Here is a 144,179-nt window from a genome sequence, read left to right on the forward strand (position 1 = left end):
AAGCTCTTACTATGCAACCAAGGCTGGCTTTGAACTCACAATCCTTCTGCTTCAGCTTCCTGAGTACTATGATTGAGGTGTGTACTACCATGCCTTCTTCCCAAACATATCTGTATACCTCTGTTTACACTTAATTTTCCACTGGAGCTGTGGGGAGACTAATTTTGGAGGCCAAACTAAAACAAACATGCTTCTTAGATGTTCTTTGAATTATGTTCTGAGAAAAGGTATGTTGAAATCCTGTGCATGGGCATGTGTGAATGTGATTTTCTTTTTCAGAAGCAGTGTCTGCAGATGTAATCAAGGAATAGGAATTCAGACTGGCATGGGGCTACATCCAGTGACTTGTGTTTCTACGAAACTTTGAAAGCCAGATGCTGCGGCATATTCCTATAGATCCAGCTGCTTTGGAATCTGAAGCAAAAGGATTATCTAAGCCCAGGAATTAGAAGCCATCCTGGGCAATGTATTAATACCCCATTTGCTTTAAAAAAAATATTTATTTACTCATGAGAGAGAGAGAGAAGGAGAGAGAGAATGGTCCTTTCAGGACCTTCTGCCACTGCGAACAAATTCCAGAAGCATGTGCCACTTTGTGCATCTGGCTTTTCATGGTTACTGGGAAATCAAACCTGGGAAGTCAGGCTTTGCAAGCAAACACCTTTAACCACTGAGATATCTCTGTAGCCCTAAACTCTACTTCATTATAGCTAAAGAGATAACTCAATGAGTAAATTGCTTGTCATGTAAGCATGAGAAACTGAATTTATATCTCGAATATCGATGTAAAATGTAGGATATGGTGTCATGCATCTGCAATCCCAGTGAGGAGGCAGAGACAGGAGGATCCATAGGGCTCACTGGCTACCTAGTCTAGCTGAATTAGTGAATTTTAGGTTTAGTGAGATACCCTGTGTCAACGAATACTATAGACACATTTTTCCTGAGGGTCTTGAGTTTGGATTTTGCATATCAGAACTGTGAAAGATAAATTTCTATTGTTAAAGCCATCCTGTCAAGGGGTCAGGATGGCCTGTGACTGTCATCCCAGGACTCAAGAAGCTGAAGCAAAAGGATGGTGAGTTTGAACTCAGCTTGGATTATATAGCAAGATCCTGTGTTGAAACAAAACAAAACAAAATGTACAGCATCCCATTGTATAATGTTTTCCTTTGAGTTTCTGGGAAACTCTCCACTTTCTGCCTCCCAGCTCACTGTAGGCATGCTAGGATTACAGAAGCATGCAATAGTGTCTGGCTTTTAGGTTGGATTTGTGAATCCAAACTCAGGTCCTCACACTTGTTTGTCAAGCTCTTTATTTACTGAGATATTTAAGTCACCTCCTTGTCCTATCCTGCCATGCCTTTGCCAACACCACTATTTCTGTGCTAATTGTTTCCTGGGCTGACCCCAAAGTCCTCCCTGGTCAGTGGCTCAGCAGTATTTTCATTCTTCCTCCTAGTACCTGAAACATTGTGAAGGGGAATATTTGTGCAATCTTACAACTGATCACTGTGTTTATTATTTCAGAAATTCTTACAACATTCTATAACCAGAAAGTTGCTGACCCCCGCCCCCCAACACACACACACAAACTACATCTCTTTCATGCATATATAGGTCAAGCTTGGCCAAAACCTAGAGGTCAAAATTACTGTTTTCCTAACTCATTAATTTATTAATTGTTTCCAAGTTATGGCAACTTTAGCTTCCCTCTCCTGTCCACACTACCCTTCTTGTGATCTTTCAAATTTGAAAATTACAGAATTGAACTATTGCAAGCATAAGGACTAAGCTGGATCTCGACACCCATGTAAAAAGCATCTGCTATGATGGCTTGTACTTTTTTGACATTGTAAAAAGAAAACTGTGTTGGTCATATTCCCATTAGGTTATACTCTTATGTTTCCTCTCCCCCAGCCCCATTCCACCCTCCTCATTGGGGTTATGAGTATTCCCTGTGGGGTCATGAGTGCACCATTCAGTCTTTGCTGGGGGTAATGCCCCAGGATACTCCTTTCCATTCTATGGATCTAATAATTTTTCTGCCTCCTTTTCTGTAATGTTCTCTGAACCTTGGAGGATATGTTGTAAGCCTCTTTTAGTGTCTTTTTTTAAGTTGATCTCTTAGCAGATTCTAATTTACTGTTTGATGAGTTTTTAGTCTCCTCAGTGTCTACTGCCATTGTACTTAGAGGTGGTTGTCAGGCTAGTGATGAGGGCAGTACATACTCTTATTTAATCTGCCACTTCCTCTGTAATGTTTCTTGGCATCTGCAGGTGTGATAGAGATGATTCATCTGGTGCTAGGTAGTTGGCTTTCTTTTCTTGTTCTACTTATGGGTCTAGGGTCACCCTGGTGTTCATTGCCATCTGTAAAAATCACATTTGGTAACCAAGAATGAGAGCAGTGTGCATCAAAAGGGAAAAGCATAGACATTTAGAAGAGTTTTTGATGGGCATAACCTCTCCTTTTAGCCCAGTAAAAGGATCTATGACTTTCCAAGCCATAGGCTTCTGACTTGGTTCTCAATACTAGGTATAAATTCTCTTCCACTGAACAGGGCTCATTTCCAATAATAGAGCAGTTGGTTACCCTATGGCCTGTGTTCCACTATTGAACACATACGTTCATCTTGTCTAGTTAGTTGATTTTGCAGTTTGTAGGATCCCTTGCTTGTTCATTCTGTAAGTGATCATCATATTGCAGAAGCACTATGAGGACTAGTCAGCAGGCTTCCATCTCAATTCCAATATGATTTTTTTTTATGTCCTGTGACAATGGTTTGTGGTGTCTTCAGCAATAAGCTCTTACCAATGTAAGAGTGCTTTGTCAATGGCCTGCATTTTGGTCTCATGGGCCTCACTGAAAACTAGGTCACTGTGAGCAATAACCCAATTCTGGCACTGGGATTTACCAGCAAGAGCCTATGGTTTTAGGATAAAGCTTTTTTTCTCCCAACTATCCCCTGCCTCTTAATTAAGAGTTGTATCTCTTTTCTTATTCTTTCCCAATCATTTATTTAGAAAATCAACACTACTGAAGAAAAATTATAACAGTGGGACAATGAACACCCAGTCACCTTCTGCATATTTACAGTGGTGCCACCTCCCTCATGCTACTTGAAAGTAAGTTTCAGAATCTTAGTGCTTCAGACCTAAATACTTCACATGAATCTCCTATATAAGAACATTTTTCTTTTTTAAATTTAAATACTAGATAGATAGATAGATAGATAGATAGATAGATAGATAGATAGATAATACTCTGATTTTTATCACCTTGCCCTAGTTCCTATTACCTTGGAGACTGTCCTCAGTGAAGTTTTATTTATTTTGTTGAGGATATTTTTGGCTACCCAAGACTATCTGATCTTCCATATGAATTTTGAGACTATTTTTTTTTTCTATCTCTATGAAGAATGTTGTTGGATTTTTCACTGGAATTGCATTGAATCTGTATAATGCTTTTTGAATGTGGCCATTTTCACAATATTGATTCTTTTACTCCATGAGCATGGGAAGTCTTTCTATCTTCTCATATCCTCCTCAATTTCTTTCTTTAGTGTTTTTTATGTTTTCTTCATATAGGTATTTCACTTCCTTGGTTTGCAGCTATTGAAAATGTGATAGTGCCACTTATCTTTTTCTCTATATGTTTATCTTTGGTGTATAGGAAGGCTACTGATTTTTGTGTATTGTTTTTGTGTATTCTTTACTGAAAGAAGTTAGCACCTGTAGGAATTTTTGTGGTGTCTTTTGAGTTATATCTTTTAATTAGCTAACCTAGAGGAAGCCTTCTATGGTATTCATTCATGCTATCATTAGTTCTATGTATTTCCTTCCTCCCACCCTCCCTAAACCTGATCCCTTCCAAGGCCCTTCCCATCCCTATATTCTGTCCCTCCACTTGCTAATGAAGTGTCACCTCTTCTCATCCCTACCTATTTTCCTCTGTTTCATAGCCTCATTCTGGTTTTCTTGACATCAATACTGATGTTTACTACAAGTTATAAACAAATCAAACTGTCCCATGTTAGTAACCACATATAAGAGAGAATATGTGGCATTTGTCTTTCTGATCCTGTGTAACATAAATTAGTATGACTTTTTCCAAGTCTGTCCACTTTCCTGCAAATTTAATTATTTACTTTTTCCTTATTGCTGCATAGAATTCCATTGTGTATATGCACCACATCTTCATTATCTATTCATCAGTTGATGGGCATCTAGACTGATTCCAATTCCTGACTATTGTGAATACAGTAACTGTATTAAAGAAAGTCTTTAAGGTATATGCCTAGGAGTGGTATAGATGGATCTATTTTCATATTTTTGAGTAATCTCCACACTGATTTCTACAGTGGTTGTACAAGTTTGCAGTCTACCAATAGTGAATGAGGTATCTTCTTTCTCTATACACCTGCCAGGATTTGTTGCCATTTGATTTTATCGATCCTGAGTTGTGCTTTTATTCCAAGTACTTGGGAAATGGCGGCAGGTAGATCCCTGGGACTCACTGGTCAGCCAGTCTAGTCAATTGCTGAGCTCCAGGCCAATGAGAGATTCTGTCTCAAAAGGTTTATGGGATGGGAATATGGCTCAGTGAATAAAGTGTCTGCCATGCAAGCATGGGGACTTGAGTTAGAATGCCCAGCACCCATGAAGAAAAACAAAGGTGGGCATGGTAACATGTGCTTGTAAACCCAGAGTTGGATAGGTGGAGACAAAGGGCTTTCTGGCTAGCCATTCTAGCCCAGCTAATGAGCTCCAGGTTCAATGAGAGACCCTGTTTCAAAAAAGTAAGGTGAAAAGTGGTTGATTAAAATCTTTGATGCTGACCTCTAGCCTCCACATATATGCACCTGGACACATTCATGCACCCACACACGTGAGTATGCATATGCACAGTCACACACATACACATGCCAAAAAGTGAGTGGCATCTGATGGAATGACACACAAGGTTGTTCTTTGACTTCCACACACGTGTACACATGCACACATGAACACATGCACATACCTAAACACATTCCAAATAAACGGCATAATGAATGTTTGGTACAATTGGGAAAAGCTTGGTACCTGCCTGTCATGATTTGGATCTGTACTATCCTTTCAGAGGCTCATGTGCCGAAGGGTGGTCTCCAGATAGTAGTGCTATTGGGAGTTGATTGGATCATGAGGGTGATGACTTCATCAGTGGACTGAATCATTGATGACATAACTGAATGGATGATTAGAGGGAAGGACATAGTTGGAAGAGGTAGATTACTGTAGGCATGCCTTTGAAAAGTGTACATTGTCCCTGGCTCCTTTTTCTCACTCTGATTCCTGGACATCATAGGATAAACAGCTTTGTTTCACCATACTCTTCTGCCATGATGTTTCTATGTGGTCACAGACCCAGAAATAATGGAACAAGACAACCATAGACTAATACCTTTGAGATCATCAGCCAAAAACCCTTCATTTCTTTTTTTCATGAGAGAGAGAAAGAGAGAGAGAGAGAACTGGCATGCCAGGGCCTCCAGCCACTGGAATTGAACTCCAGATGTGTGTGTGTCCCTTTGTGTGCATGTGTGATCCTGCACTTGCATCATCTTGTGCATCTGGCTTATGTGGGATCTGGAGAGTCTAACCTGGGTCCTTAGGCTTCACAGGCAAGTGACTTAACCACTAAGCCATCTCTCTAGTCCCGCTTCCCTCCTTTTAAATGGTTTCTTTTAGAAGCTGAGGAACACACTGTCCTAGCTCATTTTCTGCTATAGCATAATACCAACTAGATGTATTAGTTACTTTTCTCATTGCTGTGACAAAATACCTAACAAGAGCAACTTAAGAAAGGGTTTACCTGGGATCATAGTTTGAGAATACAGTCCATTGTGGTAGGGAAAGCATGGTGGCAGGAGTTTGCGATGACTGATTGCAATAGTCAGGCAGTTGGAAAGCAGAAAGGGGTGCATTCTAGTCCTCAATTCCCTGACATCCATGTAAAGGAAGATGCCCAAAGTTGTACATGTGTCTGAAGTTTATTTGAAGTAGCAGGAAGTCCTGGTACACCCATACTCATTCTGTTTATGTCTCTGTCAAATAAATAAAAAGTATTTTAAAAATTCAGCCTAGGATTCCAGCCCATCAGATGGTGCCACTGACATTCAGGGCGTGTGTCTCCCCTCCCCCCATTTAAACCTCTCTGGAAACTCTCAAAAGCACACCCAGAGACATGTCTCCTGAATGATTATAAATCTAGTCAAGCTGAAATAAACATAAGCCATCCAAGTGGGCTATTTATGAACTTGGAAATGCATTTGTCTCATAGCTGCAGAATCCTTGGTGCGTCTTGAGTATGGAAGCAGCGTAAGCATGTGGTTCAGTCACACAGAGAAAAATCCATCCAAATTATCTCTTGTAAAATCACTAACCCACCTTTTCAATAATTCATTCATGAAGGCAGAGTCCTTCTGGCCTACCTCCTAAAATTGCAGAATAACAATTCAATTTTTACATTAAGTCCAATGAGGTACCACACACATGTCATCTCAGCTACTCAGGAGGCTGAGGAAAGATTATTGAGTGAGTGCAGGAATTCATGACAAGCCTGGGCAACAGAAGATTGCAGCTGAAAAAGAAAGGAAAGGTAAATAAAGAGAGGGGAAGGAAATGAAAGCAAAAAGAAAGGAAAAGAAAAGAACTTCAACACAAATTTTGGAGGAAATATTCAAACCATAGCATATTCCTCTCAACACTTACCTTACCTCAACACTAGTCCCTAAAGGAATCATGTCCCAGAGGAACATTAAAATCATAAAGTAAAAAAAAAATCTACATGAATGTCTACCTCATGTAGTGATTTGAAAGTAGGAAAGATGCTTCTCAGAAAATAAGTCACATAAAAGACACCAAAAAAGAGCTAAATAACTCAAATGTCATAAAATGTAAATAGATCAATAGAAAATACTATAAACAAAGTAAGAATATAGTAAATTTGGGGAAACACAGGACTTGTAATGTATTATAGAGTAAAAATCAATCTTCCAGGCAAGATGTTTTCACTGGTGCAACTGTGGCATGACAATTATGAGGATAACTAAATGCTCTCTGTACTGGATTTGGAACCTGTTCCACATGAATGAATTCACATCTTGGTTCTGTAAACCTGGCTAAAAACCTGGGGAGGCCCTAAGCCCTAATGGGGAAGCTAGTTCTGTTGTTTTGGAACAAAAAAAGAAGTCATTTCCTTAATATTGATAAAAACTTGTGCTGAGGATGTATCTCAAGTACAGCAACTGACTAAAAGAATTTATCACCTTTAGGAATAAAAAAGAAACTTCAAGCATCTGTTATTTGGATTCAATTGTCCCCCATAAATTTAAGTGTTCTGAATGCTAGGTTTCCAGCTGATGGAGATTTGGGAATTAAGGCCTCTTGGAGGCAGTGTATTCTTAGGGGCTGGCTTATGGGGATTATAGCCAGTGTCTACTTGCCAAAGTTTGGCATAATCTCCTGTTCCTGTTGTCCATCTGATATTGGCCAGGAGGTGATATACACCCTCTGCTTGTGTCATTGTTTTCCCCTGTCATCAAGGAGCTTTTGCTCAAGTCTGTAAGCCAAAGTAAACCTATTTTTCCCTCAAAGCTGCTCATGGTTGGGTGATTTCTGCCAGTAGTGTGAACCTGACTGAAACAGTAAGTTTGGTACCATGAGTGGGATTGCTGGTAGACACCTGACTGTATTTCTTTGGCCTTTAGGAGCTGATTTTTCAAGAGGAATGTGGATGAATTTGAAACTTTGGCCTACGAGACAGCTTGCAGTGCTGTAAGTATAGCTAGATGGACTATTCTGGTCAGATTTGAAAGATCTGAATGCAGTAAGAACTTTGGACTACGAGGTTTGGCTTGTGAGGGTGAGAAAGAGCTTTGCTTGGACTGGGATAGAAGCAGTTTGTGTGAAATGCTTGCTATCATGCCCATGTCCTGATAATTTGTGTGGGGTTGCAGTGCATAGAAACAGACTGATGTGTGCAGAGGGATATGGCACAGAAATTAAGTCTTTGGGCAGAAACTTCTACCCATTCAGTTGCAATTATATGAGCAATTGCAACCATTGAGATTGTGCCAGCTGACCTGCATTGGGGCAACAGAAAGAATGTAGACTCTTTTGAAGGGGTCTGAGAGCTCAAGGAGTGTCCTGTTCTTCAAAGTCTGCTTTATTCCACCCTGGATTAACAAATTGGCATTCTGTCTGGTATTATAGAGTATAAGGAATACAGGAAAGAATTGCAACATGGTCTTGTGTTTTGGAAATGGCCATGGGCAGTGTGTAGCAGGTTTGCTGGATGCCTATGTGGAAACCCAATGCAGCCACAAATATGAACTGTGGCTTGCAGTGGAGACCCCATGAAGATGTCAGGACCATGAGATGGCTGCCAAGGAGAGCTGCTGGCCTTGATGAAGTTTTCCAGGACTGTGAGAAGCATAGAAGGAGGGGCAAAATTGAAACTTCAGAGACTTGTTGCTGGTTAGAATTATTGGACTTGGAGACTTGTTACTGACTAGAGTTGTTGGACTTGGAGTTTCTATTCTACATGGTGTCTGCCTAACCATGCCACACCTCCCAGGGAAGAAAAGGCAAAATGTTTAGGGTTAATTGGGTCCTCTATGGGTGAGCAAACTCTAATAGAACTCAAGTGGGAGGGTGCAGAGGAGCAAAGTAGGGAGCCTACTGATTCCCATGCTCTTGCATAGCCCATCAGTCCCCCACTCTCCTCAAGCAGCCGCCCTAGCTTCAGTCCTACACACAGATTCCTCCTGCAAGAGGACCCAGACTAGCAGGCTAGCATAGCTCCCTGCTCACCTCCAAGCTTGCAAACACCATCCCACTCGCTGCCCCCCACCACTGTGCACGGACCCAGGCCTGCAGGCTAGCATTCCTCCAGTGGACCTCCACACACAAATGCTTTCCTGCTCATGCCGCCCCTCATTCCCATGAGTAGAACCAGGCAAGCAGGCTAGGGTTCCCCCAGGGGACCTCCACATACAAATGCCATCCCAATGCCTCCACACCCATCCCATTCACAGATCCACACCAGCAGGCTAGTGTCACTCTCCCCCTCCCCCTCCCCTCCCCCCCTCCAAGCAGGCATTCCTGCCACTGCAGAGCTCCACAGGAGAACTCTACCATCCCCCACCCCAGTGCACTGGCCCAGGCCAGCAGGCTGGCATTCCCCCAGAGGACCTCCACAGGCAAACACTGACCCACTCACTGCCACCACCCACCTCCATATGTGGACCCAGGTCATCAGGCTAGCACTCCCCCTGCCTCCACCAGGGACCTCCACATGCCACAGCCCCTCCATGTGTGGACCCAGGCCAGCAGGCTAAGGTTCCACCACCCTAGGCTCTCCCACCACAAGGGACCTTCACACCCCTGCCTGTCACATGACCTACAGCAATCCCATATCTCCACCCTGCCCTGTCACAGGACCCTACAGTCCCATCCATCCCCTGCTACAGGGTCCCAAGGGACCCTCTGTCCCATCCCTTCACTCTTCTGCATCACAGAACCACCACAAATTCCTATCCTCCCTACCCTGCACAGGCCAGCCACAACACCAGTCTTTCTCCAATTCCCCTCAGCCCCCTGTCCCCTTGTGCCATGTGATCATGCAGTCCCATACCCCAAATCACAGAAAAACAAGCCCCTTCATCAGGTCCCCAGGACCTCACCAAACCCTCAGGAGCTCCTTCCCTCTGAGCTGACAGGCCCATTGCCATCAGAAGTCTAGTACAAGCAAACATAAAAGGGAATAACCACTGAAGACACTTCAAGGGTAGACTACAGCTTCCTCCTAAATTAAATAAGACTCCTACACTGTGATGGGCAGACTGGGTAAAAAGAATAACATGAAAAATCAAATACAAGTAAATACAACTAGATTGCCCAGTCCCACAATGGATGTCTCTAATCAAAACATAGAAGAGACCCAAAATAAGATACAAGCTATGCAACCCTGACCAAGCAAATAGCAGAACTTGTAGAAAAGCAACAAAGGGCTGATAATTGTATGAATGCTGTCCTCAGTGGATTAGACCTAATAGAAAAGAGCCATTAAGAGTTTCAAAGACAGTTAAATTAACTGAAGGAGAGAGAGAGAAAAAAAAACAAAAAAGGAGAGAGAACCTCAAACCAGCTGCCTAAGCTCAATGAAGACATAAATAAATGCAAGGATGAATTGCAAGAAGCATTAAGAAAATCAAAAAATGATGTGAAAAGGGAACTCAATGGAAGGATGGCAACTATACATAAAAAAGCAGTAGAAAATACAAACCAAATTGAAAAAGCCCCAAACTCTCTAGAAGCTCTCAAGAATAGAGACAGCCATATGGAGTATAGAAACTCAGAACTGGAAGACAAAACAAAAGAAACAGTTCAGGAGTCCAAAAGTTTCAGTAAGTTCAAAAATTTCTGTGAACAGAACATGAGGGAACTGTGGGCTACCCTTAAACTTCCCAACATTCAGATTATGGGAATACCAGAAGGGAAAAAACTCAGACCAAAGGCATGGAGAGCTTATTCACAAAATTATTGACAAAAACTTCCCCAGACTCTGAAAAGAAAGTCCCATTAAGTTACAAAACACTAACAGAACTCCAAACAGACTGAACCAAAGTAGAAATTCTCCAAGACATATTATCATTAAGAGCCTAAACATCAATACCAAAGAGAAAGTCCTACAAGCAACTAAGGATAAACAGCATATTACATATAAAGGTAACTCCATCAGAATTATTTCAGACTTCTCAGTGGAAACTCTGAAAGCAAGAAGGGCCTGGAATGGAACACTGCAAAGTCTAATAACCTATGGCTTCCAACCCAAACTACTCTACCCAGCAAAAGTATCCCTCTTAATAGATGATGAAAGAAAAACTTTCCATGATAAAACTCAGCTTTACAACTATATGAATACAAAGCCAAAGATCCTGAATAAAATGCTCACAAACTGAATTCAACATTACATCAAAAGCATCATCTACCTTGATCAAGTAGGCTTCATCCCAGGAATGCAGGGGTCATTCAACATATGGGAATCTGTCAATGTAATACACCACATAAATAAGCTGAAACACAAAAACCACTTAATCATTTCAATGAATACAGAAAAGGCCTTTGACAAAATACCACATCACTTCATAGTCAAAACATTGGAGAGAATGGGCATGGACAGCTTCTTATGTTATAAAGGCTATATATAAAGCTCCTAATGCCCAAATAATACTTACTGGGGAGAGCCTGAAGGAATTCCCATTGAGATCAGGAACAAGATAGGAATGTCCACTCTCACCTCTGCTCTTAAGCACAGTACTGATAGTCATAGTTCAAGCAATAAGACAGGAGAAAGAAATAAGAGGGATACAAATTGAAAAGGAAGAAGTTAAGTTATCCCTATTCACAGATGACATGATTCTATACGTAAGAGACCCAAGAACCTCCATCTTAAAACTCTTAAAGGTGACTAACTACTTCAGCAAAGTAGCAGGATATAAAATCAATGCACAAAATGTCAGTTGCCTTTCTATAGGCAAAAGACAAGGATACAAAGAAAGAAATAAGTGACTTTGCTCCATTTTCCACAGCAATAAAAATATTTAAAGAAATTTCCTTGGAATAACATTATCCAAGGATGTGAAAGACATATATAATGAAAACATAAAAACACTCAAGAAAGAAATTGAGGAGGACTTGAGAAAATAAAAAGACCTCCCATGCTCCTGGATAGGCAGAATTAACATTGTGAAAATGCAATATTGCCAAAGGTAATAACAGATTTAAAGCAATACCAATAAAAATCCCCACATTTTCCTTCACAGAGTTAGGAAAAATGATCTCAAAATTCATGTGGAATGGCAGAAGGCCTTGGATATCCAAGCATATCCTCAGCAAAATAAACACCTCTGGAGGCATCACCATACCTGATCTAAAGCTAGATTACAAAGCCATAGCAATAAAAACAATATGGTACTGGCATAAAAACATTATAGAGCAATGGAACAGAATCGAGTACCCAGACTTTGGGTCAAGTAAGTACAGCTACTTGATATTTAACAAAGACCCTAACATTGTAGGATGGATAGAAGATAGAATCTTCAACAAATTGTGCTAGACAAGCTAGGTAACCATATGCATGAATATGAAACTCGGTCCACACATCTTGCCATGCACAAACATCAAGTCCAAATGGATCAAAGACTTCAATGTAAGTCCAGAAACTCAGCTACTACCAGACTAAAATATAGGAGGAACTTTCCATGATATAGGAATGGGAAAAGACTTCCTAAACAATACCCAAGTAGCTGAGGAACTTAAACAATCACTTAACCATTGGGATCTCATGAAGCTGAAAAGTTTCTTCACAAACATACAATAATCAGAGCTAATAGAATACCCACAGAATGGGAGAAAAAATTTGCTAGCTATACAACTGACAGAGGCCTAATTTCTAGAATCTACAAAGAACTAAAAAGCCTAAACAATAAAAAGTCAAACAACCCAGTAACAAGATGGTGTAAAGAACTGGACAGGCAGTTCTCAGAGGGAGAAATGCAAATGGAATAAACACACTTAAGAAAATATTCATCATCCCTAACCATCAGGGAAATGCATACTAAAACAACCAAGAGATTCCACCTTACCCCAGACGGGGCCCCCTCTGTTTCTCTCTCTCTCTCTCTCTCTCTCTCTCTCTCTCTCTCTCTCTCTCTTTCTCTCTCCCTCTTCTCTCTCTTATTTCTCTTTTATATTATCTAACGTTTTCTTCCTTCTTTTCCTTGGTGCTGGCTTGTAGCTTCCAGGACCAGCATGTGGTTAATATCCACAATGAGTTTTTGATCAGAGAGACCTACAAGGTTCCCCAAAAGAAGACAGATTTCTGTCAGAGTACTTGATGACCCACTATAGGTTAGTGGCAAGACCCTATTGCTGAAGACACCATATGCTGTTGGTACAGAACATGGAGTGACCTGGCTGGAATCTGGAAGAGAGTCAGTCCCCAGACAGTTAGCTCATCTAGTGCCAGAAGGTGCTACATGAGAAACTCACAGTAAATGTCCAAGCAACTCATGGTCTAAGCTACTCAGCAGGAAACAACCTGATGTGATTCTCACACAAGTGCAATAGAGGCACACAGCCATGATGGGTAACCAACTACTCTTGATTTCGCTAACTGATCTGGTCAGTGGAACAGAACCTATAGCTGGAGCTTGGAAACAAGTCAGAACCATATCCAAAAAATGAGCCTGCTTTCCATTATCAAGCTCCCACCAATCATGGGCTACAAGAAGGCCTACACCTATTAAATTCCCTCTAAAATAATAGTGGTTGACCCATTTACCTGGTGCTGACTTCACTCTCCATTGGAGAATTTGCCTTTTCTCCAGATGGATGTAGATCTTGAGAGTGCTGCTTTCTTGGTGAGCCTAGTAGCAGCACAAGGAGGAAGGAGGTATATACAAGGAACACTCAACTTGTTGGAAGCAGGATCAAGAAATTATATCTAGTTTCCCCTTGCCATTGTTTGGGATACTGTCCTGTTCCTGGTGTTCACCTTATGTTGGCCAGGGGGTGATGTCCACCCTCTGCTCATACCTTTGTTTTCCCCTGCCATCATGGAGCTTTCTCTGAAGTTTATAAGCCAAAATAAACCTTTTTCCCCAAAATCTAATCTAGGTTAGGTGACTTCTTTCAGCAATGTGAATCTGACTGCAACAACTCATAATCAAGGAACACAGTGACAACTAAGAAAGAAAAAAAAAAGGAAAAGAAAACTTACAGAAAAGACTATAGCCCCAACTTTTAAGCACAAAGGTCATACTTACTGTTAGTTGGTGTAGCAAAAACCTTCAGGTTTGCTGAGATGAACTTCCAGACCAGGCACAGTTATGGAGGAAGGGATTAATTGAAGCTTACATATCCAGGGAAAGTTCCATAATGGCAGAAGAAGCTGGCCTGCTTATACAGGACCAAACACACACAGAAAAGCACAAGCCTAAAAGCTAAAAGCCACACAGCACAGCACACTTCAGGAACCCCAGATAGGCACACTTTGCATATCTTTAGATTGAAATCTCCAACCCACCACACCTTATGATATGCCCAGTGACAGTGCCTCCCCTCCCCCACCACCTGAGCCCAGCTCCAGTGAACAGAGCAGCAGTCCTGGGACCCAGCCACACCAACTTGAGCCGACAGCGGGACCCAAGCAGGAGCAGGGTCTGGCAGCAACATCAGTGGCTCCAGCACCAGTAACAGCAGCCCCAGCAGCAGCAGATCCAGTAGTGGCAGCAGTGGCAGATCCACCAGCAGCAGCTTCAATACCAGCAGTGGCAGTGGACCCGGCAGCAGCAGCTGCAGCAGCAGCAGTGGATCCAGCAGTGGCAGCTACAGCAAGAGCAGCAGAGGCAACAACAGCGGTGGACCCAGCAGCAGCAGCTTTAGCAGCAGTGGCAACAGACCCAGCAGCAGCAGCTTTAGCAGCAGCAGTTCCAGCAGCAGGGGTGCTGATCTGCAGGGCCACAGTTGCCAGGGTCAGTTTGCCCAGCAGGAAAAGCCAGTGCCCAGCTCCAGAAATCAGAACAGCAGCCCGACGACCCAGGCAGCAACTAGACTGAGACCAAAATCATACAAGGTAACTGGGATTGTACCAGGGAAGGGTCTCACTTGTTCACAAGCTGACTTGGATCCCTCAACAGACCAGAAATCTTAACCTCTTTGTTGATAAAGGATCTGGTTGTTATAATAACTGCTCTTGCATACATACTTGGGACTGTTTTTGATTGAATGTGTACAGTGTTTAGTTAACTTTTAGAATCTACCTGTATTTTATTCCACTCAGCATACTTGAATACTCCCATAGAAGGGAAACTCAACCCCTAGGAACACCTTTGTAGATACTCTGAGAGTCTTAAGAGACACACCTAACACCTTAAGCTCATACCCTGAAAATATGTAACATCAAATCAATTGATACAACTAAGAATACCCAGCTAGCTAGATCATCCAAGCATTAACTTAATCCAAGATGCAAAAATATATACATTATAACACTATAAACACTAAAAAGCAAGACAAAATAAATCCACCTAAAAGTATTAATGACCTCCAGTGAGAACAAGTTAGAGGAAAAGAGAAAGATTTCAAAAGAATGAGTGTAAATATGTTCAGAGAAATCAAAGAACAAATCAAAGGAATCAAAGAAGAAATCAAAGAGGAAATCAAAGGAATCAAAGAGGAAATCAAAGAAGATGCAGGACACCAACTTAGTGAAATAAAGAAGGCAATACAAGACATAAATAAGGAAATAGAAATAATAAAGAAAAACCAGTCAGGATTACTAGCAACGAAGAACACAGTTAATGAAATAAAAAACTCTGCAGAAAATTTCACCAGTAGAATGGATGAAGGAGAGGACAGAATATCTATGCTAGAAGACCAGGTGGCAGATCTAATACAGTCCAACAAAGAGAAAGACAAACTTATATAAAAGTATGAGTGGGAATTTCAAGATATTTGGGACACTATGAAAAGATCCAATATAAGAATTCAGGGCATAGTAGAAGGAGAAGAATTCCACTCCAAAGGCATAGTAGGCATCTTCAACAAAATCATAGAAGAAAATTTCCCCCAAATTGGGAAAGAGGTGCCAATACAGATACAGGAAGCCTTTAGAACCCCAGCCAGACAAAACCTGGAAAGAACCTCTCCTCATCATATTATAATCAAACTTCCAAACACACACACCAAAGAAAAAATATTGAAAGCAGTTAGAGAGAAAAATCAAGTTACCTACAAAGGCATGCCCATCAAGATTACAGCAGATTATTCAACAAAAACTTTAAAAGCCATAAGGGCTTGGAGTGATATATTCCAAGTTCTGAAAGATAACAACTGTGAACCAAGGTTACTTTATCCTGCAAAGCTATTCATTCAAATAGATGGAGAAATAAGGGCATTCCATGACAAAAGCAGGTTAAAGGAGTATTTGAAGACAAAACCAGCTCTACAGAAAAAACGATAGAATCCTCCATGCTGAAGAAAAGGAAAAGCACACATATAAGGAACCTAGAAAAAACAAGCAATACTCAAATACTAGTTAGCACAAGAGAGCAAAGGTAGAACTGGAACCACACACACAAAAAAAATGGCAAACCTAAATACACACCTTTCAATAATATCTCTTAATATCAATGGCCTCAATGCCCCAACAAAAAGACATAGGTTTACAGACTGGGTTAAAAAGCAGGATCCTACAATTTGTTGTCTCCAAGAAACTCACCTTTCTACAAAGGATAGACATTATCTTAGGGTGAAAGGTTGGAAGACAGTGTTTCAAGCAAATGGGCCTAGAAAACAAGCAGGGGTTGCTATCCTAATATCTGACAAGGTAGACTTTAGTCCAATGTTAGTCAAGAAAGATAAGGAAGGTCACTTTATATTGATTAAGGGCACACTCCAACAATAGGACATTACAATCCTAAACATATATGCACCTAACATGGGGGCTCCCAAATTCATCAAACAAGCACTATTAGAACTAAGGTCACAAATAACACCAAACGCAGTGATGGTGGGTGACTTTAACACCCCACTCTCATCAATTGACAAGTCATCCCGGGAAAAAATAAACAGAGATGCATCTGGACTAAATGATGTCATAGAAGGGATGGACCTAACAGATATATACAGGACATTTCATCTAAATGCTGCAGAATATACATTCTTTTCAGCAGCACATGGAACATTCTCTAAAATAGACCATATATTAGGACACAAAGCAAATCTTAACAAATTCAGGAAAATTGAAATAATTCCTTGCATTCTATCTGACCACAATGGAATTAAACTACAAATCAGTAGCAAGAAAGGCTATAGAGCACACACAAAATCATGGAAACTAAACAATCACTACTAAATGATGAATGGATCAATGATGAAATAAAGAAGCAAATCAAAAAATTTATAGAGTCAAACGATAATGAGAACACAACATACCAAAATCTCTGGGACACAATGAAGGCAGTTCTAAGATGTAAATTTATATCATTAAGGGCCTATATTAAGAAATTAGAAAGTTCACAAGTAAAAGACCTAATGCTTCACCTTAAAGCCTTGGAAAAAGAAGAACAAGGCAAACCAAAAATCAGTAGACGGGAAGAAATAATAAAAATTAGGGCAGAAATTAATAAAATAGAAACAAAAAAAATCCAAAGAATTAATGAAACAAGGAGTTGGTTCTTTGAAAGGATAAACAAAGTTGATAAACCCTTAGCCAATATGACCAAAAGAAAGAGAGAAGAGACACAAATTAGTAAAATCAGAGATGAATAAGGTAACATCACATCAGATTCCAGAGAAATTTAATAAATCATAGGGACATACTATAAAAGCATATACTCCACAAAGTATGAAAATCTGAAAGAAATGGGTAATTTCCTTGATTTATATGACCTACCTAAATTAAATCAAGATGAGATTAATCACTTAAATAAACCTATAACAAATATGGAGATCCGAACAGTTATCAATAATCTCCCAACTAAAAGAAGCCCAGGCCCAGATGTATTCACAGCTGAATTTTATCAGACCTTCAAGGAAGAGCTAACACCATTGCTTCTTAAGCTTTTCCAGGAAATAGAAAAAGAAAGAATTCTACCAAAGTCTTCCTATGAAGCCAGCATCACCCTGATACCAAAACCAGGCAAACATAGAACAAAAACAGAAAATTACAGACCAATCTCCCTCATGAACATAGATGCAAAAATTCTCAACAAAATATTGGCAAACAGAATACAAGAATATATCAGAAAGATCATTCACCCTGACCAAGTAGGCTTTATCCCAGAGATGCAGGGATGGTTCAATATACACAAATCTATAAATGTAATACATTATATAAATGGGTTGAAGGAAAAAATCACATGAACATTTCATTAGACACAGTGAAAGCGTTTGACAAAATCCAACATCCCTTCATGATAAAAGTCTTACAGAGACTAGGAATAGAAGGAACATATCTCAATATAATAAAGGCTATTTATGACAAGCCTACAGCCAACATATTACTAAATGGGGAAAAACTGGAAGCTTTTCCACTAAAATCAGGAACAAGACAAGGGTGTCCACTGTCCCCACTTTTATTTAATATGGTTTTGGAAGTCTTAGCGATAGCAATAAGGCAAGAGATACTCATAAAAGGGATACAAATTGGAAAGGAAGAAATCAAGTTAGCATTATTTACAGATGACATGATTCTATACATAAAGGACCCTGAAGACTCTACTAGTAAACTGTTAGAGCTGATCAAAACATACAGCCATGTGGGCTGGAGAGATGGCTTAGCGGTTAAGCACTTGCCTGTGAAGCCTAAGGACCCCGGTTCAAGGCTCGGTTCCCCAGGTCCCACGTTAGCCAGATGCACAAGGGGGTGCATGCTTCTGGAGTTTGTTTGCAGAGGCTGGAAGCCCTGGTGTGCCCATTCTCTCTCCCTCGCTCTATCTGTCTTTCTCTCTGTGTCTGTCGCTCTCAAATAAATAAATAATTAATTAAAAAAAAAACATACAGCCATGTAGCAGGATACAAAATAAATACACAGAAATCAGTAGCCTTCATATATGCTAACAACAAACACACAGAGGATGAAATCAGAGATTCACTCCCATTCACAATAGCATCAAAAAAAAAATAAAGTACCTTGGAATAAACCTAACCAAGGAAGTAAAGAATCTCTACAATGAGAACTTTAAAACACTCATGCGAGAAATTGCAGAAGACACTAGAAAGTGGAGAAACATCCCTTGTTCCTGGATTGGAAGAATCAGTATTGTGAATATGGCAATCTTACCTAAAGCAATCTACACATTTAATGCAATCCCTACCAAAATTCCAAAGGCATTCTTCATGGAAATAGAAAAAAACAATCCAAAAATTCATTTGGAATCACAAAAAGCCTCGAATATCTAAAATAATACTGAGCAACAAAAATGAGGCTGGTGGTATCACCATACCTGATTTTAACCTATACTACAGAGCCATAGTAACAAAAACAGCATGGTCCTGGCACAAAAACAGACATGTGGATCAGTGGAAGAGAATATAGGACCCAGATGTAAGCCCAAGTAGCTATAGCCACCTGATATTTAATAAAAATGCCAAAAATACTCATTGGAGAAAAGACAGCCTCTTCAGCAAATGGTGGTGGGAAAACTGGATATATATCTGTAGAAGAATGAAAATTGATTCTTCTCTCTCTCCATGCACAAGAATTAAGTCCAAATGGATTAAAGACCTTAACATCAGACCGGAAACTCTGAAACTGCTAGAGAAAAAAGTAGGGGAAACCCTTCAACATATTGGTTTTGGCAAAGACTTTCTGAATACAACCCCAATTGCTCAGGCAATAAAACCACAGATTAATCACTGGGACTTCATGAAATTACAAAGATTTTGCACTGCAAAGGACACAGTGCAAAAAGCAAAGAGGCAACCTACAGAATGGGAAAAAGTCTTTGCCAGCTATATATCTGATTGAGGATTAATATCTAGGATATACGAAGAACTCAAAAAGTTAAATAATAAGGAATCAAACAAGCCAATCAAAAGATGGGCTATGGAGCTAAATAGAGCATTCTCAAAGGAAGAAATATGAATGGCATATAAGCATCTAAAAAAAATATTCTACGTCACTAGTCATCAGGGAAATGCAGATTAAAATTACATTGAGATTCCTTCTCACTCCTGTCAGATTGGCTACCATCATGAAAACAAATGTTCATACATGTTGGCAGGGATGTGGAAAAAGAGGAACCCTTCTACACTGCTGGTGGGAATGCTATCTGGTCCAGCCATTGTGGAAATCAGTGTGGAGGTTCCTCAAACAGCTAAAGATTGATCTACCATATGACCCAGGTATAGCACTCCTAGGCATATATCCTAAGGACTCATCTCATTTCCTTAGAAGTACGTGCTCAACCATGTTTATTGCTGCCCAATTTATAATAACTGGGAAATGGAACCAGCCTAGATGTCCCTCAACTGATGAGTGGATAATGAAGATGTGGCACATTTATACAATGGAGTTCTACTCAGCCGTAAAGAAAAATGAAGTTATGAAATTTGCATAAAAATGGATGGATCTGGAAAGGATTATACCAAGTGAGGTAACCCAGGCCCAGAAAGCCAAGTGCCACATGTTCTCTCTCATATGTGGATCCTAGCTACAGATGATTGGGCTTCTGTGGGAGAAGGAAAATACTTAGTAGCAGAGGCCAGTAAGTTAAAAAGGAGATACAAAGGGAAGAGAAAGGAAGGGAGGAGGGTACTTAATAGGTTGGTATTGTATATATGTAAGTACAATGATTGAGATGGGGAGGTAATATGATGGAGAATGGAATTTCAAAAGGGAAAGTGGGGGGGGATGAGGTTATTACCATGGGATATTTTTTATAATCATGGAAAATGTTAATTAAAATTGTAAAACGAAAAGAAATACAAAAGCAAGATGGAGACTTTTAACCCCTCTTATCTATGAGAAATAATAGATAGAAACATGCTGGAGAATGAGGAAAACGGGTTCTTCTCTGGTACGATTGCAAAAGTTAATCTGTTTTATGTAATTTAATATTTTGTCTGAGAATCTGAATATTTCAATAATAATGGTTTATGTTTAAAAAATGAGCTTAAAATGAATGTGTGTGTGTGAGTATGTATGAGTAAGGCTGCAGAATGATTTCTGTTCTGAGCAGTGCCATTTCATTGTGGGTGGGGGATGTTCTCCACCAAGCCCACTGTACTCGATGGCATAGCTTATTTTTACTGATGAGTGTCTCCCAGAAGGAACTCTAAAAGTAATTAAGATCATAGAAAAAGAAAAAGTAATAAGCAAGATTCTCCTATTCTTAAAGAGTTGTAAAATGATGGGATCGAAAAGCAGCCTATAGCCCTGAGGGAATTCCAAAATTTTACCTGGAATTTAGCGGGGGGGCTGGGGGGAGTCTTGTAGCCCTGAAGGAAGTCCAAAACTCTCCCTGGAATTTAGACAGAAAAAAAAAAAAGACTCTTTCTTAGCTTCCCTGCCTTGCAGAGCCAGGGAACTGCAAGCACAGGGAATCTCAGGATCTTATCCCAGTATGATGATGGGTGAATGCCAAGCACCTATAAACAGATGGGGTCTTCTTATGAAAAATTGTAACTGTTTTTAAATTTACTTTATCTTTCTATGCTTCTATGAAAATACTAACAAACAGCAGCCTCAAAATTTATGCTTAAATTTTGAAGTACCCAATACTGAGTTTGAAAAACATTTCTAATATTGTTCAAATCTGCTTTCATATTTTTTTTAAAGTGTGTTTCAGGAAAATTATAAGAAACAAAGTTCCAAAATCAATACGTGATAAAAAAAAAAAAAACTCTATGTGTTTATTCTGGGTAAATAGTATAAGTCAAATCTGATCTACTCTTTCTTCAAAAAAAAAAAAATTCAAAAGGCCTTTTGAGGGAAAAAAAAAAAATGGTCATTTTAAAAGTGTATGGGGCTGGAGAGATGGCTTAGCTGTTAAGCACTTGCCTGTGAAGCATAAGGACCCAAGTTCGAGGCTCGATTCCCCAGGACCCACATTAGCCAGATGCACAAGGGGGTGCAGGCATCTGGAGTTCGTTTGCAATGGCTGGAAGCCCTGGCACGCCCATTCTCTCTCTCTCTTTCTCTCTCTCTCTCTCTCTCTCTCTCTCTCTCTCTCTCTCTCTCTTTCTCTCTCTGTCGCTCTCAAAAAAATAAAGAACAGAAAAAAAAAATTTTTTTTAAGTGTTATGGTCAATACAACAAAAGTTTTTGTTGATAGTTATGAGATGAACAGACAAAAGAAAAACTGGAGAGGAAACTTTAAATGTTGGATGTTAAATATTTGAAGAAAAAGATTGTTACAGAGTGGTCACATAGATTGTAAAGTAACAGTACGTAGATGAAGCTATGAGTAAACTTAAGCAAAAGGTTAAAGACAAAGTATTTATTCAGATTACAGACTTCTTGAGATATAAAATGACTGTTAGCCTAGGTCTTATATCAGACTAACAAAGTATGGCCCTGGCTGGTAGCAAGCAGCTATTCAAGCTGTAAACTTAACTTTAACTCATTGATGTTAATCTGGTCATAATAATGGTTAAGACTGAGTTAACCAAGTTAACTAGGTTTCTCTATTTGTCAACCTTTTACTAAATCTTAAGGTTAAAATTGTCTCAATATTCTCTCCTAAAACCTTGTCTCAAAAAAAAAAATCTCACAGAACGATTATTTACTCTTTTTCCCCCTCTTATATAAGGTAAATAAACATTGTGTCATAAAATTTTGAGTATATTTGGAATTCAATATATTTCTATAAAATTGATTTAGAAGAAATTAAAAATACTTCTTTTTGACTCAGAAGTTAAAGGTGCTTATTTGCAAAGCCAGATACACATAGTGAAACATACGTTTTAAAATTGTTTTAGAAATTTTTTGTAGTGGCAAGTGGCCCTGGCATGCTCATGCCCTCTCTCTTCCATGCGACTTGTCTCCTTTTTTCATAGATCATGGCAGCTTAATCCAGTCCCTCTATTCTTTGATATGATATGTTAACTATAGCTAAATTTCAAAAATTGACTTATAGATTGGATGGACATCTAATTCAGCTTTTAAAAGTGCTAAATCTTCTCAAAAATGTATGTATATAAAGGTGTCCCAATTCTAATAAGCTTTAAAAATTATAAAAATTTTCATGTCTTCATAATTAAGCCAAAAATGTTGCTACATAATAGAATTCTTGTATATTATAAATTCTGTCAGCAGATCTTTTATTCATAGTTACTCTCTGTAGCCTCATGTGCCTTAAATATGTGAACTCTAATTTTTGTTAATATCAGACTTTTCCAGATATCAGAATATTATAATTTGGTTTATAAAAAGTTCATGATGTTCAGCTATCAATAAGCATGCATCACCATGCCTGGCTAAAACTCTGTAATTTTAAGATGGTTCTTGTCTTGTTCATGCTGGCTTTGCTAGATAACTATAGCTGATGTCATAATCTAAGTCTTATAAAAAGTGACTTATTGTGATTTTGTTCTTAGGAAAACTGAAAAAGCTCCCCACGTCTTAGAAAAATTCACTGTATGCAAACAATGTTAATATAGTTTGACTAAATTTCATGTAACAGTCATAAATATTTCTTTAGTTAAGCCTTATTCGAATCTGAGTTATGGCACCAGATGTAAGGTTTGGGAGTGACCAAGACCACGAAAAAACCACTCTGAGGCAAAGATGAGAGCTTTTATTCAGGAAAAGCACGTACTGCCAGGACTGACTGTCAAGAGCAGAGCACAGTCAACTTTGAGAGTATAGACAGTGTGCTAGGTAGAGCTCTTCAGTTGGGGGAAGGTGAGGAAGACAAAAGAACTCCTTTGTTCTTTACATTAGACATTTCACATAGCTAGGGTGTGGGACCAGAAGTGACCAGGTGGGAGATAAGGAGGCAAGAAACCTAGACCTGGGGCATTGTTAGGCAAGCAAGGGATAATGGCTGGGGTGGTTCCTTGAGGAATGTGGATGACCTACTTCCTTAAATCTCTGTCACCCTCCTTCTGTCCTCAGTTACTCCATTTTGTCCTGACCTAACATCACCCAGCATGCACAAGGCTCTGGGTTTCATCTCCAACACTGAAAAAATTCACATGGGCTGTGTGTGTGTGTGTGTGTGTGTGTGTGTGTGTTCTAACACAGAGACACAGAGAGAGAGAAAGTGAGAGAGATTGAGAGAGAGAGAGAGAGATCTTTATGTATTGTTATCAAAGAGCGAATATCCTAGGACTATAAAAGGAAAAACTGGGGCTACAGGGATGGCTTAGTGGTTAAGTGCTTGCCTATGAAGCCTAAGGACTCCAGTTCGAGGCTCCATTCTCCAGGACTCACATAAATCAGATGCACAAGGTGGCACATGCATCTGAAGTTTGTTTGCAGTGGCTGGAGGCCCTGGCACGCCTCTCTCTCTCTCCCTCTCTCTCTCTCTCTCTCTGCCTCTTTCTCTGTTTGTCTCAAATAAATAAATAAAAATAATTTTAAAAAAAGGAAAAACTAAGAACGTAAGGCCTTAGTGTTTTCAAAAGTTAAACCCATGGGCTGGAGAGATGGCTTAGTGGTTAAAGCACATACATGTGAAGCCTAAGGACCCCGGTTCAATTCTCCAGATCCCATGTAAGCCAGATGTACAGATGCCTTCCCATTCTCACTCTCTTTCCCTCCCTCTCTTTTTTTTTTTTCACACTGTCACGATTTATTAAAGTTTTATAAAAACTCAGGCCACATGGAAGAATAAATAAGGTACACCCATGAATACAGACAACTGTGTTCAGTGCTTTTTTCCTCCTGTTCTGTGGCACTGACAGTGAAGCAGCTCCTCACTCTACTTGTCAGGCAGCATGGATGCCTTTTTCCTGAGGAGTTTCAGGCAGGGCAAGTTATTTGCCACCCAGTACCTCTGTGCAAGGAAAAGCTCAATTTTATTAAAGCCTTCAAGACATTACTACATTCCCTTGGTCAGGTATGAAGGTTATCTGACCTGGCCAGAGCTAATCACAGTCCTTTATTCAGTGTGGAAAGGCTGTGAGCATATGAGGCTTTCTCATGTCCATATCTACTGCCTTTCATCCATGACATTTCCAGCCAGCAAATGAGTGTTGGGTGGGAAAGGAGAGTAGAGCAGAGACAGGGAGCAGTCCTTTGCCTCAAGTCTGATGCACCTCATGGAACATCAATTCACGGGGGATGGCTGTTTCTGGACCAAACTTGGTGGCTGCCCGTTGCTCAAAGGCAGCAACATTCTTTTTGACAACCTCATCAAAAAACATGGATGCCAGCTGGGAGTGCAGCAGAGAACGAAATTCAAAGGATATTGAAAAGTCCACAGTGCAGGTTCGAGGGTAGGCAGGAATGCCAGGGCTGAATCGCCAAATAGTTTCTAAGTGGTTGAAGAGCTTGGCATCGGTGCAAACAGCCTTGACCATATGAGGTTTGACCATGGAGACTGCAGAGGTATAACGTTCCAAGACAGGTGGAAAGCCAACCTCCAACTGAGCTTTGAGGTGACCCTTACGGCTGGATACCACCAGTGACTTCTTACACCATGGCACAAACTCACGATACTCCTGGACATTGGACACCACCTCAAACATCTCTTGCATTGAGTACCCCATGATCCTACGTTCCGAGTAAGCCTTTCGCTTGTTAGTGAAGGGGGCAAAGCCCATGAAAGAACGACTGGGAGGTAGGCCAGCCTCCGCCGCCAAGACTGGAGCAGTCCGTGGCAAGAGGAGATTGCAGGAAATCAGAAACCTCATTGGTCGCGGCGGCCGGAGCCGAGGGCTCGAAGGCGGGGCCCGGCGCGCGCTCGCGCGGAGCGAGAAGCTGCAGCAGCCCCGGGCGGCCGGGAGCCGCCGAGCGCCCGCGGAGGCCATGCGCGCGGCCCTCCCCGGCGCCCTGGGCCTTGGTGCGGCCGGCTGCGGGCTCCGCGCGGCCCACGAGGGAGAAGAGACGAGGACGGCGGCCCGGACGGAGGGAGGGCGCGGCGCCCGGGAGCGCAGGGGCGGCGCGCGGGGCCGCGGCTCCTCTCGCCCTTGCACCCCGCCTGCCCTCTCCCTCTCTTTGTCTCTAACAAGTTAATAAAAATATTTTTTTAAAAATTTAAACACATAATTAGCATTGCTGTGCTGTGTTTGGGATCCTGAATATTACTCAAAAGCTCATGGATTGAAGGTTCATTCCCCAATGTTGCAATCTTCAGAAGTAGGGCCTTGAGAAAGTGGTTGGTGTTATGCCCAGGTTGCAGAGTCCCCAAAGACCACTGAGAGTCAGACACGTATGCAACAGCAAAGAGCTTTATTTTGGGCTTAAGCTCAGACTCTTGACTTCACCAAGGCCGTGGATCCATACAAGAGCCCTGAGCAGCGGGGGGGGGGGGGGGGGGGGGGGGGCAGGTTTTTTATAGGGATTTGAACAAATAAGTAGGGAAAAGTAGGGGAATGGTTACATGATTGGCTGATTTAAGCAGTAATGCACTTGTATTTTTCTGATAAGCTTAGGATACTGGTGGGCAAAGCTGGTGGGCAGGGGGATTCCAAGCAGATTAGGTAATCTTTATTGTAATTCGCTATGTGTATTTAAGGAATTTTAAACAAACTTATTTTAAGCAAAATTTATCTATGACCACAGGAATGCATGGTGCAGTCTATTTCCCCTTATCAGGAAAGTGACCTTGCTGGGAAGCAGAAACTTAGGCCTATTGATGATTCTGAGGCTTATTATGGCTTCCTGAGTCCTTCAGTTGGATTATGAGATTATAGATTATGAGAGCTCTTACCTCATTAATGGACTAATCTATTGTTGGGTTTAGTGGGCTATTAGATGAGAAGTTTAAGAGGTGGTGTCTTGTTATTCAATGAGAATGTGTCCTGAAAGGGATTGTTTTATTTCAGCCTTCCTCCTCTCTCATTCCTCCTTATATTTCTTCCCTCTCCTCTCCCTTTACCACTTTGATGAAACAGAAAACCCAAACAAAGCTTAAAAACAATGAGTCAAGATAAACCTTTTCTTTTTTAAGTTGATTTTTCTCAACTTAAAGACATCTCATAGAAGGTTAGTGGAGTTATCAGATTTGCTGAGACAGGTGGGTTCTAGAGTCTGGGGAGGAAGATGTGGAGTTAGTGATACAGTGTGGGATGAAAACAGTTCTAGAAGTCAATAGTGAAGTTGATTGTCTGCAGTGCTTGAGATAGAACAGAGCCTTGTGCAGACAAGGCAGATGTTCTACTGCTGAGCCATACCTCAGCCTTTTACTGTGGATTCTAAGGAGGATCTCTATTGCTGAGTCATGGCTTGGCCTCTCTTTTTTTTTTTTCTTTTTCAAATTTGAGCTTCATTGGTGTTTTCAAGCAAAGTTTTGCTCTGCAGCCCAGTCTGGCCTATAATTTGTCCACCTGCATCAATCTTCTTAGTGCTGAGATTACAGGTTTATTCTACCACTCTACTTCGTCTCTTGATTCTGTTGAAAGATACTTCCATGGTCCCCAACAGCCAGTCTAGTAGCTAAGATGACGTCTTGGACAGGCCTATATTGGCCCTTATCCCAGTTGTGTGACCTCAGGCAAGTCTCACCTCTCAGTGGCCAACTGTCCCAATTTTCTCTGGACTGTCCTCACATTAGCCTTAGAATTCCCTTACCCCTTGAAACTCCTCAGTCTCCCTCTCTTGGCCTAAGTTTTATTATTTGCTGAACAGTGATACTAATAGGCAGAGCTGGAGTCAAAAAACCTATGCTCACACCCTTGGCTATATGCCTTTGGGCAGTTTGCTGCACCACACGGAGCTTATATGTAGAGTGAGGATTTTTAGGAGCCTTGATGCTTCAGGTCCCAATATTGCCTTAACTCTTCCTCACCTGAGCTGTGACCTTATCTCCTCTGCCTCTGGGAATCTGAGGCAGGTGTGGGGTGTGGGTTGGTAGGGGGTATCATCATTATGAACCAATTGCCAAGCCTTGTGCTGCTAGGTGTTAGCTGCCTCTTGGGGAGCTGGAAAGGAGCCAGGCAGGAAGAGGAGGGAAGCCGAGCATCCAGTCTCTGCTCTGGGTGATGACTCTGAGTCAAGGCACTGGTGGAAGCTGGGGACAGAGAAGAGGCAAGAGGTAGGAAATGAGAGCCAGCACACTAGATCTGGGGTCAGAGTAGGAGAGGCAGGATCCCATATTGCCTTAGAGAGGCCAAGTGTGTCCATGCTAAAAGATTCTTACATGGACAGACACACAGATACAATACATGCATGCATGCACACACGTGTGCACATACACAGAGAAACACAAATACACTCATTGAAGCATACAGAGACACACAAAGATATATACATACACAGACATACAGACACACAGAAGCACAGGCATACACACTCATACAGACATAATAGGGATATACACATTCAGAAACATACACAGAGTCACACAAATACAGGCACACACATACAAATGTACACACACAATCACATAGCAAAAGACAGAGACATACAACACACATACACAAAGAGATACACACCCAGTCACATAAACAGACATCCTCAGAGGCAGATATACCCTACAGACACACCCAGATATTCATACAATGGAACACAAGGATGACATGCAGACACACATATGCACACATGTGCAGATGGATGTTCACATACCTCGTGAAGATCCCCACCCCTGTCTGAGCCCTCCTCTGAGAACCACTTTCCCCCTTGCCTGCCTTCTCTTCTCCCTTAGCCTTCTGGGAAAGGTGCCTGCTGTGTGCATCAGGCTCTGTTCCAGGCTGTTCTATACACTATAATGGGGAAGGAGGAGGACTGCATTGTCTAGGGAGACCAAGGGGTAGTAAGATGTGAACTGGGAGCGAGGATGACTTCAGGAAAGAGCTGGAAGAGTGGAACAGGCAAAGTGGGTAAGTGTTAGACTAAAAGAGGTGAAGGAGGTAAAGGAGAAGATTATATGGATAGGCAGGAAGAACATTCCAGGCAGAGGGAACAAGGGAACAGCCACTCCATAGCCATCATCCCTGCTTCCTCCCCACATTCAGGTTACATAGTCAGGATTATGTGGGGACAGTGGTTCCTGCCCTCTAGGTCTCTTATCCCCCTTCCTCTGAGGCTTCTGTAGCTATTTTCTGTTTCACTGATAAGGATGCTGTGCTCAGAGAGCCCATGCCAACAATAAAAGTTATACAGCACAAATGTGGACCCAATTCCATCTTAATTGAAGGCTACTTTGGGGTTCTTTTGGTGGAGAGCAGTAATATTGTTGGCAAAGGGCATACCAGGGAGAATGGTCACTGAAATAGTAGCCCCCAGGTTTGCACACAGACATCCTGAACTTTGGCAATTCTTCCCACTCCAACCACATGCACAACAGAGGGGCACAGGGGCAGAGGCCCAAGGAGTAGGTAATAGGGGCACCACCGCACCAAAGGTTGTGGACCTGACCTGGAAAGGACCTCAAGGTGTTGACTTGGGAAACAGACCTGATGGGAGATATCTAATCCTACAAGCAGAACTCTGGACTGGGAGGCTCCTGATGGATAAGAATTTTCTGTTATTATAACAAAGTGTATGCCTATAATCTCAGCTACTCAGGAGGGGAGGCAGTAATATCACAAATTAGAGATAAAATGTGAAGAGATTACCTCCTCCCCATAACTGATGGCTAACCCCACAATGCACAACCCACATTTCCCAATGAAGAGGGTCCCTTTAAAGGGGGGAAGGATGAAGCTAATGATGGTGCCAACATGGCTGTATACACACTGTGTACATAACTAACAAAAAAAGCCATGAAAAACCTAAAATTATTCAACTTATAAAAATCACTCTAGCTCAGGCTGACATGAAACTCACAATGTAGTCTCAGGGTGGCCTTGAACTCATAGTCATCCTCCTACCTCTGCCTCACCAGTGCTGGGATTAAAGCCATGTGCCACCACACCTGGCTTAAAAATCTTTTAAACTAAAAAAAAAAAAAAAAAAAAAAAGTGAAGGGGTGAGGGGTGGGTGGAGAGATGGTTCAGAGGTTAAAGGTGCTTGCTATGCAATCCTGCCAACAGTAAAACTGGAGGCAATGTGGATCAAATCTCAAATGCACCTATGGCAATGGGAAGTGGAGTCAGAAGAATCATAAAGCTCCTGGGCCAGCTAGTCTGGTATTCCCAACAGCAAACAAGAGAGACTTTGTCTGAAACTAGGTAGAGGGAGAGGACTGATACCATGAGATTGTCCTCTGACCTTCATATGGGTGTCATGGCATGTGTGTGCACATACATACATACACATGTAGTGTTATACACTTGTTGCTGTGAGTAGTATCATATTCTCATAGTATCAAGCTAGACCTGTGCATGGCAGGACTCATCCACATCCACAGTTCAGTCTCTCATTTGCCTCCATTTCAATAGATCCCATTGTTGCTTCCTTGGTAACCGTTTTAATATTCAGAAGTCCCTCTTTAGCTTTCTGTTCTTCCAGATGAAGACTTCTTTATCCTGATGCAAGAATACAGATAGGAACTCTAAAATCTTACAACAGAAAAGCCTCCAGCACAACTCTGTCCCATTTTTAGCTCTAAGAAATTACAGATAAGATCGCTGTCACCACAACCAACTTGAACCTATGAGGTATCATCCTTCCCTTCTCTCCCTCTGTCTGTTTTTTAAGTATTTTATTATTTTTTAAGTATTTTATTTTAAGTATTTTATTTGAGAGAGAGAGAATGGGTGTGCCAGGGACCCTAGCCATTGCAAACTCCAGACACATGTTCCACTTTGTGCATCTGGATGCATGGTACTGGGGAATCAAACCTTAGGCTTCACAGGCAAGCATTTTAACCACTAAGCCATCTCTCCAGCCCTCCTTTGTCTTTCTATTCCTTTTTTTTTTTTTTTTTTTTTTGTAGGGTCTCACTCTGGTCCAGGCTGACCTGGAATTAACTATGTAGTCTCAGAGTGGCCTCAAACACAAGGCAATCCTCCTACCTCTGCCTCCCTAGTGCTGGGATTAAAGGCGTGCACCACCACGCCTGGCTTCTACTCATTTTTTATGTAAACAAAGACGCTGGATTGTTAGTCTCAGGGCTCCCTCCCCTCCTAATTGGACAAAACTGAGATCTTTCTTCAAAGGGCTCATTTACTCTATGGGGGATCTAGCCAATCTGTCTCCTTTCCTGAGTGCTGGCCCACAACCTTAGCAGCCCTTTCCCATACTGGTCATTTCCCATTCTTCCTCTTTTTCTTCTGAGCTCTGTAACATTCAAGGTGCATGTATTTATGGCTCTCTCTCTCTCTCTCTCTCTCTCTCTCTCTCTCTCTCTCTCTCTCTGATTCCACCTTTACTTCCTATTCCTTTTTGAGCTTTCTGTCAGCTGGAGTACGCAGAGGAGGTTTTCAGCTCAGCTCCAGTGAGATTTCTCAGTGACCTTGCAGCCCAAACTTGTGGAATCTTTGGCAATAGGGTGTTACCATCTATTCCAGGTGGGAAACCAAGAGTCTTGACAAAGGCCTGTAACATCAGGGACCTCCCTGGCCAACAACTCAATGAAAGGTATCTCATCCCTGGCACTGAAAAATTTCTAGTAACAGTCTATGGCTTCTGGATGCACCATTGTCCAAGAAAGTTGGTTTCCATATGACTTATCCATACCTTACTAGATTTTGATTAACTCTCCCCCCATACTTTCTTTACTCAATCTCTTCCCCTGACCTCACTTATGTAATCTGTTCTTCTGCTTACACTTGTAGCCACTTTCTAGCTTACTGGCTTGTGCTACTGGGTTTTATTCCAACTCACATACAAGTCCAAACATTTGAGGCAAGGATCCACGAATGAGAGAGAACATTCAGCACTTCACTTTCTGGACTTTGGCAACCTCACTAAGTATAATCCTTTCTATTTCCATCCATTTCCTTGAAATTTTCATAATTTCAATTTTATTTACCACTAAATAGAATTCCATTATATAAATGTGCACATCCTCACTATCCACTCATCAGTTGAGGGAGACATAGGCTGGTTCCATTTCCTAGCCATTGTGAATAGAGTGGCAATAAACATGGATGTGCAAGTATCTCTAAGTTAGTGTGACAAGTCCTTAGTATATATGCTTAGGAGTGGTATAGCTGGGTCATATGGTAAATCTGTTTTTAACTGCTCAGGAATCTCCATACTGATTTCCACAATGGCTGTATGAGATAACATTCCCACCAACAGTGTAGGTGGGTTCCTCTTTTTTCACATCCTCACCAGCATTTATTGTCATTTGATTTCTTGGTAGTAGCTATTTTGACATGAGTGAGATTAAATCTCAAAGTACTTTTAATTTGAATTTCCTTGATGACTAAAGATGTAGAACATATTTTTAGATATTTATAGGCCATCTCTATGTCTTCTTTTGAGAACTCTCTATTTAGTTCCAAAGCCCTCCCCCCATACTTTTTTTGTTTGTTTGTTTGTTTGTTTGTTTGTTTTTCGAGGTAGGGTCTCACTGTAGCTCAGGCTGACCTGGAATTCACTATGTAGTCTCAGGATGAACGCAAACTCATGGCAATCCTCCTACCTCTGCCTCCCGAGTGCTGGGATTAAAGGCATGTGGCACCATACCCTGCTCAACCAAAGCCCATTTTTAATTGAGTTGTTTGATTTATTATTACTTAGTTTTTGAGCTCTTTGTATATCCTGGATATTAATCCTCTGTCAGACGAACAGCTGGCAAAGATCTTCTTCCATTCTGTAGGTTCCCTCTTTACTCTATTTAGAGTGTCCTTTGCTCTACAACAGCTTTGTAATTTCATGAGGTCCTAGTGGTTTATTAGTGGTTTTATTTCCTTAGCAATTGGGGTTATATTCAGATACTCATTGTCTATGCCAATATGTTGAAGGGTTTCCCCTACTTTTTCCTATAGCAATTTCAGAGTTTCAGGTCTGATATTAAGGTCTTTGATCCATTTTTACTTAATTCATGTGCATGAGAGAGATGAGGATCTCTTTTCATCTGTCTACATATAGATTTCAAGTTTTCCCAGTATCATTTGTTGAAGAGGCTGTCCTTTCTTCAATGAGTACTTTTGGCATTTTTGTCAAAAATCAGGTGGCTGTAGCTACTTGATATCCTCTATTCTGTTCCACTGATGCATGTATCTGTTTTTGTGCCAGTACCATGCTGTTTTTGTTACTATGGCTCTAATATAGGTTAAAATCAGGTATGGTGATACCACCAGCCTGATTTTGTTTCCCAAAATGGTTTTGGTATTTGTGGTCTCTTTGCATCCAAATAATTTTTCGGATTGCTTTTCTATTTTAGTGAACACTGCCATTGAATGTTGATGGGGGTTGATGTGTAGATTGCTTTTGGTAAGACTGACATTTTTGCAATACTGATTCTTCCAATCCAAGAACATGGGATGTCTTGCCATTTCCTAGTTTCTTCTGCAATTTCTGTCTTGAGTGTTTCCATTGTAGATACCCTTCACTTTCTTCATTAGGCTTATTCCAAGGTACTTTATTTTTATTATTGGATGCACTTGTGAATGTGAATGATTCCCTGATTTCATCCTCCACATCTTTGTTGCTAGTATATAGGAAGGTCACTAACTTCTATGTGTTTGTTTTGTAACCTGCTTCATTGCTAAAATGGTTTGCCAGCTCTAACAGTTTGCTAGTAGTCCTTAGGGTCCTTTATGTATAGAATCATTTTATCTACAAATAATGGTAATTTGATGTCTTCCTTTTCAATTTGAATACCATTTATGTGTCTCTCGCCTTAGTGCTGTAGCTAAGACTTCCACTACTATATTAAATAAAAGTGGAGACAGTGGACACCCTTGTCTTGTTCCTGACTTTAGTGGAAAAGTTTCCAATTTTTCCCCATTTATCATTATGTTGGCTATAGAGTTGTCATAAATAGCTTTATTGTGTTAAGACATGTTTCTTCTATTCCCAGTTTCTGTAGAACTTTTATCATGAAGGGGTGTTGGATTTTGTCAAATGTCTTTTCTGCATTATTGAGATGATCATGAGATTTTTGTCCCTCAGTCCATTGCAATAGGGTATTACATTTACCAATTTGCATATGTTGAATCATCCCTGCATCTCTGGAATAAAGCCTACTTGGTTGGGGTGAATGATCTTTTTGATATATTCTTGTTTACTCTTTGCCCATATCTTATTGAGAATTTTTGCATCTATGTTCATAAGGAAAATTGGTATGTAATTTTCTTTTTCTTTTGTTCTGTCTTTGCTTGGTTTTGGTATCAGTGTCATGTTGGCTTCACAAAATGAGGTTAATAGAATTCGTTCCTTTTTGTGGAAAAGTTTGAGAAGCATTGGTTTTAGTTCTGTGAAAGTCTGGTAAAATTCACCAGTGAATCCATCTGGTCCTGGAATTTTTCATTTGGAAGAGTTTTCATAACTGTTTGGATCTCCATGCTTGTTAAAGGTTGATTTAAGTGGTTCATCTCATCTTTATTTAATTTTGATAGGTCATATATATCAAATAAATCATCCATTTCTTTCATATTTTCAAACAGTGGAGTATATGTTCTTAAAGTATGTCCTTATGATTTTCTGAATATTTTGGTATTTGTTGTAATGGTACCTTCTTCATCTCTATTTTTTTTTTAAATGTGTGTCTCTTCTCTATTTCTTTTGGTCATATTTGCTAAGGATTTATCAATCTTGCTTATCCTTTCAAAGAACCAACTCTTCATTTCAATGATCCTTTGTATTGGTTTTTTGGTTTCTATTTCATTAATTTCTGCTCTAATAAATAATCTTTATTATTTCTTCCGATCTACTGATTTTTGGTCTGCCTTGTTCTTCTCTTTCCAAGACCTTAAGGTAAAGCATTAAGTTGTTTACTGATTTAATATACACACATAAAGCGATAAATTTCCCTATTAGGACTGCCTTGGTTGTGTCCCAAAGGTTTTGGTAGGTTGTGTTCTCATTATAATTTGATTCTATGAATTTTTTTTGTTTCCTTCTTGTTTTCTTCATGAACCCATTCATCATTCAGTAGTGTACTGTTTAGTCTCCCTGATTGTGTGTATGTTATATAGCTTTTCTTGCTGTTGATTTGTACTTGAATCCCACTGTGATCAGATAGTGCACAAGGAATTATTTTAATTTTCTTGTATTTGTTAAAATTTGCTTTGTGTTCTAATATAAGGTCTAGTTTAGAGAATGTTCCATGTGCTGCTGTAAAGAATGTGTATTCGGGCGTGGTGGTGCACTCCTTTAATCCCAGCACTTGGGAGGCAGAGGTAGGAGGATCTCCGAGAGTTCGAGGCCACCCTGAGACTACATAGTGAATTCCAGGTCTGAGCCAGAGTGAGACCCTACCTCGAAAAACCAAAAAAAAAAAAAAAAAAAAAAGAAGAATGTGTATTCTGTCAATTGATAAGAGTGCAGTATTGAAGTCACCTACTACAACTGTGTTTGGTGATATCGGTGACCTTAATTCTAATAGTGTTTGTTTGAGAAAATTGGGAGCCCCCATGTTAGGGGCAGGTATGCTTAGCATTGGAATGTCCTGTTGGCATGTTCCTTAATCAATATAAAATGGCATTCTTTATCTTTCCTAACTAATGTTGGTTTGACCCCTATACTATCAGATATTAGGATAGCAACACCTGCTTGTTTTCTAGGCTCATTTGTTTGAAATACCATTTTCCAACCTTTCATCTTGGGTAATGTCTGTCTTTTATGGAAAGTTGGGTTTCTTGGAGGCAACAAATAGAAGGATTCTGCTTTTTAACCCAGTCTACAAACCTGTGTCTTTTGGTTGGGGCATTGAGGTCATTTATATTAAGAATTATTATTGAAAGGTGTGTATTTATTCTTGCCATTCTTCTTGTTTTGTAGCTCATTTGGTTTTTCCTTTACTCTCTTGTATTAAGTATAATTTGAGTACTGCTTATTTCTCCCTGGTTCCTTTTGTGTGTGCTTTTCTTTCTCTTCTATATGGAGGATCTTTCAAGTATTTTCTGTAGAGCTGGTTTAGTATTCATATATTCCTTTAGCCTGTTTTGGTTGTTGAATGTCCTTATTTTCGATGGATAGCTTTGTTGGATAAAGTAATCTTGGATGACAGTTGTTATCTTTTAGAACTTGGAATACATCATTCCTAGCCCTTCTGGATTTTAAAGTTTGTGTTGAGTAATCTGCTGTGACCCTGGTGGGGTTGTCTTTGTATGTCACTTGATGTTTTTCTCTAACTTCTTTCAATATATTTTATTTGGTTTGTGGATTTTTTTTTTTTTTTTTTTTTTTTTTTGGTTTTTTGAGGTAGGGTCTCACTCTAGCCCAGGCTGACCTGGAATTCACTATGGAGTCTCAGGGTGGCCTCGAACTCATTGCAATCCTGGGATTGCTGGGATTAAAGGCGTGTGCCACCACACCCAGCTTGGCTTGTGTTTTATACTTTAATTATAACATGACAGTGAAAAGTTTGGTCCGAATTTTGTCTGCTTGTCATTCTAAAAGTGTCCTGTATCTGTCTTGTCATCACTTTCCATATCTGGGGGAGGTTTTCTTCTATGATTTTGTTGAAAATACCTGCTATGCCTTGGGAGTGTAATTCTTCTCCATCTGTTATGCCTTGAAGTTTTGTTTGATCTCTTCACAGTGTCTTGAATGTCTTGAAATTGCCATCCATGCCTTCCTTATTAGTGTGTCTTTCACTTTGTTGGACTGTATTAAATCTGCCACCTGGTCTTCTAGTGCAGATATTCTGTCCTCTCCTTAATCCATCCTATTGGTGATACTATCTAAAGAGTTTTCTATTTGTCTTATTATGTTTTCCATTTATAATATTTCAGATTGGTACTTTTTTCATTATTTCTATTTCCTTATTCATGTCTTGTATAGACCTCCTAATTTCATTAAGTTGTTTTCCTGTGTTCTCCTTCAGGGGTTTGTTTTCGTCTTTGATTCCTTTTTTTTTTTTTCCTTTGATTTCTTCTTTGGTTTGTTTGAACATAGATATAATCACTTTTTTGGAGATATTTGTCAGTGCTTTTATCTAAAACAGTCTTACTGTGGGTCATTTCTGATGGATCTGTAATTTTTGGTTGGACTGTATTGTCTTGATTTTCTTTGTGTATGTCTCTTGTATTATAATGTAGAGGTTTTTGCATCTTGAGTTAATTTGTTGCTTAGGTTTTCTAATTATCTGCAGTGTTCTTAGTTGTGTAAATCCAGCTTTATATATCTTCAGTGTAGGAGTTTAAGTTGCCAAGTGTAGCTTTTATACTCCAAGAAAACATCACATGTTGCCATAGGTGTTGAGTTTGCCTGCTATGTAAGTTTTCTAGTAAACTGAGTGGATCAATTTACTGGCAAGTTCTAACATTCAACTGAGCAATATACACATTTAATCCAAACCAGCACAAATATAGTGGGAATATTTTTAAAAAGATATTAAATCCGAAGTTCGTAAAGGTGTGTGTTGTCCCACACCCTTAATATTATCAATTGAGAGGTTGTGATTTATTGTCTGAAATGGGCTCCAGATCAGCCTGGGGCTGAGTGAGACCCTGCCCTCAGTAATGATAGAAGAAAAAGCAAGGGCCCTATGAATCACAAAATGTCAAATCAACAATCATTAGCACCAAAATACAGCTTATTTGAGAATGGTAAAGCCAACCAAGAATATGTTAACACATAACCTGTCTGACATGGAAAGATAAATTAGCACTTCCAGTGCAGGCCTGCATTTGTGTAAGTAGGCCTTGTTACTTTTGGGATGGCTTCCAATCTCACCAATGCTGTGTGTCCACCTCAATCCCTCTCTGTTGCACTGTTGATCCAGTGTTCTGATAAACTGTGCTGGATATTGTGCTGCTGGGAGTGAATGAGTTCTCCAGAGGTTCACAGCACTCAGTTGGGGGATGGGAGGCTATGCAAGATGCCTGGAGTTGTATAGAAGCTGCTTAGCTGGTCCCATTTTTGTTCTCTTTCAGCAGATGCTTGATGTCTTCTCCTTAAGTTTCCTAGACTTTGTGAGGAGGCCAATGTGAGTGGAAAATCCTTCCACCTGGTTGCTGCTCCTACAGCTCTGCCCTGGCTGGGTGGTTGGGTGTATGAACTGGGGCTGCTGGCAAATCTGTCTGATTTCCTCCTTTCTAGAAGATATTAGTGTCTCCTGATTCTCTGCTGTGGTTGATAATAATTTATACTCCTTCACTTTTTGATAGGAGAGTGTATTTTGATGTTTTTTCTGCTTATTTCTCTCCTCAGTCTGCTTTGGAGTGGCTACTATGCCACCATCTTACCCAGAAGTTTATGCAATTACTTTTTCATTGCTAGAATGAATATTTGGCCCAAAACAGCTTATGGAAGGAAAGGGTTTATTTCGGGCTTACAGATTCTAGGGGAAACCCCATCATTGGTGGAGGAAGCTGGTTTACTTTAGCATCCACAGTAGAGAGAAATAACTGCCAGCAACAGAAAGCACTGACAGCCAGAGCTCAAACTGGTGGAGCATTTGGGAGGTGGAGCCCTGCTGAAGAATTATCTGTTGCAGTCAGCTCCTCATTGCTGGGATAAACATCCAACAAGAAGCAGCTTGTCACTAAGGTGGACCTTGAGTTAATGAGTCTAGCTTTCTGTGTTAAGGCCAGCTTTCTGTTGCTCGCCCTTTCTTTCTTTCTTTCTTTCTTTCTTTCTTTCTTTCTTTCTTTCTTTCTTTCTTTTTTTCTTCTTTCTTTCTTTCTTTCTTTCTTTCTCTTTCTCTCTTTTTCTACTTTCTTTTTTCTCTTTCTTTCATTTTCTCTCTCTCTCTCTCTCTCTCTCTCTCTCTCTCCCCCCACCTTCTCTCCTCTTTGAATAAATGAAGTGAGACAGCTTCCTCAGCCATGATGAAGTGCTTCTGGAAACCTTTCCTCTCATAAGCTAGTCGGGTGTTTTGACATAGCAGCAAGAAGCTAACTGCTTCAGGGTATTACCTGTTCTAGCTTCTAGAGACCCTGGGTCCCTTGGCTTGTAGACCCTTCCTCTATATTTAGAGCCAATAGCATACATCTCTCAGTATTTTTCCACCTTTGCTCCTCTATGTTGACCCTGAGGTAACATTAGGCTCTAGTTGATCCAACCTCAAGGTCATTAACCATCTTCAATTTATTTTGCCATATGAGGTAACATATTCTCAGATTTTAAAGATTAGAGTGTACAATCATGATGCTGGGAGGTATCTCAGTCAACATTTTGTCTTGCAAGCATAAGGACCTAAATTCAATACCTAACACCTACATTTAAAGAATGGTCCTGGTGTGGTGGCTCACACCTGTAATACTAGTGCTAGGGAGGCAGTGGGGCCCTGGGGCTCACTGGTTAGCCAATCTAGCCTACTTGGTGAGCTCTAGGTTAATGAGAGACTATGTTATTAAAAGGGGAAGATGGTTCAGTGGGTAAAGTGCTTGCTATACAAACATGAGGACCTGAAATCATATTCCCAGCATACATGCAAAATATCAGGCATGGTAGCACATGTTTGTAATCTTAGCCCTGGGGGAGGGCAGAAACAGGGGATCACTTGGGCTCAATGGCTAACTCATCTAGCAGAATCTTTGGTTCTGTGAGAGATTCTGTCTCAAAGAATGCCGTGGAGAGTGAAACCCTGAATTTGACCTCTGCCCTGCACATGTACTCACACACATGGGCTCCAAATATATTTGAAAATGCATACACATATGCACCTGCATGCATACTACACACATGTATATACAAGCCAAAGGAAAAAATATTATGAAGTTCCTGTGTGACAGTGAATCTCTGGTTTCAATTTGACAGGATTTGCAATCACCACGGAAACAAATCTTTTGGCATGTTTGTTAGGGATTTTCTAGGTTAGGTTTATTGAAGTGGAAGACCCACATCAAATGTGCTTGTGTCCTAGACTGTGTAAAAAATAGAAAGCTGGGTTGGAGAAATAGCTCAGCAGTTTTGGTTAAGGCACTTGCCTACAAAACCTAATAATCCAGGTTCAACTTGCTGGTACCCATGTAAAGCTAGATGTACAAGGTGATGTATGCCTCTGGAGTTCATTTGCACTGGCTAGAGGCCCTGGCATGCTCATTCTCTCTCTCTCTCTCAAATAAAATAAAATAAATAAATAAATAAAAATTTTTATAGGAGAAAGCTGGTCAAGTTCCAGCATTCATCTTATTGTGAGTAGCTGCCTCAGACTTCTCCCATAGTGCCTTCCCTTCATGATGGACTTAACCCAAAATGCATCTTTCCTCCCTTAAATTGGTTTGTGTCAGGTATTTTGTCCCAGCAATGGTGACTAACACACTGAAGATGACACTTAAGGGTTGTACCCTGGCCTCCACCCCCCCACACACACACATGAGCACACAAGAATGCATGGTAGTTGAGTGATTATTATTCTGTCTAACTGAGCATGCATGGATTCTGGTGTGGGCAGATGCAACCCTTCTAAATGTGAACCTGTAGGAGTGGAAGTAGAAGAAATGATTAGACAAAGGACAGGTAAAGAGTTATCAACTTGTTGAACTTGAGCATTTTGGATTTTGAGTTACATCTTTTCAATTCTTCCTTTGTTGCTGGAGTAAGAGAAGTCAGATCAGAATAGATTAGTAAATGTTCCATCTGGAATACCTTACATTGGACATAAACAATTGATGTCCCCCAATAATTCTTAAATAATATTTTAATTAATTTATTTGGGAGATTGTATAGAGAGTATGGGAGTGCTTGGGCCTCCTCTGTTGTAAATGAACCCTGATGCATGTACTACTTTATGCATTTGGCTTTATGTGGGTACTGGGGACTTGAACATTAACTGTCAGGCTTTACAAGCAACTGATTTTTACCACTGAGACATCTCTCCAACCCAGAAGTTAGAATTTTTAATTATGTCATTTCAATTACAGTAAAAGAGAGAGGAGTGATTTGACATAAATCTAACAAAATATGTGCAGAATTTTACATTGATGAAAGAAATCAAAGAAAATCTAGTATACTCAAAAAACGCACTTTCAGGTCTGGAGAAATAGCTCAGCAGTTAAGGCACTTGCCTGTGAAGTCTAAGGACCCAGGTTTGATTCCCCAGTACCCACATAAAGCCAGATGCACAAAATAGCACATATATCTGGAGTTCGTTTGCAGTGGCTAGAGGCCCTGGCATGCCCATTCTCTTTCTTTCTCCCTTTCTCTCTCTCTCAAATTAACAAACAAAACTTAAAACATACACTTTATTTCTTTTGATAGCATCACAGTGAAAGAAATATTGGTCATTGGGTAGGTAGAGGAGGTTTGTAATGGAAACATATATTGTTAAGGATCATTAGAGAGACAGAGGTCACACTTTCCCACTAGAAAATTTTGACTGGCTCGTCCTCTGCCTCCCCTTTTGAAAAGATGTCATGAGCCGAGCGTGGTGGTGCACATCTTTAATGCCAGCACTTGGGAGGCAGAGGTAGAAGGATCACTGTGAGTTTGAGGCCACCCTGAGACTACATAGTGAATTCCTACCTCGAAAAAAACAAAAAAGCCATGTTTTAATTCTCTCCCTATTTTTGCATATATATATATATATATATATGTTATAGTTTTTATCCCTTCATCCCTGTCCCCCATTTCCCTGAGGGTCCTTCCCAGTAGGGTCTTTGGTGTTTAATGAGCAGTAATTAGGGCCTCTGTCAGTCTCTGGAGGGGGTGCGGCTGTACCTCAGGATAGTTCTACCCACCTTATGGTTCTTACAGTCTTATGCCCCCTCTTCCACAACAGTCCCTGAGCCTTGGTGGCAGTATTAGCAATTAGTTTTTAGTATTCTCTATGACCTCTGTATTTCTCTTGTGATGTGTTTCAGTTGCCCATCATGTTTGTTGCTATTTCCCTGGATGTGACTGTCAGGCCAGTTTTGAGAGCAATACATATCATTGCTTCCTCTGAGGTTTCTTCTGGACCTGGGTGGATGTGGTATAAGTGGCATGTTTCATGGCAAGCAGTCATCTGTCTTTTCTTGTCAAATTGGTGAATTGTTGCAGTGATGTTCTCATTGCTGGTAGAAATCACCCAAACAAGAGCAGCTTGAGGGGAAAAAAAAAAGAGGTTTATTTTGGCTTACAGGCTCAAGGGGGAAGCTCCATGATGGCAGGGGGAAACAATGGCACGAGCAGAGGGTGGACATCACCCCCCTGGCCAACACAAGGTAGACAATAGCAACAGAAGAGTGTGCCAAGCACTGGCAAGAGGAAACTGGCTATAACACCTATAAGCCCACCCCCAACAATATACTCCCTCCAGGAGGCATTAATTCCCAAATCTCCATCAGCTGGGAACCTAGCATTCAGAACACCTAAATTTATGGGGGCCACCTAAATCAAACCACCACATTCTGCCCCTAGCCCCATTGACTGATATCCATACATGATGTAAAATACAATGCATTTAATCCAACTTTAAAAGTCCCCATAGTTTTATTCAATACCAATGATGTTCAAACATACTTATAGTACAAGGTCTTTTAACTGAGCCATAAATACCAAAAAGTACTCCCACCAAACCCCATAATGGTACAGAATAAACATTCATCCTGCAAAACATGGCATTGGGTATAGCAAAGAAATATTCAACCAATACAAGATTTAAAACAACCAGGGCAAATATCAAGCTCTGCAGCTTCAAGTCCAACACCTCTAGCCAGTGAAAAATCCCCAAGTTTGATCATTTTAACCAGCAACAAATCTCTGGCATTCCAATTCCACCCCTCCAGCTAGGCTAGTCACAGTCCTGGAAAACTTTCATCTGGGGCCAGTAGTTTTCTTTGGCAGCCATCTCGTGGTCCCAGCATCTCCACTGGATCTCCACTGCAATCCACGGTTCATCCTCATGGCCCCATTGGGTCTCCGTGCAGGCATCCAGCAAACCTGCTTCACATTGCCCATAGCCATTTCCAAAACACAAGACCATGTTGCAAATTCAATGACCCTTTCTGTCTTGCATTTGTTTTACTCCACAATACCAGGTAGGATGCCAACTTAATCCAGGGGAGAATAAAGCAGACTTTGCAGAACAGAACACTCCTTGAGCACTCAGGCCCCTTCAAAAGAGTCTACATTCTTCTTGTTGCCCCAATGCAGGTCAGCTGGCCCAATCTCAATGGTTGTAATCTCTCAATTGCAGCTAAATGGGCAGCAATTCAGTCAAAGATGTTTTTTCTTCTGTGCCATATCCCTCTGGTCACATCAGTTCATTTCTACGCAAAGCAACCCTGCACAACTTCTCAGAACACAGGCATGTTAGCAAGCTTCCTAAATCTGTATATTGCTTTTGTAGAATGGTCATTTTTACAATATCAATTTTACCTATCCATAGCATGGGTGGTCATTCCATCTCTTTGTGTCCTCCTCAGTTTCTTTCTTCAGTGTTTTTATGTTTTCCTTGTATAGGTCTTTCACTTCTGTGGTTAGTGTTATACAAAGATATTTAATTTTTTTGTGGATCTTGTAAACAGGACAGCCTTGCTGATCTCTTGCTCCATTTATTTGTCTTTGGCATATAGGATGGCTACTGATTTTCATTTGTTGCTTTTCTATTTTGCCACTTTGCTGAAAGAATTTATCACCTTTAGAAGTTTCTGGTAGAGTCGGCAAATAGGGTTAGTTAGACTTCTTCCTTTCCAATTTTTATCCCTTTTATATCTTTGTCCTGTCTTATTGCTTGGGCTAGGACTTCTAGTACTATTTTGAAGAACAGTGGTGAGAGTAGGCACCCCTGTCTTGTTCCTGAGCTTCATGGGAAAAACCTTGATGTTTCCCCATTTAGTATGATTTGGGCCTTAAATAATGTATATATGGTGTGGTAGTTTGAATAAATGCCCCCCAATAGATTAAGCAGTTTGTTAAAACTTCTTGGATTTCCACCACCTGGGTGGAGGAGGTATCACTGGGAAGTCCAGCCCTAAGGTGTGGTAATGGATTTAACATTCCAAGCTATGCAAAGTGCCTGAGTTTCTCCTGGAGTTCCTGAAGTGTGCTGTGTGGTTTTGCTTTGGGCTTTTTCTCTCTCTGCCTGGTCCTTTAAGAGGGGCCAACTTCTACCACTATGAGAATTTTTCCATATAAGTTCATCAGGGATATTGGTTTATCATTTTCTTTTCTGTTTCTGTCTGGTTTTGGTATTGGGTAATGCTGGCTTCACGTAAGTTGGGGAGCATTCCCTTTTTCCTACTGTGTGAAATAACTTGAAGAAAAGTGGTTTCAGTTCTTTGATGAAGGTTTGAAAGACTTCCACTGAGAATCCATCAGGTCCTGGATTTTATTGTCGTTGTTCTTTTGAAGTTTTACATTACATTTTCAATCTTATTGGATGTAGTATGTTCATTTAGGAAATTTATCTGGTCTGGGTTTAGTTTTGGTAGGTGATAGGTATGTATGAATTCATGTACTTCTTCTGGGTTATTCTATATTTTGAGTAGAGGCTTTAAAATATGTCTTGGTGATTTTTCCAATTTCATTGGTGTCTGTTGTGACCTCTCTGTTTTCATTTCTAATCTTGTTAGTTTGAGACTTTTCTGCTTTCTTTTTGATAAAAGTGGCCAGGGGTTTATTAATCTTGTTTTTTTATTTACTTAATTAATTTATTTTTTAAGAATCAGCTCTTCATTTCATAAATTTTTAATTTGTTTTGTTAGTTTCCATTTCATTAATTTCTGATCTGATCTCATTCTTTTTTCTAGCTGGGACTCATAGAGTTGGATTGTTCTTGTTTTTCCAATGCCCTGCAGTGGGTAGTTACTAATTTGAGATCTCTCTGTCTTTGTTATGAAGGTGTTTAGTGCTATAAGTTTCCCCTTAGGACTGTCTTCATTGCCTCTAATCAGTTCTGTATGTTGCGTTTTCATTATGATTCAGTTCTAGAAATTTTACAATTTCCTTTTTTATTTCTTTCATGACCCAATCCTTCTTTAATAGAATGTTTGTTGCTCATTTTCCAGGAGCTGGTGTATTTTCTGTTGTATCTCTTATTGTTAATTTCTTGCTTTAATGCATTGTGGTAAAATAAAATGGTCAATTTTCCTGAATTTGTGGAGGTATGTTTTATTCCTTAATGTATGGTCTAGTTTAGTGATGGTTCCAGGAGCTGCTGAGGATGTATATTCTATAGAATTAGGGTGGTCTGTTAGGTCTAATTGATCTATGATACTGGTAAACTCCATTGTTTCCCTCTTGGTTCTCCATTTGTTTGCCCCTGTGCCTGCCCAGTATTGGGGATTCTGCTAGGTCTCCTCTAGTACTGGAATCCCCAAATCTTGCATTCTATTCCCCCTGAAGTTCTAGCATTGTTAAGAATCTGTCATATTCACTAAAAGTTTGCCCCAATAAATTTTGAAAATAATTCAGTGTGTTTATTTATCTGTACCTTTGGAATCTGATGGTTTTCTTATCAACTATATACCCTAGGTATTGGAAGGATGCAGTTTGTTGAATTGTTTCATGTGTTATCTGTAAGCCCTAAGCTGATAACTTTTGTTTAAGGAATGGGCCATGCCACCATGCCCAGATGAGATTCTTTTTTTAAATTTATTTGAGATAGCTAGATAGAGAAAAAGAAAGGCAGATATATAGAGAGAATGGGCACACCAGGGCTTTCAGTCACTGCAAACAAACTCCAGATGCATGTGCCACCTCGTGCATCTGGCTTACATGGGTCCTGGAGAATCAAATCTGGGGTCCTTTTGGCTTTGCAGGCAAGTGTTAACTGCTCAGCTATCTCTCCAGCCCTATGTTGGTAATTTTGATTAAACTAGAGTAAATAACTTTTGAAGTTCATCCTCAGTAGGAGAGACTAATAAAATATCACTATATATCAAAAGCAATATACAGATTCAATACAAAAAAATAATCATACAATGTACCATATAACTTTGGGGAAGTTGCTGACGAGGATGAGCTAATGCTTAGTCCATGTATGCCTGACACATAGTTCAGCAGTGTATCATACCTTAAGGGAGATATGTCCATTGATAACATCTCATGGGGACTTTATGATTTTATTCATGTACTGAAAAAGTGAATTTTTCCTTATCCTTTTTGTATAAAGGGATGGAGAAGAAACAATTTTTCAAGTCAATAACAATTAAAGACTTATTTAGAAATTGTCATGGGGCTTGGAAGCCCAAGTTATAGAGGCCCCATGGGTTGCATAACTTTATTCACTTCTGTTAAATCTTGTAAAATTTTCCATTTTCCTGTTTGCTCAGGGATAGTGAAAACAGGAGTGTTTCAGGGACTTGAGGTTTCCTTGATATGTCTTGCTTTTAACTGTTTCTGTACTAATTCATATACATGTTATAACTTCTTGCTAGGTAAGGGTCATTGTTTTACTAAAACAGGTCTGTTGGTTAACCACCTAGTAGGAAGAGCATGCTTGAATGGGGCTGTTGTAATCCATTGGGATAAATTTGGCTGATATCTCAACCCATATCAGTCTATTCCCTATTACTAGGAAGACACTCCCTTGATGTCTTTTTCCCAGACCCTTCTCTGAGTCATACCCCATCCCACTCATCATTTTTCTAGCTAGGGTTCTTTCAGGCCAATCTGTAGTAGTAAGGCAAATGCCCAGTGTAGGCAGTATATTTCATTCCCACATATTAATAGGCATTGTACTACCAGTATGACGTTCTGAACCCTCCCATTATAAATATATAGAACTTTATCCCACACAGCCAGAGACTCCAAGCCCAGTTAAAGAGGATCTGGGCTCTTTAATTGGCCAATATTCAGGTCAATTATGTTTGGCTAGCACATCTGCACCAGTGTCAACAAGACCTGTAAAATATTTTGGCTTAGTATGTAATTCTATCAAAGGTTTTTCCTTAGTAATTTTTTTTTTCCAGAATGCATGTCTATCATTGGTACTCCCCAAACCTTTAATTTTCTCTTGTCTATAATTAATTGGGTTATGATAAGGTAATAATATTTGAGCAATTGATTGGCTTGTGGTATAAGCCATGACACTATTAAATGCCATAATAAATTTTAATACCATGGTATAATCAGCATCTATCTTTCCTGGGTAGATCCATTCTGAAACAGTTTTGACTAGTGCCCACAGAGAAAATGTATTTACCAATATTTCTTTTCCTTGTCTTTGTTCCTTCTTTGACACTTGCCAAATTCTTTCTCATGTCTTTACATCCAAAATACCTTCTTTAGGGTATCATGGACAATAATTTAAAATAATCTCAATTAGGTCCTAAAAGTGATCATGATTTTACATGCACCTCAGCTTGATGCAACAGATATTTCAAGAATGTTATATTTTGCCCTATTGTTGCTCTGCAGAAAGAAAGAGAGAGAGGGAAAGAGAAAGAGAATGGGGGGGGGGGTGCACCAGGGCCTCTTGCAACTGCAAACAAACTCCAGACACATGAGCCACTTTGTGCAGCTGGGCTTTACATGTGTACTGGGGAATCAAACCTGGGTCATTAGGCATTGTAGGTGTGGTGGTTTGATTCAGGTCTCCCATAAACTTACGTGTCCTGAATGCTAGGTTCCCAGCTGATGGAGATTTGAGAACTAATGCCTCCTGAAGGCAGTGTTCTGTTGGGGGTGAGCTTATGGGTAGTATAGTCAGTTTCCTTTTGCCAGTGTTTGGCACACTCTCCTGTTGCTGATGTCCACCTGATGTTGGCCAGGAGGCGATGTCCACCCTCTGCTCATGCTACCATTTTCCCCTGCCATCAGGGAGCTTCCCCTTGAGTCTATAAGCCAAAATACACTCTTTTCCCCTACAAGTTGCTGTTGGTTGGGTGTTTTCTACCAGCAGTATGAACCTAACTACAACAGTAAAGTTGGTATCAGAGGAGTGGCATTGTTGCTGCTTGAAACTTTGTGTTTGGCTGTGGCCTTTTGGAGCTGATTTTCAGGAGGACTGAGGAAGGATTTGAAAGCTTGGCCAAAGAGATGCCTTGCAGTGCTGTAAATACAGATTGATGGACTATTCTGGTCAGAGTTGCAAGACCTGAATGCAGTAAGAACTAAGGACTGTGAGGTTTGGCTTGTGAGGGTGAGAAAGTTTTTCCTAGACTGGGCTGATTGTGTGAGAGGCTTGCTGTCATGCCCATGTCCTGAGAACTTATGCAGGGTTGCTTTGTGTAGAAATGGACTTGTGTGAGCAGAGGAATATGGTCCAGAAATGCAATCTTTGGGCTGAAATTTCTGCCCATTCAGCTGCAATTATATGACAGATTACAACCTTTGAGATTGGAGTAACAAGAAGAATGTAGACTCTTGAAGGGGCCTGAATGCTCAAGGAGTGTTCTGTTCTTCAAAGTCTGCTTTATTTCCCCATGGATTAACAAATTGGCACACTACCTGCTATTCTGGAGTATAAGAAATGCAGAAAAGGACTTCCAGTTAAGATGGCGCCGTAGGTACCACGCCAAAGCAGCCTGGGGGGAAAAAAGACCAAAAAACCTCAGCAAAATACACACTTTTACTAAAAAGTGAGGTGTATAGGAAACTGAAGTGGCAGCACAGAAGTAGGAGAGATCCAGAGCATCCACAGCCCTCACAAGCTGGCAAAAGTGGCCCCGGCAGCTCCGCCAACCACTGCGGCAGCAGGGCGCACTAGAAAGCCACCATACTCAGCTCCATCCTCAGGAAAAGCCAGGTGCGGGATTTTCCCCTCACACCGCGCTTTCCACAACTCAGCACACGTGAAGGGAGAGCAGCAGTGAGCAAGGGAGGAGCAGACCGCAAGGTAGAAGAACACGTGGACCAGTGAGAACCAGAGCAGCTGAGGCTCCCTCCCCTCCCCCAACACCTGAGCCCAAATCCAGCGACCAGAGCAGCGTCCTGGGACCCGGCCACACCAACTTGAGCCGACAGCAGGACCCAAGCAGGAGCAGAGTTCGGTAGCAACATCGGCAGCTCCGGAACCGGTACCACCAGCCCCAGCAGCAGCAGACCCAGAAGCGACATCAGCGGGGGACCCAGGAGCAGGAACAACAGCAGACCCAGAAGGAGCAGCAGTTCCAGCAGCGGGGGTGCTGATCTGCAGGGCCACAGTTGCCAGGCTTGCTTTGCCCCACAGGAAAAACCAGTGCCCAGATCCAGAAATCATAACAGCAGCCCAACGACCTAGGCAGCAACTTGACAGACCAAAATCATCCAAGGTAACTGGGTTTGCACCACGGAAGGGTCTCACTTGGTCACAAGCTGACTTGGATCCCTCAACAGACCAGAAATCTTAACCTCTGTATTGATAGAGGATCTGGTTGTTATAATAACTACTCTGCCATACATACTTGGGGCTGTTTTTGACTGAATGGGTACAGTGTTTAGTTAACTTTAAGAATCTACTGGTATTTTATTCCACTCAGCCTACTTGAATACTCCCATAGCAGGGAAACTAAACCCCTAGGAACACCTTTGTAGATACTCTCAGAGTCTTAAGAGCCACATTTAACACCTTAAGCTCCTACCCTGAAAATATATAACATCAAATCAATTGATACCGCTAAGAATACCCAGCTAGCTAGAAAATCCAAGCATTAACTTAATCCAAGATGCAAAAATATATACATTATAACACAAGAAACACTAAAAAGCAAGACGATATAAATCCACCTAAAAATATTAATGCATCAGAAATGACCTCCAGTGAGAACGAGTTAGAGGAAATGCCTGAGAAAGATTTCAAAAGAATGATTGTAAATAAGTTCAAAGAAGTCAGAGAACAAATCAAAGGAGTCAAAGAGGAACTCAAAGAGGAAATCAAAGGAATCAAAGAAGATGCAGGACACCAATTTCATGAAATAAAGAAGGCAATACAAGACATAAATAAGGAAATAGAAATAATAAAGAAAAACCAGTCAGAATTACTAGCAACGAAGAACACAGTTAATGAAATAAAAAACTCTGTAGAAAATCTCACCAGTAGAATGGATGAAGGAGAGGACAGAATATCTAAGCTAGAAGACCAGGTGGCAGATCTACTACAGGCCAACAAAGAGAAAGACAAACTTAAAGAAAAGTATGAGCGGGAATTTCAATATATTCGGGACACTATGAAAAGATCAAATATTAGAATTCAGGGCATATTAGAAGGAGAAGAATTCCAATCCAAAGGCATAGTAGGTGTCTTCAACAAAATCATAGAAGAAAATTTCCCCCAAATTGGGAAAGAGGTGCCAATACAGATACAGGAAGCCTTTACAACCCCAGCCAGAAAAAACCTGGAAAGAACTCCTCCTCGCCATATTATAATCAAATTTCCAAACACACACACCAAAGAAAAAATATCGCAAGCAGTTAGAGAGAAAAATCAAGTTACCTACAAAAGTAAGCCTATCAGGATTACAGCAGATTATTCAACACAAACTTTTAAAGCCAGAAGGGCTAGGGGTGATATATTCCAAGTTCTGAGAGATAACAACTGTCAACCAAGGTTACTTTATCCTGCAAAGTTATCCATTCAAATAGATGGAGAAATAAAGACATTCCATGACAATGGGATGGAGAGATGGCTTAGTGGTTAAGCGCTTGCCTGTGAAGCCTAAGGACCCCGGTTCGAGGCTCAGTTCCCCAGGTCCCACGTTAGCCAGATGCACAAGGGGGCACACGCGTCTGGAGTTCGTTTGCAGAGGCTGGAAGCCCTGGCGTGCCCATTCTCTCTCTCTCCCTCTATCTAATCTTTCTCTCTGTGTCTGTCACTCTCAAACAAATAAATAAAAAATATTAAAAAAAAAAAAAGACATTCCATGACAAAAGCAGGTTAAAGGAGTATTTGAAGACAAAACCAGCTCTACAGAAAATACTTGATAGAATCCTCCATGCTGAAGAAAAGGAAAAGCACTCATATAAGGAACTAGAAAAAACAAGCAATACTCAAATACTAGTTAACAGAAGAGAGCACAGGTAGAACCAGAACCAAAAAAAAAAAAAAAAAAAGGCAAACATAAATACACACCTTTCAATAATATCTCTATATATCAACGGCCTCAATGCCCCAACGAAAAAACATAGATTCGCAGACTGGGTTAAAAAGCAGGATCCTACAATTTGTTGTCTCCAAGAAACTCACCTTTCCACAAAGGATAGACATTACCTTAGGGTGAAAGGTTGGAAGATGGTGTTTCAAGCAAATGGGCCTAGAAAACAAGCAGGGGTTGCTATCCTAATATCGGACAGGGTAGAATTTACTCCAACAGGAGGACATTAAATCCTAAACATATATGCACCTAACATGGGGGCTCCCAAATTCATCAAACAAACACTATTAGAACTAAGGTCACAGATAACACCAAACACTGTGGTGGTGGGTGACATTAACACCCCACTCTCATCAATTGACAGGTCATCCCGGGAAAAAATAAACAGAGAGGCATCTGGACTAAAATAGGTCATAGAAGGAATGGACTTAACAGATATATACAGAACATTTCATCCAAAGGCTGCAGAATATACATTCTTTTCAGCAGCACATGGATCATTCTCTAAAATAGACCATATATTAGGACACAAAGCAAATCTTAACAAATTCAGGAAAATTGAAATAATTCCTTGCATTCTATCTGACCACAATGGAATTAAACTACAAATCAGTAGCAAGAAAGGCTATAGAGCATACACAAAATCATGGAAACTAAACAATACACTACTAAATGATGAATGGGTCAATGAAGAATTCAAAAAGGAAATAAAAAAATTTATAGAGTCAAATGATAATGAGAACACAACATACCAAAATCTCTGGGACACAATGAAGGCAGTTCTAAGAGGTAAATTTATAGCCTTAAGTGCCTATATTAAGAAATTAGAAAGGTCGCAAGTAAACGACCTAATGCTTCGCCTTAAAGCCTTGAAAACAGAAAAACAAGGCAAACCAAAAATCAGTAGACGGGAAGAAATAATAAAGATTAGGGCAGAAATTAATGAAATAGAAACAAAAAGAACAATCCAAAGAATTAATGAAACAAAGAGCTGGTTCTTTGAAAGGATAAACAAGATTGATAAACCCTTAGCAAATCTGACCACAAAGAAAGAGAGAAGAGACACAAATTAACAAAATCAGAGATGAACAAGGTAACATCACAACAGATTCCAGAGAAATTCCAAAAATCATAGGGACATACTATAAAAGCATATACTCCACAAAGTATGAAAATCTGAAAGAAATGGATGATTTCCTTGATCTATATGACCTACCTAAATTAAATCAAAATGAGATTAATCACTTAAATAGACCTATAACAAACATGGAGATCCAAACAGTTATCAATAATCTCCCAACTAAAAAAAGCCCAGGCCCGGACAGATTCACTGCTGAATTTTATTAGACTTTTAAGGAACAGCTAACACCATTGCTTCTTAAGCTTTTCCAGGAAATAGAAAAAGAAGGAATTCTACCAAACTCCTTCTATGAGGCCAGCCTCACCCTGATATCAAAACCAGGCAAGGATAGAACAAAAAAAGAAAATTACAGACCAATCTCCCTCATGAACATAGATGCAAAAATTCTCAACAAAATATTGGCAAACAGAATACAAGAGTATATCAAAAAGATCATTCACCCTGACCGAGTAGGCTTTATCCCAGAGATGCAGGGATGGTTCAACATACGCAAATCTATAAATGTAATACATTACATAAACGTGTTGAAGGACAAAAATCACATGATCATCTCATTGGATGCAGAGAAAGCATTTGACAAAATCCAACATCCCTTCATGATAAAAGTCCTACAGAGACTGGGAATAGAAGGAACATATCTCAATATAATAAAAGCTATTTATGACAAGCCTACAGCCAACATATTACTAAATGGGGAAAAACTGGAAGCTTTCTCACTAAAATCAGGAACAAGACAAGGGTGTCCACTGTCCCCACTTTTATTTAATATAGTTTTGGAAGTCTTAGCCATAGCAGTAAGGCAAGAGACACACATAAAAGGGATACAAATTGGAAAGGAAGAAATCAAGTTATCATTATTTGCAGATGACATGATTCTATACATAAAGGACCCTAAAAACTCTACTAGCAAGCTGTTAGAGCTGATCAAAACCTACAGCAATGTAGCGGGATACAAAATAAATACACAGAAATCAGTAGCCTTCATATATGCTAACAACAAACACACAGAGGATGAAATCAGAAAATCACTCCCATTCACAATTGCATCAAAAAAAATAAAGTACCTTGGAATAAACCTAACCAAGGAAGTAAAGAATCTCTACAATGAGAACTTTAAAACACTCAAGAGAGAAATTGCAGAAGACACTAGAAAGTGGAGAAACATCCCCTGTTCCTGGATTGGAAGAATCAATATTGTGAAAATGGCAATCTTACCTAAAGCAATCTACACATTTAATGCAATCCCTATCAAAATTCCAAAGGCTTTCTTCATGGAAATAGAAAAAGCAATCCAAAAACTCATTTGGAATCACAAAAAGCCTCGAATATCTAAAATAATACTGAGCAACAAAAAAGAGGCTGGTGGTATCACCATACCTGATTTTAACCTATACTACAGAGCCATAGTAACAAAAACAGCATGGTGCTGGCACAAAAACAGACATGTAGATCAGTGAAACAGAATAGAAGACCCAGATGCAAGCCCAAGTAGCTATAGCCACCTGATATTTGATAAAAATGCCAAAAATAGGGCTGGAGAGATGGCGTAGCGGTTAAGCACTTGCCTGTGAAGCCTAAGGACCCCGGTTCAAGGCTCGGTTCCCCAGGTCCCACTTAGCCAGATGCACAAGGGGGCTCACGCGTCTGGAGTTCGGTTGCAGAGGCTGGAGGCCCTGGCGCACCCATTCTCTCTCTCTCTCTCCCTCTATCTGTCTTTCTCTCTGTGTCTGTCGCTCTCAAATAAATAAATAAAAATTAAAAAAAAATGCCAAAAATACTCAGTGGAGAAGAGACAGCCTCTTCAGCAAATGGTGTTGGGAAAACTGGATATATATCTGCAGAAGGATGAAAATAGGTTCTTCTCTCTCACCATGCACAAGAATTAAGTCTAAATGGATTAAAGACCTTAACATCAGACCTGAAACTCTGAAACTGCTAGAGGAAAAAGTAGGGGAAACCCTTCAACATATTGGTCTTGGCAAAGACTTTCTGAATACAACCCCAATTGCTCAGGTAATAAAACCACAGATTAATCACTAGGACCTCATGATATTACAAAGATTTTGCACTGCAAAGGACACAGTGAAAAAAGCAAAGAGGCAACCTACAGAATGGGAAAAAATCTTCGCCAGCTATATATCTGACAGAGGATTAATATCTAGGATATACACAGAACTCAAAAAGTTAAATAATAAGGAATCAAACAAGCCAATCAAAAAATGGGCTATGGAGCTAAATAGAGAGTTGTCAAAGGAAGAAATACGAATGTCATATAAGCATCTAAAAAAATGTTCTACGTCACTAGTCATCAGGGAAATGCAGATGAAAACTACATTGAGATTCCATCTCACTCCTGTCAGATTGGCCACCATCATGAAAACAAATGATCATAAATGTTTGCGGGGATGTGGAAAAAGGAACCCTTCTGTACTGCTGGTGGGAATGCAATCTGGTCCAGCCATTGTGGAAAACAGTGTGGAGTTTCCTAAAACAGCTAGAGATTGATCTACCATATGACCCAGCTATAGCACTCCTTGGCATATATGAAAAGGAGTCATCTCATTTCCTTAGAAGTACATGCTCAACCATGTTTATTGCTGCTCAATTTATAATAGCTGGGAAATGGAACCTGCCTAGATGTCCCTCAACAGATGAGTGGATAATGAAGATGTTGCACATTTATACTATGGAGTTCTACTCAGCGGTAAAGAACAATGAAGTTATGAAATTTGCAGAAAAATGGATGGACCTGGAAAGTATTATACTAAGTCAGGTAACCCAGGCCCAGAAAGCCAAGCACCACATGTTCTCTCTCATATGTGGATCCTAGCTACAGATGACTGGGCTTCTGCATGAGAATGAAAATACTTGGTAGCAGAGGCCAGTAAGTTAAAAAGGAGACATAAAGGGTAGAGAAAGGAAGGGAGGAGGATACTTAATAGGTTGATATTGTATATATGTAATTACAATGATTGTAATGGGGAGGTAATATGATGGAGAATGGAATTTCAAATGGGAAAGTGTGGGGGTGGGGAGGGAGGGAATTACCATGGGATATATTTTATAATCATGGAAAATGTTAATAAAAATTAAAAAAAAATGGATGGACCTGGAAAGTATTATACTAAGTGAGGTAACCCAGGCCCAGAAAGCCAAGCGCCACATGTTCTCTCTCATATGTGGATCCTAGCTACAGATGATTGGGCTTCTGCGTGAGAATGAAAATACTTAGTAGCAGGGGCCAGTAAGTTATAAAGGAGATATAAAGGGTAGAGAAAGGAAGGGTGGAGGATACTTAAGAGGTTGATATTGTATATATGTAATTACAATGATTGTAATGGGGAGGTAATATGATGGAGAATGGAATTTCAAATGGGAAAATGTGGGGGTGGTGAGGGAGGGAATTATCATGGGATATATTTTATAATCATGGAAAATGTTAATAAAAATAAAAATAAAAAAAGAAATGCAGAAAAGAGAGGGTCATTGAATTTGCAACATGGTCTTATGTTTTGGACTCAGCCATGGGCAGTGTGAAGCAGGTTTGTTGGATTGACAGCATGGAGACCCTGTGAGGATGGACCATGGATTGCAGTGGAGACCCAGTGGAGATGCTGGTACCACTAGATGGCTGCTAAGGAAAGCTGCTGGCCCAAGATAAGGTTTTCCAGGACTATGAGCAGCCTAGCTTGAGAAGTGGAATTGAAACTTCAGAGACTTGTTGCTGGTTAGAATTATTGGATTTGGAGACTTGTTACTGGCTAGAGTTGTTGGACTTAGAGCTGCAGAGATTGATGTTTGCCTGGTTTAAATCTTGTATTGGTTGAATATTTCTTTGCTATGCCCAATGTCATCTTTTGAAGTGTGAGTGTTTATTCTGTGCCATTATGGGTTTTTTTTGTGGGGGGAATCTTTTGGTATTATGGCTCAGTTTTATCTTTTAAGATCTTGGATATGGGAATGTTTGACCATCATTAGGATTGATTAAAAACTATGGGACTTTTAAAGTTGGACTGAATGCATTGCATTTTACATCATAGATAGTTAAGTTATCAGTTTGTGGGGGCCAGGGGCAGAATGTGGTGATTTGATTCAGGTGTCCCCCAAAACTTAGGTGTTCTGAATGCTAGGTTCCCAGCTGATGGAGATTTGGGAACTAATGCCTTCTGAAGGCAGTGTATTGTTGGGAGTGGGCTCATGGGTATTGTTGGGTCAGGACAAAATGGAGACACCGAGGACAGCAGGAGGGTTAAAGAGATATAAGGAAGTGGATCATCCACATTCCTCAAGGAACTGCCCAGCCATTATCATTTCTCGCCTATTAATGCCCCCCAGGTCATAATTTCCTGCCCTCCCATCTTGTAAGTCATCTGGTTACTGTTCTGGTGTCACACCCTGGCTCCCTTAGATCTCCCATAAGAAACCTTTTTTTCTTTTTACTTCCCCCTTCTTCACCTTCCCCCAACTGAAGAGCTCTGTATAGTCTACTATCTGTGATCCCAAGTTGACTGCTCTGCTCTTGACAGTCAGTCCTGGCAGGTCATGTTTTGCCCAGATGAAAGCTTCCATCTTTGCCTCAGAGTGGTCACTGTAGTCTTGGTCACTCCTAAACCTTACAGGTATTACGGCCACTTTTCCTTTGCCAGCCTTTGGCACACTCTTCTGTGACTGTTGTCCACCTGATGTTGGTCAGGAGGTGATGTCCACCCTCTGCTCATGCCATCATTTTCCCCTGCCATCATGAAGCTTACCCTACAGCCTGTAAGCTAAAATATACCTTCCCCTCCCCACCCCCCCAACAAGCTGCTCTTGGCTGGGTGTTTCCTGCTAGCAATGCAAACCTGGCTGCAATAGTAGATAAGCACCTTAACAAATGAGCCATCTCTCTAGCCCAAGCCTTTTTTTTTTTTTAATTCTTTCTATAAATCTATAATGTATTTTACTTGAAACAGCAGAGCTGGCTTACTTGAGCACAGCTTTTTATATATAGGTGTCAATGTTCAACAGAGCTGCAACAAAATTTATACCTCCAACTTCTCCAACTTGTTAACATTCCAGATAGGCACCCTTGACTAGAAACTTATTCACACAAGTAGGTGGCAAAAGTTTAAAAATCACTATTCAGAAATTTACAGTGATTAAAATTACAGTTAAAGCCCAGAGGGGTTTACTGGAATTCCTTGTAATGATGAAAGTTATTGTTTTTATTGTACCACTATTAGATAAAAATAAAAATCTTTGACAGAGCACACAAAATTTATTTGTTTGGTTAAACAAAATACTCTTTTTTATTTTTTCAAATTTTTATTAACAACTTTCATGATTATAAAAAATATCCCATGGTAATACCCTCCCTCCCCCCACTTTCCCCATTGAAACTCTATTCTCCATCATATCCCCTCCCCATCTCAAATCAGTCTCTCTTTTATTTTGATGTCATGAGCTTTTCTTCCCCTTTTAATGGTCTTGTGTATGTAGTGTTGGGCACTGTGAGGTCATGGACATCCAGGCCACTTTGTGTCTGGGGGCAGCACATTGTAAGGAGTCCTGTACTTCATTTCCCTCTTTTGTTTTTCTGCCACCTCTTCTGCATTAGACCCTGAGTCTTAGAAGGTGTGATAGAGATATTACAGTACTGAGTACTCCGGTCACTTCTTTCCAGCATCATGAGGCCTTCTGAGTCATCCCAAGAGCACTGTCATATGAAAAGAAAAGATTCTCTACCAAAAGTGAGAGTAGAATTAATATAAAAATATTAACATTAAGAGAAATGCTTATTGAGAAGTTTGATAAGCATAGTGTATACATATAGCCAGACAGCAGCAGATGTTACACCCCAAGGACTGATGACTACCCCAGTTTTAAGTTTTCAGTATGAGGGATGTATTCCCTCCCATGGAGCTGGCCTCCAGTCCAATTAAGGGGCAATTGGTTTCCATCATGACAGATGTGTCACTATTGCACCTGTTGACTTGTATGGCCTGGCTGGCCAAATACTAGGCTTGCAGTGTCCACTGTTGAGTATCTTCACTGGTAATTTCTCTCTCTCCCATTGAATTGCATGCAGAATGGCTTTTTCCAGCTTTCTGTCAGTTGGTCTACATGGAGGAGGTTATCAGCTCAGTTACAGCAGGATTTCTCAGTGGCCTTGCAGCCCAAGTACGTGGAGTCTTCGGCAATAGGGTTTTACCATCTATTCCTGGTGGGAAACCAAGGGCCTCAGAAATGGCCTACAATATTTTGGAGGCATCAGGGACCTCCCTGGCCAACAACTCACTGGAAGGTATCCCATCCCTGGCACTGAAAATTTTCTAGCAACAATCTATGGCTCCTGAGTGTTCCATTGTCCAAAAAAGTAGGTAGGATCCAATAGGATTACTTAATATCCTCTTAGCCTTCCATCCAACTTTCCTTTACTCAATCTCTTCTCCTGACCTCATTTTGGACCTTTTCACCCCCATTAATCTATTCTTCTACTTACATATATATGATACCATCCATAAGTACCCCCCATCCCTTCCTTTCTCTTCCCTTTCTATCTCTTTTCTAGTTTACTGGCCTTTGCTACTGAGTTTTCTTCCTACTCACACAGAAGTTCAATCATCTGTAGCTAGGATCCAGATATGAGAAAGAACATGTGACTCTTGGCTTTCTGGGCCAGGGTTACCTCACTTAGTATAACCCTTTCCAGATCCATCCATTTTCCTACAAATTCATAACTTCATTTTCTTTACTGCTGAGTAGAACTCCACTGTATAAATGTGCCATATCTTTATTATCCACTCATCAGTTGAGGGACATTTAGGCTAGTTCAATTTCCCAGCTATTGTGAATTGAGTGGCAATAAACATGGTTGAGCAAGAATATCTAAGAAAATGAGATGAGTCCTTCGGATATATGCCTAGGAGTGCTATAGCTGGGTCATATGGTGGATCAATTTTTAGCTGTCTTAGGAACCTCCACACTGATTTCCACAATGGTTGGACCAGATTCCATTCCAACCAACAGGGTAGAGGGTTCCTCTTTTTCCACATATTTGCCAGCATTTATGGTCATGTGCTTTCATGATGGTAGACAATCTGACAGGAGTGAGATGAAATCTCAATATAGTTTTAATCTGCATTTCCCTAATAACTAGGGATATAGAACATTTTTTTAGATGCTTATATGCCATCCATATTTCTTCTTTTGAGAACTCTCTATTTAATTCCATGGGCTATTTTTTAATTGGCTTCTTTGATTTCTCATTATTTAATTTTTTGAGTTCTTTGTATATCCTAGATATGAGTCCTCTATCAGATGAATATCTGTCAAAGATTTTTTCTCATTTGGTAGGTTGCCTCTTTGCTTTAATCACAGTGTTCTTTGCTGTACAAAATCTTTGTAATTTCATGAGGTACCAGCAATTAATCTGTGGTTTTATTGCCTGAGCAATTGGGGTTGTATTCAGAAAGTCTTTGCCAAGACCAATATGTTGAAGGGTTTCCCCTACTTTTTCCTCTAGCAGTTTCAGCGTTTCAGATCTGATGTTAAGGTCAATAATCCATTTGGAATTAATTTCTCTACATACATGGAGAGAGAGAAGAATCTATTTTCATCCTTCTACAGATACTTATCCAGTTTTCCCAGCACTATTTGCTGAAGAGGCTGTCTTTTCTCCAATGAGTATTTTTGGCATTTTTTAAAAATTATTTATTTATTTATTTGAGAGCGACAGACAGAGAGAGAAAGACAGATATAGGGAGAGAGAGAGAATGGGCGCGCCAGGGCTTCCAGCCTCTGCAAACGAACTCCAGACGCGTGCACCCCCTTGTGCATCTGGCTAACATGGAACCTGGGGAACCGAGCCTCGAACCGGGGTCCTTAGGCTTCATAGCAAGCGCTTAACTGCTAAGCCATCTCTCCAGCCCTATGTTTGGCATTTTTATTGAATATCAGGCATCTATAGATACCTGGACTTACATCTGGGTCCTCTATTCTGTTTCATGGATCTACAAGTCTCCTTTTGTACTAGTACTATGTTACCATGCTGTTTTGGTTACTATGACTCTGTAATGTAGTATAGGTTAAAATCAGGTATGGTGATACCACCAGCCCTATTTTTGTTGCTCAGTATTATTTTACATATTCGAGGTTTTTTGTGATTCTAAATGAATTTTTGAATTGTTTTTTCTTTTTCTGTGAAGAATGCCGTTGGGATTTTAGTGGGGATTGCATGAAATGTGTAGATTGCTTTTGGTAAGACTGCCATTTTCACAATATTGATTACTCTGATCCAGGAACAAGGGATGTTTTTCCATTTCCTAGTTTTCTCTGCAATTTCTAGCTTGAGTGTTTTAAAGTTCTCATTGTAGAAATCTTTTACTTCCTTGGTAAGGTTTATTCCAAGGTGCTTTATTTTCTTTGCTGCAATTGTGAATGGGAGTGATTCTCTGATTTCATCCTCTGTGTGTTTGTTGTTAGCATATAGGAAGGCTACTGATTTCTATGTATTAATTTTTAATCCTGCTACATGGCTGTAGGTGTTTCACAGCTCTAACAGTTAACTGTTAGAGTCTTTAGGGTCCTTTATGTATAAAATCATGTCTTCTGCAAATAATGATAACTTGCTGTCTTCCTTACCAATTTGTATCCCTTTTATGTGTGTCTCTTGCTTTATTGCTATGACTAAGACTTCCAGTACTATATTAAATAAAAGTGAGGACAGTGGACACCCTTGTCTTGTTGCTGATGTTAGTGGAAAAGCTTCCAGTTTTTCCCCATTTAGTAATATGTTGGCTGTAGGCTTGTTATAAATAGCCTTTATTATATTGAGATATGTTCCTTCTATTCCCATTCTCTGTAGGACTTTTATCATGAAGGGATGTTGGATTTTGTCAAATGCTTTTTCTGCATCTATTCAGATGATCATGTGATTTTTGTCCTTCAGTCCATTTATATAATATATTATATATATCAATTTGCATATGTTGAACCATCCCAGCATCTCTGGAATGAAGCCTACTTAGTTGGTTAGGGTGAATTATCTTTCTGATATATTCTCGTATTCTGTTTGCCAATATTTTGTTGAGAATTTTTGCATCTATGTTCATGAGGGAGATTGGTCTCTAATTCTCTTTTTTTGTTGTATCTTTGCCTGGTTTTGCTATCATGGTAATGCTGGCTACATAGAAGGAGTTTGGTAGGACTCATTCTTTTTCTACTTTATGGAAAAGTTTAAGAAGCAATGGTGTAGTTCTTCTCTGAAGGTCTGGTAAAAGTCATCAGTGAATCCATCTGGGCCTGGACAATTTTTAGTTGAAAGATTTTTGGTAACTGCTTGGATCTCCATACTTGTTATAGGTCTATTTAAGTTATTAATCTCATCTTGATTTAATTTAGGTAGGTCATATAAATCAAGGAAATGATACATTTCTTTCAGATTTTCATACTTAGTGGAGTATATGTTTTGATAATATGTCCTTATGACATTTTGAATTTCTCTGGTATCTGTTGTGATGTTGCCTTTTTCATCTCTAATTTTATTAATTTGTGTCTCTTCTCACTTTCTTTTGGTCAGATTTACTAAGGGTTTATTAATCTTGTTTCTCCTTTCAAAGAACCAACTCTTTGTTTCATTGATTCTTTGGATTGTGTTTTGGTTCATATTTCATTAATTTCTGCCCTAATCATTATCATTTATTTCCATCTACTGATTTTCAGTTTGCCTTGTTCTTCTTTTTCCAAGGCTTTAAGGTAAAGTATTAGGTTGTTTACTTGCAACCTTTTAAATTTCTCAATATAGGCAATTAAAACTATATATTTACCTCTTAGAACTGCCTTCATTGTGTCCCAAAGGTTTGGTAGTTTGTGTTCTCGTTATCATTTGACTCTATGAATATTTTGCTTTCCTTCTTGATTTATTCATTGACTCATTCATCATTTAGTATATGTTGTTTAGTTTTCATGATTTTGTGTATGCTCAATAACTTTTCTTGCTGTTGATTTGTAGTTTGATTCCATTGTGATCAGATAGAATGCAAGGAAGTATTTCAATTTTCCTGTATTTCCTGTATTAATATTTGCTTTGTATCCTAATATATTGTCTATTTTAGAGAATGTTCTAAGTGCTACTGAAAAGAATGTTTATTCTGCAGCTTTTGGATGAAATGTCCTGTATATATCTGTTAGGTCCATTTCCTCTATTACCTCGTTTAACCCAGATGCCTCTCTGCTTTTTTTTTTTTTTTTTGCCAGGATGACCTGTCAATTGATGAGAGTGGGGTGTTAAAGTCCCTCACTACCTCTGTTTGTTGTTATCTGTGATCTTAGTTCTAAGAGCATTTGTTTGATGAATTTGGGAGCCCCCATATTAGGTGCATATATATTTAGGATTGTAATGTCCTCCTGTTGGAGTGTGCCTTTAATCAATATAGTGACCTTTCTTATCTTTCCTAACTAATGTTGGGCTGACATCTACCTTATCAGATATTAGGATAGCAAACCCTGCTTGTTTCCTAGACCCATTTGCTTGAAACACCACTTTCCAAACTTTCAACCTAAGATAGTGCCCATCCTTTGTAGTAAGGTGGGTTTCTTAGAGGCAACAAATTGGAGGATCCTGCTTTTTAACCCAGTCTGCAAACCTATGTCTTTTGGTTGGGGCATTGAGGCTGTTGATATTAAGAGATATTATTGAAAGGTGTGTATTCATTTTTGCCATTTTTTTGTAGTTCTTCTGGTTTACCTTTGCTATCTTGTGTTAACTACTATTTGAGTATTGTTTGTCTTTTTCAGGTTCCTTATATGTGTACTTTTCTTTCTTTTCAGCATGGAGAATTCTTTCAATTATATTCTGTAGAGCTGGTTTTGTCTTCAAATACTCCTTTAACCTGCTTATGTTGTGGAATTTTATTATTTCTCCATTTGAATGGATACCTTTGCAGCATAATGTAACCTGGTTGACAGTTGTTATCTTTCAGAACTTGTAATACATCACTGCAAGCCTTTCTGGCTTTTAAAGTTTGTGTTGAATCATCTGCTGTGATCCTGATAGGCTTGCCTTTGTATTTAACTTGATTTTTCTGTCTGACTGTTTTCAGTATTTTTTTCTTTGGTTTGTGTGTTTGGTAGTTTGGTTATAATACGTCGAGGAGAGGTTCTTTCCAGGTTTTGTCTGGTTGGTGTTCTAAAGGATTCCTGTATTTGCATTGGCACCTCTTTCCCAATTTGGGGGATTTTTTTCTATGATTTTGTTGTTACTTTGGAGTCAAATTCTTCTCCTTCTACTATATCCTGAATTCTTAAGTTTGACCTTTTCATTGTGTCCCAAATATATTGAAATTCCAATTCATACTTTCCTATTAGTTTGTCTTTGTTGGACTGTATTAGATCTGCCACCTGGTCTTCTAATTTAGATAGTCTGTCTTCTCCTTCATCCACTCTACTGGTGAGATTTTCTACAAAGTTTTTTACTTCATTATCTGTGTTCTTCATTGCTAGTAATTCTGACTAGTTTTTCTTTATTATTTCTATTTCCTTATTTATGTCTAGTATTGACCTCTTTATTTCATTAAATTGGTGTCCTGTGTCTTCTTTCATTCCTTTGATTTCCTCTTTCATTCCTTTTATTTCTTCTTTGACATCTTTGATCATATTTATAGTCATTCTTTCAAAATCTTTCTCAGGCATTTCCTCTAACTCATTCTCATTGGAGGTCATTTCTGATGCATTAATACTTTTTGGTGTATTTATATTGTCTTGATTTTTGGTGTTTCTTATCTTATAATGTATATATTTTTTTGCATCTTGGATTAATTTAATGCTTGGATTTTCTAGTTAGCTGCACTGTTATTAGATGTATGAATCTATCTGATGTTATGAATCTTCAGGGTAGGAACTTAAGGTGCTAGGTATGACTCTCAAGACTCAGAGTATCTACAAAAGTGACTCTATGTGTTGGGTTTGCCTGTTATGAGAGTATTCAATTAGGCTGAGTGGAACAAGATATTTAACTAAACAATGTACACTTTCAATGAAAAACAGCAAAGAGTATTTATGCAAGAGTAGGTATTATGACAACCAGAATCGTTACCTGTCTCTTAGGGTGTGTGGTGCCCCACACCCTTAATCTTGTCAATAAGAAAGTTAAGATTTCTGGTCCTTTGAGGATTCCAAGTCAGGATGTGACCAAGTGAGACCCTTCCCTAATGTATAACAGAAGAGGAAACAATGCCACTGTAAATGAAGAAGCAACAAAGAACAAGCCCAAAATATAGTTTATATAAGAATGGCAAATCTAACCATCCATCAGAATTAACATATAATTTATCCTGATATGGAAGGAGTAATTAGGACTTCCTGTTCAGGGCTATATGCCAGGTTTATTAGGTGGGTACTAACCTGGTGTAATCCCAGTTACCTTTTGGGATGATGTTGGTCTTAGTTATGCTGCACTCCTGCTTGAGTACCTCTTTGGTGCGCTGTGGGTTCAAGTAGGCTAGCTGGGTCACTGGATCACTGCTCTCATCCCCAGTGCTCGGTGTTGTGCTCAACCTTTCACTGGTCTCTGGTGCTTGCTGGCACTTGCACTGGCAGTGGGGGAGAGGACACCATCAATGGTGGCTCTAGTTTTCTCACTGGTTCACATGATCCTCTACCTTGTTATCTGCTCCTCCTTTGTTCACTGCAGTTCTCCAACTTTCTTGAGTTTGGGAAGAGCTCTGATGTAAGTGGAAAATCCCCTTACCTGGCTTTTCCTGTGGCTCAAGCCAAGCCTTTCAGCTGTGGCCCTGCAAACCTGGTGCCAGCGCTGGAGCTGCTTCTGCCTGCATATGTGGGCTCTGGATGCTCTGGATCTCTCCTACTTCTCTGCTGTCATTTAAATTTCTTATATACCTCACCTTTTAGTAGAAGAGTGTATTTTCCTTTTTTTTTTTTAATGGCTTTTTCTCCCCTAGGCTACTTTGGTGTGGTTCCTATGCTGCATCTTAACTGGAAGTCCCCAAAATACTCTTGTTAGACTTCTGCACATCCTAGCCCAGAAAAAGCTCATAATGTCAGTCACTCCATGACAGATGGAAGATGTCTGCATTTCCTCTGTGTTCCTGGAATCTAGTGTGCTACAGTTCATGTTATATGAGGGCAGAAACTCCTCCCCGTGGATGAATTGAAACACATCCCCTTATGCCCTAATAAACCCTATACATTTTACTTCTAAATCTTATGGATGGACCTTTGGTTGTTGGGCATGCTAGTGTGTGGCTGCAATCCTAGATACTGTCAGCTAATTGAGACATAAGGGAGTAGCATCATAAATTAGAACAAAATATAAAAAAAGAGACCTAGAACCAAATATGATAAGGAATACCTGTAATCCCAGCACTTGGGAGTCTGGGGCAGTAGAATCTCCAATTTGAAGCCAGTCTGGGTCACAAAGTAAGACTCTACTTCCCCCAAAGAGTTAATGTATAACTCCTAAAGGTTTTCCTCAGCAATTTCTTTTTTTTTTTCCAAGACCACAGCACGTTCATTTTATTTTCCAAGTTTCTCATCTGTTACAGTAAAGCTCAAAGCAGTAAACAAAAATCAGTGAAACAAATGGACTGTCTTGTCAACCAAAGGCAGTTTCAGCAGTTATTCCAACCCATCTTCATCAGTGGGAGCTAGGCACTTAAATAAACCTGCGAAACAGAAAAACACTCAAAAGGTTTGTTCAAAAAAAGAATCCGTATTTAAAAAAAAATCTAGACTTGTGAAAAAAAAAAAAAAGAGACAAGATTTATCTACTGCGCTTGTCACAATCAACAGGATAAAGTTTTACACCGAGCGGATTTTCGTGCAAACTGATGTTTTCAGGGAAAGAAAACAAAAAAAAAAGACAAAAAAAATCTCAACAGTTGTTGTCACTTCGGTATTTTCTAGGGCAGCTTCATACCCAGAAACGCTTATAGGTGAAGGTTAAAGTTGCTCACTCAAGAAAGACAAGGAACATTATTTATAACGTGTGGAATTGCTCAGAATTTTCTAGTCGGCTACTTCCAAGTGAAGTTGTTGAGACAGTTTGCGGCGTTGCCCAGCAGGGCGTGGGGGGTTGGAGGAGGAGAAGGAGGAGGAGGAGGGAGGAATTCCGGATGCGTTTGCTTTGAACGATCCTCGGGGTGAAAAGCAACCTCCCCACCTGGCCTGACTACCTCCCCACCCAGGACAGAGGCGGAAGCGCGCGCAGCTCGCCCTGGAAAGCCTCCAAGGGTCCGCGGTGGCGAGGGGGTCTTTAAACCTTTCCGGGGCAACCCCGACCGCGCCAGCCCAGGCTCACGCGAAGAGGGCGGATCCACTTCACAAACGTGGCACGGTGGGTTCCTCAGCAATTTCTTTTGTCCAGAAAGAACTTAGCCTCCCTCTTTACAGTTTTTTTGTTTTTTTTTTTTATTTGAGAGCGACAGACATAGAGAGAAAGACAGATAGAGGGAGAGAAAGAGAATGGGCGCGCCAGGGCTTCCTGCCTCTGCAAACGAACTCCAGACGCGTGCGCCCCCTTGTGCATCTGGCTAACGTGGGACCTGGAGAACCGAGCCTCGAACCGGGGCCCTTAGGCTTCACAGGCAAGAGCTTAACCGCTAAGCCATCTCTCCAGCCCTCTTTACAGTTTTAGTCCCTATTTGTGATGCTACTTCCCTGCCTTTTGAATAGCTGTGTGAGGATCTGTCACCTCTGGGCCAGGCCCTCCATAGTAACATACTCCAGGATCTTACATACCATTCTTCCTATGCTGTCTCATTTATAATTGGTTGGTGCTTCTCCTCAGAGATCCATGAAGGACTTTTGTTGTTGACCTTGTCCTGCTAGCCTCTGATGTTCATTTTGTGTGTGTGTATGTGTCTGTGTGTGTGCATAGGCCAGAAGTTGATGTCAGGAGATTTCCTTGATCATTCCCCACCTTTTATTTTATTATTTATTTATTTTTATTTTTTTTTTTTTTGGTTTTTCGAGGTAGGGTCTCACTCTGGTCTAGGCTGACCTGGAATTAACTCTGTAGTCTCAAGGTAGCCTTGAACTCACGGCAATCCTCCTACCTCTACCTCCTGAGTGCTGGGATTAAAGGCATGCACTACCATGCCCGGCTCCTACCCCACCTTTTTTATTGAGAGAAGATTTCTCTCTTAAACTCAGAACTTGCCAGTTTGGCTAGTCTAGCTGGCCAGTTTGTCTTGGGAAATCCTCTTGATCCCTAGGACAGCATGCAGGCTACCATGCTTATCTGGTATTTAAAAGGGTTCTGAGGATTTGAACTTGGATCCTTATGCCTGTGGGGGAAGTGCTTGGCTGACTGACCTATCTCCCAGTCCTCTCTGAGGTCCATTTTGTTTAGTCAGCTTTAAAGGCTCAGAAGGCACCTCTTCCAAAAAGCCTTCCTTGAATACCCAGTCACTCTCAAGCTTGGTGTCAATCCTAGGACAGCAGATGAAATACAGGCTACCCCATCCTTCCCCCAACCACCCTGTCTTTGCAGTATGTTCTATTGGAAATGTCTTCTGTACTCTGGCCCATTTAAGTCCTCTACTGTAGGAACCTTAGGCTTGGGCTCTCCCATTCCGTAGGAGAAGCATGGGGGCGGGGGGTGCTGGGACTAGGCCCTGAGATCACAGCACATGCTCGACTGCTACTTCTCCTGTGAGCCAACCTAAACCCTGCCTAAACACCTGACACCGCTGACACAGGACACGAGCCAATGAAAAAGGGACAACACAATGCCAAACAAGGAAAGGACCAATGGGAAGTGGGAAAGGGCTTGTGGTCTTCATTTTATAGTTCCTTGTCTAAAGGTGAGAAGCTTTTAGGTGCCCTTTCCTTGCAACTGTTTTCCTCAATAAAGGAGTCTGCTTTCAGCTTCTCACCTGACTCCCAGAGTCTGTGTCGTTGACTCTGGGCCTTCTTACCCACACCCCCAAGGGCTGTTGGTGGTGGTGGGGGGAAATCCAGCGACACCATTCCACTATATTTCCCATATCATTACAAGTGGCTGCTGTGTTCTAATTTTTCTTTCTCCAGATGAGAAGGCAATTCTTAGAGGAAGAGAGGAGAATAAAGAGGTAAACACAGTCCTAGTAGCGCTCACCTACTGCCCAGGAGGCTGAGATAGAAGGCTACTGTTTTGAGGTCAGTCTGGGCCACACAGAGAGACCTTGTTTCAAAAAAGCAAACCTGCGGAGATGGCTTAGTGAATACAGAACTTTCTGTGTAAGTATGAGGACCTGAGTTCAGATCTTCAGGACCTAGGTGGATGGGTATAGCCAGGTGGGTATGGCATCTTGCCTGTAATCACAAGGCTTGACAGGCAAAGACAGGGCATTTTCTGGTATGGGACAAACCAGCCAGATAGGTAAACTCTGGGTTTAAGCAAGAGACCTGAACTAGTAAATAAGGTGGAGAGTGGTTAAGAAAGATACTTGATGTTAACCTCTAACCTCCACAAACACAAACGCTCACCACACACATGTGCACCTCCACACATGCAAACATGAATACAGATATGCAGTATACCACACACAATGCAAAAACAAGCAATAAAAGGTGAATGCATGAGCACATGTAGTACATGAAGGTAGGGCTGTAGGTAGGGGACTGAGGCCGGAAAGAAGAATGCATACTTTTACTGGGGTCTAGTAGAGGGAACACAGAGTGCAAGGCCAGGGAGGTGGAATTCTGGTGTCAGGTTCCAGTGGCTGGGAAGATGCCATCTTCCTTCAGGAAGCCTTAGGTATGCCCTACTGATTCTCAGGGTTTGTGATCTTCATTTTTTAGTTCCTTGTCTAAAAGTGACAAGCTTTTAGGTGCTCTTTCCCTTCAACTGGCAACTTCCAGGTCTGGGATTTTCTCTCTGCTTCTGCTTCCATGTAGCAAGGGGAGGCCTAGCCTCCTCCTGGGTTGCCCTGGGCCAAACAGAGGTGGCAACTATCACTCAAACTGGCCTACCTCTCAGCCTCATCTCCTTGCACCTCCCCCAACTGCAGCCTTCCTTGGTGCCTTCCCTTTCCCTCTCCCAATCTTGCTGTTGGTTTCTGAGTGCCCCTTGCCTCCATGATCCTTTAGCCTGTTCTGACCAACAAGCAGGTCTTGAAGGAGGTGCCGACAAGGCCATTCCTTGCAAAGTCTAGCAGTGCACCTCAGAGGCACCAGACACCCCGGGGGTGGGGAGAGTTGTAGGTACAACATCAGGCTAGAGCTTCACAAGAGAAAATCTAGGAGAGGTTTGCTGAGAGAGGCAGTGGATGGAGTGAAGCAGGCACCAGTGGACAGCGCGCCGCAGGCGCTCGCTTAAAAGGCTGGCGAGTAGGCGTAGCTGTTCCACATCACGGATGGAGGCTGGCCGGCGGTCGCGCAAGGAGACAGCTGGGGGCGGGCCGAGCCCTGAGGGGCACTGACTGCAGGCTGGGCCTGGACAGCAGGAAGGCGGCTGAGGGCGGGGCCTGAGGCTGGAGACAGGGGTCAGGAAAGAGGGTCAGGGTGGGGGGCGGGGCAAACTAGAGTGGGCAGCGTCAGGGGCTGGGCCAGGCCAGGCAGCGTTGGGACTAGGGTCGGGAAAGCTGCGTAGTGGGGGCCTGAATGCACAGAGGCCCCGTCCGGCCCCGCCCCGCCCCGCCCCGCCCCGAGGCACCCTCGGGTCCTATTTTGTCTGCTGGGGCGGAGGCCCTGCGGAGAGCAGAGTTTTGCTGCCTGGCTCCGGGAGCGCCGGTCGGCTACGTCTGGGACCGCTGCCGCTCTAGACCCGATCTTCAGTTTGCCCAACGGCTTGCGTTCCAGGTAAGCTAGCGCCTGGTACTGGGGACGCCACCCCAAATGCTACCCCTCACGGCAGGCACCGGCCCTGCCTCCAGGACCGTGGTCATCCGAGTCTGGTCCTCACACGCGGCTGCTGGGTCCTCCGTCACCCCGCCCTGCGGAAGTACCTCTTGAGGTTTTGCGTCTGGTGCAGGATCCCCGCCACCTCTCCAAGAGAGCCCTGGGTGCCGCGAGGGTGCAGGTGCCCACGGACGCAGTTGGAAACCTCGCGGGAGCGAATGGGGTCTATCATGGTCTCGTGACGCAGGGAATCCGGATGTGGCACTGCGCCACGGAGTATTGGTCCGTCACCTGAGAATCGATGGGGGTGCCCCTGGGTGTCGCTGAGGATACAGCCGGGGCCTTGGAGCGGTGTAGACTACATGTAAACAGAATCGCATTATTCCAGCATGTGCTGGGAAGACCACGCGTCAGGCAACTGGAGGAATGGGGTTGGTATGTCCTGAGAGAAAGGAGGGTTTCCCAGAGAAGGTGCCCATGTGGCGTGATGGCGCTCACTATTGAGGGCTTTTTGGCCCAGCAGGCAAATCCCTTGGGAAGGGCTCAAACTGGTGTGCTTGCAGATCAGAAAAGAGGCCAATGCGGCTGAAGTGTGAGAAGGAGAATCAGAAGTTGGGAGGGTTGACTAGGGCTTGGAAGGCAAGGAGAAACCCAGGATCCCATTTTCAGGGCTGCGGGTACCAGAGATGCTTAAAACAAGTAACCACCATCTGCTTGCTTGCTTGTTTGTTTTTAAATCCTCCAGCTGGCGTGTGTGGAAAGGTTGGAAAAACACCTGGGAGGAATCTTCTTTGGACTGTCCTGGAAGGTGTGATCAGAAGTGTGCTCACAAATGAGAAATTTATTTTGCCTGCTTGGAAGAGTGAGTGAAGGAAGTGTGGAGATTTCTCGTGTGGGCTGCTGAAGTGTGGAGGGGGCGTTGTGTTTTATTTATTTATTTATTTATTTTTCAGTGCTGGGATTAAAACTAGAGCCTTGCTCATGCTAGGCAAGCATTCTACTCCTGAGCCCTCTCCTCATCCCTCTTTTAAGACAGGGTCTCATTAAGTTGTCCATGTTGGCCTGGAGCTCACTCTGTATGCAGCCCAGACAAGCCTTGAACTTTTAATCTTCTTGCCTTCCAGTTAGGATTACAGGTTTGAAATACCAGGACTGATTATGGAGGATACCTTTTATTGCTGGGATGGGGAGATTTAGGAATGAGCATCCATGTACAAGGAAGCTGTTGTGACCCAGATTACTTGAAAACCTATGAGACTGGAGGCTCCTCAAGACTGTAGTCTGAGCCCAGAGGCCAGGATGACCCCATTGAAGTGACTTGAAATGTTTGGATGGGATTTCTCCCAAATCAGAATCCTGAACTCTTAAATTGCCTTGGAAGCCCCCTGGCCTTTACAGAAGATGCACCCTCAACAGCAGTTACTGTAAATAAATAAGATAGTGGGTGGGGTTCAAGAACATCCCACAACCTACCTGGAGCCCAGTAGGGCAGCCAGGTTTCAGGAAAAACTTCCTGCTCACCTACCGGTAATGGGGATGTCTCCAGGGGTGTGAGGAGAAGAGGCATACAAGTGGGCATACAAGCAGAGCTGTTGTTATCAAACTGGCCTTGTGGCTACAGGAAAAGTTTCTGAGCTGCCACTTGCCCATCTGTAAAATGGGTCAGTGGTATTATTAAGAAACCCAAGGAAGGTAGAAAGGGGCTTGATGAATCTCAGGGCCACTCATATTCCTTTGAGACTGAATAAAACTTCTGTATCCTACTCTGAGATATGCATATGTAGAAAAGTCCCCATCTCCAAACCCAGAGCCATCAGCTGGTGGAAGAAAGAGTTTCGTTGGCTCAGTGCCTGGAAGAGAGTGAGCATTTGGCTCTGAACTGCTGGGTTGGCTACAGATGGCAACAGGAATGGGTGAATGTCTCCTCCCACCCCTGAGATGACACAGGAAAGTAGGCGCCATGGAGAATGTTCCTCTGTGATGGGGGAATCACAGCTACACTGTGTCTACTGTCTAGGCTTGTACCTGACCCCCACCCTGTTCCACCAGTTTGAGCTTAGCAGCCCTCAGGCTAGTGTCTTTAGCTCTTGGAAATTGTTTTGTCCAACTGTAAAATGGTAATGCTAGCATTATTCATTCTGTAGATAAGAACTGGGCATTATGCCCAGCTGGTAATTGGTACCTGGTGAAGTGAGGCATTAAAATTTCATAGGTGTATTTAAGAGTTCATGCCTGGCAGGGGGGTCTGGGTGGCAGTTACTTGACCAGGGAAGGTCTGCAAAGACATTCTAGAGAAGAGAGTGGCTGGGTTGGTAAGGATAGGAGCTCATGGGGCAAGGAACAATAGCAAGTACAAAGGCCCTGACCACGCTATTGGGTCCAGGTACTGGTGTTGGACAAGTTGGAGATGTGGATGGGTGAGAAATAAATGGATCTTGGATTGGAAGAGCTTAAGGTGGGGGTAGAAATGAATAGCCACTGACTTGGGCGGGGAGAGTGGGAGTATGTCTTTTTTTCTTTTTAACTTTTATTTATTTATTTTATTTATGTGTATAATGAAGGTGCAGGAGTTGTACATGTGCCACACGTGTGCCTCTTTGCATTTAGCTTTATATGCTGGGAAATAGAACTGAGGCTGACAGGCTTTGAAAGCAAGTGCCTTTAACCATTGAGCTATCTCTTCAGTTTCCCCTCCTCTTGCCCCTTCCCTCCCCCATCCACAGTAAGCTTGGTGTGCTTGAGGTATAGCTCAGAGGCCAGTGTGGCTAGAACAGAGCTAGAGGGGAGAGTACAGAGAGGAACAGGTAAAGGGACTATGGTTCTTCAAGAACACCAAGCCTAACCACATCAGAGCCTGGAATGTCCTCATTGAAGCAGTGAGAGGTTGTTGGACTTACTGTTTTTGATCAAATCTTATCTGAAGCTTGAACTTGAAGAAAGAAAGGGCTCTTATCCTCCTGGGGTAAATGTTCCTTCCCATCTGCATATGATAGGCTCAACTGACCCAGGGAGATTTCCTGGAGGTCTCAGTCTCCCTTCCAAGAGCAGGGAGAAGGGATTAATGAGGGAAAGGGTGCTAGTGTGTGTATAAGCAAAGTGGTTAAGGCCAGGAATCAACTGGGCAAGCAAGCAAGGTGCCACAAATGATACCAGGTGACAATAACCCTAAAGATAAGGCACTGGGCTTGAGGACAGACCACAAAAGCCAAGCAGGTGTGTTCTGAGAATGGCTGATGGTCACTTCCTCCCCAGGTGGAGGGAAAAGAACTTATCCCCTCTTCCTGCATCCTGCATGGACAAGAACTGGTTATCTGAGCCTGGTTAACCTCCCCACTCCCAACATTGGCTAGGGTATCCCCTATTACCCTCTGTGTTATTATGTATTATCCCTTATTGAGTGGATTTTTTGTATGTGTGTATAGTGTGCCTATATGTATATTCATGTTTGAATATATGTGTGTGTGGGTATATGTGCATGTGTATGCATGTATGCAGAAGCCAGAGGTTGATGGTGGGTATCTTCCTCTGTCACTTATCATCTTGCTTTTTAAAATTTATTTGTAAGAGGGAGGGAGAGAGAATTGGTGCTCCAGGGCCTTAGCCATTGCAAATGAACTCTAGACATGTGCACCACCTTGTGCATCTGTCTTATGTAGCTTCTGGGGAATCGAATCCTCTGGTTTTGCAGGCAATCACCTTAACCTCTAAGCCATTTCTCCAGCCCTTACTTTTTGAGATAGGCTCTTTCACTAAACCTTGAGCTCAGATTAAGACTACATAAACTAGCTGGCTTGTTCTGGGGATCCTCATATCTCTGCTTCACTAGTGCTGGCATAACAGGTGTATACCAGCACACCTGACATTTTTATGTGGGTCCTGGAGATTGAACTCAGGTCCTCATGCTTGTGTGGCAAGCATTTGACTGACTGAGCTATCTCCCCAGGCTGTTATTTCACATTTTCTTAGAATTTTCCAGAAGCATGATGAGAATGAGGGGGAAGGGCTTGCTTTATTCTGGTCAGTCTGTATTATCTGGAAAGGTAACATACCCACCTGCCTATGCCCACCCACATGGGTACTGACAATCTGAACTGAGGCTGGAGGAATTGGAGCTGGAAATGGATACTGACAGAAATCAGATGTGTTTCTTGCTGTCTTGGAGCACCTTATAGGAAGACAGAAGGGTCCCAAGGCAGAGTCATCAGGGCTCAGTGGAGGTGCCACAGGCCCTAGAAGCCAGATGAACCCCTTGAGTCAGCCTGGAAGTCCTAGAGGCTGCTGTGGGTGAATTGCTCTCCCAGAAGATTTAGTACGTTCTGGTAATAGATATTGGCAATAGTGAACCAGGGACTCAGATGGAGAGAACAGCCCAAGCAAAGGCCTTGGACTGCATAAGAGTGATATTTCTTTCTTGGGGGTTAGGGTCATAGCTCAGTTTTCATTGTATGCATGAGTCTTTAGATTTAATCTTTAGTATCACATCACAAAAATTGAAAACAATAAACAAACACCAAACCAAACAAAATCACAACTGCAATAGCCACTTGCCAGCCTCCCTTGAATTAGAGGGCTTGGAGGCACCCTGGCCAGCAATGCATACTGGCCAGGACTCAACTTGGTTCATTTTCACTGTGTGTTTTTATGACTACTCTGCTGGAGATGCAGCAGACACCTGGCTTATTCCTTAAGGGAAGAAGGGGAAAGTCTTCTGAAAATAAATGTACACCCAGGAGTCAGATGTGTCTTGAGAAATGTGTGGTAAGTTGGCTTCATTGTTGTTCAATCAAGCAATACCTTAAAGGAGCTGAGTGCCTGAGCCTTTATTTCAGTTGGTAGAATGTTTGGTTAGTGTGCCTTGGGTTCAATCCCCAGCACAGCATAAACTTAGTGTGGTGATGCACTCCTGTAATCTCAGCACTTGGGAGGATACTAAGGAGATCAAGATTGTCTCCTGTACATAGCAAGTTTGAGGGAAGCCTGGGATACATGAGATGCTGTCTCAAAAAAAAAAGTTTTATGAAACTGTTGCTAGTGTGCTAGTATAATGTGGAAGATTGTTTTGTAGTGAACTTCTTACAAGTGGAAGGAGAATACACTAACGTAATGATAAAATAATAGAAACCAGGTATGGTTGTGTATGCCAGTAATATTAATATTAGAGAGGCTGAAGCAGGAGGATAGCAAGTTTGAGACCAGTCTGGAGTACATAGTAAGACAGTGTCTCAGAAAAGAAATTGTGTGTTTGTATGAGATTCATCACACACACACACACACACACACACACACCAGGCTGATTTCAGATTCACTGTGTAGCCAAGGATGACCTTGACCTCCTGATGCTCCTGGCTTTACCTCCGAAGTGCTGGAATTACAGATGTGTGCCACTGTAAGTGGCTTATGTGGTACTGGGGATTGAACACAGGAGCTCATGCATGCTATGCAAGCACTCAAACAACTGAGCACTTTCCCAGAACTCCTGTTTTTGAAGACAGGGCAGATGGTAGGTTCTTTGCCAAGCAAACATGGTAGGGAAAGGAAGCAGGTTCAGTGGTGGTATGGGAGAATGATTTAGCATGACATGTCTGGACAAGAAGCAGTGAGGTTGGGGTTGAGGATATAGCTTAGTAGGTAAAGTGCTTGCCGCGTAGCCCTGAGTTTGGATCCCCAACTCTATGTAAAATGCTGAGCATGGTGGCATTCACCTGTAACTTCAGTGATGGGGAGACAGAAACAGGAGGATCCCTTGGACTTGTGGGCTAGCTAGTCTCACCCACTTGGTAAGCTCAAGGTTTAGTAAGAGACCTTATCTCAAAAAATTAAGGTGGAGGGTTACTGAGGAAGACTCTAGATGTTGACTGCTGGCCTCTGCACTCATGTGTATACATATGTACATACATTTGTACACACATGAGCAACTACATGTATATGAACACACATTCACACCACATACACATACACATGGAAGAAACAGAAGCATGAAGAGGGTATTGGATAAGCAAGTTTGGTTTTGAAAGTAATTTGGAAACTTGCAGTGGCAACATGTTGAACACAGCTACTGAGTGGGTGAGGTTCCATGGGGACAGTGTAAAGAGATTGGAAACTGCCATGATTTAGGGATAAATGGGGAGGAAACCAGGCTAGATTGGAGACAGAACAGCAGAGAGGAGGTGGATGAGGAGGTTATGGTTCTCAGAAGCAGGCACAGATGCCCTGTTTTGGTTCACAAATACCTGGATAGGGAATTGGGATTTGCATTGTGGGAAGACAAGGTCACTGAAGATCAGGCGAAAGACAAAGTCATTATGTTGGAGTAGAAATATTTTCCAGCTGGGCATAGTGACACATGGTTGCAGCACTTAAGAGGCTAAAGCAAGAGAGTCTCAGGTTTGAGGACAGCTTGGGCTATCAGTGCCTTGTCTCAGAACAAACAGGAAGGTGGCTATACAAGCATGAGGACCTGAGTTTGGATCCCCAGAACCTATGTAAAGCCAGATACTGGTAGTCTTCTGTAATCACAGTGTGCCTACAGCAAGAAGGGAGATGGATATGGGAGAATTTCCTGGAAGCCCACTGGCCAGCTAGCTTGATGAATGTAGTGATGCACAATGAGAAACCTGGCCTCAAGGTGGAAAGCAAATACTGACACCTGAAGCTGTCCTCTGACAACCACACATGACATGTACCTGCACCCACACACATGAACATGTACACACACACACACATCATACACACCCCAAAAAACAAGAAACAAAAACAAAGTTGTTTTGAGTCTACTGTTTGAAACACAGATGAACATATGTGAATTTCCACAATGGCAGAAGTTATTGAATAACAATAAATTCAGAAGATACAATGGTTTTATAGGCAGTGACTTTCAAGATATTTCCACTTTCCTTGATAGCCCTGGCCAAAGCTAACACTGGTTCTCTTATACCAACCTTAATTACTAATATTAACTCTGATCTCATATATACATGTAAATATAAATATATATGTGTGTGTGTACGTGTGTGTGTGTGTGTGTGTGTATTGTGGTGTTTGAATATAAAGTGTTCCCCACAGACTCATGTATTTTGAGTCCTTATCCTCAGCTGGTGGCAGTTTAGGAAAGTTGTGGAGCCTTTGGAAGGTGGAGCCTTGCTAGAGAAGGTGTATTGCTTGGGGCAGGCTTTAGAATACTGTAGTTCATTCAGCTTCAAACCCAGTACTCAGACTACTTTTTTCCTGTTCCTGTGGAGATGTGTTGCCTCGCTAGTTCACTCTTGCTGCTCTCTTGTTATTATGTGACAATGCGAGCCAGATTTCTGCCCTTGCCATGCTTTCCCCATCATGATGAAACTAAAGAAACCCTTTCTTTCAATAAGTTGATTCAGGCCGGGTGCTTTGTCCCAGCACTGAGAAGATCACAGCGACCTATGTAGGTTATGGAATAGCTACTAGAAGGCTAACAGACAAAGAGTTTCAGGAGCCTGAGAAACAGGGATGCTGAGGAGATACAGAAAGCATCCTGTAGTAGTCAGATGATAGTCAGATAACTCATCAGATGAGAGGTCTGCAGGAATAGGCAGGCTGCTGCTTGGTCACAGGTTTGAGCAGAGTTGTAGAGTTGAGTCTGGCTACAGAAATGAAGTATACAACTGTAGAGGCTGCAGAGGTAAAAAAAAAAAAGGACCAAGTCTGCAAAAATGGAAGCAACCTGCTGATGGCCATTTGAGTAGGCCATGTCAATAGTGAGCCAGAGCTGAGCTGAAGCCACTGGGATGAAACTCCTGGGACAGTACGAAGTCCTCTGCCTGCCAGTCAACTGATGATACACCAGGTTGTCAGATGGCAGGCTGGTGGCAGTGTTAGGTGACTACCTCTTTATGGGGTCAAGGTGAAGGAGTAGCAGCCTTTCCTCAGTCTGGTACACCAATAAGTCCTTGGGCCTGGTTTTCCTAATATGATTTTAAGACACCCATGTGCCCTGTAGCCCCAAGTTCTCCCCAATAAATTTACTGGATAGCATCTTTTCTACTCCCGGGAATAAGTCATTTATCAGTTTGTGCTGTGTGGGTGGTGCTAGACAGATGGTGTTATGCATGTGTCCACCCAGGTGCAGAGTTATCCTCCACCCAACACTGGAATTAAAAGCTGTTTATAAAATGGAGTTTCTCAGGTCAAGGCATAGTCTGAAAAATCAGTTATATACATGAAGTAACTTAGGACAGGGCACAGCTCAATTTCATTCAAATTCCATAAAGAAGGGGCCTGGGAAAATGGCTCAGTTGTTAAAGTACTTGCCATGTGAGCACGAGAACCTGAATTCAATCCCTAGAACCCACATAAAACCTAGATGTGGCAGGACACAACTGTGATTCCATTGCCGAGGAGACAGGAGTATCCATGGGGTTTGCTGGACAGTTAGTTTAGCTGAATTCCAGGTTCAGTGAGACCCTGCTTCAAAAAATAAGATGGAAACTGACTGAGGAAGATATCCAACATTTTCTGTCCTCCACATGCATGTTTGCACACACACACACAGCACACATATACGTACACAAAAATCCCTAAAACTACTTTTTTTTATTTCTTTAACTGTGTTTTCCCTTTTCCTATTCTTTATTTCCCCCATATTCATCTTTCTAGTATTCCACCTTATGTGACAGTTTTCCAAAGTTTCCATGGGCTCTCTATATTTTTAAACTGTAATAAAATCCACAAAACATAAAATGGACTTTATTATTATTTGTGTGTGAGTGCTTGATGTGTGTGGAGGTGAGGGCTGTGTACATGTGTGTCACTGTGTTCTTGTGGAGTCCAGGACAACTCTGGGTGTTGGTCCTGCCTTATTAGAGGCAGGTCCTCTTTTTCACTGCAGGCTGGCTGGTCTGCAAGTTTCCAGGAGTCTCAGGTCTCCACCTTCCACCTCCCAGCAGGAGGACTGGGATTATAGACACTTGCTACTGAGTCTGGCTTTACAAAGGTTATAGGGATCTGAACTCAGAATGTCAGATTTACATAATCTGATCTGCTGAGCCTCCTCCCCAGAGTGTGTGTGTGTGTGTGTGTGTGATTCTATGTAGTCCTCACTGTCCTGAAACTTAGGATCGTGCTGCCTCAGACTCTGCCTCCTGAGGGCTGGGAATACAGGCATGTGCCACCATGCCCAGTTTGTTTCAGGTTTTCCTCCCTGTCTCAGAGCAGTACTATCTAACAGAAATGTTCTATGTCTGTGTCAGCCAGCATAGTAGCCACTAGCCACATGTAGCAGTGGAGATGTAAATGATTCTGGTACAACTGAGGAAATAAATTTTAAATGAAATTAACTTTTATTTTTGTGTAGTATTAGGGATGGATCTTTGTGCATACTAGGCAAGAGCTCTACCACTGAGGTACACACCTAAGACAAACTGATTTAACTTTATATAACCTCTCCTAACTCAAGGTAGGATCCAGAATTCAAAGCCAGTCTTTTCTAAATAGCAAGACCATATCTCTATATAAATGAATGAATAATTGCATACATACATAAATAAGTAATTTAAATAGCATCATGTAGCCATGATAATGTGCACTGACGGATAAAATTTCCAGGCTGTGTGTTTAAGACAAAAATACTGTGGTACTAGGGGATTGAACCTAGGGCCTCCCACATACTAATTAAGTACTCATTACTAAGCCACACTCTCAGCCCCTCACTGGAGAATTGTAGGCAGGTGCTCTACTTCTGAGCTATATCTCTAACCTTTTTGATTTCTTTCTTTTATTAAAATTTTTTGTGTTTATTCCTTTTTTAAAACTTCTTTTATTGACAACTTCCATAATTATAGACAATAAACCATAGTTCCTTTCCCTCCCACACTTTACCCTTCACAAATCCACTCTATCATACCTCTTCCCCTTTTAATTAGTCTGTCTTTTATTCTCATGCCATCAGCTTTTCCTCCTATTATAAAGGTCTTGTATAGGTCATGTGAGGTCATGGATATCCAAGGCCATTTTGTGTCTGGAAAAGTGCATTGTATTGTAAGCAGTCCTGCCCTTCCTTTGGCTCTTACATTCTTTCTCCAATTGACCCTGAGCCTTGGAGGGTGTGATAGAGATGTTTCAGTGCCGAGCACTCCTTTGTCACTTCTCAGCACTGCGGTGCATTTTGAGTCATTCCAGTGGTTACCACAATCTGAAAAGAAAAGTTTCTCTAACCAAAAGTACGAGTAGCATTACTATATGGGTATGAATGTTAAGGAAAGTGCTTACAGGGCAGTTTGCTAAGCATAATATATGCATATAGTCAGACAACTGCAGGTATTTTACCCCTAGGACTCATGACCTCTCCTGTCATAGGGTTTTGACTAGGTTTTTAGTACCAGGCATGTATACCCTCCTATGGAGCAGACTTCCAGTCTAATTAGAGAGCAGTTGGTATCCCCATAATAGACATACCACTATTGCACCCATTGGGCCATTTGGTCTAGCTGGCCAAACTTAAGGCTTGCAGTGTCCACTGTTGTTTATCACTACTAATGACTTCTTTCTCCCATAGGGCTGCATGCAGCATAGCATTTTTCAATTTTTTGTGAGCTGGTCTACATGGAGGAGGTTTTTAGCTCAGCTCCAGCTTGATGTCTCAATGACCTTGCAGCCCAAGCATGTGGAGTCTTCAGCAATAGGGTCTTACCATCTAGGTCTGGTGGAAAATCAAGAGCCTTAGCAATGGCCTGTACTTTTGGGAGGGCATCAGGAGACTTCCTGGCCAACAACTCACTGGAAGATATCCCAGCCCTGACACTAAAATTGTTTTAGTAATAATCTGGCTTCTGGGTACACCATTATCTGAAAAAGTAGGTTTCCATGTGACTTATTCATAACATCTTAAATTTTGATTGACCCCTTGCCCTTCCTTTTCTTAGTCTCTTCCACTGATTTCAGTTAGGCCATTTACTCCCTGGTAATCAGTTCATCTACTTACATATATACAATACCATCTCCTTAGTCCTTCCCTCTCCTCCCTCCCTTATAGTCCCTTTCAAGCTTACTGGCTCTGCTACTGATTTTTCCAACTCATATACTTCTTTTTTTTTTTTTTTTTTTTTTTTTGAGGTAGGGTCTTACTATAGCCCAGGCTGGCCTGGAATTTACTATGCATTCTCTCAGGCTGACTTTGAAGTGATTTCATGGGTCTGAATATATCAAATATATCATGCTGGCTATGGTGGTGTATGTCTTTCATCCCAACACTTGGGTAGTAGAGGCAGGAAGGTCAGAAGTGTAAAGTCAGCTTTAGCAACATAGCAAGTTTGAGGCCAGCCTGAGTTACATGAGACACTGCCTCAAAAAAAAAAAAAAAAAGAAAGAAAGTGGGACTGGAGAGTTGACTCAACAATTTAGTGTACTCCCTGCATGAGGTCCTGAGACATCTGAGTTAAAATCTCCAGAATTCATAACCATCTGGGGGGTTATGCCTACCTTTAACTCTAGTCTTGTGGGGAGCAGAAACTGGAAAATCACTGAAGTTCATGAAGGGCCATCTCGGGTCAGTAAAAGGCCTTGTTGTCTCAACAAATAAAAAGATGGGTCAGTGATGGATGGGGACAGTTAATGGTAATGTTTTTCTGCAACTTCTTCAGGCAAGAGCACAACCACCACATCAGCATATATATGTGCACATAACACCCCCACCCCCACCACAATTTATGAAAATATATATATATATATATTTGAACTCAGACTCTTCCTATCTAAGAACTCCTAAATACTAGAAGTATAGCTCTCCCTTGGTCTTAAAGCCTCCCTAATTTACCCCACCCCACCACCCATGATGCTGGGATCCCCACGGTTTCTTACTCTGGCTTGGCCCTGTCTGTTTGGGGGGAGACCCAGAGTCAACCATGAGTATTTCAAGCCCCACAGAAGAAGAGTTCCCAGAAGAAAAGCCCAAGATTGGACCAGTCAGGCAAGCATGGTTAGCGAGGTTTTATAAGGAGGTATGTTAATCACATTTCCAGCATGGGAGTGTGTGGGAAGCAGAGTGGTCACTCTTATGGTGGTTAAGAAGGAGAGGGTCAAGAGGGAGATGAGGTAGGAAAGAGAGATGCATTACTAGCTTTTCTTACTGTTACAATAAAATACCTGAAAGAATAAACTTAAGGAAGGAAGGGTTTATTTTGGCTCATGGTTTGAGGTTAAAGTCCATCATGGTGGGGAAGACATTTTGCCAGGAGCTTGAGACAGTTTGTCACATCTCATCCACAGTGAGGAAGCAGAGAGATGAATGCTCGTACTCAGCTCCTGGTGTCACCCACAGTTATAATAGGTCTTCCTACTTCAGTTTACCTAAGCTAGAAATCCCTCACAGTTATGTACAGAGATTTGTTTTTATGGGACTCTAAATCCTGTCAAGTTGACAACCAAGATTAACCATCACAAGGGAAGAGAAAGGAGGAAGAAGGAGGGAGGGCAGAAAAGAGAAAAGAGGAAGGAAGGAAGAATGAAAGTGAGGGAGAAAGGAGAGAGGGAAGAAAGATGGAGGGAAGAAAAAGAGAAGGATACAAGGAAAAGGGAAAGAATAAAGAAGAAGGGGAGAGGAGAGAAGAGAGAGAAAGGGAGAAGTAGGGTAAGAGAGAGAGGGAGAGACTGAGACTGGATAGGGTCATACTCCTTAAATGCACAACCTCAGTGACCACCTAAAGATTCCATCACCTCCTGTAGCCCAACTTAGGAATCCATCAGCTTATTAATCCACTCCTGAAGTCAGCCCTTGTGATACAGTCATGGTCCATGGTCTTATTCCTACCCCAAACATTGCATTGAGGGACCAAGTCTTCTGCAAATGAGCTTTTGGGGGACATTTATGATCCAAATCACAGTAAAGAATTTCACTTGATCCCGGGGTTGAAAGATACCTGAGAGCCAGGCATAGTGGCACACCCTTGTCATTCTAGCACTGCAAAGCTGAAGGACCTAAATAGGGATAAGAGAGATCTTCTTGGCTATGATGTGAAGTGCCTTCTGTGAGGCTGTGTTGAGCATGATAACATGGGACTGGAGAGATGGCTTAGCGGTTAAGCGCTTGCCTGTCAAGCCTAAGGACTCCGGTTCGAGACTTGATTCCCCAGGACCCATGTTAGCCAGATGCACAAGGGGCACATGTGTCTGGAGGTCCTTTGCAGTGGCTAGAGGCCCTGGCGTGCCCATTCTCTATCTATCTATATGCCTCTTTCTCTCTCTGTCTGTCTCTCTCAAATAAATAAATAAAAAACAACAACAAAAAAGAACATGCCCAGACACATGGCTGCCTGAGGAATTTGTTTCACTAAATACTTCAAACCTATCAGCATCTATATTACAATGCCATTGTGAAACTAAATATTCTTTTTTTTTTCTAAAAAACATTTGAGACAGGCTGAACCAAAGTTTATATTCCTCTTTGTTTAGGCTCCCAAGTGTTGGAATGACAGGCATGTACCTCCACTGCAACTTCACCTAGTCCTTAGCATGAACATTTTTATGATTATGCTAATGTATGTACAGTGGAGACCAGAGGACAACCTTAGTTGTTATCCTTAGGAACTCCATCACCTTTAAAAAAAAATTTTTTTTTTTTTGAGACAAGCTCACCAATTCCAATTAGACTAGACTGGCTGGTCAGAAAACCCAGGGCTCCCCAAGTCTCTACCTACCCATTGTCCATCTGTCATTGTCTCTCCAGAGCTGGGATTACAGGTATGTATCACCACAGCTTGCATTTTTACATGGGCAATAAGGTTTGAACTCAGGTCCTCAGGCCTATGAGGCAAACGTTTGCTATCTGCTCAGCCCTAGTATTAATTTTGTAAGTTGAATAGTAGTGTGAAAGGTCCTTGGGCAGGAATGAGGTAAGTGAGCCTTCCTGGGAGGCTGGGGAATGGTGATGGGGCCTGAGTATGGAGGGCAGGAGTGTAACTGAACATAAAGGACTGAGGTAAAGCAAAGCCCTACATCTTAACACCCTCCTTGGGGTCTTAGTGTTGGAATATTCCACATAATATATTCATGTCTAAGTGCATAACTGGTCATTCTAACTCTGTAAACAGCCCATTCTAAGCCATGAGGGCCACCCAAGGTCTAGTATAGGACTGGCAGTGGCTATCTATAAACACCCCTCTTTGCCACAGTATATGATGTGTTAAGGAATACACACGATGTGTAACATGAGTCAGGTGATCCCAGCTGGGAAGGGAACCTGTGTTGAGTGAGTGATGTATGAGTGGGGTGTGAATTGATTTTCTTTTTCACAACCTGATGCATTTCTAGCTAGACTGAACACAGAGCAATCCTCCACATGCACAGGCCTGATGTCTGAGTGATACTGGAGCTCCCAGAGATTCATGGGAGTACTGGAGATCAGTCTTGAATATTCAGGCCCCTGGGAAGAGGCAAGGCAGAGCTCCTCTGCCAAACTGTCCCATCCCTGGGCCTCTTAGTACAAAGCCCTGTTCTCTCTCTCCTTCCTTGCTGGGATATTTTTAGCCAGTAAGGATTATCAGCTGTGTTCAGGTGGCGGGGGAGGACTGGGAGTGGGGCCAGCTAGGCTTCAAAGAGCAGGCTGGCTGGAGGGGGTGACTCAGGGGTGGTGGGAGGACTGGGGGCAGGTGGTAGGGAAGAAAAGCTGAAGCTGAGCACTCTGGTGTAGCCACCCACATGGTGATTCTCTAGATGACCTGGCTCCCTCGTTTTGCAACTGCTGTGCTCCAGCCCTGCCTGAACTCATGAGCTACAGCATCCAGGAAAGGACACAGAGGTCAAGAGCGTTTCCAGCCAGTGTAAGGCTGCTGGGAACTACTCAAAGAATCATGTAGAAATCTCATGGTGGCCACATCTGTTTGTCTTCCCAGCATTCCAGAGGTGGAGGCAAGAGGATCAGGAGTTCAAGGTTGTCCTTAGCTATGTAGAAAGTTTGAGGCCAGCCTGGGTTCCATGAGACCCTGTCACAAAAAAGCAAGCAAACAAACCAAAAGTGGTGAATACTCGCCTACCATGTGAAAGGCCATGAATTTCATCCCCAGTACTATAAATAATAATAATAATACTAAATAACAAAACAATAATGATGATGATGCCAGGCAAAGTGACACATGCCTGTCATCAGACAGAAGGATTGCTAGTACCAGGCCAAACTGGGCTACATAGGGAAATCCTGTATTTAAATAATGAGGGCCAGCAGCAATGAGAAAGTAACTGCTATAGAACATTGGTCCAGAGCCAGGCATGGTGGCACATGGCTTTACTCCAAGCACTTGGAAGAGAGAAAATTGGTCCAGAGAAAAACAAAAAGAAAAAAGAAAAAAATTGGTCCTGAGAAATGAGGTTCTTACTGCAATAAGCTTGACCATGTGCCATGTGGTCTTTTCTTTTCTTTGTTTTGTTTTTCAAGGAAGGATTTCACTCTACCCCAGGCTGACGTGGGATTCACTATGTAGTCTCAGGGTGGCCTCAAACTCATGGTGATCCTTCTACTTCTGCCTCCCAAGTGCTGGGATTAAAGGGTGGCTCCACCATGCCCACCATTGATTTTTTTTTTTTTCTTCTTGACAACTTCCCTAATTGTAAGCAATCTCTCATGGTAATTCTCTTTCTTCCCCCACTTTTCCCTTTGAAACTCCACTCTCCATCATATCTCCTCCCCCTCTCAACCATCAGTCTCTCTTTTATTTTGATGTCATGATCTTTTCCTCCTGTTATGATGGTCTTGTGTAGGTAGTGTCAGGCACTGTGAGGTCATGGATGTCCTGGCCATTTTGTGTCTGGAGGAGCATATTGTAAGGAGTCCAACCCTTCCTTTGGCTCTTAACATTCTTTTCTCCACCTCTTCCATAATGGACCCTGAGCCGTGGAAGGTTTGATAGAGACATTTCAGTGCTGAGCACTCCTCTGTCACTTCTCAGCACCCATCCCAAGTCATCCCAAGGTCACTGCCATCTGAAAAGAGAAGGTTCTCTAACCCAAAGTGAGAGTAGCATTAATATATGGGTATAAACATTGAGAAGTGCTTACTGGGCAGTTTGGTGAGTATAGTATATACATTTAGCAGAACACCAGCAGATGTTACACTCCTAAGGCTCATGACTACCCCTGTTGTAGATTTTTCAGTATCAGGGATGTATTCTTTCCCATGGAGCACGCTTCCAGTCCAATTAGAGGGCAGTTGGTTTCCCCCATAGCAGACGTGCCACTATTGCACCCTTTGGCTCATTTGGCCAAATATAAGGTGTGATGGTTTGATTCAGGTGTCCCCATAAACTTAGGTGTTCTGAATGCCAGGCTCCCAGCTGATGGAGATTTGGGAATTAACGCTTCCTGGAGGCAGTGTATTGTTGGGGGTGGGCTTATGGGTATTATAGCCAGTGTCCCCTTGCCAGTGTTTGGCACCCTCTCCTTTTCCTGTTATCTACTTTATGTGGGTCGGGGGTGATGTCCACCCTCTGCTCATGCCATTGGTTTCCTATACCATCATGGAGCTTCCTCTTGAGCCTGTAAGCCAAAATAAACCTATTTTTCCCACACACACACAAAAATGAGGGCTAGGGTGTGACCTGGCAGTAAAACTCCTGCCTGGAATCATAAATTTATCAGCTTGGGGCTGGAGGTGTGACTCATGGGTGAAGTGCCTGCCTAAAATCCTTCAGTGAGGAGCTGGGTACATGGTTCAGCAGTAGAGTACCTGCCTAGAGTCTCCCAGTGAGGGGTTGGGAGTATATCTCAGTGGTGAACACATCCTAGCATGTTCAAGACCCTGGGCTCCATGCCAAGCACTGCAAAAAAAAAGTTCATCCTCTGTCCCATCATCTCTCCCATGCCCCCATCTCCACTGAGTCACGTGTGTCCACTTCACTGCAGACATCATTACCAACTTTCTTATGTAAGAAAGAGGGGTTGTTGATCCCATTTAGAGATGAAGAAATTGAGGCACAGAGAGGTCAAGTTACCTGCCCTCAAGGTTACATGACTAGTGAGTGAGGCAGGAATTAAATAAGATGTGATGTCAGTATGGAGTGATTATGAGCACAGGCACTCCCTGTGATCTGTCCTGTTCCAGTCCACACCATAGTCTGATAAAGAAGGAATCTTCTGAACCCATTTTTCTGACTGGACAGACATGTCTTTGAAGATTGTGTTACCAGAAATGAATAGAGAAGCTGGATTCCAAAAGAAAAACTGAAAACTCTACCTGCATTCTTTAATCTCACTTCCTCTCTTCTTTATTGGGGGTATGTATGATGGTTTGATTTAGGTGTCTCCCATAAACTTATATATTCTGAATGTGAGGTCCCCAGCTGATGGTAGTTTGGGAATTGGAGCCCCCTGGAGATGCTGTGATTTGGGCTGTGGGCTTTTGGTTGTTATAGCCAGCTTCCTCTTGCCAGTGTTTGCCACACTCTCCTGCTGCTGTTGTCAATCTGATGTTGGCCAGGAGGTGATGTCTACCCTCTGGTCATGCCATCATTTCCCCCTGCCATCATGGAATTTCCCCTTGAGTTTGTGGGCCAAAATCAGCCCTCTCCTCCCACAAACTGCTCTTGGTCTAGGGTGTAATGCTAGCAACAAGGAGCTGACTGCAGCGGTGGGGGGGAGGGAGGGGTGGTGGGATGTGTGTTTGTGTGTGTAGATGAGCATGCCCCATATGCAAATGTTCAGGGACCAGAGGAGAACATTTGGTGTTCCTTCTCTCTTCCACCTTTTCCCCTGAGATAGTCTCTCATATCTTTTATAGAGCTGCTGGTGATCTGACTAAGGTTCTCATACTTAACAAGCAAGTGCTCTTACTCTTAGAGCCACCCCCAGTCCTGAGTTCCTCTCTTCTTTATGAAGTTTTGGCCTTGCAGACCAGGAATACCCAATTGTAGCCATGCCTGAAACTGTTCTGTAAGCAGGCCTTGCCTAGATATCTCACTCATAAGTTCTATTTCATTAATTTGTGAAGAGATTGAGACCCCTAAAACCTTGATGTGTTGGAGCCAGGAGACAAATCCACCTGCCAGGCTTCCATCCTTTATCTTCTCAAACTACATGATTTAAGGAAAGGGTCAAGGAGTGGTCAGAGACAGGTAGGTGAGAGGACAAGACTTTCAGATCTCTGCAATCATGGCATGTCAAGCTGAAGGCCCCTTTGAGCCCTATCTAAGGCAGAACGTGAATTTCTGTCTCTTGTCTGACTTGGGGCCAAGGAGTACAGGGCCTTCTTCAGCCGAGGGGACTAGAGTTTTGTCACAGGTGGTCTCTGGGTGTTTTTAGATTCTTGGCACCTTATTCTAACAATTGGGAAGGATATACACAGGAAGTAGAGCAGCAGGAAACTTGATGAAGGGCAAAGTGATAGTACACTGCTAAGAAGTGCATTGGCCCTCTGAGTGGCAAAGTACTGAAGGGCCTTGATTATTGTTTGGGCATTCTCCTTGTAGAATCTAGGGAAAGAAGAAGCTGCTTGTGAGGGGCATAGTTTGGGTGGTTCCCAATCATGCATAGGCATACAATGGTAAATAGGACATTCTCCCTAAAAATTCACTCAGAGAACACAGGTTGTCTTAGTGTGCATGTTTAGTTTAGGCTTGTTTAGGCTACAATTAGTTTAGGCTAGATCCCCCATCTCCTAATCTTGGAACATATTTAAATAGAAGCAGCCCACCAGAGAGGAGTTAGTAAAAGTTATTAGATGGGGAGAGACTTATTCTGTTGTTTGAAGTGGTGTGTACATATAGCTCAATGCAAATAGGGATCCTGGGTTGCTAATAGTTTGCTAGGTGCATTGATAGAAAAGGGTGTGTTTAATAATTATGTCAAGTGGCATCCCAGATTATTAAACTATTCCTGATATATGCTTTTTTTCCCTCCTCCCACACATACCTAGGACTGATTAGCCAGATTTTCTTGTTACAGTAAAGGAGGTGAGGCTGAGGGTGTTTTAACTGTTTTAAAGGCAAACAGAAAGTGCCTCCAGGAAGAGGTGACAACTGAACTTTTTTTTTTTTTTTTTGAAAGATATGAGTTTTCAAAATAGACAAAGAAGTTGTCTAAGCCATGTGAAAACTGAGTTTGGGCTTTATACCCCAATCTGAAGACCCTTAGGTTGAGGGGAAAATCATGGGTCTTGGGAACTGGCCTGCACTCGGTGTCCTTTGGATGGGTAGAATGGTCCTGCTGTGACTTTGGCTCTGCCATGAAATTGGCCATGTGCCTTCCTGTAAGCATTTGTGTGTCAGGTATGCATATGTGCATGTAGAGGCCAGTGGACAGCCTTGGGTGTTATTCTTAGGTGCCTTCTACCTGTTTTTGAGAAAGTGTCTTTCACTGGTCTAGAACTTGCCAATTAGGATAGACTAGTTGGCCAGCCCTCTAAAGTCCCATCTGTTTCTGCCTTCTCAGTGCAAGGATTGCAAAGGTTCTGAGGATTGAACTCATATCCTTATGCTTTCAAGGCAAGCACTTTACCAACTAAGCTATTCCCCAACCCTGGGCACATGCTTTGAACCTCATTGGGTATACAGATCAAGCCAAATTTGCCTGTTTGTAAGTAGGCTTTCCTTTTCTAGAAAGGTCCACCACCTGGGTGTTGTCATGCGTCTAGACTAGCTACACATTGATAACTGACTTCTTGTATCCTACCCCTAGCATCTGATACTGATTAACTATGGACACTCTACAGTGTAGTCATCAGCCTCTTTTCCCCCTTACTTTTTCCTCTCTTCCCTTCTCTTCCTTTTTTTCTATCCTTTCCCTCTCCCTTTACTTTTCCCTTTTCTCCATTTTCCTTCTCTTCCCTCCTGTCTTTCCCTTCCACCTTCTTCCTTCCCTTCCATTTTCTTCCATCCATTCCTTCCTTCCTTCCTTCCTTCCTTCTTTCCTTCCTTCCTTCCTTCCTTCCTTTCTCTCTCTCTCTCTTTCTTTCTTTCTTTTGGTCTGGTCTATATGTGTGCTTATTCATATAGGCATGGGCACATGTACACGTGTGTATACATGCATATGGAAGCCAGAAGTTGATGTCAGGTATCTACTTGAACCTTGAGCTCATTTGTTAGGCTAGTTTAGCCAGCTTGCCCTGAGGATCCCAGACTCTACCACTTCCTGAGCACTGGGATGACTGGCAGAATATTACACTTATGCAACATTTATATGGGTTCAGGGAATTCATACTCTGGTCATCACACTTGTGTGGCAGATACTTTATCCACTGAGTCATCTCTCCAGTTTCTTTATTTTCATTTTTTGCATAGTGTATTAAAATATATCCCAGGCTACCCTCATAATTGCTATTCCCCTGCCTCAGCCTCCCAAGTGCTAGAATTATTGGTATTTACCACAACAGCAGGCTGTCAGTATCTTTCTTCATATATACCCCCTTCCTAAGGGGTCCATCCATCCATTATTCCACACATCCATCATAGATGTCAGCATAGTCATCACCCTATGCTGACAGGTCCTGCCCAGCTCCACCCACAGGGGGTCCCTAAGAATAGAACCTACCTCCTCCTTGTGTCCATGGGTATACTTGGGTGCCTTTCTGCTTATCTTATGTTTAGCCCAGCCTCTGCCTTGAAGTTGTCTTAAGCTGATGTGGAGCAGCTGGTTCCTCAGATTATAACTCTGAGAGGTTCAGAGCCAGTGGCAAATTGAGGTTGCAGATGGAATTAAGGCTGCTAGTCAGATAACTTTGACATGAAGGTCACACTAGATTACTCAGGCCTGATGTCATCATGACATTATTTATTAAAGAGAGGCAGGATGGTCAGGGTCAGAGAAAGACAGAGAGACACTGCTCAGCTAGCTGGCTCAAGCTCTGAACAGGGGAAAGGATCTGCCAGCTAAGGGATGTGGGGTCTCTAGACAGTGGAAAAGGTGGGAACTGGATTCTTCTAGTGCCTCCCCAGGAGGGACTAGCCCTGTTTTTATCTAGTGGAGATGTATTTTAGACTTCAGACCTTCAGAACTGTCAGATCATAAATTTTTGTGTTTAAAACCATCAAGTTTATGGTAATTTGCAAGCATAGACATAGAAAACCAACTGAGCATCATAGATTTATTTTGCCTGATTTTGTATTTCATGTAAATAGCATTGTACAGTGTGCCTCATTTTCATTTTGGAGATCTGGGAATGGGGAGAGGGTGCTGGGATTAATCTCCTCTTGTGTGTGCTAAGCAGATGCTGTCCCATTGAGCCACACCTCGGTCCTTCAGCATTAATTTTGTTATTCTTTTCTTTTTTGTAATTGTGAATTTATTTATTTATTTGTTTTTGTGTGTACAAGCATATATATGTACACATTTGTGTGGGTATGCATGCACATGTGTACTTGTGGGTATGGAGGCCAGAGGACACTTTTAAGTCATTCTTCAGATGCTGTCCATTTTTATTGGAGACATGGTCTCTCACTGGCCCAGAACTCTCCAAGTAAGCTGAGCTAGCTGACCAGCAAGCCCTAGGGATCAGCCTGTCTCTACTTCCCCAGTGCATTCTAAAAACCTTTGCATTTTTTTTTTGTTTGTTTGTTTGTTTGTCTAGTTTTTCAAGGTACGGTCTCACTGTAGTCCAGGCTGACCTGGAATTCACTATGTAGTCTCAGGCTGGCCTTGAACTCATGATGTTCCTCCTACCTTTGCCTCCCAAATGCTGGGATTAAACACTTGTGCCACCATGTCTGGCTTTCAGGCCTGGAATTTTTAACATGGATTCTGGGGATTGAATTTAAGTCTTCATGCTTAGAAATGTCAAGAATTTTACTGACTGAGCTATCTCCCCAGTCATATTTTACTTTTTTGGTTGTGAGTGTAGTGGTGCGTGTGTTATATGCACTACACATGTATGTGCCCATGCAGTGCTCCATGTGTTCACTTGTGGTGGGGTGTGCACATCTGTGGTTGGAGCTGAATATTGGGTGTTCCACTCCATTGTCTGCCCATTCTTATTTTTGTTTTTAAAGAATTTAAAATTATTCATTTATTTGTGAGGAAGTAGGGAAGAGAGTGGAGGAGGGAATTAATTAGAATGAACATGGGTGCACCAGGGCCTCTAGCCACTGCAAACAGACTCCAGACACATACACCACTCTGTGCATCTAGCTTTACATGGGCAGTGAGGAATTGAACCCAGGTCATTAGGCTTTCCAGGCAAGCACTTTAACTGCTGAGCTATTTATCCAGTCCTCATCCATTCTTGTTTTGAGCTAGAGTTTCTTACTGATCCCAGAGCTTTCCATTGTTTTCACCAGCTCTGGCAATTCTTGGGTCTCTGCTCCCCACAGAACTAAGTTTATAGATGTTCAACACCACACCCAGCTGTAATGTAGGTTCTGAGGCTCAAACTTTGTTGGTCTCTTAGGCCTCCTCAGGCCTTCATATTTGGACAGAAAATGCTCTTCCCTGCTGAGGCATCTCTCTAACCCTATTTTATTGGTGCTTTGAGGGAGGGTTTCACTCTATCATAGGCTGAACTAGAACTTACTGTGTTGCTCAGGCTGCCCTTGAACTCAGGGTGATCCTCTTACCTCAGTCCCTAAATGCTGGGATTATAGGCATGAGCTATCACACTCACCTGTGTGTTTATTTTTTAACTGACAAATAAAAAATGTATATATTAGCCAGGTATGGTGGTTTTATCAGTTACTTTCTCATTGTTATAATAAATACCTGACCAGAAGCAAACTGTGGGAGGAAAGGGTTTAATTTGGCTTACTGTTTCCAGGACAAGCTATACTCACCACTATACCATCAACACTGCACCACACAGTTTCTAGAAGTTTCATGCTGAGGAAGGCATGGCAGTAGGAGCCAGAGTAGAGATGGTCACGTCTCACTAGAATCAGGAAGCAGAGAAAGAACTACAAGTGGACCAAGTTAAAAATACTCAAGGCCCACCCCCAGTGACCTACTTCCAACTAGGCTCCACCTCCTACAGGTTTCACAACCTTCCTAAATGGTTGATCAAACACATGAGCTGCTGGGGAGCATTTTACATTCAAATCACAATATTCTCCTCTGGTTACCATAGAGTCACAACCATCTCATGATGCAAAATGCACTCCATTCAACTTTTAAAGTCTCCATAGTCCAACACTCTTCAGAGGAGACTTGGGGACTTTGAACATGTCCATATCTGGTATTTGGAACTCATGATGAAATCATCTGAGTTCTAAAAGGCTTGAGTACCCCCCACCCACCCTTCCTGTTTTGCTGCCTGTAGTACACAGGGACTCTTTCTTGGGCTAGCTTTGCTATGAACCTGCAACTTTTCTTAAAGCAGATAGTTTACACTCTGGCATGTCCAGCATCCTGGGGCTCACTTTCACACAGGGCTTCTGTGTAGGAATCTGACCCTGCCTAATATTGCTTAGTGTCAGTAGTTCTCTCAGACCATAGTACAATCCTCCATGATCCCCTCCATTGTGCATCTTTCACACCTGCAAATCCATTGAAGAAGTTCTGCCAGCTTGGGATAGAGTTTGGCTCCTCCATTTAGGGCCTTTCATTTCAAAAGAGTTTGCAATCATACTGTCTTGAGTCTTCAGGAGGTTGGATTGTGTCCTCAGGGCATCTTTTCTATTGTCCCATGCAGAGCAGTAGGTTTTTCTTTAATGGTGTTAATCTCTTTAACAATTATGGCCTTATAGGCTACAGTCCCCTTGCCTGGGACTTTAAATTTACTCACCTTTTGTTCCAAACTTTATAGTTTTCATCTTTCTGATCTGAATCTTGTTGTTTTTCATGGTAGGTTTCAATAAGAACAGTTTTGAGAAGCCACACCAAAATCTTGATGTTATTCTGCCTTGAAACTTCTGCCAGCAAACACATTATGCCATTATGGGTTTTGTTTGTTTGTTTGTTTTGAGATAGTGTCTTGCTCTATCCTAGGCTGACCTGGAATTCGCTGTATAGTCTCAGGGTGGCCTCAAACTCATGTTTCTCTTACTTCTGCCTCCTATATGCTGGGAGTAAAGACATCTGGGGACCAAACCCAGACCTTGTGCATGCCAGGCAGACAGTCTACCACTGAGCTATGGACTCCCAGCTCTTGGTTTTAGGAGACAGAAATGGTCTTACTACGTACCCTGGGCTGATTTTGAACTCTGGATACTTGCTTCCTTCATCTCCTATTGCTGGGGTTATAGGCTTGTGTCACCAGGCCTGGCTTGTTAACTGCTCTTTCTCTCCCTCCCTTCTTTCCTTCACCCCTGCCCCCTCCCCCCCTCTCTCTCTGCATGAGCACACATATATGTGTATGCATATAGAGACAAGAGGCCAATATTTGGTGTCTTCCTCAGTCACTGTCCACCTTATTTATTTCTAGGTCCTCTCACTGAACCCAGGGCTCACAGATTCAATTGTGCTAGCTAGTTAGCCAACCCTATGGGTCCTCTTGTATCTTCCTCCCAGTCCTGGGATTGCAGGTATGCACCGCCTGGGTGCTGGAGATCAAACTCAGATCCTCATGCTTGCATAGCAAGCACTTTACTGACTTAGCTATTTTCTGAGGCTTAAACTATGCATTTTATGTTTTCTTCCCAGGCTGGGTTGAGAGGTAGCTATTACCCTCCCTGTTTTATCAATGAATGTGGAAGTTCAGAGAGGTGAGACCATTTGCCTAACACCCATACCTATGTCTATCTTTAACTCTGGCCATAAGAAACTCCTTGTCAGGCAATGAGGGAATGAAGGTGGGATGATAGCTGAGAGCCTTCCTTCCAAGACCAAAGCAACCTTTGTGGTTGTTCCATCATCAAGCCCAACGCGAGGTGGCCAAGTAAAGAATAGCTGGGGAATAGGAAGTTGTTCTCTGTGACCCTGCACATTTCACACATGCTACATGTTGAGCTGAACTAATTGGCATGTATGTGTGTCTACAGCATGTTATCCAGCCTGAACGAGTGGCTATGGCAGGAGAAGTTCTGGTTACCACCTAACAGCACATGGGCCCAGCTGGAGGACCGTGATGGTCTGGTCTTTGCACACCCTCGGCATATGCTTGCTGCCCTGCCCCTGGCACTGGTCCTGGTAGCCGTGCGCATTGCCTTTGAGAGGTGAGTGTATGCTTGCTGTGGCTTTCGGACCCTATGTTCCTTGCACACGCATGCACAGGCGTGTGTGTGTGTGTGTATGTGTTTAGGTACATGCCTGTACTATGCGAGATTTCCTGCCTTCAAATGTCCAGGGAGCTGCTTAGCTTTCCACCAAAGCACTTTTCCTGCCTTCTTTAGGCAGCCTTCAACTGCTACCACACATGTCCTGATCCAGATGATTGGCTTATGGGTTCATGGGCCACAGTTTGGGTCTGGTTGTAGCACCATCTTCCTACAACAGGACTTGGTAAACCCTCACCTGTAGAGATTAGATGTTATTGGCACATAAACATGAGCCCAGTCCCTGCTGCTTGGAGGCTATAATATTTTCCTTTTCCCTCCCTCTGTTCCCTCATCACAGTTGAATTTGACCTGAGGTTCCTTGGTAGGCTGTTCTGGCCTTTGGTTCTCCAAGTCAGGGACGATTGGATGAGAGATGAAATTCCATCCCTTTCTGTGGTCTTAGTGCATCCCCTTGTGGGAAACATGGGGATTAGTGGCCAGAAGATCCCAGGGTCCATTCACTGGTATAGGGAAGGGTTGGGGAAGAGGGGTCTTAGGAAGTATCAGTCACTGTTCCAGAGGAGCCCACAGCCTACTGGAGGGAGACAAAGTTCAGGCTACCTGTTGGAGATGGATGAAGGAGCCTGGGTACCCTATGAGTTGGTCTTCACACCCTTATCCTAAAGATCCAGCCAGCTTCTTTTCTTAGGTTTGGTCCTATGCATAGCCAGGCTGCCCTTTTGAGTTCCCAGAGTGTGAGCCCAGGAATGGGAGTAGAAAATAATGTGTCATGCCTCTTTTTGTGACTCTAGACCTCTGTATTAGTTGCTTTACTTTTTTATTGCTGTGACCAAAAACAACTTAAGAAAGGAAGCGTTTATTTCAGTTTATATTTGGAAGTTTCAGTCTATCATGGAGGGGAAGGCATGGTGGCAGAACAAAAAGTATCTGACCATATTCAGTATTTAGTCCATAGAGAGGAAGCAAAGAGGAATGAATGCTGCTTCTCAGCCAGTTCTCTCCTTTTCATATAGTTAGCATCCCTGCCCATGGAATGGTGCTGCTCTAATTTAGGGTGAGTCCTCCCACTACAATTAACATAAGGTAGAAAATTCCTCAGAGACATGACCAGAGATTTGTTTCCAGAGTGATTCTAAATTCTGTCAAGTTGACAGCCAGAGATTAGCCATCTTAGCCTCCAAACCCTCTGCCCAAATAGATTATTAATCTTACATGCCCATGGAGGATCTCCAAGCCTCAAATTTCCCCATACTCTTCCCCACAACTTCATTCATGTGCATTCTTATTTGGCCTCTGCTTAACTTTGTCTCTTCTGCACCCAGATTTGTGGCCTTGCCCCTGAGCCAGTGGATGGGTTTGCGTGATCCTATTAAGAGGCAGGTGAAGCCCAACCCCACACTGGAGAAACACTTTCTCCAGATAGGGAGGAGACCCAAGGAGGTGAGAGCTCCCTCATCCTTGCGGCCAGCATGGAGGCCCTGGGATCAGGCCCACTTTGGGGGGTCAGGGAGGGTAAAATAGCCTGTGATATCTCCACAAATGTCCCCATTTTACATTTTACCTGGGTCCACAGCCTCCCTAGGATATGAGACCTGGCCTTCTAACTTCCTGTGGAAATGAGGCCCCACTCTTCTCAGGCTCCTCGGGACTTTACACCTCACTCCTTCTAGTGGACCATGAGGCTCCACCCCTTATGGTCTTCCTGGGTCATGAGGCTCCTCCTCTCCTACATCTGGACATCAGAGTTACAGCTGTTCAACATTACCCAGGCAGCTAGGAAGTGTGGGGATTCATCACCCAGGCAGGGTAGAAGGGTTGTGACTCACTCTCACTCCCCTAACCCTACTGTTTACTGGACTTGGTTACCCCACAGGCAAGATCTGGGGTGGGGGAAGCAAAGTAGGTCCTGTGTATCCAGGGACAAGGGAGGTAAGACACCATTGGGCCTGCATAACACCTATCACCTATCACTTTCCAGCCTCAGATGGCCCTTCTGGCTGCCCAGTGTGGCCTTACACTGAGGCAGACTGAACGCTGGTTCCGAAGACGAAGGAACCAGGATCGGCCCTCCCTCTCTAAGAAGTTCTGTGAAGCCAGGTAATCCTGGGAATAGGGGTCAAAAGGGGTAATTTGCTCTTTTGGGGGCCAAATCAGCCTCACTGGCTTCCTCTCCATCTGCAGCTGGAGGTTTGTCTTCTATCTGTGTTCCTTCATTGGTGGCATCTCTATCCTGTACCATGTGAGTAAACCTGACAGTTCACCTATTCCATAAATCCCTACAGGTGACAGCTGAAGATCTATAGTGAGCCAGGAGCAGGCTGTTCTATAGTGAATTAACCTGAACCTGGCAGTGGGGGGATGGGGAGATAGAACTGGCAAAGATGGAACTGGGAAGGGAAAATCAGGACCGAGATATGGTGGCTCACACTAACAATTCCAGGATCATGAGTTTGAGGTTAGCCTGGATTACATAGTGAATCTCCTATTTTGGGGAGAAGAAAAGCACAGCTCAAAACAGTACCTAATTGGTAGTAAACACCTCCTGGGGAGGCGAAGAAAGGAGACATACCCAATCCAGAGGGGAGGCCTGGTTTCTGGATTTTTAGAGCTTGAGACAAACTTGTTCCTCCACAGGAGCCATGGTTGTGGAACCTGGAATTGTGCTGGGACAATTACCCACATCAGGTGAATGGCAGTGAGTGAGGCTGGGTCTTAGTTCCTGTGGCCACAGGAACAAGAGTCAAACCTGGCTTGGGTGATGTGGTATCCCTTCTAGCTGTCTGGGTGGTGAATCCCCACCCCTCCTAACTGCCTGGGTGAGGAGGTTCCACCCCTCTGCACCTCCCTGTTTCTTCTCTCTTGGATATGAGACACTTTTCTTCTCTGACCTTTTTAGACCCTGTTATTCCCAACTCTGTTTTTCACTCGTATGGAATAAAGAGGGGCCGAGAGTGAGGAAACTCAGAGTAATAGTCACTACAAAACCCACTCCTCTGCATTACATCCAGGGACAGGATGCCTTGCTCACTTACTGGGATTCAGATGTTCAGGTTTTGAACAACCTGGGAGGAACCCGAAATATGTTTCTGCCAGATAGGAGTATCCAAGGCTCACAGCTAACCTTGTTCCACCCTGCCATAGATACTGAATCCAGCCCTGTATTGGTGGTATCTCTTGGAGCTGAGTTTCTACATTTCACTGCTAATCACGCTGCCCTTTGATGTCAAACGCAAGGTGAGGACAAGCCAAGAGTTCAGCTGAAGGAACCGGATACCATGAGGAACATGCCACCCAGTGGCTGAACAGGGAGATGGCGTGGGTCAGGGTAGTATCATCCCATGCCCTGAGGTCTCCCTGGAGCCTCTGGCATGAAGCATGAAAATCCAGAGGCTCCACTGACCCCCTGAGAGGGTGGTTCCCCTGAGGCCACTGAGGCTTAACTCAGTGGTGGTCTGCTGTCTTCTGCAGGACTTCAAGGAGCAGGTGGCACATCACTTCGTGACTGTTGGGTTGATGAGCTTCTCCTACAGCTCCAACCTGCTGCGTATTGGTGCTCTGGTACTGCTGTTACATGACTGCTCTGACTACCTTCTGGAGGTGGGCCTCCCAACTCCCCTGTCCTGCCTTGACATGATAGCCTACCTAAGTGATGAGGCCATGCCCCTACTAGACTATCTATGTGATGAGACTTTGCCCTTCCTGTTTTCCTGGGTCATATGACATGAGACCTCAACCCTCATTCTGTTTGAGTGATAAGTCTCATCCTTCCTTAGCTGCCTGGTTAATTAGGGCCCCCACCTCTAACCAGCCTGGGATGTGAGTCTCCATCCCCGTTCAGTTTCCCTGTTGAAGGAGTAAGGTTCCACCATTCCCAAAGGCCACAGGATATGAAACTGCTTCTTTCTGAATCTTTTGAATGTGACACCTGGCCTTTCCTCACCTCCTGAGTCATGAAGCCCTTCTCATTCAATCACCTTAGGATTTGAGCTAAGCCTCCCTTTGTCTTTCTAGGATATGAGACCACACTCCTCCTTGCCTGCCTGGAACATGAAATCCTGCCTCTCACTCCTTTGGGTGTGATACCTGGCACTCTCAACCTTTCTGGGATAAGGGGCCCTGCATCTCAGTCACTAGTAGATGAAATCAGTTCTTTCTCTTTTCCTTCTTCCACCCTCCCTGCTTTCTTCCATTCTTCTCCCTCTCTTTCTTCTTGTTCTTTGCCTTTTTAGACAGTTCTAGAGACAAGGCCTCACCCAAGTTCACATGGTTCTACCCATAACTCTTTGTTCCTGAGAAGAAGATTCTCCCCGTACCCCAACCTGGTCCGCCACTTCCCAAGGGTCCCTGGTCCTGAGGCTATTTCTCTCTACTGCTCTCCCTAGGCCTGTAAAATGTTCAACTACACACACTTTCGGCGAATGTGCGACTTTCTCTTCATCACCTTCTCCTTAGTCTTCTTCTACACCCGCCTGATACTCCTTCCTACCCAGTGAGTCCTGGGGGTTAGAGTGGGTGGGTGTATCCAGGATTCAGGCTAGCCTCATCCTTGTTTCCCTGATGTGCCCCAGGGAACTGGAGAGCTTGTCTGGGATTCTCCCATAAACAGGGAAAGGTGTGCTTGGGCTCTGTCACCTCCTAATGTGCCCTTGAAACTGGAAGTGGGAAGAGGATGGTGTCAGGTGTGTCCACTCATTGAAGATGCTTCTGCTGGGGACATAGTAGCATAAGCACTGCAGATGCCTTCCCTCTGAGAACTGAGCTGATTGGTATATGTAGGAACAGGTAGATGAAGCAAACAAGTAGTACAGGGCATGGGATCATGATTTTGCAAAGGAGAAAATAAAGTTAGGAAGTGCAAAAAGTGCTATGTAGGTAGGTAGTATCTGATGGGCATCCAGGGACACCTCACTGGTGGCAGTTGCATAGTGAGAAGGAGAGGGGTGAGAGAACTATGTGGGTTATAGAGGAAATATAGTCCAGGCAGATGGAGCAGCATGTGCAAAGTTCCCATGGCTAAACTGTACCCCAAATGTTGGAAGAACAGCAAGGAGTTCATGGGCTGGAATAGAGCTCCTGAAGCAGATAGAAGAGGTGAGCATAAGTTGGTACCAAGGCAAATCATACAAGGCCTAAGGGAATGCAGGGAGGACTTGAGCGCTCACTGAGTGGAGATGGAGCCATGGAGAGAAGAAGAGGAACTGTGAGCACAAGAGGAACTGGGTCTTGACTGAATTGCTCACTGCCTCTTCCTGGTGGCAGGGGCAAAGAAACCATAGGGCAAGTATGAGAAGTGGGTGGGCTCAAGAAGATGCCACCAGGGCTAGGAGAAGCTTTGTGAGGCATTGAGGAGCCCAGCTGTTCTATGCTGGTCTTCATGGGCCCACAGTACCCAGGAAACAAAGGGGAAAGCAGATGGCATGTTGGGCTGGGCTTGTAAGAGAGGTATGAAGGCAGGAGTTGCCAACCCATTCCGGAGGGAGTTCGTAGCCAAGAGTCTGGACAGTGTCACTTGGGGGTGAGGTGTGGATGGAGACCCATGTCCAGGACACCCTAATGTTTGTAGGTTACTGGGGGAGCAGCTATGAAATGCAGAGGAAACGGGTTGAGGTGCAGCTCAAGGTAGAAGATTGGCCTAGTATCTGTGTGGCCCTGAGTTCCAGAAAGTGAGAGGTAGAGGGAGAAGAAAGGGGGGAGAAGGAGGGAAAGGGCAGGAAGAGGAGGCAAAGGAGAAGTTAAAAAACATACACATGGGGGACCGAGTGTGGGGATCCTGAAGGTGGAAGTAGCCAGGCCAAAAACAGATCAAGTGAGAGGTGTGAATTTTTTTTTCTTGTTTTCTTTTTCTTTCTTTTTCTCTTTTTTTTTTTTTTTTTTTTTTTTTTTTATGTAATGTTTCACTCTAGTCCAGCTTGACCTGGAATTCACTATGTAGACTCAGGGTGGCCTCAAACTCAAACGGTAATCCTCCTACATCTGCCTCCCAAGTGCTGGGATTAAAGGCATGTGCTACCATGCGTGACTGAATTTTCTTTCTTGAACTTCAAACAACTGTAGGAGTCCACTGGACCTTGCAAGTTGAGGGTGTGGCCAGTGTTGGATCAGGACATTGGGTAAGAAGCTGGAGATGCAGTTATTGTGGTTTCAGAACACTGCTTCTGACTGGCTTCTGGTTGCTTTGAGATGGACAGGCAGGGTGCAGGTCACCTGTGAAGATTTGCTGTAGCTCAGACAAGAGATCATAAAAGAACACATCCAAAAGTGTTATCAGATACTAGGCAACCTCTTGAGGTTCATGTTCCAGAAAGGCCAGCTGACAAGTGTGTTCTGATGACTTAGTATAAACAGATTAAAAGGTGGGTTTACTATCCACTTGAAGAGCATAGATACTGAGAAACACTGGGGATCCATAGAAGATTCTGTGGCATGGAAAGTCATGCAAGTTTGAGGTTCCTAGGATGGAAGCTACAGTGGCTGGTGGAAACTCTGTCATCCCTCCCACTTTAGGGTCATCTACTCCACGATGTTTGACTCCATCAAGAACTCAAGCCCCTTCTTTGGCTACTACTACTTCAACACATTACTGGTGGTGCTGCAGCTGTTGCATGTGTACTGGTTCTGCCTTATCCTGCGCATGCTGTACACTTTCCTGAGGAAGGGTCAGGTACTGGGCTGACTGGGGTTAGCTGCACAGTGTGGTCTCTAGGGCTCATAGCCCCACTCCAGCCCTTCTTCCTGCTCCAAGCTGCACCCCATTTCTTTTTCCACAGATGGCAAAGGACATTCGCAGTGATGTGGAGGAAACTGACTCAGGCGACAATGAGGCAGCACCAGAAAGGCCACAGCTGAAGAACGGGGTGGCTCTAAGGCTTGGTGCAGTTGCCACTGATGGCCCTCGGAACCGGGCAGCTGTGTACCTGGTGAATGGGCATGCCCAGGCCACATAGCCAGATGAGGACTGGCTGTGAGGGGATGCCCCCAGTGCTGCCATGGATATCCATGGGTGTCTGGGCTGTTGACCCCTGAGCCAGCTTTGTGGAGACAGGGAGGCCCCATCCTAGAATGGGCAGAGGGTTGGTGATCTGTCTCTAGCCTTTCTCTGCTCATCCTTCTTCATACCCCATCCCTCTGGGCATCTGGGCAGAGCCTAGAGAGCAGCAGGACTCTGCAGCTGACCAGAAAGAAGAGCTCTGGCTTAGAGGTTCAGAGAAACTAAAAAAAGACAGCAGAATTTTCTACCTGAAAGCATGGATCTTTACGATAATGCCTCCTTCCCCAGATATCTGTAAAGAACCAGGATACATTTACTTATACACCCCACTGACTGATACTACCACCCCAACAGTACCAAGGTGTGGATATCTGTCCCCCACCCAAGTCATCTCCTTAGGCAAGTCACTTCCTTTTGCTGCATAACAGCCCTGAACCAGAGGCTGGCAGAACTTGCGTACAGGAAAGAAGTTATTAGGTTCAGAAAGGGTAATTCCTTTGAGGTCACAGAGTAGTAAAGGTCCAAGCTTGAGAGGGAGAAGAGAAGCCCATGCCTGTTCCTGTTGCCCTTGCTCAAAGCCACCTGCAACCCATGCTTGGGAGCCCTTTAGGCTCTTGAGACAGTGAAAAAAAAAAAAAAGCAAAAGACCCAGCTTCCCCAAAAGTTGGTGTGAGGTCATCATTTTTTTCAGGAGCATCGCAGGAAAGGGGTCCCCCTCTAAGATAGAAACTGAAGCTAAGAATCCAGTGTCACCCCAGAAATCCCAGCCACAGGTTCCGTGTATTGACAGACCATGACACCCTAAGAGAACCATGCAAGAGCTTTTGAGTGTCATGGAAGAGAGAGAAGTAGAGGCAGCAGGGAGTAGATGATAGTCATGGGGGATCATCAGAAAGAAAATGCTTTGGAGAGACAGGACAGAGCCTGGCATGGTGACTCATACATCACCTCAGGGAGGCAGAGGCAGGAGAATCATGAGTATTGAGATAGCCTGAACTACATATAAAGACGGTCTCAAAATAGCCATAGGAAGGAGGGAACAGATTACTCAGAAAAGAAAAAACGTGGACAAAATCTGAGGAGAAACAGCCAAGAGATGGAGTAGCAAGTGAAGAAAGAATATCAGGATAGCAAGTAGAGGGGGACATCTTCTAGCAGAGAGGGCAGAGGAAAAACAATGTGTGATGCTTAATCTCTAATTGTAAATTTGACATGATTTAGAATCAACATGGAAACAAATTCTTGGCATGTCTGTTAGGAATTTTCTATATTAGCACCCATCCTAATTGGAAGGCACCATTCCATGGGCTGGAATGCTGGACTGAATAAAAGGGAGAGCACTAGCTGAGCAGTAGCGTTTATTACTCTGGGTTCCTCACTGTCCTGAAAATGACCAGCTCCTGCCACTGTGCTTTCCCTGCCATTCTTGGCTTTCCCTTGAAACTGCAAGCTGAAAATAAGCCTTTTTCTTTCCATAAGCTGCTTCTGGTCATATATTTTGTCCCACCAATGAGAAAGTAACTGATTATCTATGGAGAGAAATGAGGGAAGGGGAACAGAAAGTAAGGAGTGCACGCAGAGAACATGCTTAGAGACATAGGAAAGGGAAGCCAGGGCAAGAAGAGAAGAAAGGAAGAGCAGGAGAGAAAAAGGAAGAAAGGCAGGTCTGTGGGATAGTTTAAAGTGCCTCCTCCGCAAGCACAAGGACCCAAGTTTGGATTACCAGAATCCACGTAGAAGCAGGATGTGTTGTCATGCGCCTGTAATCCTGGTGCTGGGGAAGCAGAGACAGGAGAATCCCTGGAACTTAGGCAAGTCTGGCTGAATTGGCAATCTCCAGAATCAGCAGCAGATCATGTCTTTAAAAAAATGGAGAACAATTGAGGAAGACACCTGATATCTACCTCTGGCCTCTCTACACATATGTACCCATGCATGCGCATGCACGCACACTTGAAAATATGCCTGCCCACAACATAAAAATATAAAAATAAAAGAAGAAAGGTCACAGATAGTGAAGGGATGGGAAAGCCTGCAAGAAGAGAAAGACGAGGCATATGATGAGGGAAAGGAGACATTGTAGGGAAAACACACAGCAGAGGTAGAAGCCTGAAAAAAGCACTCAAGAAGTGATGAGAGCCAGATGTGGGGGGTGCTAGCCTAAAATTTCAGCATCCAGGAATCTGGAGCTAGATAATTGCAGGTTCAAGGACACCCAGGTAGGAGAACAAAAACCCAGAATGAGTGTGAATAGAAATGTGGTACATAGTCACAATGGAATCTTATGCTGTTGTAAAGAAAAATGAAATCAGGACATTTGCAGGAGAAAGATGGAACTGGAAATTATTGTGTAAAATAAGCCTGACAAAGAAAGACAAGTATTTCACATTCTCTCTCTGTGTTTCCTTCTCCACCCCACCCCACCCCTGTTCGTTCTCTCTCTCTCTCTCCCTCCCTTCCTCCCTTCCCCCCCCCTCTCTCTCTCTCATCTCTTTCTCTCTCTTGTTTGAGGTAGAGTCTTACTCCAGCCCAGACTGACTTGGAATTCTGTAGCTCCAGGCTGGCCTCAAACTCACAGTGATCCTCCTACCTCAGGCTTACAAGTGCTAGGATTAAAGGTATGTTCCACCATGCCTGGCTCTCTCACTTTTTGGTTTGTGTGTGGATGCATGTTTGTATGTTTGTATGTAGGTGGGTATATGTGTATGGGTATATGTGTGTGGGTATGCTCATAAAATGTATGTGGATGCCAAAGGTTGACATTGCATCATCTTCAGTCACTCTTCACCCTATTTTTTGAGACAGAGTAACTTATTGAACCTGGAACTTATTAATTAAGCTAGTGGAGCTAGCCAGTGTGGCCCATGATCTTCCTGTCTGTTTCCTCAGCACTGGGTATGCTACTGAGCCCAGATTTTATGTGAGTAGTGGAAACCCAAACACATGTCTTCATGACTGAGTGGTAAACACTACCTACTGTGCCACCTCTCCATCCCCATGCATGTGTTCTCTTTTATGTAAAGCTTAGGTTTAAAATTATATACAATTTGTAACTCTATGTGTTTGTGTTTGGGGTGTTATGAAACTAGAAAGAGAATCCTAATCAAGGAGGAAGAAATTTTAAGGAAGTGGCAAAAGGAAAGGTAAAGGGATATATGTGATATGAAAATAGGAAAAATAGGAAAAAAGCATCTGAGGGAAGAGAAACAGTCTGAGGGGAGTAGTGAGCACAGGAGAGGGCAGTGGGGGAAAAGAACAGGTAAGAGCAAAGCATAATGTAAATGTATAAAGATCCCATAATGAAGTCCATTACCTTGTATGCTAACTTATAAAAATCTTTAGAACCAATAACAAGGAACATGCGTGACCTCATTAATAATCAGGAAAATGTAAAGCAATATTTTGTGTGATTTCATTTCAAGGATAACACTGGATACATAGAATGAATTTTGTAGCATTCCTTTCCTTTTGATTTCATGGAATAATTTGGGGAGCAATGTGTCTGCTCTTTTAATAGTTAGTAGAACTCAGTAGTGAATGTACTTGGTCCTGCATTTTAATTTGGGGAAAAGTTCTTTAATACTGATTCAACTTTATTATTTGTGGTAGTTTGATGTCTCCCATAGACTCAGGTGTTATTAAAATTGAATTTGCATCTTCTGCTTCTAGTAGGCAGACTCCTGCTACAAGGGCTGGGGTATCACTAGAGATGGATCTGAATTCCAGAATAAGAGATATGCAGAAAGCTCTGCTAAGGTCCCTGCTGTTGCTTTTGGTTTTGTGCTTGTTTGTGGTAATGGCTTTTTTCTCTATGTGAAAGGAAGCTAGCTTTTCCCACCATTATTAACTTCTAGATCTGTAAGCTTCAAATAAATCCTGTTCCTCCCATAAACTGTGTCTTGTTTGTTTCACATCCCAACAATGTGAAGCTGTCTACCACATTATTTTTCATGAATCTGTTTAAGTTGTTTGTATCTCCTTGATTTCATTGTAGTAAGTCATGTGTGTCTAGGAATTGGTCCATTTCTTTTAGTATTTTCAATTATTGTGGAATATAAGTTTTCAAAGCACTCCCAAATGCTTCTCTGTGTCATTGAAATCTGTAGTAACCTCCCCCTTTTTCTGTCTAATTTTATTAATTTGGATCTTCTCTATCTTTTGGTTAGGTATATGATTTGTTTGGTATATGATTTTTTTCATTTCTATGACAAAATGACAAAAACAGCTTAAGGAAGAAAGAATTTGAGGATATAGTCTATTATGTGGGAGAAGACATGTCAGCAGGAGCATGAGGCAGCTGGTCACATTACATCTGCTGCCAGGAAGCAGAGAGGTGAATATTTGTGCTCACGTGTAATGTTTCCTTTTATTCAGTCTAAAACCTCAGCCCATAAAATGGTGCCAACCCACATTTAAGGTGGACCTTCCCAATTCTTTTAAATTACTTAGAAACTGTCTCACAGGTGTGCAAAAAAGTTTGTATTCTAGGTGTTTAAAATCAACAGTAATTACCATAAGTCTATTCCTTGTCAAGTTGATACTCAAACATATCACTTTTTTAATTTAAAAATTTTATTATAAATGTTTACATTAAAAAATAAGTTACATAACCCCCTCCCAGCATCTCCCACACCCCCTGCACAGAATCCTTACTTTTCAGTTATTCCCTATTCTATTTTGATATCTATTTTTGTCCTCCACAACCATGACAGGATGTTGATGGGTCCAATATTATACAAGACTTGTGCAGTTAACAGCCACTGTGAGGTCAGGGATATAGACCACTGTGTGTCTGGAAGACAGTGTTACAAAGCACTCCTCCCAATCCTCTGGCTCTTACTTTTTCCTGCCACCTCTTCCTCAATAGTCCTTGAGCCTTGGAGGGTGTGAGAGATGTCTCATTAAGTGCTGAACAATCAATGGTCACTTCTGAACTTGATGAGTCTTGAGTCTCCCAAATATTCTTTATCATCTAAAAAAAAAAGAACCTTCTGTATGAAAAGTGAGAGTAGGGCTGGGGAGATAGCGAAGCAGTTAAGGCACTTGACTGTGAAGCCTAAGGACCCAGGTTTGATTTCTCAGTACCCATATAAAGCCAGATGGGAATGTGTATACCTGGAGTTCATTTTCACTGTCACTATGCCCTAACACACCCATTTTCTCTCTGTCTCTCTTTGCATACAAATGAATAAATAAAAATATTTTTGAAAAGTGAGTGTATGGGCTGGAGAAATGGCTTAGCAGTTAAGGCTCTTGCCTGTGAAACCTAAGGACCCAGGTTCGATTCCCCAGTACCAACATAAGCCAGATCACAAGGTGGCCTATATGTCTGGAGTTTGTTTGCATTGGCTAGAGGCTCTGGTGTGTCCATTCTCTTTCTGACTCTCTCTCACTCGCAAATAAATAAATGTATTTAAAAAGTGAGAGTAGCACTAATATATGGCCATAAGTATAACTAGATAGAGGAAAATTTGTTGGGCACAACTTATCCAAACTTGTGGCATATCTTTTAATACCAAAGTATTGGAATAGTTATACAATATATAAATCATACATCAAGCCTCTGGAATATATAATAAAATTTAATAGTAACAACATTGACAACTGTATTGGCACTATTTATATGCTTGTTTAGAGTCTTTTAGATAAGCTCACACCTAAATTTTAGTTTACTGTTCCTTTGCTTTTAACCTTTTTTTCTTTTTAATATTTTATTTATTTTTTTTTTATTAGTCATGGACATACTCAGTGTATAAACAGCACATGTTGGTACCATCCTTACCCTTATCCCTGTCCCCGCCCCCCCTGAAGGCACCCTCCTCATTAGGGATCCCCATGTGGATTGTGGGTCATGCATTGTGGGGATAGCCATCAGTTATGAGGAAGAGGCAACATCTCAGTGTGTAATGTCCCAACTTGTGGCTCTAATAATCTTTCTGCCCCCTCTTCTGCCAGTTTCCCTGAGCCAAAGCATATCACCTTTAAGTCATATTCTGCTCCTTAACTCCATAGGCTCATGGCCACTTTAACATGTAGAATCTATTTACCCCAACTTCAGAAGTTCTCATAGTCCTTAATAGTTGCAACACTATTCAAGAGTGCAAGTACAATCTCTTCTGAGAATCATCTAGTCCCCTAAGTGTGAGCCCCCATACAAAAGAAGTTACAAGGCTATGGAGATGGTTCTGTGGGTAAGAGCACTTACTGCACAAGCTTGAGGACCTGAGTTTGATCCTCAGCACTGATGTTAAAAAGCTGGGTATAGGTATGCATGCCTGTAACCCCAGTTTTCAGAAGAACAGAGACGGGAGAATTGTTGGATCTTGTCAGACAGACTGATTAAAATTGGCAGCTCCAGGTTCAGTGACACTCCATTTTCAGAAAATGTGGAAGAGCAACAGACAAGGATACATACTGTGGTAGTTTGAATGTATGTCCCCCAATGAACTCAGGAGTTTTATTAAAGCTTGCAACTTGGATTTCTGGCCAACTAGCTGGAAGCGATGTCCAGAGTTTGATCAAGGTTGAATTTGAAAGTAATGATGTACTTGGCAGAGGATAAAGAACTGGAATATTTAAGGTTGGAAAAATTCAAACAAGTTTAAAATACTGGTACTGAGAGTGGTTGCTAAAGCTGCTATTGTTAAGGAAATATCCCCATGATTAAGGTTGACCAAACTGCTTTACAATGAAACAGTGGAAAGAATGCTAGAGGTGATTCCATTCCAGATGGAATGATTTAAAGGCACTGGTGCTCTTGGTGATAAAATGAATCTTTATTAATGGGTGTAATTCAAAGGAAAAAAAAAAGATATTTAGGATATATCAGGACTGTGAAAGGGCTGCCATGGAGTGCTATTGGCTCAGGATGGAAGTTTTCCCTGGCTACTCAGCCCAGCTGGAGGGGAGGACTTGGAAAATTCAGAGACCATAGGATGTTGGATTTGAACTTCAGGTGTTTGATGCTTGTTTAATGATTATTGAGTCTTCATTGGTCCAGTCTCTCCCGGTTGTGCCTTATAGCAATGGGAATGTTTACTCTGTGCCATTTGTTATATGTTGGAAGTACATAACTTGTTTTGTTTTTTTCAACACTCACAGTTAAGAGACAGTCTTTTTTTAAAAAATTTATTTATTTATTTATTTATTTGAGAGCAACAGACACAGAGAGAAAGACAGATAGAGGGAGTGAGAGAACGGGCGCGCCAGGGCTTCCAGCCTCTGCAAACGAACTCCAGACGCGTGTGCCCCCTTGTGCATCTGGCTAATGTGGGATCTGGGGAACCGAGCCTCGAACCGGGGTCCTTAGGCTTCACAGGCAAGCGCTTAACCGCTAAGCCATTTCTCCAGCCCAAGAGACAGTCTTTTTTTTTTTTAAAAAAAAAATTTATTTCTTTATTTATTTGAGAGAGAGAGAGAGGTTGAGAGAGAGGCAGAGAGAGAGGCAGAGAGAGAGAGAGAGAGAGAGAAAATGGGTGTGCCAGGGCCTCCAGCCACTGCAAATGAACTCCAGATGCATGCACCACCTTGTGCATCTGGCTTATGTGGGACCTGGGGAATCAAACTGGGGTCCTTTGGCTTTGCAGGCAAATGCCTTAACACTAAGCCATCTTTCAGCCCAAACTCAGGAGTTTTATTAAAGATTGTAATTTGGATTTTCAGCCTCCAGGCTGGAAGAAGTGTCATTGGAAGTAGATGGTGGGTTCCAGCCCAAAGGTGTGTTGGGGCCAGATCTTATTTCCAGCGTGAAAGTATGCAGAGTGCTTGAGCCTGGGTTCCCTGCTGTTTGGCAGCCAGTTTTTGCTCTTGCTTGTGGTGCTGGTGGTGGTTTTTCTCTGCTTGGATTTGTTAAAGGGGACCAGCCTCTTTTGTCATTATGGGAACTTTCCCTGCATCTGTATGCTTCAGGTAAATCCCTTCCTCCCATAAACTGTGTCTGGCTGGAAGTTCATCCCAGCAGCATGAGCTGACTACAATGCATGCTTTCCTCTGGCCTACACATGTGTATACAGAGTAAGCACTGTCATTACAAAAGGAGGAAATCATGGCTTACAAGAAAAGACCAAAACCCCATAGGGAAAGCACCAAATCCTGCAGCTCCAAGTCCAGCTTATGATAGAATCACTTAGGCTCCAAAGGGCTTGAGTAACCCCCACTTTCCAGCTTTGCCACCTCTATCATGCACAGCCTCTCTCTTGGGCCAGTTCTACTCCATGCATGCTGCTTTCCTTGGCAGAGATCCCATGGTGCTGGCATCTCTGAAATACTAGGATCTCCACTACAGCTTAGGCTTAATCTTCACAACTTCATATAATGGCCTCTTAAGGACATTTTGCAGGGGATTCAACCCTGCCATACAGCTCTGAAACTATGGCACAAGAATCTATCTCCCCTCAATCTTGTTTCTTTCATGCCTGTGAAACCAGTACCATGTGGATAACACTATGAAAATCTGCAGTCAGTTTGGGATGAAGTCTGGACCCCTTGCACCACACATGAATTGGACTTGGTGTTGACTTGTGTGTACTGACCTATAGTTTCTGGGGGAAATGGTTCTCTTTGTGATTTTAAGCAGGAAATGCCTTAGTGTCATTCTCAGACTTTCTCCTTTTAAGTGGGTTTGTATTTTCATAAAATTTCCATGTGTGAAGTCTTGCCCCAAGCTTTTCTGTTTTCCCAGTGTAGACCCAAAGGTTTCCCTTTAATGGTGCTGGTGTCTTTAAAAATTAAACCTGTGTTCTCAACACCTACCTTTAAACTCTTTTCCTTGCCAAATGGCACATTTTTCCAATCCTTTTACCGTATTAAACACTGTCATTCAGTAACCATTCTACCCTGTCCTGACATTTCCTGTGCCAAACAAATTGTTTCATTACTTTTGAATTCATCTTCACTCAAGTTCTCAGAACATGAGAGGTATACACCCAGACTCTTTGCAAGAATATAACACAGTTCTCTATAAAATCCTTATTATTCTCTGAAGCTTCATGAGCTGCCCTCCACTGTATCCATTTCTCTTGAGAATTCCTTTGACATTCTGATCTTTTGAACCTCCACAAAGATGGTCCATTAAGATCTGAGGATAAGGACTGGAGAGATGACTTAGTCACTAAGGCACTTGCCTGTGAAGCTTAAGGACCCAGGTTCAATTCCCCAGTACCCATGTAAGCCAGATGCACAAGGTGGCATATGTGTCTGGAGTTCATTTGCAGTGGCTGGAGGCCCTGGCATGCCTATTCCCCCTCTATAAATGTTTCTCTCTCTCTCCAATAACTACATAAACAAAACATTTTTAAAAAAAGATCTGAGGAGAACATTTGAGGGCTATTCTATCTCAAACTTCCAAACTCCACCACATTTTTCCCACAAACCTTTCCAAAGTCTCAAGAGCCACATGTCAGGTTTATCACAGCAACAGTTCCACTTTTCACTAGCAATTTTCTACATTACATTTTTTGTTGCTTTGACAAAATACCCAACATAAACGATTTAAGGAAGGGATAGTTTGTTTTGGCTTAATGTTTGAAGCTATAGTCCCACGTGGTAAAGGAGGCATGGTGGCAGAAGCATGAAGCAGTTGGTCACATTTTGTGTACAGTCAGGAACCAGAGAGATGAATGTTGACACTCAGTATACTTTCTGCCCTGTGCATACAGGTACAGAAGTCAAAGGAAGATATCAGGTGTCCGCTTGATTTTCATTTTGGATGACCTATCTGGAGGTAAAGGTACTGAAATGACCCACTATTATTGTATCAGGACTTATCAGACCTTCCAATGTCTGTTTTATGAAATTGGGATTCCCCAACAGTTGGTACATATAATTGCAGTTCTGAAATCTTTTTTAAAGAAAATATTGGCCAGGTGTGGTGGCGCACACCTTTAATCCCAGCACTCGGGAGGCAGAGGTAGGCAAGATTGACATGAGTTCGAGCCCACACTGAGACTACATAGTGAATTCCAGGTCAGCCTGAGCTAGAGTGAGACCCTACCTCAAAAACCAAATATATATATAGTAATTATTTATTTACTTTTAAGGGTTTCAGAGAATGTGTGTACCAGGGCCTCTAGCCACTGCAAATGCATGAAGCACTTTGTACATCTGGTTTATGTGGGTACCAGGATATTGGGCCTGGGTTATTAGGCATTGCAGGCAAGTGCCTTAACCACTGAGAAATCTTTTCAGCCCCTACCCCTACCCTTTCTGTGAAATCTTTTTGCTGAATTGTTTCCTTTATTAATATGTGTGGCTTTGTTTTTTGAATAATTTTGGTTTGAAGTCTACTTTATCAGATATCAGAATAATTATGTCTGCTTATTTTCAGTTCTTATGTGTTTGGTATATTGTCTTCCATCCTTTGGCTCTAAATCTGTGTGTATCTTTAATAATCCAGTGTGTTTCTTGAACACAGCAGAATGTTGGATCTAGTTTTGTAGTGCAGTGAGCTATTTTGCTTTTCTTTACTGGTAAGTTGAGACTACTTACACTTAAGATTATTATCTACAGATGTTTACTAGTATCTGTAATATAGTTGGCATTTTGTTGGTGTGGTTGGGTTATTGGTTGTTCCTTACTTTCCCTCTATTAGTATCAGGGATTAACTGTATTGAGTTTGGCATTATGGATCCTTTTATAGCTCTCTTGAAAGCTTGTTTAGAGGTTCTAGCAGAGGAGCACAGCTACTCATATACCTTTGAATACTGATCCCTTTCTATTCAGGGAAGGTCATCCTCTTCCATCCAGTGCACTGCTTCAGGAGGGATGCACATAGATCAGTGAGGGAGGAAGGGGACACTCACCTAGCCAGCCAGATAGCCAAATCAATTCTGACCATCAATGGGGTGACAGATGCCACAGCCAAATCACCCTCACACCCATAGATCTCCTTTGTTCAGCTATTCTGCTCATGAAATATGTTCTTTACTGAGTTCTCATGACTGAGACTATCTTCCTTCTCTGATGATCATATTCCCCTAAGAATTTTCCACAGTGCTGGCATCATGGTCACAAACTGCTTTAGTTTTTACTTGCTATGACATGTAAATTTCTCTGTCACATTTAAAATATAACTTTTTTGGGTATATTGATCTTAGTTTCCAGTTACTTACTTTTAAAGCTTGAAGTTTATTATTTCATGCTTTTCTAGTTTTGGGACTTCAAACAAGATACCTGATGTTATTCTGATGTTTCTACCTTTGTACCAAGTTGATATTTTTTGCCTTATAGCTTTTAATTTTAATTTTGATATTTTTTCTTTGTATGCTTGATAGCTTATGTATAATGTCATGGGGTGGTTCTTCTCTCACCTGTAGTTGATTTGCATTTCTGAATCTCTCATTTTTAAATGTCTATTTGTTTTTCTAGATTTTGAGAGATTTTCTCCTATAATACCATTGAGTGGAATCTTTATGCCTTTAGTGTTTATTTCAGTTTTTGTTTGTTCTGTAGATTTTTAGATTTGGTCTCTTGATGATATTCCAGAGTTTTTGAACAGCATGGTCATATTTATGTTTTCTTCTTAGTGATAATTATAGGCAGTATTTTGTAAATCTTGTCCTCCCTAACAGGCTTTCCTCTGTTTGGTTAGTGCTCTTCCTTGTGTTTTATATTTGATGTATTATGTTTTTCATGTCCAACATTTATATCTTGTTTTCAAGGTCCCAATTTCCTTGCATAATTTTTCTTCCATATTTTTAAACCACATTGCTAATTTTCTTCTCAATTCTGTTGACTTTTTTCTGACTTTCCTTCCAGGTTCCTGAGTGAATTAATCTACTTGTCAGTGTTGTCTTTCAGGCAGTCAATCATTTTTACCAGAAAAAAATTAAAATAGTCATCTGAAATTTTACATATTTTAGTATGTATAGTCCAGCACTTTAAAGAGTTAAGATCTTTGGGAAGAATTAGGTTTCCTTGCATTTTCATGATTTTTGTATTTGTGGGTTGTGATTTGCAAATCTGTTAATTTGGGTATTTGACAGGGTAGTCTCTTTACTATGCCACCTATTTTTGAAGGGTCAGTCTCCAGTGGCATGCAGCAATTGGAAGGTAAAGTTCTGTAACATGAAACCACCCAAAAGTTTGAAAATCACTTAAAATCAACTACATCCCACTGATACATGTTCGATTACAATATGACTGAAAGTACAAGACTATTGTAGAATATGGAAAGATGTCAGAAATTATTTAGGGAAGTATGAAAGTAGTAAATGCATGAAATGGGAAAAGAGTAAGAGATTAGAAAAAAAGAAACAAAAACTCCCCAATGGTAAAAAAGTCAAAAAAATTAGATAAATGCATGGAAGAAAATAAAAACATATTATAGAAAAGAACTCAAGTAGGGAAAATCAAAACACTACTAAAGTTAGAGTGGGGGAAATGGAGGCAACATAAAGAACAAAAAGAAAAGAAGAAAGTAAGGAAAAGAAAATATTTTGACCAAAAATAGAAAAAAAAATCCATGATTAAAATTTGATGAATGTGTGAACAAATAAAAAATATAAAAGAATTAAATAAAGTAAAAATTCTTGATAAACACATAAAGAAAAAAAAATCACAAAGTATTGTGCCATTGGAGCAACTTCCTTCTGGGTCTTCAGAAATGTGAGGCTACAATTATATGTACAGAGGGTGGGAGTGACAGTTAAGCCTCAACATTTTTGTCTTTCCTGTAGTTCATGCCATTGCTGATTCTGTATAGGACAAGTGGCTGGTGTCTGCCAGAGTTGTCTTCGACTTTATTTTTCTCTCTGTATTAGCAGCAGCCTCTGCTGGCCACACTCAGTTTTGCAGTTTGTGCATTGGGCAGAGACTCCCTAGGTTGATTGTACCCCTTGGGGTGGCTGATGTTTTAGCTGGGGGATATCTCCCGACTGCACTGGGAGTGTGTGAAGTAACTTCAGCACTGAGACTGTTACTGGCAGAGGACCTATTTTCACATTTTCTAGACACCTTGCATACTAATCAACCTGCTGGAGAGGTGTAGCAGTGGGTGTCATGTTCACCTCTGGACTCTAAAGCACTGAATGACAGTGGCTCCAGCACTTGTACCCACTGGCCTCAAGCTCAGTACTGTGAAACTCCAGGGGTAGTCTCAGTTGATAAGATCTGCTCTCAGACACTGAAGATGGCCATCTCTCCTTATGCATTTCCTGGCCTGAGGCCAGCCTCCTGCTGCTTGCAACCTTTAACTTATCACTGTCCAGCCCTCTTGTTCTCCAAAATTGCCTCTCTGTGTCTTCTATCACCCAGGGATTGTGACAGGCCTTTTGAGGCTCCCTGACCTGACCTGTGGGTGTTTCCTGACCTCAAGGATGCAGAATGGTTCAAGTTTTTATTTTTGTTTTTTAACATTTTCATATATATATTACATTTTGATAATATGTACCCCACATTACCCTTCTTTATCCCCTTCAATTTCATTGTGAGAGGATCAAATTTGCTCTAGTTTACAGCTAGGCTTGTTTCAGAGTCCCAGAGAGGCAGGCAAGACTTCAGGGAAAGACCCAAACAAAGGGCTGTTAATCAACAGCGACCCTAACATGTGACTGGAGAAGATAGCCACCCAGGGGCCTGAGTCATTTCCTGCAATACCTCTGGACTATTACCAAAAAAATGACTTGCCTGAGATAGTGGGCTCTAGGGTGGGATTCTGTAGACTCTGGGTGCCAGGATTCATGGAAATTGCTAAGCCTCTTTATGAGGCCATGGGGGGAGGGGCAAAACTGAGTGTGGCCAGCAGAGGCTGCTGCTAATACAGAGAGATGGACAGAGCCTTCCACTGGCTCAAGGAGGCATTCCTTAAGGCCCCAGCACTGGCCCTACCAAATACCCACAAGCCTTTCCACCTGTATGTGGATAAAAGCAAAGGCATAGATAGCTAAGGGGGTGCTGACTCAAACTCTAGGCCCTTGGAAAAGACCAGTAGCCTATCTGTCCACCCTGCCTTCCCATCTTGGCAGCCACTGTGTTGCTGATTAAGGATGCAGATAAGATTACTATGGGACAAGAATTGATCATAATTACCCCACATGCCATCGAAGGGATTCTCAAGAATCCCTCAGATCAGATCTTTAATAACCAACTGATGCATTACCAGACCCTGCTTCTGAAGCTGCCCCTCATCCAATACCACCCTACTTCAGCCTTCAATCCAGCCACTTGACTACTGGACCCAGACCAGGACATTACACATGACTGCTCAATAATATTGAACCAAGTCCAAAATGTGAGGCCAGATCTGACAGACATCCCCTGGCTGAATGCAGAGGTGGACTACTTCACAGATGGGAGCAGTTACATGTAAGATAGAGTCAGGTATGCAGGCGCTGTGGTAGTAACTCTTGACTCTGTAGTGTGGGCCTCTGCTATACCACCCTGGACTTTGGCCCAGAGGGCCGAACCAATTGCCCTGACTCAGGCCCTTAAAATGGCCAAAGACAGAATTGCAAACATCTTCATGGACAGCTGATATGCCTTCGCCATGGTTCATGTCCGTGGGCTTATCTATAAGGAAAAGGGGCTACTCACAATGGAAGGAAAACCACCAAAAAATAAAGATGAGATCCTAGCCCTATTAGAGGCAATATGGCTGCCCCTTAAAATAGCCACTGTCATTGCCAGGGCCATCAAAAGGGGGAAGAGAAAAGAGAAAAAGAAAACAGACTGGCTGATAAGGCCGCAAAAGAGGCTGCACTAGACTCCACAGCCATGGCCTTGGTGGCTATGGTTCCACCAGGGCTTCCTCTGGCAGCTGAGGGCTGCATAATTCTTCCTTTAGAATTTGCTAAACAGCTCATTCATCAGATTCATCAAAATACCCATCTGGGTCTTAGAAAACTTAAGGAGCTGCTGAGAAATGCTAACTACAAAATTTTTCACCTAGGACCCTTAGTGAATGAGATCATTTTCAACTGCCCTACCTGTAAGACAGTAAACCCCTTGACTGTAAGACAAAAGGACCCAGGAAACTGGCTACATACACAGAGACCAGGTGCAAACTGGGAAATAGATTACACCGAGGTCAAACCAGGTTTATATGGATACAAGTACCTTTTAGTTCTTGTAGACGCCTTTTCAGGCTGGGTGGAGGTGTTCCCCACTAAGAAAAAGACCGTCACCTTAGTGGCTAAGAAGCTACTAGAAGAAATCCCCAGGTATGGACTGCCTTCATTGTTGGGATCTGATAACGGACCTGCCTTCATATCTCAGGTAACACAGTTGCTGTTAAGATTGTGGAGACAGATTGGAAACTTCATTGTGCCTACCATTCCCAGAGTTCAGGCCAGGTAAGAAGAATGAATTAGACCTTAAAGGAGACCTTAACTAAATTAACCCTAGAAAGTGTCAGTGACTGGGTAGCCCCCCTTCCTTATGCCCTGTATAAGGCTGGAAACACCCCTTTTACTCTAGGCCTAACTCCCTTTGAGATACTATATGGGAGCCCCCCCCCCCCTTCTGCCTAACCTTTACCCTGAGATTCTTGCAAAATTTGATCATCAGAAGTTCTGGAATCTCTACAAGCTCTTCATAAGGTCCAAAAGAAGATTTGGCCAGATATATACCAAATCTATGAGTCAGCTCCCCCTCCTCACCTCCATTGCTTTGAACCAGGTGATGAAGTCTGGATTCAGAGACACAATCACAAGACTCTTGAGCCACGCTGGAAAGGCTCTCACATGGTAATCTTGACCATGCCCATAGCCATGAATGTTGATGGACTCAGAATCTGGATACATCACTCCCACGTCAAACCTGCAGGATGAGAGACCACTCAACAGTTGCAACACTGACAGGAGAAGCCTCCAGATGACTCAATTCCAGAAGGATGGAAGGTTCAGTCCCACCTACTGGACCCACTAAAGCTAAAACTTTACAAATCCTGATCTTGATCTTTGCTATGGGTTTGTCCTTCACTGGACCTAAACCTCATAAGCCATATAACCTCACATGGGTTGTTACTAACATGGCTATAGGGACAATTGTCAATTCCACATCCCACTCAGCCCCTATTGGAACTTGGTTCTCTGATATAACATTTGACTTGTGCAAATTGACTGAAGGGGATTGGGATACCTATGCTGAACTCCAAAATCGCTACCACCCAAGTGGGCACAACATCGTGCAACACACCCCCCTTCTATGTCTGCCTGGGGGTCAAGAAATCCAAGTCTTAGAAAAACAAATATGGGCAGGGAATCATTCTTTTGTGCAAGTTGGGGCTGTAAGTCAACAGAAACAATATCTTGGGATCCCCCCCCCCAGTTAAAGATGACCTCATTATAGTTAAATGGAGCCCAGGGTCAGAGTCACCAGGATGGGGATATAGATTGCAGCCCAAGCTCTACTCAAGTGGTCTCGGTGGACCATGTGCTTTTAGTACCTGTAATCCAATCACTATTAAGTTTACTCCAAACGGTAAAAAAAGCCATCAACTGGGGAGCAGGAAACACATGGGGACTACAGCTCTATAAACCAAAGAGTGATATTGGGATATTATTCACCATTCAGCTCTTAACTCAAAAGATAAAATTCAGGCCTGAAGTACCACTAGGCCCCAACCCAGTCCTGCCACCTGTTAAAATGTCACTGCAGGAGGCCATGCCTACTGAAAGGCAAAACCTAACAATTAAGCCTAGGATGACTTATATCACATCCAGGAGTCCTGCCCCAACTCTGATCCAGACCTTGGGACTTACTCTGGGGTAACCTATCAAGTGATAAATAACTCTAGGCTTGAACTCACTGATGACTGCTGGTTCTGCTTGGATGCAAGGCCTCTCTATTATAGGGGAGTAGCCATATCCTTGAAATTACACCAACTCTGAGGATAATGGGGCCTGCTGCTGGCATCACTTGGGTGTCGGGAGATTAACTTTAGAACTGGTTGCAGGGAATAAATTCTGCATTACAGAGAGACATAAACCTGTCCCCATACTCATAGACACCTATGCCACACCATCCAAAAAGCCCCAAATCAGGAGATGTACCTCATCGCTCCAGATGACACCTGGTGGGCCTGCTCTACTGGGTTGACTCTTTGTGCTCATACTTTAACTCTCAACCACACTGATGGGTTCCGTGTGCTGGTCCAGCTAAATCCTAATATATTTTATTATTCAGGTGAAGACATGGAGACTCAACCCTCCCCACTCCTGACTGGAATATTAAAATGTGTGGCAATCACAGCAGTCCTAGTCCCCACCCTGCTAAGACTCGGCATTGCCAGGGCCACTGGAATGGGCACCTCGGCCCTAGTTCTCCAAGGCCCTAAGTCTAATGACAGATGCTGATCTATCCGAGCTAGAAAAGTCCGTCTCACATCTTGAGACTTCCTTATCGCCACTAGCCAAAGTTACCCTTCAGAACAAGCATGGACTAGACCTCCTATTCCTGCAACAAGGTGGACTATGTCTAGCTCTAAGAGAACAATGCTGTGTTTATGCTAACCATTCTGGAATCATCCAAAAATCAATGTCTCTAATACAGAAAAGATTACAAGATAGAGAAAAAGAGGCAAAAATCTGAAAGTTGGTATGAATCCTTTTTTAATTGGTCCGCTTGGCTCACTAACCACCTTTCAGTGGTGGCAAGTTACTACTCGCTCTCATCTGTGGGCCCTGTATCCTTAATGCTCTCATAGGTTTGTCAAAGAATGTGTATCTACCATTCAGCTTATGGTATTAAAAGTCCCAATATCAACCCCTAGATCCCTCTCAAGGATTTGAGATGGAACCTATCTCAAGGGGGTAATGAGAGATTCAAATTTGCTCCAGTTTACAGCTAGGCCTGTTTCAGTTTCCCAGAGAGGTAGGCAGGACTTCTGGGGAAAACCATGAACAAAGGGCTGTTAATCAACAGCGACCCTGACATGTGGCAGGGGAAGATAGCTGCCCAGGGGCCCCGAGTCAGTTTCTGCAATACCTCTGGACTGTGACCAAAATAGTACTTGCCTGAGATAGTGGGCTCCAGGGCTGAGTCAGTTCCTGCAAAGTCCTATAACATGTCTAAACATGTCCAAGGATGGTAAAATCTGGGTCACAGCCAATCAAAGGTATACAAATGCAACTGCTACTGGCTTAGCCAATCACATTAGAAGATGACCTATCCCTCCTAAAATTCCCCTAGCTGTGCTTAAAAGGGGCTTGTGTGCTCCTCTCAGGGTCACCATTTTGTATGAATGGTTGACCCCCACATGCTGGCTGATTCTGCAGAATAAACAGTCTTTGCTTTTACATACTGTTTGAGTCTGGGGTCTTTCTTCAGTGATTCTCGGACTCTTACAATTGTACCTCTTATCACTTACCAGTGACCTGGAAGAGAATGACTTCCCTCTGACACTCTTTAACTGTCATTACCTCATTAAAAAGAGTAATGTCCTCACAAGCCACTTCTCTGTCTAATTTTTATTTTATTTTTGGAGAGAGATAGAGGAGTAGAGACGGGGGAAGAATGTGCACACCAGGGTCTTCAGCCACCGCAAATGAACTCCAGATGCATGCACCACCTTGTGCATCTGGCTTATGTGGGTTCTGGGAAACTGAACCTGGGTTCTTTGGCTTTGCAGGCCAATGCCTTAACCATGAAACCATCTCTCCAGCCCCACCTTCTTATCTATAACAGAGTATTAACTGGCCCCATGTGCAGGTCTTGTGCAGATAAGATCTTGTGCAGGTGTAAGTTCATGAGTGCAATAGCCTTGTCATGTCTGGATGTCAGGTAAACTCCTCCCTATTTTCTAGCTATTACATTCTTTCCTTCCCATCTTCCATATTTCTCAAGCTATAGAAAGGGTGATATACATGTTCCATGTAGGGCTGTGCACTTGTGAGTCACTTATTTTCAGCACTTGACCAGTTATGACTGCATTCATCCCTCCCATTGCCAAATAAATAACTTTAAAAGCTTATCTTCTGGCCACAGTGGCACATGCCTTTAATCCTAGCACTTGGGAGGCAGAGATAGGAGGATTGCTGTGAGTTCAAGGCCAGCTTGGAATACAGAATTCCAGGTCACCTGGGGATATATGTAGATTATATATAATGAGGGATTAGAGCACAACTGATATGTGAATATAAAGGCAAAAATTTGTGAAGCACTTTGACAAGAAAACCATTTAGCAATACAGAAATAGGTTGTGAAGTCATGAATGCACCAGACACTTTATATCTGGAAAACAGCAATCAAAGCACTCCTCATTGTTTGGCTGTTACATGCTTTTGCTACATCTTCTGCAATGGTCCCTGAGCCCTGGAGTTATCATATACATGTCTCATTTAGTGCTAAATACTCAATTGTTAATTGTTCTAAGTACTTTGTCAAGTCTTGAGTGTCTCCAGCAGTCACACAATTTGAAAAGAGAAGCTCCTCTAACTAGAAGTGAGAGCAGCACTAATATATGGACATAAACATAAACACTTAGAGGGCAATTTGATAGGCATAATAAATAAATTTAGATAAACAACAGTAGTTGTTTCCCTGTTAGGGCTTATGACCTTCCTAGCTATAGGCTTTGACTAGGTTTTCAATATTAGGTACGAATTCTCACTTGTGATGCCAACCTAAAATGCAGTCAGAGAGCAGTTGGTTACCTCCACAACATACATGCCACTATTAAAATAATAGGCACATCTTGTCTTGCTTGCTGGTTTGGTACCCTGCAGGGTCTGCTGATGGTTAAGACTTGATGAATTTTCTCCTCCTGCAGGTTGCATAGCACTGTCCAGTTCTGATAGTAAGGAGTAGGCTTCCAGTTCAGTTCTAGCTTGATTTGTCAGTGTTCTGCAACTGAAACATGTGGTGTTTCCAGTAATGGGATATTACCATCTAGTGCTAATGAACAACAAAGAGCCTTGGCAGTAGCCTACACTATTTTGGGGATATAAGGAACTTCTCTGGCCAACAGCTGTCTAAGATAATCCTACCCATGGTGCTCAGATATTTCTGTAACAAGCTATAATGTCTGGGTACAGCTTGATAGCTTGATCTATCCCACAAGTTACTTATACTCAAACATCCTCCTTTTAAAGCACACACACCTAACAAGGAAGTTTCTATATGGCTTATTCATAACATTCTTAGTTTTAATTAACCCTCCTCTCACCCACTCCACTTCTCCATCCCATTCCCTTGCCTCAGCTTAGACCATTCCACCCCTAGTATTCTGCCCCTCTATTTACATTTCAACTGTCACCTCCTGTGGTGGTTTGATTTAGATGTCCCCCATAAATTTAAGTGTTCTGAATGTTAGGTTCCTGGCTGATGGAGATTTGGGAATTAAGGCCTCCTGGGGTGTATTTCTGGGTATGGGCTTATGAGTATTATAGCCAGTGTCCCCTGACAATGTTTGGCACACTCTCTGGTTGCTTTTGTTGGCCAGGGGGTGATTCCACCCTCTGCTCATGATATCATGTTTCCCTGCCATTATGGAGCTTCCACTAGAGCCTGTAAGCCAAATTAAACATTTTTTTCCCCACAATCTGCTGTTGGTCAGATGATTTCTGCCAGAGTGTGAACCTGACTGCAACAGTAAAGTTGGTACTGAGAGTAGCATCATTGCTGCTAGAAACATGACTCTGTGGCTTTGACCTTTTGGAACTGATTTTCAAGACAAATGTGAAGGATTTGAAACCTTGGCCTAAGAGATGCATTTCAGTGTGCTGTAAGTACAACTTGATGTACTATTCTGGTCAGAACTGAAATATCTGAATGTAGTAAAAACTATGCACTATGAGGGTTGACTTACGGTGAGAAAGAGCTTTGCCTGGGCTGGGCTAGAAGTAGTTTGTGTGAGTGGCTTGCTGTTATGCCCATGTCCTGAAAATTTGTGCAGGGTTGCATTGTGTAGAAACGCACTGGTGGGAACAGATAGATATGGTACAGAAAAGAAATCTTTTGGCCAAAACACTGCCTGTTATGCTTCAATTGTTTCAGAGATTATAACCATTGAGATTGGGCCAGCTAACCTGAATTGGGACAACAAAAAGAATGCAGTCTTTTGAAGGGGTCTGAATGTTGAAGAAATGACCTGTTCTTCAAAGTATGCTTTATTCCTCCTAAATTAACAAGTTGATAGCCCACCTGGTATGGAATATAAGATTTCTGCCAGCAATGTGAACCTGACTGCAACAACTGCCCTTAAGTCTTCCCCTCTTTCTAGCTTTCTGGACTGTCCTGCTGACTCTTATTTCAAGTCATATGCAGATCTAAAAAATTACAGCTACGATCCATATATAAGAAAGAACATAATATTTTCTGATCCTGAGTTACTTCACTTAGTATAATCTTTTCTAGACTCATTGATTTACTTACAAATTTTCTAATCTCATTTTTCTTAGCACCAAATAAAATTTAATTTTGTATGTACAGCATATTCATTATTCATTCATCAGTCAATGTGTATTTGGGCTAATTTCACTTACTAGCTATTGTGAGTAGGGGAGCAATAAACATTGATGAGCATGTAGCTCTATCTAAAAAGAAAGTCTTAAGAGCACATGCTGAGTGGTATAGCTGGGTTATATAGTAGATCAAGTTTTAGCTTTCTCAGAAACCTCCAACACTGGTTTCCATAATGGCTATACCAGTTTACATTCACACTAGCCAAAGATAGAGTTTACTTTTTCTTCATACCCTCACCAGAACTTATTTTTATTTGATTTCCTGATGATAGCCATTCTGATAGGAGTGAGATAGAATCTCAAAGTAGGTTTTTTTTTATTATTATTAACAACTTTCATGATTGTAAAAAATATCCTCTGGTAATGCCCTCCCTCCCCCCACTTTCCCCTGACTTGGAAGGTGTGATAGAGATATTTCAATGCTGAACACTCCTCTGTCACTTCTTCCCAGCACTGTAATGCCTTTAGAATCATCCCAAGGCCACTGCCACCTGAAAATAGAAGGTACTTTACCAAAAGTGAGAGTAGTGTTAATATATGGGTATGAACATTAATAGAAGTGCTTACTGGTCATTAAGATGAGTATAGTGTATACATTTAGCCAGACAGCAGCAGACATTACACCCCTAGGGCTCATGACTACCCCTGCTTTAGGTTATCAGTATCAAGGATGTATTCCCTCCCATGCAGCAGGTTTCCAGTCAAATTAGCGGGCAGTTGGCTTCCACCATGACAGACATGCCACTATTGCACCCATTGGCTCATTTGGCCTAGCTGGCCAAACATAAGGCTTGCAGTGTCCACTGTTGTGTATCTTCACTGGTGATTTCTCTCTCTCCCATTGAACCTCCTGCAGAATGGCTTCTTCTGGCTTTCTGTCAGCTGGTCTACATGAAGGAGGTTATCAGCTCAGTTCCAGCAGAATTTCTCAGTGGTGTTGCAGCCCAAGTATGTGAACTCTTCAGCAATAGAGTCTTGCTATTTAGTCCTGGTGGGAAACCAAAGGCCTTGGCAATGGCCTGTAATGTTTTGGGAGCATCATGGACCTCCCTGGCCAACAACACACCGGAAGGAGCCTCATCCCTGGCACTGAAAATTTTCTAGTAACAATCTATTGCTCTGGAGTGTTTCATTGTCCAAAACAAGTAGGTTTCCATATGATTTAGATTTTGATTAGCCCTCCCTCCACCTTTCCTTTACTCAGTCTCTTCCCCTGACCTCACTTGGGCCTTTTATCCCCATTAGTCTATTCTTCTACTTACATATATACAATATCATCCTATTAAGTACCCCCTCCCTTCCTTTCTCTTGATTTCCTTTCTCTGTTTATTTGAATACTGTTTGTTCTTTTATTTATTTCTTATCCATCTTAGCTGTTCTCTGTTTTGCTGAATTGGGTATGTTTGATTCTTTCCTATAATCATGTATTGAGCTATTAGTATCTTGAGAAATATGTTCCTGTACTTTGTATTGTCACTGTCTTTGTTCCTCCTCTGTACATAGAATTACTGTAATAATCTTCCGAAATCCTGAATGGGTGGTAATATAGCTTTAGATCAGGTATGGTGATACCTCCAGAGGTGTTTGTTGTTGTTGCCTGTTTGTTTGTTTGCTGAGGATATGTTTGGATATCTGAGGCCTGCTTCCATTCCATATAATTTTGAGATCAATTTTTTTCTGTCTCTGTGAAGAATGATGCTGAAATTGTTATTGGTATTGCATTAAATTTGTATACTGCTTTTGGTAGAATTGCCCTTTTCATATTATTAATTCTACCTACCCAGGAGCATGGGAGGTCTTTCCGTCATCTCAAGTTCTCCTTGACTACTTTCTTGAATTTTTAATTTTCATTATATAGGTCTTTCACGTCCTTGGTTAGTGTTATTCCAAGGATTTAACTTTTTTGTTACTATTGAAAAGGGGACAGCCTTGCCAATTTCTTTCTCTGAATATTTGTCCTTTGCATATAGAAATGCTATTGATTTTTGTGCATTGATTTTATATCCTTCTCTTTACTGAAGGTATTACTCACCTTTAGAAGTTTTGACATGGAGACTTTCAGGTCACTTATGTATAGGATCATGTCATCTGCAAATAGGGCTAACTTGACTTCTTCCTTTCCAACTTGTATCCCTTTTATTTCTTTCTCCTGTCTTATTGCTTGGACTAGTACTTCTAGTATTATGTTGATCAGTGATGAGAGTGGGTACCCATGTCTTGTTCCCAATCTCAATGGGAACTCCTTGAGTCTTTCCCCATTAAGCATTGTTTGGGCTTTAGGTGTTCTATATATAGCCTTTATTATGTAGGAGTATACCTATATTTTCTTGCATTTTGATCATGAAGTGGTGGTGTATTTTGTCAAAGGCCTTCTCTGCACCTACTGAGATGATCATGTGGTTCTTATGTCTTGGTTCCTGGGTCCTTGGGCTGGCCACAGTCCCCCAAGGTGTCCCAAGCAGCTGTGGTGGTGAGCACATGAGAATCACTCTCAGGAGACAGTTTCTGTGAACAGCTCTCAGTTTATGATCAGGGAAATGGGTTTATAAGGAGTTGTGGGTCCTAAGGGGTTTGGATGTACAAGATTGCTTGCTGATGCCTAATTAGCATATGGGGACATTCATTCCAGCATGTAGGCAATGAATGGTACAGGGCAATGGGCTTTGCAAAGGTGCTGGTGAATACAATATAAGGAATTTCCTAGGCAACTTGCCAAAGGCCACAGGGTTATGGGAAAAGCCTAAGTCTTAGCTGAATGTCCAGGTATCCCATGCTTGGAGAGGGAGTGGCCTTACTTCCTGCCACTGAGACCTGAGGGATCTGAGATTTTGTCCGGGGTTCCAGGCTCACTGCAACCTCTGAGAACGGGGGGAGGAGCTCCACTGCTGGTCTGGTCCCCACGATACAACCAGTGGTTCAAGCTGCTGCAATCTCTCCATACCCTGGGGCCTTTGTGTCAGGCAGCTTAGGTTTGCTTTAACCTAGGGCCCTGCCTATGTCTGACAGCTCCCCCTTTGTTTTTATAATGGGGAGGTATCATCATAGTGAGTGAAATACTTATAGTCTCAGATAGGGCTACATGGTGCATGAGAACCTGATTAGTAGCAACTTTGCAATATTAGTTATTTGTTGCCAGAGAAATTTGTTGAGGCAGGGGGCTATAAGTAATAGGGTTCCTATAGCAAGGAGGGGCTAAGGAGGGGTAAAAGCCAAGTGACTAAAGGATTAGAAAATGAGATGATGGGGTCCTCAGGCTTGTAGCAGTCAAGCAGCTCCTTGTGAATTTCTTTTTGACAGTTTTAACATCTTGTTCAACAACAGTTGATTCATTAACAAAACAAGAATTATCCTTCTCCCAAGACCACACATGTCCCCCCATGTTCATCAGTAAGAGGTCTAAGGCTCTACAGTTTTGAAGTACCACATCCACAACAGAGTGTCCAATTATCTCTGAAAAGAGTTGAGGCTGTCGGTGGTGGATCTCATGGCCTGGTCAAGCTTGTCTCAGAAGTCTTCTGGGCAAGAGCAGCTCTTGCAGCACCAGAGGCACCTAGGGACAGCATCAGGCTGAGGCCTACCAGCAGCGGGATGAAAAATCTATCTCTGTTGGAGCAGGCAGAGCTAATAGATGGCTTCCTTTTCCTCATAGAGATACACCTGTGGAACAATCAAGACTGGAGAAAAATAAGTTGGAGAGGAAATATTTATACATGGGGTGGTTAGCCCTTCACACCATAGGAGAGCCACTGTCTTGGCACAAGTGGTCCTGGTCATGGAAATATTGAGGAGGCATCCAGCTGTGGTTAGTTTAGAGCTAGACAGGCAGAGAGGCATAACTTGACCAGAATCAAAGAGGGGAATTATATGGGCTGGAGGGATAGCTTAGGAGTTAAGGCATTTGTCTGCAAAGCCAAAGGACCCAGGTTCGATTCCCCAGGACCCACATTAGCCAGATGCACAAGGGGGCACATGCATCTGGAGTTCGTTTGCAGTGGCTGGAGGCCCTGGTGTGCCCATTCTCTCTCTCTCCTTCTCTTTCTCTCTTCCTTCCTCCCTCCTTCTTTCTCTGTCAAATAAATAAATAAAAATAAAATATTTCTTTTAAAAAGAGGGGATATCAGTACAGCAGAGTTGGGAATAGCTTGCTATAGATGTAGGGTATTCTAGGGTAACATTAGTAGGAACTGCATTTAGCAGGGGAGGGGGAGGGGATACACAAAATTTGTGACTTGCTTTTCCTGTGAGAGAATATGATGGTTAGTTTGCACCAGGTGGGAAGCAGGGATATACTGTCAAGAAATATGAAGAGTACCAGAAGGAGATGATGAGTAGTAGATACTATCAGAGAGTTTTCCCATTACTTCTATCCTCTAGCGTTCATTCCAGGGGTCTCGTATGGAGAGTGTATATTCTCTAGTTTCCCAGGAGGCTTTGAGAATGGTGTCTGGATGCCTAAAGCTGTCAATGACACATTAATTGTATCAGCCCATAATAGTCCTGGTTTTTAAGGCACTCTGTTGATTTGAGGATAGGCAAAGCATGTCATGCTATTTATGTAAACCACAGACAGGATAGATACAGAAGGTGACTGTGTCTTGGCAGCCCTTAGTAGGGCAATATCCTGTGCCAATGACTTTATTGACAGCCTTTATAGGTCTCTCGGGCTTCAAAGCACCATCCTCCATGGGGGTGGGCCATGAGAGAGGCAGTGTGAGAGACATTTGCATTGGAATGTAAGATTGTTAAAGCCACCATCAAGATGGATGAGAAGGAGGCCTGTGGTGGGCATATGGCTTTGGCTGCATCCACGATGTCATGGACATTCCCTTGTGGGCTCCCTTTTTCAACCAATAAGGCAGTGCTTTCTCCAGTCTTCTGTCTCTGATTTGTCAATGTCAGACGAGCCATCTCTTTGGTCTGTGGGATGGAGTCCAACATTTCAAGCCAGTACCCAAATGGGCCTGGGCTGGTCATATGGGAAGACACAAGCACATCCCATTGCCATGGTGAGGAAGGGGTCTGATCTTTTCCATATTCTATCTAGGGATCTTGCCATCGCACCAGAATGGGAGGGGCAGTCTCTGGTGTATGCCAGTGGAGGGTGATAGGAGGGTATTGGGAGTTTTTGTATATATTGAAATGTTTAAATGAGGCAGAGCCATGGCTAACTGAAGGTTGGGTGGATAGGTATTGTGATGTTCTTGTTTAAGTTGGGCTTTTAAGGTTTGGTGTGTTCTTTCTACTATACCTTGGCCTTGTGGGTTGTGTGGGATTCCTGTATGATGGGTAATATTCCATTGCATGCAAAAGGTTTTGAATGAGGAACTGACAAAAGCTGGCCTTTATCAGTTTTTATTTTGTGGGGGACACCCATGATGGCAAAGGTAGAGAGCATATGATGTGTAAGTTTTTTCGAGTTCTCTCCTGTTTGTGCTGTGGCCCATATATAATGGGAGTAAGTATCCATTGTTACAAAGACATATTTCTGATGACCAAATTGGGGAATATGAGTGACATCAATCTGCCAAAGGACATTGGCCTTGAGGCCTCTGGGGTTAGTGCCCATCATCTGAAGGGCAGGTGTTAGTAATGAGACACAGGACTGGCATGTTTTTAGTATACATTGGGGTTGATTTTTGGGAACCAAAGGTTTAGGTGGGTATTAGTATGAATTTTTTTTTTGCTTCCTCAAGGGAGGCCAGGAAGATATCTGTTGGGTCTCCATAGGAGGCCATCTGGTCTGCTAATGCATTTCCCTTGCTGAGGGGGCCAGATAAGGGGATGTGATACCTATGTGTGGACAAACAGGGGGGCCCTTCTTTTGCAAATGAGGTTGGAGACTTTTATCAGCAGGATTGAGAGTTTTCATCTAATTGGATATGTGAGCCAGCAAGCCAGGGGAATAAATTAACAGCATAGATGCTATCTGAAGAGATTAAAGGGGACTTTTTCCTCAAGGAGTACCAGATAGATGGCATATAGTTCCTTATATTGTGGGGATCTGTCAGGAAGTTATTTAAAAATGATGGTGGGGCCGGGCATGGTGGCACGTGCCTTTAATCCCAGCACTCAGGAGGCAGAGGTAGAGGATCACTGTGAGTTCAAGGCCACCCTGAGAGTCCATAGTGAATTCCAGGTCAGCTGGGGCTAGAGTGAGACTCTACCTCGAAAAACAAAACAAAACAAAACAAAACAAAAATGATGGTGGGGATTGATCCCCTAGGTGGTAAAGAACTACCACTACTCTTCTCTTTCTCCCATATGTAAAAATGGGGGGCGGGGATTTTTTTTTATTTTTTGAAAAGAGGCAGGGTAGGAGCCATTTTAGAAAGGGTATTGCAGGAATCCATTTTTCATTAGGGTAGTGGTTGTCAATTTGATGGGGGAAGCCTATTAGGCTGATGGCAAATTGGGAGTGATTCCTAAATAGCCATTGTATGTCAGCAAGAGAGAAGGGGGTTATGATAGTGTCAGGTTCTTTGCCCAAGGTTTGGAGAGCCTGATCTTGCCCAGTTTTGATCATGACCACAAGGACGTCAATGTCTGTTAATATAATATACTTGGGGTACTGCCAATGGAGGTGGGGAGCCATTTGAAGATTCCTTGGGGTTGATATAGTGTTCCCATGACTGTTGGGATAAACAGTCTGGTGAGTACTGGGCAAGCGCCATATCAGAAAATATGTTATTAATCTTAGTTAATGCCGGTTTTGCCTCTGGGCTTAGGAGGCAGGGGGAGGATGAGTCTTTGTCACCTTTTTAAAAAAACTTTGTTGTTGTTTATTTACTTATTTATTTATTTAAGAGCAACAGAGAGAAAAAGAGAGAGAGAATAGGTACACCAGGGCCTCTAGCCACTGCAAACAAACTCCAGACGTGTGTACCCCCTTGTGCATCTGGCTGTGGGTCCTGGGGAATTGAGGCTTGAACCAGGGTCCGTAGACTTCATAGGCAAGTGCTTAACCACTAAGTCATTTCTCCATCCCCCCCTTTTTTAAAGGGTAGATTTTTTTTAAATCTACAATTCAGAAAAAAATATGTTATAGAAAAAGACTCCATTCTTGGCACTCAAGTTTCATCAGTGTCAGTGGAAATACATTCAGAAGTTGAAAAGTCAAAGTAACACATATCTATTGGATAGTCATTTTAATTTAGTTCTGAATAAGTTTTTAAAAAAAGAAAAATAAAGGGTTCCTCTCCTAAAGAAGCTCAACTTATTGTTGGGGTGACAAAAAGCAACATATAGATAGACAATATAACAGTAATACTTATTGAATGCTTGCCAGATGCCCACCACTGGTACATTTTCATTCAATTCTTATTGTGAACCCACACAGAGTTCTGTTGTCAACCAGTTGGAGATGAGAATACTAAGGCTTAGAGAAGTTAAAGGACTTTTCTACCAGCCTTTTTATCCTACAAAGCACATGCTCTTAACTGATGCATCACACACATACAACCCCCCCCCCACACACACACACCTAAAGAACATTGGGGAAAAATGAAATTGTAAGAAGGTCATGGTTAAAATTAATTCACAGGTGCTTCATGTAGTGAATGGACCTGAGTCCACTCAGTGCCCATCTGATTGGGGATTTGGGGATGCCTTGGGTTAACATTTCTTCCTCCACTGAGCAGATGAAAAAAATTACAATTACCATCTCCACTGCCATACTGCTACCTTCCCCTGAAGAGGGGACTTCTAAGAGAGTTTTTCCTTGTCCTCCTCAAGAAGAATGCCACTTTGTGCCATTTATTTAAGTGATTTATGCTCATATGATAATGCTTTCTATTAGACTAAGAGATTGTGTTCAAAATATTTAGTTGTTTAATATTTAACAAGCACCTTTTTAAAAACTTTTTTATTTTTTATTTTTCCACGATTATAAAAAAATATTCCATGGTAATTCCCTCCCTTCCTCCCCCCGCACTTTCCCCTTTGAAATTCTATTCAACATCATATTACCTCCCCATCTCAATCATTGTAGTTACATATATACAATATCAACCTATTAAGTGCCCTCTTTCCTTCCTTTCTCTTCCCTTTATATCTCCTTTTTAACTTACTGGCCCCTGCTACTAAGTATTTTCATTCTCACGCAGAACCCCAATCATCAGTAGCTAGGATCCACATATGAGAGAGAACATGTGGCACTTGGCTTTCTGGGCCTGGGTTACCTCACTTAGTATAATCCTTTCCAGGTCCATCCATTTTTCTGCAAATTTCATAACTTCATTTTTCTTTACCACTGAGTAGAACTCCATTGTATAAATGTGCCACATCTTCATTATCCACTCATCAGTTGAGGGACATCTAGGCTGGTTCCATTTCCCAGCTATTATAAATTGAGCAGCAATTTGACTTGGTTGAGCATGTACTTCTAAGGAAATGAGATGATTCCTTTTAATATATGCCTAGGAGGCTATAGCTGGGTCATATGGTAGACCAATCTTTAGCTGTTTTAGGAACCTCCACACTGATTTCCACAATGGCTGGACCAGATTGCATTCCCACCAGCAATGTAGAAGGGTTCCTCTTTTTCCACATCCCCGCCAACATTTATGATCATTTGTTTTCATGATGGTGGCCAATCTGACAGGAGTGAGATGGAATCTCAATGTAGTTTTAATCTGCATTTCCCTGATGACTAGTGATGTAGAACATGTTTTTAGATGCCATCCATATTTCTTCCTTTGAGAATGCTCTATTTAGCTCTATAGCCTTTTTTTGGGGGGGGGGGTTTCTCCTATAAAAATATTACATCTCATGGTTGGGGAGATATTTCAGTTGGCAAAGTGCTTGCCATGCAAGCATTGGAACCCAAGTTTAATCCCCAGAACCCATGTATACAAAAGAGCTGGGCATGGTGGCACATGCCTGTAGTCCTTGTTCTGGGGAAATGGAGACAGATGATCCCTGGAACTTGTTGGCCAGTCAATCCAACCTCCTTGGCAGACTGGCACAGTGAAAGACTGCCTCATCAAAAGTGGGCAGTACCTGGGGAGTGATACCCGAGGTGGTCCTCTGGGCTCCACATTCACATGCACAACTAGATTTAACTGCTTCACAATGTATACATATAGCATAGCATCTTGTCAGCTATGCCTTAAATCTGAAAATACTACATCTTTATGGGATTTTTTTTTGGTTTGGGGAATTTTTTAGGAGGCAAGTTTGAGGGAGGGTCTCAGTCTTGCCCAAGATGGCCTGGAACTCACTAATGTAGCCCAAGCAGGTGTCAAACTCATAGCCATCCTCCTATCTTAGCTTCCAAGTGTGGGGATTAGAGGCATGAACCACCATACTCAGCTACATCTTTATGTTTGTTTTTAATATTTTTTTATTTATGTGAGAGAGAAAGAGGCAGAGTGAGAGACACAGAAAGAGAATGGGCATGCCAGAGCCTCTCGATTGGCAGAGCTGCCGGGGCCACTTTTGCCAGCCTGTGTGGGCTCTGGATGCTCTGGATCTCTTCTACTTCTCCACTGCCACTTCAATTTCCTATACACCTCACTTTTTAGTAAAAGTGTGAATTTTGCTGAGTTTTTTTGGTCTTTTCCCCCCTAGGCTGCTTTGGTGTGTTACCTATACCACCATCTTAACCAAAAGTCAAATATTTAACAAGCACTTTTATATATAGAAGGAACTCAACATTTTAAAATTCTTACAGTAAAATTAATTACCCACTAGGCATGGGGATAAATCACCTAACATATGTCCTTGATTTCCCTGTAACACTGGAAGACACTATTTAAAAAGCAGCAAAATGTAAAATTATTTTCAAAGATCACTTCAGGTGAAGCCACTAAGAGGAAATGGATAGATAGTTGACTACATAAACTTTTTTAAAAAGTTTTAAAAATTAGTTATGTATATAGTGAGTATTACAGCCATGATGGTACCATCATTAGCCTTCTCCCTGTCACCCCCCCCTTCAGATTGTGAGTATTGCTTTGTGGGGGTGGCCTTCAGTTATGGGGGAGAGGCAATGTCTCTGCATAAGGACCCAACTTATGGTTCTATCAGTCTTTCCACCCTCTCTTCTGTTAATTTCCCTGAGCCATTTTGGATTCATTTTAGGTCTATTTCAGTGACGGGAGATCTTGGGAGTATCGGTGTCTCTGGATATCTGATTGGGTAGGAGTTGAGTGTTCTCTGTGTCTGTCTCCTTTATCGTTGTGCTGGTACCAAGTTCACTGAGAAAGCATTGCTTGCTCATTACCCCACTAACTCTATGGCTTCAGCTGGTGCCCAGATGGGGTGCAATGGGCTGATACTCTCCTCAGGTTCAGCATCCCTCTGAAAAAGAGAAGCAAATTCTCCAATGGAGAGTGAGGTTAGTGCAAGATGCATAGATACCAATTCTTACTTTAGAGAGAATTTAATAGGTGTAGGCCCTCTTGAAGCCCACTACTAGTGGGAGCTTGATATTGGAGAGCAAGCTCATTTTTGGGTATGGTTCTGACCTGTTTCCCTGTTCCAGGTATGGGTTCCGTTCCACTGAGTGGATCCATTAACTAAATCAAGAGCCACTGGTAACCCACCATGGCTGTGTGCCACTATAGCACTTGTGTGAGCATCATGTCAGGTTTATTGCTGTTGATTAGCTTAGACCTCAGGTTGCTTAGACAGATGTTGGTATTTTCCCCCAGTTGCTCATGTAGCACCTTCAGGCACTAGACAAACTAACTGTCTGGGAATTGATTCTCTTCATTTCCAGGCAGGGCGCTCCATGTTCTGTCCCAGCAGCATCTAGTGTCTTTGGCAGTAGGGTCTTACTATGAACCTTTGGTGGGTCATCAAGTACTCTGACAGAATTCTGTCTTCTTTTGGGAAACCTTGTAGTTCTCTCTGATCAACAGCTCATTGTGGATGTTACCCACATGCTGGTACTAGGAGTTACAGGTCAGTGCCAAGGAGAAGAAGGAATAAAAACATAGGTAATATAAAAGAGAAAGAGAGAAAAGAGAGAGAGAAACAGGAGAAAATTGAGGATAGTCTTTATCATACCCTCCAGACCCCTGTGAATCAAGTATTCTTCTCTTAGCACCTGATGAAGTTTCAACTCTTTAGTATGTCTTCTAGAATATAGAATTTTATGGTACCATTTCCATTTGAGTCCAGATTTTTGTCTCCCCCACCCTTATGCTCCACTCCCACCCCATCATCCCTATTGTCCAGTCCTCTAGATATTTATTAGGTGTATGGGAGCCACAGATGAATGAGACCATGTGACAATTATCTTTCTGTAATTGAGTTTGCTGAGAATGATCTGTTCCAAGTTTGACCATTTTTCTTCAAATTTCATTGTGTCATTTTAACTTACTGCTGCATAGAATTCCATCATGTAGATATACCATATCTCATTTATCCATTCATCTAATGATGGACATCTGGGTTGATTCTCGCTCTTAGCTATTATGAATTGAGCAGCTATAAACATGGTTGAGCAAACATCTCTGAGCTGAGGTTAGGAGCTTTTAGGATAAATGCCCAGTAAGGGAACAACGGGGTCTGTTGATACCTCTATATTCATCCTTTTCAGGAATCTCCATATTTCTTCTTTTTTATAATGATTTTTACTTTTATTTATTTATTTGAAAGAAAGAGAGAGAGAGAGAGAAAGAGAAAATGGGCGTGCCAGGTTTCCTCACCACTGCAAATGAACACCAGATTCACGCAACACCTTATGCATCTTGCTTACGTGGATCCTGGGGAAATGAATTGAGGTCCTTTGTCTTTGACAAAGGTAAGCCACATCTCCAGCTTTGATTTTCTCCCATTCTTTTTTTTTTTTTTTTAATTCTTAAGATGTTTTATTTTTGTCTATTTATTTATATATTTATTTTTCTTTTAAAATTTCTTTTATTAACAACTTCCATGATTATAAAAAATATTCCATGGTAATGTCCTCTCTCCCTCCCCACCTTCCCCTTTAAAACTCCATTCTCCATCATATCCCCTTTCCCTCTCAACCAGCCACTCTTTTATTTTGATGTCATGATCTTTTCTTCCTATTATGATAGTCTTGTGTAGTTAGTGTCAGGCACTGTGAGGTCATGAATATCCAGGACATTTTGTGTCTGGGGGAACACATTGTAAGGAGTCCTAGCCTTCCTTTGGCTCTTACATTCTTTCCACCACCTCTTTTGCAATAAACCCTGAGCATTGGAAGGTGTGATAGAGATATTTCAGTACTGAGCACTCCAGTCACTTCTTTCCAGCACCATGATGCATTATGAGTCATCCCAAGGTCACTGCCATATGAAAAGAGAAGATTCTCTACCAAAAGTGAGAGTGGCATTAATATAAAGGTATGAACATTAAGAGAAGTGCTTCCTGGGCAATGTGATATGCATAGTATATGCATTTAGCCAGACAGCAGCAGACATTACACCCCTAGGGCTCATGACTACCCCTGTTTTAAGTTTTCAGTTTCAGGGATATATTCCCTCCCATGGAGCTGGCCTCCAGTCCAATTATAGGGTAGTGGGTTTCCACCATGACAGATGTGCCACTATTGCACTTGTTGACTCATATGCCTGGCTGGCCTAATATAAAGCTTTCAGTGTCCACTGTTAAGTATCTTCGCTGGTGATTTCTCTCTTTCTCATTGAACTGCATGAAGAATGGCTTCTTCCAGCTTTCTGTCAGCTGGTCTACATGGAGGAGGTTATCAGCTCAGTTCCAGCAGGATTTCTCAGTGGCCAAGTATGTGGAGTCTTCAGCAATAGAATCTTACCAGCTATTCCTGGTGGGAAACCAAGGGCCTCAGCAATGGCCTGTAATGATTTGGGTCCATCAGGGACTTCCCTGGCCAACACCTCACTGGAAGGTATCTCATGCCTGGCACTGAAGATTTTCTAGCAACAATCTATGGCTCCTGAGAGTTCCATTGTCCAAAAAGTAGGTTCCCATATGATTTATTTATATCCTATTAGATTTTGATTAACCCTCCCTCCTATCCTATTAAGTAACCCCCTCCATTCCTTTCCCTTCCCTTTATATCACTTTTCTTCTTGCTTACTGGCCTTTGCTACTGAGTTTTCTTCCTACTCACTCAGAAGTCCAATCATCTGTAGCTATGATCTACATATGAGAGAGAACATATGATGCTTGGCTTTCTGGGCCTGGGTTAACCTCACTTAGTATAATCCTTTCCAGATCCATCCATTGTCCTGAAAATTTCATAACTTCATTTTTCGTTACTGCTGAGTAGAACTCCACTGCATAAATGTGCCATATCTTCATTATCCACTCATCAGTTGAGGTACATCTAGGCTGGTTCCATTTCACAGCTATTGTAAATTGAGTAGCAAAAGAACATGGTTGAGCAAGTATCTCTGAGGTAATGAGATGAGTCTTTAGGATGTATGCCTACGAGTACTATAGCTGGGTCATATGGTAGATCTATTTTTAGCTGCCAGTGGACACCCTTGCCTTGTTCCTGATTTTAGTGGAAAAGCTTCCACTTTTTCCCCATTTAGTAATATGTTGGCTGTAGGCTTGTCATAAGCATCCTTTATTATATTGAGATATGTTCCTTGTATTCCCAGTCTCTGTAGGACTTTTATCATGAAGGGATGTTGGATTCTGTGAATTGCTTTTTATGCATCTATTCAGATGATCATGTGATTTTTGTCCTTAAGTCCATTTATATAATGTAATACATTTATAGATTTGCATATGTTGAACCATTCCTGCATCTCTGGGATAAAGCACACTTGGTCAGGGTGAATGATCTTTCAGATATATTCTTGTATTCTGTTTGCCAATATTTTGTTGAGAATTTTTGCATCTATGTTCATGAGGGAGATTAGTCTGTAATTCTCTTTTTTTGTTCTACCTTTGCCTCATTTTACTATCAGGGTGATGCTGGCTTCAGAGCAAGAGTTTGGTAGGATTCCTTCTTTTTCTATTTTATAGAAAAGCCTAAGAAGCAATGGTGTAGTTCTTTTCTGAAGGTCTGGTAAAATTCACCAGTGAATCCATTTGGGCCTGGAGTTTGTTTAGTTAGGAGATTTTTGATAACTGCTTGAATCTCCATATTTGTTATAGGTCTATTTAAGTGATTAATCTCATCTTAATTTGGTAGGCCATATAAATCAAGGAAATAATCCATTTTTTTCAGATTTTCATGCTTAGTAGAGTATATGTTTTTATAGTATGTCCCTTATGTTTTTTTGAATTTCTCTGGTATCTGTTATGATGCTGCCTTTTTTCAACTCTAATTTTATTAATTTGTGTCTCTTCTCCCTTTCTTTTAGTCAGATTTGCTAAGGGTTTATCTATCTTGTTTATTTTTTCAAAGAACCAACTCTGTGTTTCATTGATTCTTTGGATTTTTGGGGGGGGGAGGTCTTCTATTTCATTAATTTCTGCCCTAATATTTATTATTTCTTCCCATCCACTGATTTTAGGTTTGCCTTGTTCTTCTTTATCCAAGGCTTTAAGGTGAAGCATTAGGTCATTTACTTTACTTAAGACCTTTCTTTTCTTTTTAATTTTTTTTTGTTTATTTTATATTTGAGAGTGACAGACAGAGAGAGGAAGAGGCAGAGAGAAAGAGACAGAATAGGCATGCCAGGGCTTCCAGCCACTGCGAACGAACTCCAGATGTGTGTGCCCCCTTGTGCATCTGGCTAACGTGGGTCCTGGGGAATCGAGTCTCAAACCAGGGTCCTTAGGCTTCACAGGCAAGCTCTTAACCACTAAGCCCCTACTTGAGACCTTTCTAATTTCTTTGTTTATTTTTTCTTTTTGGTTTTTGATGTAGGTTCTCACTTTAGCTCAGGCTGACTTGGAATTCTCTACGTATTCTCTGGGTGGCCTCCTACTCAAGGTGATCCTCCTACCTCTACCTCCTGAGTGCTGGGATTAAAGGCATGTACTACCACACCTGGCTTCTAATTTCTTATTATAGGCACTTAAAGCTATAACTTTCCCTCTTAGGAGTGCCTTCATTGTATCCCAAAGGTTTTGGTATGTTGTGTTCTCATTGTCATTTGACTATATGAATTTTTTTTGTTTCCTTCTTGATTTCTTACTTGACCCATCCATCATTTAGTAGTGTATCATTTAGTTTTCATGATTTTATGTATGCTCAATAGCTTTTCTTGATTTTGATTTGTAGTTTTATTCTATTGTGGTCAAACAGAATGCAAGGAATTATTTCAATTTTCCTGTATTTGTTAAGATTAATTTTGTGTCCTAATATATTTTAGAGAATGTTGCATGTGCTCCTGAAAAGTATGTATACTCTGCAGCATTTGGATGAAATGTCCTGTATATACCTGTTAGGTCCATTTCTTCTATGATCTCATTTAATCCAGATGCCTCTCTGTTTATTTTTTTGCTGGGATGACCTGTCAATTGATGAGAATGGGGTGTTGAGGTCACCCACTACAATTGTGTTTGGTGTTATCTGTGACCTTAGTTCTAATAGTGTTTGTTTGATGAACTTGGGAGTCCCTATGTTAGGTGCATATATGTTTAGGATTGTAATGTCCTCCTGTTGGAGGGTGCCTTTAATCAATATAAAGTGGCCTTCCTTATCTTTCCTAACTAATGTTGGACTGAAGTCTACCTTATCAGATATTAGGATAGCAACCCCTGCTTGTTTTCTAGGCCCATTTGCTTGAAACATCATTTTCCAACCATTCACCCTAAGATAGTGCTCATCCTTTGTAGAAAGGTGAGTTTCTTGGAGGCACCAAATTGATGGATACTGCTTTTTAACTCAGTCTGCAAACGTATGTCTTTTGGTTGGGGCATTGAGGCTGTTGATATTATGAGGTATGATTGAAAGGTGTATATTTAGTTTTGCCATTTTTTGGTAGTCTTTGCTCTCCTGTGTTTACTAGTATTTGAGTACTGTTTGTTTTTTCCAGTTTCCTAATTATGTATGCTTTTCTTTCTCTTCAGCATGGAAGATTATTTCGTGTATTTTCTGGAGAGCTGGTTTTGTCTTCAAATACTTCTTTAGCCTGCTTTTGTTGTGGAATATCCTTATTTCTCTGTCTATTTGAATGGATAGCTTTGCAGGATAAAGTAACCTTGGTTGACAGTTGTTATCTTTCAGAACTTGGAATACATCACTCCAAACCCTTCTGGCTTTTAAAGTTTGTGTTGAGTAATAAGCTGTGATCCTAACAGGCTTGCCTTTTTATGTAACTTGATTTTTCTCTCTAACTGCTTTCAATATTTTTTCTTTGGTTTCTATTTTTGGTAGTTTTGGTAAGACAGCCATTTTCACAATATGTATTATTCCACTCTAGAAGAATAAGATGTCTTGGGCTGGAGAGATGGCTTAGTGGTTAAGTGCTTGCCTGTGAAGCCTAAGGACCCCGGTTTGAGGCTTGATTCTCCAGGATCCACGTTAGCCAGATGCACAGGGGCTGCACACATCTGGAGTTTGTTTGCAGTGGCTGGAGGCCCTGACGTGCCCATTCTCTCTCTCTCTCTCTCTCTTTCTCTGTGCCTCTTTCTCTCTCTGTCACTCTCAAATAAATAAATAAAAGTTTTAAAAAATACAACATCTAAAAAAAAAAAAAAAGAATAACATGCCTTTCTATTTCCTATTTTCTTCTTCAGATACTCCCATGAGTAACTCTGTGGCACAAGTTGTCAGGCTTGCCATGAAAGCAGCATGTCTGCTTAACTCACTATTTCCTGGACCCTGGCTGATGTGCAAGAGTTGGCTTAGCACATGATAGGGAGTCAGTTATCTTTTCTTGCCATGTTTATGGATTTGGGTTCTCCATGGTTTCCAGTGCCTTCTGTCAAAGAGAAAACAAACTCCCCAATGCAGAGTAAAAGGAGCATGGGTTAAAAGGGATAAGGATAATTAAGAGAGATTTTGATAAATGTAGCCTCTCTTTTGGTCAAGGACTAGTGAGAACTTCTCACTGCAGCCCATGACCCTGTCTCCATAGGATTATAATTTTTCCCCAATAGCAGAAATGTGTTCCTTCCCATTGAGTATGTCTCTTGTCTGATAAGCCATTGGTTACCCACATAGGCTGAGTGGTACTATTGCACTCTTGCATGTGCATCTTGTCCAGCTGGTTGATTTCATTTAGTAGGTTCCTTTGCTTCTTCACCACATTGATGGCCATTTTCCTCTAGCAGCTCATGTAGCACTTTCTAGAACTATGAGGGCTAGGCATCGAGGATATCTCAATGTTCTGTGTTGGCAGTTTGTGGTTTCTTCAGCAATATTACCTTTTAGTTCTAGCAGGCAATAATGTGCTTTGACAGAAGCCTGTTTGTGGGACTTCTCAGGTATCTCCAAAGAATAGCTCACTGTGAGGTGTAACCTATTTCTGATACTGGGAGATATAAGGCAGAACCCATGGTTTTAAGGTTAGGCCTCCTCCCATCCTCTCCACGACTCTTCTGACCAGACAATCCCCCCACTACTATTGAGGGTTATACCTTTTAGTCTGTTATCCAGGAGAAAGGTTTATGTGGTAATAATTCATGTTGGCTTTAGTTTTGTTTATATCTCCCCCACCTTCCCTTTCTGCTCCCCCCAAACCTTTCTGCCTCTATATTTGTCCTTCTAGTTGACTGCAAGGTATTCCTACAACACAAGCTGTTCCAAGTTTGGAACTCTATATGAGGGAGGATGTACAGCATTTCTCTTTCTGTGCTGGCGATTTCACTTAGTATGAGTTTTCCCCAAGTCTGTTAATTTTCCTTCAAATTTCATTATTTCATTTTTCCTTACCACTGAGTAGAATTCTACTGTGTATATGTACCACATATTCATTAACCATTTATCTGTTTATGGACATATGGGCTGATTCCAGATCCTAGTTTTTATGAATAGAGCAGCTACAAACATGGATGAGCAAGTATCTCTGAAGTAAAGCATAGAGACTTTATGGTAAATGTCCAGGAGTGGTATAGCTAGATCAAATGGTAGGTCTATTTTAGGATTTTGAGGAGTATCCATACTGATTTCCATAGAGGTTGTACAAGTTTGCACTCTCTCCAGCAGTGAATGAAGATTCCTCTTTCTCCACATCCCTGCTAGCATTTATTATTTGATTTTTTGATGGTTGCCATTCTGACTTGGGTGAGGTGGTATATCTCAATTGTTTTAATCTGCATTTCCATGATTTTTAGGAATGTTGAAGAATCCTTTAGATATTTTTTAAACATTTGAATTTCTTCCTTTCTCTGTTCTTTCCTTCCTCCCCATTTTTTCAAGTGGGTTGCTTGACTTTTTATCGCATAGTTTCTTGAGTTCTTTATGAATTCTAATCAGACTTTTGCCTTATGCATAACTGGAAAAGATTTTCTCCTATTTTGTCTATTGACTCTGTTGATGGTTAACTTATCTGTAGAATAGTATTTGAGTTTCATAATATCACATTGGTTGTCTAATTGCCTGATCTACTGAGGTCTTGTTCAGAAAGTCCTTCCCTACACCTATATCTTGGTGTGTTCTGCCTATTTTCTTCCAGTCATTTTAGTTGCAGGTCTCATATTGAGGTTCTTGATCCACTTGGAGTTGATTTTTGTGCAGGGTCAGAGAAGTGGTATGTTTTGAGTTTTTCCAGCACCATTTGTACTAAATGTGGATTTTACTTCAGGATGCATTTTTTTGGCCCCTTTTACAAAAATCATATAACTGTAGTTGGAGAAACTTATAACTGGATCTTCTATCCTAATCCATTAATCTATGTGTCTGCTTTTGTGACACTACCAAGCTGTTTTCATTACTATGGCTTTATGTCTGGAAATTAGGTATGGAGATGCCACCAGAGGTATTATTCCTTTTGTTCCTTTTGGCTATCCCAGGCCTTTTACACTTTCATATAAATTTTGAGACTATTTTCTAATTTTATGAAGAATGCTGATAGAAGTTTGATTGGAATTGCATTGAATGTGTATATTGCTTTTGGTAGGATGGCCATCTTTTGAGGTAGGGTCTCAGTCTAGTCCAGGCTGACCTAGAATTTACTATGTAGTCTCAGGCTGGCCTCAAACTCACAATGATCCTCCTACCTTAGCCTCCCAAGTGCTAGGATTAAAAGTGTGTGCCATCATGCCCATGAGGATAGTCATTTTTGTGATAGTAATTCTTCTAATCTATGAGCATGGGACATCTTTCCATCCACTCATATCATCTTCCATTTCATATATATATGCAAGTGATACTCTTTTATGCCTTCATGCCTGATTCTGTTTCCCTGAGGCCTCCTCAGTGCATTTATATATTCACTGTTGGGTCATTAAGGCCTCTGTTAGTTCCTATGGAGTAGTGGAGACATTGTGATCCACTCTGTGGCTCTTACAGTCTTTCCACCCACTTTTCTGCAATATTCCTTGAGCTATGGCAGACCTGTTGTCAGTCTGATTTAGTGTTGAGTTCTTTGTAGCCTCTGGATATCTTCATTTAATAGTTGTTTTTTTTTTTTCAAGGTAGGGTCTCACTCTAGCCCAGGCTAACCTTGAAGTGACAGGGTGGCCTCAAACTCATGGTGATCCTCCTACCTCTGCCTCCCAAGTGCCGGGATAAAAGTTGTGTGCCACCATGCTTGACTTTTTTCCCCTTTGATAGGTTTTGGTTATTGTGTGTAGCACCATCACCCTGGAGCTGGTTGTCAGGTTAGCAGTAAGAGAAGTATTCATGTTGCTGCTTACTCTGCAAGTTATCCTGGGCCCTGGCATATATGGAAGACATGACAAGTCTGGAGATGGGCAGTTGGTTATCTTCTTGTCATATCAATGGATCTTGGCTCTCCTCTGTTTTTTGTTTGTTTGTTTTTTTCCATCTTTAAAATAAAGCAGATTCTTCAACCAAGAATGAGAGAAGCTTGGGTGAAAGGGAGTATGCAAAGTTATTTGGGAGACTTTTGGTGTACAAGTCTACTATTCTCCTGAGTACAGTGGGGGCATCTCTCTGAAGTCTGAATTTTCTGACTATGGCATTCTGACTTGGTTTTCAGTACCAGATATGAGATCTCTCCCACTGAGCAGACCTTATGTTCAATCACAGAACGGTTGGTTTCTCACAGAGGCTGTGTGTCACTATTGCACAAGTGTGTGCTTCTTGTCTAGCTGATTGATTTTGGAGTTTGCAGGTTCTCTTGTTTATTCATGCTATTGGTGACATTTTTTTCCAGCATCTCCCATAGGGTGTTCCAGAACTAAGAAGGCTGCCTAGGAGGGAACTAATTTACCATTGGGTTACAGTATGGTATTCCAATGTCCTATGACTGTAGCCTGTGGTGTCTTCAGCAACAGGATCTTATCCTTTAGCTGTGACAGGTAAGTGTTTTGGCAATGGCCTACATAATATTTTGGGGACCTCATGTGTCTCCCTGGATAACAGCTCACTGTGGGGGAGACCCAACACTGGGCCTGAAATTTACTGGCCAGTGTCCATAGTTTAAGGTTAAGCTTTTCAACCTAATGTCCTGTTGGGCCTTGAGAGGCCCGGGCATGAGGCCTAGTGGAACTTCCTGAGCCTAGCTAAAGTTTGGTGATCTGCCTCAGGCCAGCTACACCTAATGGCTTCTGGCCTGCTACTTCCATGTAGGAGTTGTAATTCCTGTGCGCGAGCTTGGGACCAATCCTCTCAAAGGTCGTGGTTTACTATTAGCCCTTACCTCTCTCCTATCCTAAAATCTGTCACGTCCACCTTGACCAGCAAGGAAGACACAACCACCAGTTCTTCTTACAGCAGTTTATTCAGGCAACTTCAAGCTTCATCTCCCCCAAGCCTCGGGTGGGGCTCACTCCGCCCAATCACCCCAGGCTACACAACCTCTCCAGGAAAGCATCAGAAGCCAATGAGCAGCGGTGAGGGCGAGCTCCTCCAAATATGGACTTGTTTGTCCCAAGCATAGAACTTCTGTCAGGCGCCATCTTTAGGGCTTGGTCCGAGGGGCTCGCCACAGCTCCCCCTTATTTATTATTTTAAAAGGCGCAACATCAGGACACAACGGGTGGAGGTAGAGGTCTGATCCCTGGTGTGCAAGTACCCTTTCCCAGGGGAAGAAATATGAGTACAACCTTCATGCAATCAAACATGCCTCCCAGAGAGTCGCCCAACTGCTCATAGGCAACCCCCTGTGCAGTGCTTTGCCTCGCACCCCGAGTGTGATGAATACTTAGGA

At 42.0% G+C, this 144,179-nt stretch overlaps 2 protein-coding genes across 9 annotated transcripts; one reads left to right on the forward strand and one right to left on the reverse strand.

Annotated features, from left to right (window-relative positions):
* Nucleotides 1-24,346: 24,346 nt before the first annotated feature.
* Nucleotides 24,347-25,533, reverse strand: LOC101599837 (coenzyme Q-binding protein COQ10 homolog A, mitochondrial). The gene has a single exon (XM_004672197.3). It carries the CDS (start codon nucleotides 25,531-25,533, stop codon nucleotides 24,805-24,807), a length of 729 nt encoding a protein of 242 aa, XP_004672254.3. The 3' UTR covers nucleotides 24,347-24,804.
* A 43,825-nt stretch (nucleotides 25,534-69,358) lies between these two features.
* Nucleotides 69,359-102,310, forward strand: Cers4 (ceramide synthase 4). Of its 8 annotated transcripts, none has more exons than XM_045149359.1 (12): nucleotides 69,359-69,532; nucleotides 70,317-70,433; nucleotides 94,423-94,596; nucleotides 95,982-96,099; nucleotides 96,638-96,756; nucleotides 96,841-96,898; nucleotides 97,294-97,344; nucleotides 97,801-97,893; nucleotides 98,128-98,256; nucleotides 99,042-99,148; nucleotides 101,164-101,320; nucleotides 101,427-102,310. In XM_045149359.1, exons 3-12 carry the CDS (start codon nucleotides 94,424-94,426, stop codon nucleotides 101,601-101,603), a joined length of 1,182 nt encoding a protein of 393 aa, XP_045005294.1. In that variant the 5' UTR covers nucleotides 69,359-69,532; nucleotides 70,317-70,433; nucleotide 94,423; the 3' UTR covers nucleotides 101,604-102,310. The 8 variants fall into 8 exon arrangements, with proteins under 8 accessions (XP_045005294.1, XP_045005293.1, XP_045005296.1 ...); XM_045149361.1 differs by lacking the exon at nucleotides 69,359-69,532 and adding an exon at nucleotides 69,828-69,935; XM_045149360.1 differs by lacking the exon at nucleotides 69,359-69,532 and adding an exon at nucleotides 69,873-70,002.
* The last annotated feature ends 41,869 nt before the right edge of the window (nucleotides 102,311-144,179 follow it).

This window comes from Jaculus jaculus, chromosome 5 (genome assembly GCF_020740685.1).
Source record: "Jaculus jaculus isolate mJacJac1 chromosome 5, mJacJac1.mat.Y.cur, whole genome shotgun sequence".
In the NCBI taxonomy this organism is placed as follows: domain Eukaryota; kingdom Metazoa; phylum Chordata; class Mammalia; order Rodentia; family Dipodidae; genus Jaculus; species Jaculus jaculus.

Excerpts from the sequence above, each read along its gene's own strand:
- Cers4 (XM_045149355.1), top strand. The coding sequence starts at position 69,873 with ATGGGGGTGCCCCTGGGTGTCGCTGAGGATACAGCCGGGGCCTTGGAG. Across the intron at positions 70,007-94,422 it reads CAACTGGAGGAATGGGGTTG|CATGTTATCCAGCCTGAACG; the intron begins GTATGTCCTGAG and ends GTGTGTCTACAG. Across the intron at positions 96,757-96,840 it reads AAGAAGTTCTGTGAAGCCAG|CTGGAGGTTTGTCTTCTATC; the intron begins GTAATCCTGGGA and ends CTCCATCTGCAG.
- LOC101599837 (XM_004672197.3), bottom strand. The coding sequence starts at position 25,533 with ATGGCCTCCGCGGGCGCTCGGCGGCTCCCGGCCGCCCGGGGCTGCTGC.